This window comes from Leguminivora glycinivorella, chromosome 11, assembly GCF_023078275.1.
Source record: "Leguminivora glycinivorella isolate SPB_JAAS2020 chromosome 11, LegGlyc_1.1, whole genome shotgun sequence".
Classification (NCBI taxonomy): Eukaryota; Metazoa; Arthropoda; class Insecta; order Lepidoptera; family Tortricidae; genus Leguminivora; species Leguminivora glycinivorella.
Genome location: NC_062981.1, coordinates 15,176,095 through 15,320,273, shown reverse-complemented (window position 1 = coordinate 15,320,273; position 144,179 = coordinate 15,176,095). Strand labels below are relative to the sequence as shown.

Genomic DNA, 144,179 nt, shown 5'->3' with positions numbered 1-144,179 from the left:
TGGCAAATGCTAATTTGGAGATTATGGATATAGTTGCTCATTGGCGAGGCAGTACACATGACTCTAGAATATTTAATGAAAGTCGCTTGAAACAAAGATTTGAGAGATCAGAATTTAAGGGCAGACTTTTAGGAGATTCGGGATATGCTTGTACACCTTATTTATTTACTCCTGTCCTTCGCCCTACTACAGAAAAGGAAGAAATGTATAACAAGGCACACATAAGGACCCGTAATGTAGTGGAAAGATGCTTTGGAGTATGGAAGCAAAGGTTTCAGTGTTTGCTGAGAGGATTTTCCACAAAATTGCAAAACACAAAATTATATATTGTTACATTGGCTGTACTGCACAATATTGCAATGCACAGGCAAGATCTAGAAGAAGTTGAAGCAAGTGGTGACACTGATGACACTGTTCCAGTAACTCCAGCAATCAACACCTGCCTTAGAGGAAATTCTGTACGAGCAGCCTTTATTAATGAGAATTTTTAAAAATAAAAGTTTTAAGTTTACAATATCTTTTTATTTTGAAACTCGTTCTATAAAAAATATATAATTAGACAAATTAACGTAACTTATACATAATAAACTAAGGATTGAGAACTTCACGGGCCTTTTTCAATTCCAAAATTTCCCTCTCTAATATGGCAGATTGTAATTTTTCTCTATGAATTTCCATTTTAATTTTGTGCTCTTCCTCAGCCATTTCCATTTTTCTTAAGTGTTCATCATCCTTAAGCATTTTGCTATGCCTTAGCATGTTGTTGACGTAGTCCTCATGGTCCTGTAATGACAAATAAATAGCTTTATTGATTGTGTTGTAAACAAAATCAACTCTAAATTAGTAGCAGTTTACCTTTTTGGGCTTCTTACTGCTGTGCACAATATTATTTGTTGGAATTTTTCGTTTTACGTCCTGCAAAAAAATAAAGGTTCATGTAATAATTTTCGAGCAGCGATTTGAAATATTGAAATAGACAACTACAATCATTTTAGCACTACTTAACAAAAAACAAAAATATACATAATATTATTATTTAGCAAAGGTACCTTCTTTGCTAATTTAGTGCTCATATAACCACCTATATTGCCTGCTAAGCCGCGGTCCTGGGTTCGAATCCCGGTACGGGCATTTATTTGTGTGATGAGCACAGATATTTGTTCCTGAGTTATGGATGTTTTCTATGTATATAAGTATTTGTATATTATATATATCGTTGTCTGAGTACCCACAGTCCCACAACACAAGCCTTCTTGAGCTTACCGTGGGACTCGGTCAATTTGTGTAAGAATGTCCTATAATATTTATTTATTTAAATATCAAAATCAAAATATCCCTTCCTTTTCAGTTAGGCTACGGTTCCACTGAGGCAGAGCAGAGCAGAGCGGTGAGGAATCAACCAATCATATTACTTCCGCTCCCCTCCTTCGCTTCACCTCCGCTTGACTGTTTTCAAGTAATATGATGGGTCGATTCCTCACCGCTCCGCCTCAGTGGAGCCGCAGCCTTACTATTTATATATTTACCTTCGCTGGAATTGAATCAACCTTTTTTGCAATTGGAGTCGCTACAGTGGCATCTTCTTGAATTATCTGCAAAATAATGTGTTATATCACTATCAAAAGCTACAACACACACACACACACACACACACACACACACATACTACATTGTACATTTCACAATCATATATAACATAAAACATAATATATACTATGAACAAAAAACAACAAAATAGTGACCTGGGCTTTTATTCCAGCTGTGTCCAGTAGTGGGAGACTTTGCTCCTTTTCTACATGTTTTGAATCCTAGAATAAAAATAATATTAAAGCCACAATTGATAAATGTTGACTTATCATGGACTGATACTTTTCATTAACTAAACAGTAATTTAATATGATATGTCTCACTTACAATGAGGGTTGGTTCTAATTCTCCAACAGTAACTCCATCCGAGTCATATATATTATGATCTATTAACAGCTCCGCAGGATTTAATAGGTCTTTTATTTCAATTATTGCCTCATTAGGAGTTGCTGGTCTTGCCCCACCACCTGTTTTGTTAACTTCCTTTTTAAAGGTGCTGCATGTCTTCCGTGCATTTATCTTCATGGTTTTCCACTGTATTTTTAATTGGTTTAGATCTCGAGATCGGCTATTTAATTCATTAAACCTAAAACAGTGTATCAATTTTAATAAATAGGTACAGTCTACCAATTTGATTTCTAGGCCACTCACAGTGACAATAGTTTGAGCTCCCTTATGACTGTTATACTAACAGTTACTTTGACAAGGTACAAAGTGGCTCAGAAATCAAATTGGTTGGCTGTACAGTTGGATTAAAATTCTATCTAAATGTACTGTAAATATCATAAATTATTAAAGATGGTAGAAACACCAGACAGGGCTTTAAAATAGTAGTAAAAGTAGATAATTATGAATAAATACCACGTGTTATTAACGATTCCAAAACATCCCATTACAGAGCATGGTTCTCCACCTACTCAGAAGGAAACTGCAGGCAAATCAAAATAGACCATGTACTTACTTAATATGAACTTGCTCCCATGCGTTAATTTTTAGTTTATTTGTATTTGTATCTACGGATTTATTTTCAATAATTTGCGCATATTCCTTGAGCACGGAGCGAAATAACTGCTGAAATAATAAAAGACGCTATGTATAAATAACAGTTTCGGGAACAATAAAAAACACCACGCAAGTTAACCATCAACGTAAGTAATTTACCTTTTCTTCTTCATCCCAGTTAATAGAACGAAAACGTTTTTGGCTCATTGTAAATAAGAATGATAAAGTCAACAACAGAGAGTTACCTATAAAATTGTTAATATTTTCACCTAAAATCGCAAATCGCAACTAAACATTCAACACCAAACAAACGAAAATGACAGCCTGCCGTTGAAGTTTATACTAAATGTCATTGTTTAAATGACATCTTCCGTTCATTTCATTCCGTTGCTCACTCTTTTTACTTTTAAATTATGTGGGGTTGCCATAACATTCGTGTTAATCCCGTTGTAAGGAATGTATTGCTACTCCAAGGTTACTCCACGTTTATTAATAACCTTCTAATTACAAAGTTAATACTTAAGTACTCTCGTAGTAGCAAGTCCAATTGTAACGGTAGATTAACTTTGGAATAAGCGATTTTTATTAATAACACTGTTTAAGTGCAAGTTGCTCCGATGTAGAAAGGCCAAAAAACTAAGTGCGGCTACAGCCCTTTAGTCGGTGCCTAGACTCGGGACTTGAATGGAGTGATGAGGAAATTTTGCTAGTCGAGATGTTTTCCGTCAAATCATTGAACAATATATACTAATTATGTTTTGGTGTGTTACAGCATTTCATCTGAACTCGTGAGGTGCCCGAGGCGGGCCCCTTGCAGGAGGGCCGTGTTGGCAACCATGGCGCCACACGTCGAAAGCGCCATCTAGCGACCATGAAGGTACTACGGGGAGCCGCTACAGCGCCATCTGTCGCGGAGCTACGTCACAGGCCAGGTAGCTGGCCTCCCCGCCTACCTGGACTGGCAGCCGACTTCGGCGGGGACACCGAGCTGATAAAAGCGGCTGCACGACCTTCAGAGGCCTCTTGTTCCGGCGACGTCCGTGGGCCATTTTTTTCAAAGTTGTCCACCCCACTTTTTTTTTTAATTTGGAATTTTTTATGTGGTTTCCACTCAGAATCGTGAGCTCTTTCGATTCTAATAGGAGAAAAAAAGTGTCCCAAGGTTTTTTTCCCATTCCGTTACCATTTTTTCATACATTTTGTATGGCGGTAACGGAATGGAAGGTTCGAAAAAATGTATGGAAATCTTGGGACATTTTTTTTCCCCTATCAGGTTCGAAAGAGCTCGCGATTCTGAGTATTAATCGCGTAAAAAATATCCATGTTACAAAAAAAGTGGGGTGGACAACTTTAAAAAAAATGGCCCCCGTTAGGGTTGAAACAAGTTCATTTAATTTGTAATTAATTGTTGTTGATTAAATAAAAGTATTTCGTAGTCCAGTGTTTTATATTTACTTCATAATCAGAGTAGTTAGTTTACACAATAAGGATTTAAGTACCTGTAACGACATTAATTACTTTGCAACCATATACTTGTTTTTTATTTAGGTAGATGATGCGATCTATCTTATCTCGGAAGTTTGGTACCTACTTAAATATTGTAGAACCATCTATTCAGACATTTTATGTAAATACTATTTCGTCAGTATTTAAGAAAAAAACACGAACCTACTTGAATGGTACGTAATAGAAAGTGCGTTTTTGTTTTAAATAATATCTAAGTATAACATATAAATTACTACATACGTGATGTGAAAAGCCGTCCCCGTGAATATCTCATTTTGCTCCCTCGTTACACAATCTAGTATTGCGTTTATGAGACTAATATATGAATAATATTTTTTTGTGTATTCAATATTGACTGGTGTGGTATTGTTATACTAATACTTACAGTTACCTAATAGTACCTATTAGATAACAACAACTTACTTTATACGAAGTTGATTGATTAACTTTATAGTAATTTTGTTCAACCCTGCGTGACCTTGCGCAGTAGAGACCGCCCGCATCTACCTGCCGGAGATTAACTACTGAATATTCCTTATACTGTGAGTCTGTGATATCAAACTTGCTGCCAACTTAAACTTTAATTATTGGACCACCCTGATGTGCCACTGTGGTGTATCCTTTCTGTCATTTAGTATTCATAATCAAGGTTTCTGTATGTGACATGTGTGCGTAGCCGAATGCAGAAACGCTCACGAAACGCTCACGATAATATATCTTTCGTAGCTATCTATCTCTATTGGTCTTGACAGCCTCTCCAAACACAGACAGTGTTGAACCGCGTTGATTTAATAGCCAGCGTATAAATCTATTCATTCCCGGCGAAAGCTTCGGCAAACACAACAATATATCTTAAGATAAAGGACCATACTGACTTCTGTCATTTTGTATCCATAATCAGGTTTCTGTATGTGACCTGAGCCTCTCCAAACACAGACAGTGTTGAACCGCGTTGATTTAATAGCCAGCGTATAAATCTATTCATTGCCGGCGAAAGCTTCGGCAAACAAGGCTAATGAACGCGCGTAATTCTGTTACTGGCCGGCGGGCACGTCGGAAATTATTTTTAATAGCTGATTTTTTCCCTGGATTGGATTATGGCTTGACCACGAGTTTTGTTTTTCTTTTTTAATGTGTTTTTGTGTAATGTGTTGCTGGAATGAAAAAAAAAGTCGGATAGTAGATATAGTTACGTCAATGTGGATGGTTAGATTGGTTAATTCATATAACATTTATATTTAACAATTCAAACTAACGCCGTGGCTTGCGTGGGCGACGGTCGCGCGATGGTCGCGCGACGGCGATGCGACGCATACGAAATCAAACCTTATCGATATGGAAGTATGAGACGCGACGGCGACGGTCGCGCGACCGTCGCCCACGCAAGACACGGCGTAAGTAATTAATTAATTTGTTACTTTTTATTAATGAACACCTTACAATTTAAAAAATATTGTTAAGAAAAAATATTGTTTCGTCTTGAAAAACGTAATGTTTAATATGCAAAGATACATAATATATGAGTCAAAAACATCCGAAATATCCGAATGCGACTCAATGTTTTATATACTTACAGATATCATATCAACATCCCGGATTTTTATAATTTTATCAAATGGTAGTGCATACCTTTTCTTTGTAGGTAGGTACATATCTAAACAATGGGTTGATTTACCATTGTATACTTACAATATCTTTTACATATTGAGATACGTACAAGGTAAAATAAAAAGGACCGTTAAAAAGTTTGCATAGTGACTTTTGGGGTCATAATGAACAACTTTTATTATGGGACGAACGCTGAAATCGCGAAAAAACATTGTCACTACACCAACTGGTAAAGGCTTACTTTGCCATTCGAAAACAGATAGCAAAATTGCATTTTATCCACAAAAGTGCAAAGTAATTTCATACAAATTTTAACTTGATGTCTTACGCTGGCTGGTAGAATTTACCTATAAATTATGATTTTGAATCATAAATATTGGATAGATTGATGGATTTGATTTAGTTTGATGTTTTATAGTCAGTATTTTGCTCGTGTTGGTGTGGTGAAAAATTTCGTGTTTCACTCGGCGGCAATGTTTGTTTAACCTTCGTGCCTTGAAAGCCTTGGAACGCTCAAGATTCCACTTTTGAATATTGGAATCTTTCGCTTGCTCGGGTATCAATATTGGCACGTGCGGTTAAACAACAACTTTGCCTCCTTGTAAAACAAATAAATATTGTCTGTCCCATATAAATGAGCGGCCTCAGCAGCGATTTCAGCATTGGTCCCATAATGACCTCAAAAGTCACTACTTATGCTAAGTTTTAACGGTCCTTTTTAAGTCACAGTGTATACACTATGTAACATAATTGCCGAAGATAAATCCTACGGCTTATACATTACCTTCTATAGTACCTTTAATTTTCATGGTGTTTATTTAAAAAAAAGGAAGTGGTATTCGTAACCGCTATTCGATACCGGTTATGCTCTTAAATGGATCACCAGCATTAATGTTACATCCTGTATAAAAATGTCTTAATTTCCTTACCTATCTAAGAATAAAAAAATATGTACTTATATCCATACTAATATTATAAATGGGAAAGTGTGTGCGTCTGTTTGTTTGTCCGCCTTCCACGGCAAAACGGAGCGACAAATTGACGTGATTTTTTAAGTGAAGATAGTTGAAGGGATGGAGAGTGACATAGGCTACTTTTCGTCTCTTTCTAACGCGAGCGAAGCCGCGGGCAAAAGCTAGTCTGATATAAATATGCACCACAATTGCTAACAAATGAATAACTAGCAAACCGTAATATTGAATACGTGCCTATATTTTGCATTACCCTCGATGTAAATTAATAATACGCAAAATGCGCAACTATGTAGTATGTGAGACGAGGGACAATGCATTACCAACGCATGAATAAGCAAAATACATAATAATCTGCGTAAAGCTGCTATAGCCAATTCGTTGTAATTCACTGACAAACGCGTATAAAAGAGTCCGGTTAAGAACAGCGGCGTGAGAAGAGTCGCGATTGGCCATTCGTTTAAAACGGGAAGTTTTTTTTTAATCCGCGGATCCAGCTTCGTGTCCAGGGGGGGTCACGTGGTAAAGGCCCGGGGTCACGTGGTAAAGGCCCGGGGTCACGTGGTCTATTTGTATGGCTAACTTAGGCTCCCCCCCCCTGGATCTGCGCATGTACTGAAATGGTCTATGCTTGATTGTGTTTCACTGCGTTATAGTACAGTGACTTTTATTTATGTGTCCGGAAAAGATGCAAATAAAATTGGTTACTAGTTGAAGAGATAGTATTCATGGCAGCCGAGGACAATTTGATATCCTGATAGGGACTGTCAATGTTAGTCATACTAGAGCTAGAGCTTAGTTATACTAGAGCTAGAGGCACATTTCTTACAAAATATTATGTTAATATTTATTGGGTTTAGGATTAGGTATTGAACTTTCATTCAATATAAATCTACATGCTTGTCTATCGCTACTCGTTGTAGGTAATGGTGATTTTATAAAAGCGGTCTGAAAAAGAAAAATTCGTATGTTATATGCACAAACATTACTGCTGTGAATAAACTTGTGACATCTGTGGCAAACAAGAATACGGCTCTGTGGGTGGTAGTTTATCCAATAGTTCTTAGTGTTACATAATTAGTATTTTAAAATACTACTAACGATTACGATTTTTATGCCTTATAATGATATATATCGACATTATTATTGGTCACATTATTCGCAACTGTCGTTGGTCGGCATTTCTTGCTGTTATGATATATCAGCTTTGCGAAATCGTTTCTGGTTGCTATGATCAAGTATAAACTTTTATATGTCTTCTCGCAAGTTATGATCTCACTCTGTTCTGCGTTCCTCTCAAGACTGTTAAAGCCAACCATGTAGTATATTTCTCCACGTAATCATTATCAATTCTTATTATTTTATATTGCGTACTACTTAAACAAAATATGTCATTAGAAATTTGTTTAAAGAAACTCAACTAAAGTTAAAATGTTTTAAAAAATATATAAGAATAAAAAAAAACTATATTTTAGGACTAAGTCATCTCTATCGCTGCCTCTGTTCACACACGACTCCCGATCCGATCCGCGCGGAGGTAATTATGCATGGCCGCTTTTTAGCGTCCGATGCCTACCCGGCACTACCTACAACTACCTCCAACCATAACTACTATGACTCTTTATTTGTTTTAGGCAGTATTATACCTACCTACTTATAGTTTCTGAACTTTCTGGTGAATTGAGTAGGAGCAGTGAATTATTACAAAAGTAACAGGCAGATTGGACAGAAATGCCGTAACATTTTTATTGAAATGTTCATATTATGTTCATAACTATTTACTAACATTTTCTCGCCACATTTTGCGTACCAAGCTATTTATATATTTTATGATTTCGCTGAATACAGGTACGAATGGCTAGTTACGAATTATTAATGAGTCCAATACGGCTTCGCAGGTAAATCGTTCAATTATAATTATGATTACTACTATTAAATAAGCTATTGTAATGTAGAGAGAGAAAATGTGCCTAGTCTAAAACTATAAACACTGAGTAAAAACGAACCTAACCACAAAATTAAAATTTTGAAAAAAACCCCGACCGCGACATAGTATACCGATTTTCATGAAACATGGCTAAGAACACTCCCGACTAACTCAGCTTTCAAACAAAAAAAAACTAGATCAAATCGGTTCATCCGTTCGGGAGCTACGATGCCACAGACAGACACACACACACAGACAGATTGACAAACATACAGACAGACAGACAGCCAGACAAGCAGACAGACAGACACGTGAAACTTATAACACCCCGTCGTTTTTGCGTCGGGGTTAAAAATATGAAAATTGTAACATTATTTTCATATTTTTAATTACATATTTGGCTCTTGCTACACACGATAACATAATTGATTACATATCTATTCGTTATGATAGCTGGCAAAGAACATTTCCTCTTTTGTAACATATTATACTCTCAAATAAAGATAAAACAAATAAATAATATTACCTACGTAACGCCCGTAACTAATTCAATATTCACATCCACGCATAAATGGTTATTCAGTGATGTGTGTGACAAACGTGTTTGATATGCGTATGAAAGGGACTGTTTATTTTGTATGCAAACGTTATTAATTATTATGTATGTGTGACTGAATTTACACCAGTAGGTATTCTTTTAATTAGGTAAAGTTGACTAACATTTTTAAACTACGCGCTTTTAAGCAAAACCTTTTTGCATTCGCTTACGTGGTTAAAATAAATTTAGGTAGGTATTCCAATATTTAATTAAAATTTTGAAAAAAACCCCCGACCGCGACCTAGTGGACCGATTTCATGAAACATAGCTAAGAACACTCCCGACTAACTCAGCTTTCAGACAAAAAAAACTAAATCAAAATCGGTTCATCCGTTCATAATCAGACAGACAGACAAACAGACAGACAGACAGACATAGACACGTCAAACTTATAACACCCCTTCGTTTTTGCGTCGGGGGTTAAAAATTGCTACTATTCATAATCTAAAAACCAATTTTATAACAGGCCCCGTAGCCGAATGGCATTTCTCCGACGCCAAACGAAAGCGATACGCTGCTGGCTCTGTCGCGCCAATACGCAAGCGCGATAGAGATAGATATCTACTAGCGCTTCGTTTCGTGAGCGTTTCGTGAGCGATTGTGCCATTCGGCTAGCCACCCAGGTATTATTATGTCTGCTAGGGATATATTACGCTTCCGACAGGCCTTGAAGTTGCAACCTCTGTAACTTCCTCCTCCGATAAAACTTTTTGTATTATATTAGGTATATTTCAATGTAACTTTATTAAAATACGTAAATATCGACGCGCTGTAATTGATTAAAATACTAATTCATTAGTATTGTATGTGTAAAAAAAAGTTTAACCAACTCTTTCACAAAGCCAAAAAACAATTCCTAATCTAACACCCATTCTAAATTCCCAGCGAAGCCGTGTTGGTAATTGGATTAAAACAACGCCCTCTGTCAGCTAATCCCCGAACTGCGTGGCTTAGCGGCGCGAGCTCGCGGAGTTTCCCAGTTTTTCCGCGCCGGAGGGAGGGCGCGCGCGACCTGTTTAACGAATTAAAGTTTTCAGACGCTCCGGCAGTATGGAAAGCTTCGCGAGCGAGATGGGATGTGTGAGGATGTTTTCGGTTGCGTAACGTATTACGATTACGATCGAAGGTTTTTCGTTGGATTATTAAAAATAGTTGCCATTAGGTATAATTTACAGATAACTAAATAATAAAAGACAAGCGTAATGTAATCAATCTAAAGTTAAGGAGGTAGCTTATTTTTAGGAGTTTTTGTAACTCAGTAGCTGGGGAGTTTATTGCAAAACCTTAAATTTTTTGACCAAAGCATGAAACTTGGCACAGTTGTTCCTTATATCAAAATAAGCCGATTAAGATCGGGAGCCTTCGGGAGCCTCCCCCCTGGGGCCCGGGAGGGGGGGTCAAAGTACCGCTTCACCCGGCTTGGTTTGAAAAATTCTAACTTACCCCGTTTAGTTAATAGGTCATGTTTGGTATCGTTTTCTAGTAAATCAATAACGTAGAATTCGTTTTTAGTACTAAAATTATAATTTAATGGTAAATAAAATAAAAAAAATAAAAAAAATTGAAATTTTCATCCATGATTTACAAATTCAGGTCATCATAAATGACAAACTGTTTGCTTTTTCTATAAATAAAAAATATGACATGATAGCCTATTTAATATAGATTATAAAAAATATAACTTTTATCCACCTTTACTAACGTTAAGTTCCACAAAAAAATTACTTTAAGACGCGCGGCGTCGGAACGCCGCGAGCGTAATTTTAAAATGCCTTTATTTTAGAAACTCTATTAGACCCTGTTTAGCTATTAGGTCATGTTTGATACCGTTTTCGAGTAAATCAATAACGTAGAATTCATTTTTGGTACTAAAATTATAATTTAATGGTAAGTAAAATTTAAAAAAATTAAAAAATTTGAAATTTTCATCCATGATTTACAAATTCAAGTCATCATAAATGACAAACTGTTTGCTTTTTCTATAAATAAAAAATATGATACGAAAGCCTATTTAATATAGATTATAAAAAATATTACTTTTATCCACCTTCACAAACGTTAAGTTCCATAAAAAAATTACTTTAAGACGCGCGGCGTCGGGACGCCGCGAGCGTAATTTTAAAATACCTCTATTTTAAAAACTCTATTAGACCCGGTTTAGCTATTAGGTCATGTTTGATATAGTTTTCGAGTAAATTAATAACAAAGAATTTATTTTTGGTACTACAATTATAATTTAATGGTAAATAAATAAAAAAAAAAATATTCATCTATGATTTGCAAATTAAAGTCAACAAAAATGTCAACTGTTTGCTTTTTCTTTAAATAAAAAATATGATGTAAAAGCATATGCGTATGTCACCAAACACCCAGACAAGTTTGGTGGAAACTTCCTTCACGAACTGCTTGGTGTCTGATGACTATGGTCCAAATGTTTCAAATGCAATTGCCGCAAATATGTAGTTGTTTTTCAAAAATGCATATTTGCGCATTTAAACTGGGCGTTTTGCAGCAGCAGTCCCTGGTTTCTGGGCCGAACGTTAGACGTTGGACGGAGCCAAGGTATCCACACAGGTCACGCGCCAAGGGTCGTCCCAGAAACCAAGGCAAAAGCGAGCAACCATCAGGCCGCTTTCCGTCTGCTGCTGACAAGCCGACAGGTTCGAGGGTTGTCGGTATGTTCGCTGTGCCGAGAGCCTTGCGGAGTAAATAGTTAAGCGCAGCGTGTCACAAAATTCGGCCAGCACTAGACTGGCAGTGGAGTCCGTGGTGTCCTAATGCGTCGGCAGCAAGGGTGTGGTTGGCATGTCTTTAGCCCCAGTCTTAGACAAATGGCAGTATATGAAGAAGTAAGACAGCCTCGGAAGGAGGTATGTTCTCCAAGTGTCGATCTTTTCTAGTAAAGAGGTTCTTCCGGCACTCATTCACTGCTGCGTAAGGACCCTTGATCTGAAACAATATGTGCATTGCCATTTTATTTAAACAGATTCTGCAACTATCAAATTACAACATTTTGGTGGATCACCTTCACTATTATACACTTACCTATCATACAAAATAATTACAAACTTTAGTAGAATCTGATTAGCCTATCTATGATATTGCTCCATCTCGTAATAGTTTGAAGCCTTGGGTGGCCATGTTTCTCCCTTGTTGATCGTTTCAAGCTGCGTTTATCGTACCTATCCCATACTATGTCTAATCTAGAAACGTTTTCTTTTGGCTTTGAAGCTTAGCCAGGCCACCCAAGGTGTCAAACTATTGCAAGATGGAGCAATATCAGAGGCAAATCAGATTCTACTAAAGTTTGTAATAATTTTGTATGATATGTAACGTAAGTGAGTAATACTGAAGGTTACGTGATCCACCAAAAAGTTGTAATTTGATAGTTGTAGACTCTAAAATGATAATGCACATATTGTTTCAGACCAAGTCGTTGCGTAACGGTGAATGAGTGGTCGAAGTACCTACCTATTTAGGTACCAGAAAAGATCGACAATTGGAGAACATACCTCCTTCAGAGGCTGCCTTGCATCAGCATATACTGCGCACAGTGTACCAGGGGCCCATTTCTCGAAGCTACAAGTTACAATTTTCAACTGGTTGTCAATGTCTAATATGACAAGTTGCAAAGAGACTTCCGCTTGTAACTTGTAACTTTCAGTTTTGAGAAATGGGACTCAGGGCGTTCTTGTTTGGAGTCAGGCGTTGGTGCCACACCAAAATTTGCCAAGTCCGTCTTTTTGGGGATGGAAGGAAGAAGGAGACGAATGGGTAGTGTGGTACCCATTCGTCTCCTTCTTCCTTCCATCCCAGTCAGGCAACACTGAAGTGGCCAGTATATGCTTAGAAGTTACAAGATGTAAATGTAAATCAGGTTGCAAACACCGATGCAACTGTATAAAGAGGGTAGAGCCTTCTTTATGCAGTTCCATATGTACCCAGCTATGTCTCTGTGCAGGGAATGTATAGTATGAGTATGAGTATGAGTAATCTGTCAATTAGGACACCACAGACTAAACTATAAGTCCTAACTTTTCAGTGTTGGATACTCTATGGCAGTTCCGACTCAATTATAATAAGCTCATTATAATTGACTTAAGTTAACTATAATAATTTCAAAAATAGAACTTCATACAATTTCTATACTAATTTGCGATATCTGGCAAATTTTCCTGCATCTGAAACACATTTTTTTTATTTGTCGCGTTATCGGCCAATCAGAGACGGTTATTACAAACAATTGGTTGCTAGGTAATTCGATGTTGATACAACGGTGAACGACTCTATTGACATTAATTTTAACTTGCATGAATGGTGATATTTCCGTCCATTGATGATGAAGATGATGACTCGTAGAAAAAGTATTGTATACAATAGTGATATAATTAAGCTTTTCACTCTCGTACCGTACTACACATCGTACTCGACTGAAAAGTTTTGTATTATATCACGATTGTATAAAATACTATTATATAAATTTCTTACAGGATTCACTACAATGAATAAATAACAGGTACAGTCGGTTTTTAGATCGTGTGGTCCGACCCGAGTGTTGCCGTTGTCGACACCGGTGTCAATAATAATGAATCTTTTTCTATTTATGCATTAACACACCTCTGACACTGGCAATCAAATATATGAAAGAGGCGCGTTCCCCGCACACAGTCTAAGCTCGCGTAGGTGAACGCGTACTATCCTTTGTGAATAGGCTTTAATATCATATTTTTATATTTATAGAAAAAGCAAACCGTTTGACATTTATGGTGACTTGAATTTGCAACTCACAGAAAATTAATTTTTTTTTTAATTTCATTTAACATTAAATGGTCATTTTAGTACCAAAATTAAATTCTACGTTATTTATTTACTCGAAAACGATACTAAACATGACCTAATAGCTAAACGGGTTCTAATAGAGTTTTTTAAAATAAAGGCATTTTAATATTACGCTCGCGGCGTCCCGACGCCGCGCGGCTTAAAGGTTTTTTTTCTAAAACTTAACGTTAGTAAAGGTGGGTAAAAGTTATATTATTCATAATCTATATTAAATAGGCTTTCATATCATATTTTTTATTTGTAGAAAAAGCAAACAGTTTGACATTTATGATGACTTGAATTTGTAAATCATAGATGAAAATTTCAAACTTTTCATTTTTTTTAATTTTATTTACCATTAAATTATAATTTTAGTACCAAAAATGAATTCTACGTTATTGAAATACTCGAAAACGATACCAAACATGACCTATGAACTAAACGGGGTATGTTAGAATTTTTCAAAGCAAGCCGGGTGAAGCGGTACTTTGACCCCCCCTCCCGAGCCCCAGGGGGGAGGCTCCCGAAGGCTCCCGATCTTAATCGGCTTATTTTGATATAAGGAACAACTGTGCCAAGTTTCATGCTTTGGTCAAGAAAAAAAAGGTTTGGCCTCTTTTTGTCGATAAACGTCCCCACTACAGACATGTTTTATTCAGTTATTGTAGGAATTCACGGTATACATAGTCACATGGGTAATGGGTTATGTTTGGTTGTTCCGAGATTTATGTATTTTAAGAAAACATCTGGCTTTAGACTCCCGACATTCGATTAGGTAATTTTAGATCATTGCTAAGGTTTTGGAGTTTAGGTTTTACGGTATGTGTCTATAATTTAAAACTGTTTTTTTTTTTTTTTTTTTTTTTATCTTTATTGGGAAACAAACAGCTTACAATTTTACATAATATAGGTAACATGACTAACACATGAGCCAAAACAGTTTCCACTAATGGAATAAAGCAGAATTGCTCAAAGGGTACTTAATTTTAATCATTACTATTACTAAGTATATTAACAATTAGTGTGGGGAAAAGAATGAAGAAACAAAAACATGAGCATCGAAGTAAAGCAAAGCAACAACATAGATTTGATGTACTCGTATTATATCTACAGATCAAACACTTAAAAATTGATAATTTAAAGAAATTAGATACTAGTATTGGATTTTACCATAGAAACAAATTTACCAAGTTTTGTACTAAATAAATCAAAAGTTGAGTATTTGTTGTTATAAGTTGAACATGCTCTAACAAGATAGGAGTTCTTTACATACCTAGTACGACAGAATGGTATTGCGAATAGAGCATTGGTTCTAGTTCGGGTGCTGGTGCACCTGTACGAAATGTTATTGATAAGATATTGCGACTCAGTCAAATTATTTAATAATTTAAATAAAAATATCACATCTTTGTGTTCTCTACGCAGCTTGAGACTTACTATACTATCACTAACAAATGATTCGAACTTGTAGTGCATCCATTTAATGAATTTATTTTGAATTCTCTCAATATGATCAATATGTACCGAATATTGAGGATTCCAAATAACGGAAGCGAACTCCAAATGTGATCTAACGAAAGCGTTATACAATAAAATAAGTGTATCTGGATCCCTGAAGTCTTTGCTCTGACGAAAAATAAAACCCAGCATTTTGTATGCTTTCGACGTGATTTTATCAATGTGAGACGTGAGCTGGATCTCATTATCAATCTGAACACCTAGATCTCTAACTTCACTTACTTTATTCAGATTTGTGTTTTTGAGCTGGTAATCATAAGTGAGAGGGGAACGTTTACGAGAGAATGAGATCGTGCAGCACTTCTCGATATTAAGGTCAAGACAATTTGTAGTGCAGTAATGATCAGTTTTGTGCACGACTAGGCAGTTTTATACTGGGCTTTACATTTTAACCATATCGTGTTAGTTACACATGTTACACATGTACGTAACAATGTGAATTAGAATTATTTACATGAACATATTTACATAAGACTTAATTATAAAAAAACTAAGACTAAACTTAAAAGCTGGCAAATGTCTAAAATAGGCCCTTGAGGCATTGTACCAAGATACTGGCGACATTTCCTCGCTGTATCGCAATGCTGATACCTTGTGCGAGGAAGTCGCCAGCTCTTCGGTCAAACAAACAAGCTATGTTTTTCTATGGTTCAAAAAAGTAGTAAGGATAAATAAAATTAGAATTATACTTCTTGTTTAGTCGTATTTTTTTCACCTAAAGATAATAAATTAGAAGTCTCATTGATACATTCTGATATAATCGAACTCGTACTTATATGGTCTGAAAATAATTATTTTTGCCAATTTGACATTTTTCATTAGGATTAAATATTCTTAAGACATCAGCTTGTCAAAGACAACTTCATACCATATCGAGCTATACAAGGTGCTCGCGAGGAACCCGCATAACTTGAACCACGCGTTTCTGAGGCCAATATTTCACGCGAAACTATGTAAAATGTGACCAAGAATATGCCGTTAAAGTTATATGGGTTCTCTACCTCACGCGTATGTAACTCTATCACATGTTTATTCACATGTACAAGGCGGAAGTATAAAGTCGGGCCACAAAAACCGCGCGGAAGGGCCGGTGGTCCGTCGTGTGCCCGATGTTTTTACTGCTTATGGGATTGTAGACCTACCTGCGAGGCTGATTTCCTGTTCCTGTTAAGTTATAGCCATCATGTCATTAAAATTAATATAGTTGGAGTCAAAAATTAACACCATTAGATTATTTGTTAACCACTCGTATGATATCATGCCTAAACCAGCATTTATTTAGGTATACTTTGGTAGTAGGAATAAGAAATATTATTATCATCATACCTATTTTTAAAAGCCATTGCAGAGCACATTTACCTTTCATAAAACATCTGAAAAACGCAGCAAGTAACAAAATACATACATACATACATACAATCACGCCTGTATCCCATAAAGGGGTAGGCAGAACACATAAAACTACTAAAGCTTCAGTGCCACTCTTGGCAAATAAGGGGTTGAAAAAAATGAAACTGTGACATTGCAGTGACAGGTTGCCAGCCTCTCGCCTACGCCACAATTTAACCCATATCCCATACTCGCCTTCTACGACACCCACGGGAAGAAAGGGGGTGGTGAAATTCTTAACCCGTCACCACACAGGCGAGAACACAGACAGAATTATTAGAGTTTTTTACCAAGTAATTGTTGCAATATATACTTGTATATAATAATTTAGGGTCTATTAAAATCTATTTGGTAAAAGTGTGCGGAAGTATCACAGAATGTTTAGTCCCATACATTCCACGACTCTTCTCTTATCGAACAGACACGGGTCAGATGACCACTCATTAGAATTTTGATGGATAATTAAATAATCACAATTTAATGTCACAATTTTAGTTTTCTTTCCTCTTTTTGCCAAGAGTGGCGCTGAAACTTGAGTCTTCATGTGCTCTGCCCACCTCTTTATGGGCTACAGGCGTGATTGTATGTATGTATGTATGTATGTAATTAAATAATCGTACATTACGTCTGTATGTTAGATTGCATAAATCTAGAGGTTAAAAGTTCGTCAGGCCATAAAAACTGCGTGGAATAGCCGCCGGTGGTCCCGGGTTCATGTCCGGTCGTGCGCCGAATGTTTTTACTGCTTATAGGATTCAGTCAGACCCACCTTTGAGTAATTAATTGCTGTTTCTCTTTCCAAGCTTTCCATCACTAATATCCGGAAACAATGTTTTAGAATAGTAGCCATTAGTCTCACCTTCAAGTTTGTAAAGAATAAAATAATCCCGAAATGTTATATTTTCAGGGGACTCTTGAAATATCATGAATGAATTAATGTGATTTTTTTTTATACTACGTCGATGGCAAACAAGCATACGGCCCGCCTGATGTAAAGCGGTCACCGTAATCTATGGACGCCTGCAACTCAAACAGTGTCACAAGCGCGTTGCCACCCTATTAGAAACTTGTACACTCCCTTTTAATTTGCTGTGTTAAGTACCTACACAGCAAAAAGGAATGTACAAGTTCTAAGGAGGGTTCGGGTTGCCGACGACTCAAAGGACAATAGACGGAACAAGTTAGTTCCGTAAGTCCTCCCGTCATCAGCACACCGCACCCTCGTTGAGCTCTGGCAGCCTTACTCACCGGCAGGAACACAACACTATGACTAGGGTCTAGTGCTATTTGGCTGCGGTCTTCTGTAAGGCGGAGGTACTACCCCAGTTGGGCTCTGCTCTAGATTCGAGCGAGATTATATCCGCTGTGCTTTTTTTTTTATCAGAGGTGGAGTGCTGTGCCCTACCACACAAAGCGGAATATCATTCGCTATGCCCTACCTCCTTATTTCATTATGCATAGTGTTAGGCACAGTAGGGTTAAGACCTGCCAGTGTCATGAGTTATCTAAAGCAAGCATATCATTTGAAGGTACCATTTTGCGTATCGATCTCCACCTCTCATTTATCATATTTATGAGACTGCTGTCGAAAGTAAACTAACCATGTCATTTTTAACTTACCAAGTTACTACATTAACGTAAGTCTGGAAAATCCTTTAATTTGCCGGTCCACGTCTTCCTCTCAATCATGATGTCATATTTGACCCTTTGTCAATAGTTAACTAAGCAAGCATGTCATTTGTTGTCCCATTTAACCCACCCGGGCAAATACATATTTTTTATTTTATTTTATTTTCTTTATTAAGGAAAACAAACAGCATTATATAATACATTGTAAATCGTACATTTAGGTGGATCATAAGCCAATGAAGTTTTCACTAATGGGTAACACTTATGTGTAAAAGTATGCACAAAGTTATAAATTTAAGCTAGTGTAACATAAGTTACTTTAGTACAAAACGTTACAAAATTATTATTTTTTGGTACAAATGCATGCAAAAACTTAATTATAAAGTATGTACTTCTAATCGTTTTTATATTCCCGGACATAATATTTTCGAGGACACCTCTCTCCTACTTATTTATTAGGCATACATACGTCACGAACCGCTGTCAAGAGTTAAGCAAGCATGGTTTTTGTTGTCCCATTTATTAAACTGGACAATTATTTATGCAGATTTGCAAAAATGTGACTTTGCGGGTCCACGCTCTATATTCAATCATGACGTTACATTTGACCCCCTGTCAAGAGTTAACTAAGCAAGCATGTCATTTGTCGCTCCATTTAACCCACCTGGGCAAATCCCGGAATGTCATATTTTCGCGGGTCCATCTCTCCCGCTCAATTATTCACCGGGGCACGCTTCCGCTCAAAAGTAATGGCCGGTGAGTGTAAGGGTTAGCGCACACATGATAGCTTGCCACATGGACGGACTGGGTTTCTAAAGCTCTTCAGAACTAGACAGAGGCAAATTTTATCGTGTATTATAAGCGAAATGGAGGCACTAAAACTAAACACACACACAAGTAAATATAACTAAACGACGTCATTTAGAAATCATTATACAGTTTTGAGTTGATGGTCTGCTTGATATCCAAGATATCACAGTCCCGCTCTCGATTGGAAAGGAATGGTCTCGTAATTGGACTAGCCCCATGTACTGGATAGTGAACAATGAACATGTTTAAGTTTCGAGATCAGAAAGGGATAGATCTCCTGATTTCTGTTTTTAGCAATACATTAACGTACAAAACTGTTGTGATTGTTTTCATTCGAATTCAAATAATCACGCTCCTAGGTAACGAAAACGTCAATCGAACGAAATGCTCTTTTATTATCGTGCAATAACTGCGTCCAAAATACGTGATAAGCTGATAAGTGAGCGATAACCTTTACCCATGCTACCCGATTACAGGGTACACGGGCTACACGGGTACAATGATGTTTACCCGGCGGTTGAAGTGTTAGCAACAATCGTTCCATTTTACGGCCGTTTCGTTATGGCATTGTGTTGTGGGGTAAAAAGTTTGTTAGTTACACGTAATGGGTTGATGTTGATGCTCACGGTTAGTGTAAAATGAGGTGATTTAACCCTGTTACTGGAGAGTTAATTGGTATCTGATGCCGCGTCAGTCTATCAATATCGTTTCAAGTTTCATTGATGCGTTCGTAATAAAATTTAAATAAAATAAATATCAGGGGACACCTTACACAGATTAACCTAGCCCCTCTAAGCAAAGCTTGTACTATGGGTGCTAGGTGACGATATACAATGATCTAGTACTGTTTAGTCCAAATATATCAAAAAAATTCACGTATCTTATAAACGTAACGTACAGTCACGGGCATAAATAAGTGATGATTTCTGTACCTTGTCGCTTAAAATCGTTTGACAATTTCGTATGACATTTCAAATAAGATATTAATGTGACAAGGTGTAGAAATCATCATATATTATATTTATGCCGGTGACTGTACCTACTCAAAATTAATGGCTACAAATCCTATTTTTCAGTTTCAAACTTTATGCTTATTAAAAGGTAGATTAAAAGGCCAGAAATTAAAAAAAAAACTTTAGCAGATTTTTCCTAGGTACCTAGTTATAACTGGTATTTTAAAATCAGTGTATGACCCATTTGTTTTAATTGTGCATTCATTATGTGGCTTGTTAGTCTAGTTTCTTCTTTTACTGTACCTTTTATTGGCCATTCAAATACTTGTAAAACGCTAGTTAATGATATCAGTCCTTTATAACAGGGATAACTGCCGGCCCACCGTGAGCGTACGAGTATTTATGTATTTTTATACTTTTTGATGTTACCACTTCCTAGAACGAGGGTTAGATCTGTAAAGCGCATAGAAATTGTGAAACTTTTACATTTAGCGTATTTTCCTTTCACAATTTATCCAAATAAATTAAGTATTATAAATGGGAAAGTGTGTGTCTGTTTGCCCGTTTTCCCGGAAAAACGGAGCAACGAATTGCAGTGATTTTTTAAGTGGAGATAGTTGAAGGGATGGAGAGTATAGGCTACTTTTTGTCTCGTTCTATCTCCCCACTTCCCTAAAATGGGGGCAGAAGTTTGTATGGAGCAATTCGCACAAATTTAACGCGGACGAAGTCGCGGGAAAATGCTAGTACAATAGAAATTGAGAAAATTTACACATTTTGCACATTTTATTGAAACCACGGTAAACTGTCGGTATTGTCAATGGCAGGTTTTGCTCGCTGTTCTTGCCCGTCTAGTCATTTATTGGCCGATGTCAGAAGCTCTTTAAGCTGTTTATGACATGTTTTGAGTATCGGTAAAAAAAAAACTCGTGAAAAGTAGTGAACCCAATACGTCCTATTGAGTATTGTCTTTCTGAGCAGAGTCTACGCTGGAGTGTTTCGATAATTTCGATATGATTGAGGTGTTCAAAAATTCGGTGTATTTCACTTAAATAAGCGAAATTTTGATTCAGATTCAGAATCTGAATCTGAATCTGAATCTAAATAAGCGAAATTTTGACCTTTGAACTGAGTGGGCAAGTTTTCAATTATCAATATAGTTAATTTGTATTGTAATATTGTAAAAGGTATAAAATCCTAAAACCGTTACAAAACAATACATTTCCAAACGTAATTCGCTAAACATCGCACGTCATTCGTCTTCCTGTCGATCCAGCAAGTGATTTACTTAACGCAGTATTCAAGAGGCTAAACGAAGCACGGGTTACCATATCGTAGACTGTGGGCCCAATTGAGCAACAAGATATACACACTCATACCAAAACGATATATTACACATTGACTACCAAGAGAGTATGAGTTCTGAAGCGGTAAACTTGAGGTGTACTTTGCTAGGACGAGTGAAAAGGGGTTAGGATGTGGTGGGTGAGTTAGTTAAGTTTTGTGAATTTGCATAAGATGCTGTCAAGCTGTTCTCAGAAGGGTTGGATCCTCGAGGGCTTTCGTTGATCCGGGAGGCTTATCCTGATAATTATTTCAATTGTTTATGCCTGTCGACGGTGCATTTAGATAGGGAATTATAGTTTGTAGCACGTCTCGATTACTGGGGCTGTCAGAATGATGTACGGTTGGGTATGGATATTGCGCGATTGAGATGAGGCAACTTGTAGATTGAGATACTGGTCGTTGATTTGTTTATCTGGGTAATTTACGAGTAGCTGATAATGTGATTATTTAAATTGGTATAAAGATTTACACACACAATTTTACTGACAATGTAAATCCAAGCAGCATAACTCACGTAAAATACCTACCTCATTTAAATTTATCCATACTAATATTATAAATGGGAAAGTGTGTGTGTCTGTTTGTTTCTCCGTCTTTCACGGCAAAACGGAGGGACGAATTGACGTGATTTTTTAGATGGAGATAGTTGAAGGGATGGAGAGTGACATATAAATATAAAATAAATAAATATTGGGGACACCTTACACAGATCAACTTAGCCCCAAACTAAGCAAAGCTTGTACTATGGGTGCTAAGCGACGATATACATACTTAAATAGATAAATACATACTTATATACATAGAAAACATCCATGACTCAGGAACAAATATCAGTGCTCATCACACAAATAAATGCCCTTACCGGGATTCGAACCCAGGACCGCGGCTTAGCAGGCAGGGTCACTACCGACTGAGCCAGACCGGTCGTCTAACATAGTATACTTTTTGTCTCTTTCTAACTCGAGCGAAGCCGCGTGCAAAAGCTAGTTTAATATAGTTTTAGACAGGTACAATCTGACTAGAAATTAAAAAGTGGCAACATTCTTAGTTTCATCCCTTTCAAATCAGTATGTGTGAAAAAACGGGACGACACTAAGATGTTGCCACTTTTTAATTTCTGCTCTTTTTGGCCAGACTGTACCTACTCAACTACTCACCTATATAACCTACAAAACAATGAGAAAAAAAATATCGTAGAGATAAGTTTAAGTTAGAATAAATTCAAATGCAATGTATTAAGGTATTAAGGTGGGTAACGTCAAATACTTGGTGAAGATATATAGTAATATGGATCGGACTTAGTGTCAGAAATGACTTCTTGTTTAAAGATACGTCACTTTATACAGGTGAATTAACAAAAGTTCGCACGAATGAGTGAATCAAAATATGCTCATAGACAGTTACAACTGAATATTGATAGTATCGGTACAAGTGTCACTCATACAATTAAAGTCTAGTTATTCCATTCGTGCTTTCGTGCAACACTTTGTACACTGAAATTGCTGGAACTTGGCCTGCGCACTACCGTGCGCTTAGATATAATTATCGTATCATTAGCAAATATTTGACTTCTATTAATGTTAAATCGGGCCGCTCATTATTTTTATGTTTTAATTCTCTCTTGTCTTAGTTATGAGATACTTAAATCGAGAAATGTTTTCATAAAAGCCAACAAAATTTGCAATTGTTTAATACCAGCTTAGAAGTTCCTTCACAACAGACCGGGTAATGAAGAAAACTCTCGCTCGCTCGAAATTAATCTCCGAGACCACGCACTCATATATTCCACTAATGAATTGAGCCCTGAGGCAGGGCTGCCACCGAATGTGAAACAAATTGTGAAAAATGCATGTCGAATAAAAGATGTGCAAGAAAACTTTGAAAAATCTGCGGAATAGAAATAAAATAACTAAAATATCGTGAACTCGGCGAAAAAAAAAAGGTAACGGTCTATAAATCCCGGTCAGTATAAGTCTAATAAAACTAGCTTCTGAGCTAAAGGACGAAAACTGGCAAGAAACTGCACAAGATTGTGTGGTAGTGCTGTTACAAGGGCAACACTATTGCCAGCAATTCACATACCTACCATTGCCGCGTTTGTTCAATACGCACCAACTAACTACGGAACAAAACGCGGCAATAGTAAGTGAATTGCTGCCAATCGCGTTGCCCTTGTAACATCACCTTTAGATGAGAAGACAACACTTCAAGTCGATGCACCAAAGAAGTAAAAGTAAGTGTGTATAAGAGTACATAGCTAATTAATTACACACTCAATCATTTGTTTTCAAAGAATTGAAAAAAGAGAAATTTTGAAAAAAAAAATGATTGTGTGTAATTTGCTATGTTTTTATATCTAAGTGATGGTTCTCTCATCACTACATAGTATAAAACAAAGTCACTTTTTCTGTCCCTATGTCCCTATGTCCCTTTGTATGCTTAAATCTTTGAAACTACGCAACGGATTTTGATGCGGTTTTTTTTAATAGATAGAGTGATTCAAGAGGAAGGTTTATATGTATAATAACATCCATTAAATAGTGGAGAAGTACTGTTATTTTTGAGGTTTCTAATGTGATGTCGTAAATAATTACATGCGGGTAGATTATATTTATTTGTCTACCCCGAACATTTATATAAATTAATATCGGGTAGTTTTGTGTTGTTTACATGGGGTGACATTTTGCTGGGACGTCAGTCTTCCGCGACCACGGCCAGTGCAACCTGGCCGAAACGTTGGGAAAAAAGGTAAAAATAATGTTAATTAATCGCATTCGACCTGTCTGTATGTGACTTTAAATATGTGTACAAAGCGCGAGAACTTAGTGTTATCTTGATAAGGGATAGGGATAGCAATAGGGATAGTGATAATCGTAAATTCGTAAATAAACTTAAAAATAAACTTATGCTTGAAGCGTATTACACTGTTGACGAATTTTTCAACGACGTGCACTCTTGAACTGGTTCACTATACCAACCATTTTGAATTATAAAATTGAAATGTATCTTCGACAGCATGTTTGCATTAACTATGTAAGTTATAAGTGCCGACTGTAGACACTTAATAACAAAAAATAACAAAGAAGAATGTATTTATATGTAATTTTGTTGACATGTAAAACTATGTTTGATAAAGGAATAAATGAATGAATGAATGAATGAATGATAGGGATAGCGATAGGGATAGCGATGTCACTACATAGTATAAAACAAAGTCGCTTTCTCTGTCCCTATGTCCCTTTGTATGCTTAAATCTTTGAAACTACGCAACGGATTTTGATGCGGTTTTTTTTAATAGATAGAGTGATTCAAGAGGAAGGTTTATATGTATAATAACATCCATTAAATAGTGGAGAAGTACTGTTATTTTTGAGGTTTCTAATGTGATGTCGTAAATAATTACATGCGGGTAAATTATATTTATTTGTCTACCCCGAACATTTATATAAATTAATATCGGGTAGTTTTGTGTTGTTTACATCTCCGGTGACATTTTGCTGGGACGTCAGTCTTCCGCGACCACAGCCAGTGCAACCTGGCCGAAACGTTGGGAAAAAAGGTAAAAATAATGTTAATTAATCGCTTTCGACCTGTATGTGACTTTAAATATGTGTACAAAGCGCGAGAACTTAGTGTTATCTTGATAAGGGATAGGGATAGCGATAGGGATAGCGATAGGGATAGCGATAGGGATAGCGATAGGGATAGCGATAGCCATAGCGTTAGCGATAGCGATAGCGATAGGGATAAAGATAGGGATACGGATAGGGATACGGATACGGATACGGAAACGGATACGGATACGGATAATATGGGTATCGTTAGAGGGATACGGATAATCGGTCGGCGGTCTCTTACAATCAAAGTGCTCTAAGACGATCGTTGTTTGCTTGCTTGAAGATTACGTTTGCGATAAGTATAAGCAAAATGTAAAAAATTGTAAGGGATAATAGAAAAAAGTACTTTTTACCCACCGATCATATAGTGTCGAAATACGGGCTATGTGGGATGTTTATAAAGGTTTCCCCAGCGTATATAGAATTACCTACGCTGTGGTCGATGTGTAATATTTCTACAATCATTGCAAGCAAAAGTATTATGTGCAATCGAAATAATCGCAGATAAATATACCAGAGAAACCTAAGGATCCAAATGAAAATCTTAATGAATACTTTTATTACGCGGGCGAAGCCGCGGGTAAAAGCTAGTTTAAAGATAAAATATGTAGGTACCTATTATACGAGCAGTGCTAAAGATAAAATATAATGAATGCACACATATAAATAATAACATACATAGTTACTTGTCACTGTTAAATAGTATTTTATACAATCGTGATATAATACAAAGTTTTTCAGTCGAGTACCATGTTTAATAGTACGGTACGATAGTGAAAAGCTTAATTATATCACTATTGTATACAATACTTTTTCTATGAGTCATCATTTTCATCATCAATGGACGAAAAATATCATCATTCAAGTTAAAATTAATGTTAATAGCGTCGTTTACCGTTGTATCAACATCGAATTACCTAGCAACCAATTGTTTGTAATAACAGTCGGTCGATAACGTGATAGATTAAAAAAAATTGTGTTTCAGATGCAGAAAAATTTGCCAGGTATCGCAAATTAGTATAGACCTTGTATGAAGTTCTATTTTTGTTTTTTTTTTTTCAGTTAACTAAAGTGAATTGTAATGAAATATTATAGTTGACTAAGCGTCAAAGACTATCCAACACTGAAAAGTTGGCACATATAGTTTAGTCTGTGGTGTCCTAATTGACAGATTAAATTCGACGAGTAGAAAAACATATTTTATAAAAAAAAAATGGTTTCATAAAAAAGTGACAACCCTACTGCTGCTTCATTAGACGTTGTATGTCGATTCTTCAAACGTTAAATACGAGTTTCTTCCCTAATAATATCTCATTATTGTTATGAATTATTAAAATTAAGACTCTTTTACATACACGCTTCAAAGAACGTAATAATCTTTCGCTTTGATTAAAATTAAATACATTGGAGTTTGGAAATATTATATTACAAGAATTTACGTTGATTACATCCAAAGATACGTAAATAAGGCACACAATTTAGAAATATGTATAATTTACAGCACATATGGCACTATATTACCGGACTAGTTAGGTAACGAGCTCATTGCACAATTATGTCAAAAATTTAAATGGCCGTTGTGTACTGTGAGGAAGGAATTCGTAAATCGTGTCCATATAAAATACTACCGATCGTGTTTTAATTTATCGCCCCTCATTGCGAATTCCCTCATTTTCGCACTTGTAGCGTAATGTACGAAAATACGCACTTGACAAAAACACAAAAAATTACATATTACAAGAAATCGAGAGAAGACAAATTATGAATATTGAAATTAAGAACTTTATACTTCTGTAGATTATTCTTATTATTTAACTGTAGGTGTTTCATATATTTATACTGATATAACCAGTAAACAGGTATCTACTTTATGTAATTAACTGTTATCCGGTCCAATTAAAATAATCTCCTTAAATACACTATTTTGCTCAAAATTATTTCTTCAACCACTTTTAAACATAAACATAGGGCTTATCTAGCTATAACTATTGAAGGTAAATAGTTTATATTGAACTACGAGTACCAGGGCATCATAAAACGCGAGAACATTTACAATTATTTCTCGGAATCCTCAAGAAACGCCCAGTATCCAAGATGCCTTCAACGATTAACTTTAATTACTTTTACTACTAACAATCTTATTTAACACCATCTAGAGTATAAAATTGAGTAAACGGTTACTTGTTGCAAAAAAACGCAACTGGCTTGTATCTTGTACAGGTAAGTAGTTGACATTGAGATGCAAGTACCAGGCAGTCAGCAACGAGAGGAGGTCGCTTCAAGACGGGTTTAATTAACTCAATAAATACACACTCCATTTCATTAAGGCATACGTCAAATGTTATGAGCGTAGGGGCATAGATGGGGCACGGATAGCGGGGTGATCTACTTTTGAAGACAAAGGGGTTATTTTGTTTATAAGGGTTAATAGGGAGCCATAGTTACCTATTTTTGTATGTATTTACATTTAGAATTAAAAATAAGTACTTCTAGTTGGACTTCAAATGAACCGAACTAAAACCCATGTAATGACTAATAGCAAAGACTCCGTATAGACGGATAAAGTCTAAGAAAAAAACGTACCCCCCTAAATCTAAGGAGGGACTTCACCTCCTTATGTGTGTTCTATCGCCTGTACAATGGGTTGTGTTCTGAAGAACTGTTTGACATGATGCCAACGGCCACTTTTCATCATCGCACCGCTCGCCATCGACAGGGCGCTCATCCACACACCTTACAACCTAAATGGTCGCGCACCGTACAGTTTCAGAGGAATTTCCTCCCACGAACGCTCCGGCTGTGGAATGAGCTCCCTGTCGAGGTATTCCCGATGAACTACAGTATGGGGTCCTTCAAAAAAGGAGTGTACAAGTTTCTAATGGGTCGGCAACGCGCACGTGACAACCCTTGAGTTGCGGGCGTCCATAGGTTGCGGTGACCGCTTTCCATCAGGCGGGCCGTATACCTGTTTGCCACCGACGTGGTATATATAAAAAAAAAAACCTCAAAGCCCTAGAGAAAAAGGTACGGTGGCCTAGATGGCGTTACACCTTTGGGGAACGCTCGGCTAGATGGCGCTAATATTAATACATATTTGACATTTTAACACACATCAAGCTAACAATATGGGCCAAATTGTCAAAACTGAGGTTCAAAAGTTGTAAGCCTGTGTCGAGAGATGGCAGTCTATGCACTGTGATTACACATTTTACTTTGACAGTAACTCTCTATAATACTCGATCCTCTTTGCTAATAGCAAGAGACATACCTATTTCAGCCCAATTGCGGTACCTAATCCAAATTTTTATCAGCAGTCTGTCAGGAGTGGCTACTTTTTTAGAAGTTGTACAAAAATTACTCTGCATGTTTTTTGCGATTATGAAATGAAATGAAATGAAATGAAATGAAATGAAATGAAATATTTATTTTTCAAGTAGGCATATTACAATGCGCATATGAACGTCAAATAAAGCTACGCCGGCTCTAACCCTACGCCTCAGCCTCGAGAAGATTTCAGTCCCCCCTCAGTTGGGAGGGGGGTATCCACTATGGGACCGGCAAGAAACTCGGCGGGCAACTTCTTTTCAAAACATTACATCTTATAATTAACATGCATTAAATAACAACATACAATTTAACATGCAAAAGTATTCATCAAAGAATATGAACAGACTAGGTACTCTATGGAAATCAATTTCAATAAATTATATTATTGCTTAATAATACGTCGTTCTTCTTCAGAGAAAACATATCAAATTGTCATAGAAGAAAAAGATAATATGAATCTCAATATCATTAAATATGTAATTTACCTACACAACATAAAATATAAAATATTTGATGTGCTTTCTTATCTGAACTGTGTCCTCTATACATAATACAATTATTTTAATTGCTATTCGTTTTTTGTAGTTTCTGGTTCGGGCCATGCATGTTTGTCTGTCAAATAGTCCTCGACTCTGTAATAAGCCTTTAACATCAATGATTTTTTTAAGTAGTTCTTAAGAGCTGGGAGGGGTAATCTCAAAGCAGTGTCAGGTAACTTATTATAAAAATGAATGCATTGCCCAACAAATGACTTCTGTACTTTACGGACACGAAACTTCTTTATGGCAAGCTTATTTTTGTTTCTAGTGTTATAATTATGGATATCAGAATTCTTAGTGAAACAGTCTAAATTCTTAACAACATAAATTATACTATCATAAATGTATTGGGAAGCTACAGTTAAGATATTAATTTCTTTGAAGAGTTCTCTTACTGATTCACGTGTTCCTAAGTTGTAAATAGAACGAATGGCTCTCTTTTGTAATACAAAGATAGTCTGTATGTCAGCTGCTTTGCCCCAAACCAGAATACCGTATGACATTACACTGTGAAAATAACTATGATACACTAGGCGAGCTGTCTCAACATTAGTCAGTTGCCTGATTCTCCTAACGGCGTATGCGGCTGAACTTAATTTGCTTGCTAGTTTCTTTATATGAGGACTCCATTGTAGATTTTTGTCCAATGTTAAACCAAGAAACAGTGTTGTATCTACCATCTCTAAGCATTCATCATTCAAAAGTATTTTTGTATCGATTGGTTTAACATTCGGCAGAGAAAATCGAATACATTTGGTTTTCTTAGAATTAAGAAGTAAATTGTTGACAGTAAACCACTGCAGTACATCAGCTAACGTGCTATTAATTACATTGTAATCCGTAGATTTTCGGTCAACATTAAAAAGCAGTGATGTATCATCAGCAAAAAGTACTATTTCACAAAAGTTTTTCACTATACATGGCAAATCATTTATATAAACCAAAAACAGGAATGGACCTAAAATTGAGCCTTGTGGCACTCCTAATTGGACTACAGTCCCGCTAGAGCGAGTTTTGTTAACAACTACTGTTTGTGTTCTATTGCTAAGGTAAGAAGACATAAAGTTTAGGGCATTTATAGACAAACCATAATGTTCTAATTTCAAAATGAGCGTTCCATGATCCACACAATCAAAGGCTTTTGAAAGATCACAAAATATGCCAATTGCATCACAAGAATTTTCCCAAAAATTATATATATGTTTAATGAGTACCGAAGCAGCATCGGTCGTGGAACGGCCCCTTGTGAAACCGAACTGTTTGCTTGTAAGTAATCTATGTCTGTTGAAGTGTCCCAGTAGATCATTTAACATTAGCTTCTCAAAGACTTTACTTAGTACAGGAAGTATTGATATGGGACGGAAATTGGTTATATCACTCGAATCACCCGATTTAAAAAGCGGTATGACTTTGCTACATTTCATAAGATCTGGAAAGGTGCCTTGTGAAATTGAAATATTATATATTACGGCCAAGTAAGGTGCTATTATATCTATGACATGACTAATTACTTTAACTGATGTTCCCCATAAGTCTTGCGTTTTCTTTAAATTGAGTGACTTGAATGTTTTAACAATATTTACAGAGTCTACTTGACTAAATTCAAATGAATTATTACATTTCTTAACATTAGCACAAAGTAATGAATGGGCTTGAGCCGCAGAAGAATGTAAACATTTTGTGGTGTTAACGGCTATATTTGAGAAATAATCTTCGAATGCCGAGGCAACATCGCTGTTCGACACTATTTGTTGATTATCTGATACAATGTTGACTTGACAATCGCGTGATTTACATTTACCAGCTTCTTTATTTATAATACTCCAAGTTGTTTTCACTTTGTTGTCCGACACTTTCAATTTAGAACTAATAAAGTTTTTCTTGGCAGTTAAACACACTTTCTTGAAGATTCTTGAGTAGTTTCTTACATAGTCCAGGAATTCTGAATTCTTGTTCAGCTCTCTCTCACCATAAAGTTCATAAAGTCTTTTTCTACTTTTGTGAATACCTACAGTAGCCCATTCACTAAACTTTGTTTTAACTTTTGACCCACTAATAGATTTCACTTTGAAATTGTTATTAAATTGATTAAGAATTACATTGAAAACATCTTGATACAAATGATTACAGTCATAATGCGAAAATGGTATTATAGACAAACTATGTAGAATTTCATTTTTGAATGATTCCAAGCGAGATCCAGTAATGGGTCTATATGTTATTGTTTGTGGAGTATCATGAATAACGTTTAAGAAAGCTGCCCTTTGGCCGCTGTGATCGGAATGAAAACAGTTAAATAATTTCTTATCTATACATTCACAGTTACAAAAAATATTATCTAGGCATGTTGCACTAGTCACACCTACCCGGGTAGGTTCAAGAAATAAATTAAATAAATTAAATGATTTAAACAAACAGAACATTTTAACAGTATTAATAGATGACTCGAGCAAGTTAACATTAAAATCTCCACATACAATAACATGTTTTTGGCCCTTGCATACTAAATTCAGAACATTTTCCATTGTAGATTCAAATATGCTGAAGTCAGCTGATGGTGGTCTATAAACACATACAATAATATATCTGTCTAATTCAACACATGAAATTTCTATAGTTCTTTCTATGGAATATTTTACAACATCTTTGCGCTCTTTACACTTCATACAATTTTTAACAATAATAAGGGAGCCACCATGAGCAGCAGATTTTCTGGCAAAAAAACTAGCTAATTTAAAATTAACATAATCAAATATCAACTGTTCTTGTTTCAACCAATGTTCAGTAATACACATAACTTCAACATTATTACTATCTAAAAATAATCCTACTTCTAATTCTTTGCTGGAAAAACCCTGAATATTCTGGTGAACAACGTTCATATTCAGGTGTTTTTCCGCTGTCTTACAATCTAGTTTAAATGAGGCATGGGGTCCTTGGCTTTGTCAGCTGACTGAGACTTATATATAACACTATTACATCTATTTGGCTCAATATTGAAGGCCAATAACTCCACTAAATATACAAATAATTTCTTTGGCAAAAATACCTTCCGTGGAGCTAGCATGAAGCGCTCAATGAATTTATTTAAGTCAAAGAAATGGTACTTTTTATTAACAGCTATGGCATGGTACATTAAAGAATTATAGTAAGCTATCTTACAATTATAGTCATATGATACATTTTCTGCATAAGGTAGTGCACATAATATAATTTTCCCCACACCAGATTTTTCAATAACATTTAGTGTGCTGCCCTCCTAACGTAAAGTGCAACAACTCGAGTTTTGGGTCAAATTGAGTTACATACATATTCGTGAAGAGCATAACGAGTTCTATAATCTCTTCTTTGACAGTTTTATCGTATATGTTACTTAAACATGTTTTTATTAATCATAACTGCAATATCTGAGGTACTAACTTGTTATTTACTAATAAAGAACGCTATAACTTTAGTTATATTTGAATTGGTAATACTATTAAGCAACATTACTAACAATAAGTGTAATAAGTATTGATATTCCATTTTTAATAAGTAGTTCATAAAATACCTTGCTATCTTTTACTTACAATAACTGAAATAAGTATAGTTATTACGATTATAGTTGGTAGGGTTTATAATTTATTTTAGCCCATTACTAGTTATAAACGCAATAACTATAGTTAGCGCTCTTATACTTAGTAGAATTCATGTTAAGGTTACGACCAACCCCTAATCATAAACGCAATAAGTAAAGTTATTACACTTATGTTAAGGATTGTCGTAATAGTTTTGAAAACGTTACTTAATAATAATGCGATAAAACTTAGTTATCGCATTTATGCTTAGGACGACAGGGCACAAACGGTATACCAATTCAAACATACTGCAATATGAATCCAAGTTATCGCGTTTACGCGTAGTAAAAGACCGCGCTGCGGGGTGAGGGGTAAGAGATTAGAAGTACCTAAGTTGACATTTTGTGCCGCGATTACCAATCAGTCGCGGGGCGCGGTCCCATAGAGCTGGTCGACTCGACTCTGTCCACGTGTTTCGCGACGAAATTTGCGCGGTAAGTTACGTGTTTATTTGGATTAACTTAGACTAAAATAAAATAAGGTGCATTATAAATTAATGTAACTTCAATATTTAGGTATGTTATTCCGTTACCAAATATTTAAGATACATTTACATGACGGCCATGTTCATAATCCACCTCTTTTGAGTTAATAGTATTGGTGTTTGTTTAACTTATTAAGCGTATACATTAAATAGTAAGTACTATAAAATCAAATATTACATATTTTTATAATACATTGCTATGTACAGGTATAATAGCAAACGAAACCGAAACGCGTCCTTTTTAGGGTTCCGTACCCAAAGGCTAAAGCTATTACTGAGACTCCGCTGTCTGTCGCAAGGCTATATCTCAAGATTCATGATAGCTAAACAGTTTAAAATTTCACAGACGACGCATTTCTATTGCCGCTATAACAAAAAATAAATAAAAATATAATATTTATAATATAAAAAGAAGCCCTTATTTTGTTTGTTTTCATTGCTTCAAAATTTCTTTGGTATAGAGTAAATGTTGTCCCGCTAGTAATAAAAGTTTCAAATTAACCTTGTGTTTTGTTTGTAGGTTTACTTCACAATGTCAAGAAAAGATAAAATTATGGCTTTGGCTATTTCAAATACAAAAAAATCAGAGTCTCTTATTCGTGTGAAGCCAGCTAATACTACCAAAAATAAAAGCTCTTTAAGTAGTTCGGATGATAAACAAGCCGCTCGAAAAAGTCCAATCCTAACAGATCTTGATGAACTTTGGTCTCGCCCTCTGGATTTTAACAAATACCCAGCCATATTTGAAAATCAAAATGAATACTGCAATTCATTTGAAATAGTTCAAGATCTTGATCTATTATCTTTTACAAACAATACGTATGAAAACACTTTGCCATCTACTCGTCAATCTTTGATATGTTATGAAAACCTTCCAGACTCTGACGATGATAGATGTGACTCGACTGGTTTATATGACTCCGATGACAGCGTCAAAGATAAGGACTATAACCCTAAATCTCCAGATTACAACTCAGATTCGTCGAACAACATTAATGAAAAAGTACCAATTACTGTCACAGTTGATGCTGGCAAACATACTGACTCTGTAGAGACTGACTCGGTTTCATCATACGATTGCAATGAAACAAGACATGTTAGTATAATAGTTAATGCTGAGATACATGACGAGAGAGAGAGAAAAAACACGCGGAATGGTCACGAAATGAATAACAACAATAGATATTTTAAAACTAACCATAATGTGATAGAAACGGATGATATAATAGAATTAGAAAATGTTGATACTCAAAGTATACAGAATCAAATGGAGGATACTGATTTTGTGGAGTCTGCTATTGAAAAGGGCGATATCGAAACATCATCTAATGTACCAGAGTGTGAAAAAGGATTGACGAAATTGGGTTTGCCAAGGAAGAGGCGTAAGTTTGAAGAGTCACTTCATGAACGAAAAAGGCAAAAAAAAGAAGCTGCAGATGAAAAACTGACATTAAAACCACCATGTACTGAGAAATGTCGTAAAAAATGTACAACAAAGTTTACAGAAGGTATGAGAAAACAAATACACGATAGATATATAAATTTATGTTGGGAATCGAGAGGACTATTTATAAAAGGCCACGTAGAGTCACGAAATGTAAGAACACGGACAAAACAGAACGATAAAAAAAAAGATCGAGCCGTGTCTCATTTCTACTATCTTTACACCGATAATCGTGAAAAAATTGAAGTATGTAGAGCATTTTTTCTGACGACGCTCGGCTACAATGCTCAAAATACCAGGCACATTTATACCGCACTCAGCAAAGAAATTGATGACCAGAAAGATAAAAGAGGAGGCTATGAACGCATAGACGTAATCAATAAGGACATTATTAAAGACCATGTTGCGAGTTTTAATCCAATGATATCCCATTACCGTCGTGAACATGCTCCCAAAAGGCTTTATCTGCCTAGTGATCTAAACATCACGTTGATGCATCAGTGTTTCATGAACATTAATCCTCAGATAACTGTATCATTGGAGACGTATCGTAAAGTTGTCAAGGATATGAACATCTCATTTGCTCATCTTGGCAATGAAGAGTGTGAAGATTGTGCTTTATTTAAATCACATCAAGGGTGTTCTGAAGTTGATTGTGAAATCTGCGCCGAAATAAGTGACTATGAAGTACACAAACTACGATACACGGAATCCCGACAAGAATACCAAAAAGATAAAGACCAAGCTTCTTCCGATGCACAGTGCATTTACTTTTCTGTGGATTTGCAGAAAGTGATACAGCTTCCCAGAATGGACCAGTTTAAGGCCGCCATCTTCTGTCCTCGTATAATAGCGTTTAACGAAAGCTTCGTTCCACTTGGCAGTAGTAGTACTAGTGGGCCACATGTACCATATGCTGTACTTTGGAATGAAACAGTCAGTGGACGACGCCAAGAAGACATAATATCCGCATATAGGTCGTTTCTCACACATCATCGTGATGTCGAACACTTTGTCTTGTGGGCTGATAACTGTTCCGCTCAGAACAAGAATTGGGCGCTAATGTGTTTCCTTGTAAACATAGTAAACAGCGATCTGGTGGCTGCAAATTCCATAATAATGAAGTTTTTCGAACCGGGGCATACATTCATGTCTGCAGATAATTTCCACCATCAAGTAGAAAAGGCTTTAAAACAAAAGGGGAAAGTGTATGACATGGATGACTTCGTAGATGCCGTCAAGATGTCCAATTCGAAAAAAATACTGTTAAAGTTATGCAGGTAACAGATTTTTTCAATTATGATGATTATTCTTCCCAGCACAAACTTAAAAACATGACACCAAGAGTATATCTACACAATATTATGGCAGTAAAGGCCGAAAGAGGGTCGTTTAACATCCAATATAAAGAAAGCCACTCAGAAAATGTTTGGAAAGAACTCGATTTTCTACAGGTAAAAATTAAAAAAACTAAATGCCTGCCAAACCCTTCGGTAAAAGTTGCACCACGAGGAATAGCAAAAGACCGACTACAAAACATTATAAAAAAATTGGTGCCTCTGATGCCTGAGACAAGGCGTCGTTTTTGGACGAACTTGCCAGAAACTATATAATAGTAGTAACTAAAATAGACTGATTTTATTAAAGACTGATCTCTTTAATGTACCTTAAGATCTCATTTAGTGCCTTATTAATTATATAGTTGTTGATTTGGGAAGTAAAATAACATATGGTTCCTATATTTATGTAAAATAACATATGGTTCCTATATTTATAAGTATGCTAATACGTTTAGAAGAAAAGTTTTGTTTTATATTTAAGTTAAATGTGATTTAAAAGAAAGACTAAGTATTGCAATTATATTTAACAAAAAAGTCACTGTTGTCACTGCAATGCCACAGTTTCGGTTTCTTTTAACCCCTTAATTTGCCAAGAGTGGCCTTGAAGCTTTAGTAGTTTCATGTGCTCTGCCTACCCCTTTATGAGATACAGGCGTGATTGTATGTATGTATTTAACTAAAAAGTGATTTAGAAGATACTTTTGCTGTTATGTCTGTGAGACAAGTATTATTAATTAAGGTTAATTTAATAGGTAAACGTTAAACGTGATTTTGAAGTTTTGTATTTGCTAATTTTGCTAGAATTTTTAATGGATACTGTTATTGTGATTGAGATATGAAAACCAAATAAATATTTGTATGTACATGAATGTTTTTTTTTATAATCCTTTGTTTTATCTCAACATGTTATACTTATCAAAACTGCAATAAGTAACATAGTTATTGTGCTTAATTGAAGCGTAATGATACAAGGAACATACTATAATTCCTAAACAAAATCGTAATATCTTGATTTACTAACTATAAATGCAATAAGTAGACTACTTGTTGCAGTTATGGTTTGTAATAATATCATGCATGTATTGGACTATCCTAAGCATAAGTGAATTCATTCATTTTTTATTACATAAATAAATAAATAAATAATAATAAAGTATTAGCAAATAAGCTAAGTAATATTATCTACTTCATGGTCAAGGTTTCATGTCAATAGGATGCGTAGTAATGGAGATATCGTCAAAACAACTTTAAAAAATTTAACCGCGTTTTTCTCGAAAGTAGCTTGAACCTAGTTGTTGCACTTTGCGTTAGGAGGGCAGTGTAAAATTACTAATGTAGTACTGCTATCATAACATCCCTTTGAAATAAGGTCACACAAATGAGACAAAGTAATGTTTTGATAACAGTAATTTGTCACTTGTTGCTCTAACTGGTAGCTTAAGAGCGCTATGACAAAAAAAGGCGATATATTGTAAAATACACAATATTCATCGATAAAATTGTACACTTTACCCCTACCAAAAGACAGTAAAAGTACTTGTTTCAGTTAGAACATCTTATTAACTGTCGGTTAATTAAAAAACATATGGAAGAAAAAGCTTATTCAATTAGTAATGATTTTTTTTCTGATGCTCGTTTAGGAAAAACCGCGTGAAGCACTGATTTCGGAGCTCTTATTGTGTACAATTTGATAAGCTCACTCTCATAAATGTGGTAAATTTAAGTTGCTAATATCTTGTACCTTAGGCCCATTAAACAATATTTATCATTTAATCCTTTTGAAATTGAGAAATTGAAAGTAAAACGAACTCAATTTTGTCTTGAGAATACATCGAAACAAGTGATCATTTCTCCGAAAATCTACATGTTATCGAAGTTATTTTAGTATATAAATAATCTGCACAATCTGCTTAAATTGCTGCTATCCATTAGTCGTTATAATATTTTATAATGATTTTTTGCCAATTTTTTGAAAACTAGCCCTCCCGTCGCTATATTACCGGTGACGAACGCCCGCGATTTCAGTGCCGCGTCGGAGCTCGTGAAGGTAAGACGTATGTCGCTTTGCTCTCCGAGTTTTCATCGCAAACGACGAGAATATTTTATCGTTGTGTGGGTCGGACGCCTTGTTTATACACGGGCTAACCCCGCATTGTGTGTGTGTATACAGCGACCAACGAATTTGATCCTAGATCCGTAAGTTTTGCTTTTGTAATATTTTGTTATGTTTGAATGTTAAAGTATTAGAACATTTAGAACGTTGTGATGACAAATATGTTAAAATTACAATACGGTCTAAGACACAACAAGATGGTACTCGGGATCTGATGATGGAGACAGATGGTGGTCACCAGTACTAATGAACCGTATGACTAAACAACTTCGTGTTTAGACTCATTGGGTTCGTCTCAACAAGACCTTTGACAAGAGATGGTACTCAGGGTCTGATGATGGAGCCAGATGGTGGTCACCAGTACCAATGAACCATATGACTAAACCGCTTCGTGTTTAGGCTCATTGGGTTCGTCTCAACAAGACCTTTGACAAGAGGTGGTACTCAGGGTCTGATGATGGAGCCAGATGGTGGTCACCAGTACCAATGAACCATATGACTAAACCGCTTCGTGTTTGGGCTCATTGGGTTCGTCTCCACAAGACCTTTGACAAGAGGTGGTACTCAGGGTCTGATGATGGAGCCAGATGGTGGTCACCAGTACCAATGAACCATATGACTAAACCGCTTCGTGTTTAGGCTCATTGGGTTCGTCTCAACAAGACCTTTGACAAGAGGTGGTACTCAGGGTCTGATGATGGAGCCAGATGGTGGTCACCAGTACCAATGAACCATATGACTAAACAACTTCGTGTTTAGGCTCATTGGGTTCGTCTCAACAAGACCTTTGACAAGAGGTGGTACTCAGGGTCTGATGATGGAGCCAGATGGTGGTCACCAGTACCAATGAACCATATGACTAAACCGCTTCGTGTTTAGGCTCATTGGGTTCGTCTCAACAAGACCTTTGACAAGAGGTGGTACTCAGGGTCTGATGATGGAGCCAGATGGTGGTCACCAGTACCAATGAACCATATGACTAAACCGCTTCGTGTTTAGGCTCATTGGGTTCGTCTCAACAAGACCTTTGACAAGAGGTGGTACTCAGGGTCTGATGATGGAGCCAGATGGTGGTCACCAGTACCAATGAACCATATGACTAAACAACTTCGTGTTTAGGCTCATTGGGTTCGTCTCAACAAGACCTTTGACAAGAGGTGGTACTCAGGGTCTGATGATGGAGCCAGATGGTGGTCACCAGTACCAATGAACCATATGACTAAACCGCTTCGTGTTTAGGCTCATTGGGTTCGTCTCAACAAGACCTTTGACAAGAGGTGGTACTCAGGGTCTGATGATTGAGCCAGATGGTGGTCACCAGTACCAATGAACCATATGACTAAACAACTTCGTGTTTAGGCTCATTGGGTTCGTCTCAACAAGACCTTTGACAAGAGGTGGTACTCAGGGTCTGATGATGGAGCCAGATGGTGGTCACCAGTACCAATGAACCATATGACTAAACCGCTTCGTGTTTAGGCTCATTGGGTTCGTCTCAACAAGACCTTTGACAAGAGGTGGTACTCAGGGTCTGATGATGGAGCCAGATGGTGGTCACCAGTACCAATGAACCATATGACTAAACCCCTTCGTGTTTAGGCTCATTGGGTTCGTCTCAACAAGACCTTGAAGAAGTGGTTTGTTACATGGTTCACTGGTACCAGTGACCACCATCTGGCTCCATCATCAGTCCCTGAGTACCACCTCTTGTCAAAGGTCTTGTTGAGACGAACCCAATGAGCCTAAACACGAAGTTGTTTAGTCATATGGTTCATTGGTACTGGTGACCACCATCTGGCTCCATCATCAGACCCTGAGTACCACCTCTTGTCAAAGGTCTTGTTGAGACGAACCCAATGAGCCTAAACACGAAGCGGTTTAGTCATATGGTTCATTGGTACTGGTGACCACCATCTGGCTCCATCATCAGACCCTGAGTACCACCTCTTGTCAAAGGTCTTGTTAAAACGAACCCAATGAGCCTAAACACGAAGTAGTTTAGTTACATGGTTCATTGGTGACCACCATCTGGCTCCATCATCAGACCCTGAGTACCACCTCTAGTCAAAGGTCTTGTTGAGACGAACCCAATGAGCCTAAACACGAAGTTGTTTAGTCATATGGTTCATTGGTACTGGTGACCACCATTTGGCTCCATCATCAGACCCTGAGTACCACCTCTTGTCAAAGGTCTTGTTAAGACGAACCCAATGAGCCTAAACACGAAGCGGTTTAGTCATATGGTTCATTGGTACTGGTGACCACCATCTGGCTCCATCATCAGACCCTGAGTACCACCTCTTGTCAAAGGTCTTGTTGAGACGAACCCAATGACCCTAAACACGAAGCGGTTTAGTCATATGGTTCATTGGTACTGGTGACCACCATCTGGCTCCATCATCAGACCCTGAGTACCACCTTTATGTAATTAGAATTGTATTTGACTTATTTTATCATCATGTATTATTAATATATACTTTGCTCTAATACTTATAATAATACTTATCATATAACAAAATCAATTACTTGGGATGGGATCTACTTAAATATGATCATAGTTTATAATTATTACTAATTTTTAAATAAATTTTAACATAATTAATTTTATTTTGCGCTATATTCTAGTATTTTCGTGCAAAATAATGTTTATTAGAAATCAAAAGTTTATATTGAGATAGTAGATTGTAGTTGTTATCAAAATTCCATAGGAAGGATCAAGATTGTTTTCTCCATTATTGTAGTGCGAGCGAGTGGAAAGACGTGCTAGAAAGGGTCGGCATATTGGGCTCGCGCGGCGGGTAAAATACCTAATTTCGGCCGACGCCGAAATGTTATAACGCTCTTAATAATGGGCCCATTCCTAACCCAATCTGATCTGAAAAAACAACAGTCTTACTGACTGCTCTAGGGGGCTGTTTAACTACTGCCGCATGCCTAGTTGTGTCGTGGGCCACATTCTGTAGCCTATTTCACCAAAGTGACATTGACACTTGACACTGACATTTCTGTGCCTATTTGTGGGTCGATAAATAACATTCTTACTCAGCGTCAATTTAGTTACTTGCTGAACGAACGGCTAAGTGTCACTGTCGGGCGACAATTCGTCACTACTTTGAAAAAATCTCGTATCTCATGCTTCTCCTCAAAGTTAAAACGCAGTAAGTCTATATGCATTCCATACATACTTACTACAATTTTCTTTTCATTGACAGACGAAGATACAAGTTTTTTTAAAAGTAGTCCCATATAACCATAATCGGTCGCCGTTCCTACGCAAATCCTCCTATTTTGTGTACACACAGGTCTTCGGGTCTCAATGCTTAGTCGCAGTACGGTCGACGTTTAGTCGCGGCGACCCAAATGGGGACCATGGCACACAAATGGCGGCACAAATGGTCACAGAAGTGACAGAAGTGTGCACACATTGTTACCGTTTGGCGACTACTTTCCCAAAATCATTCGTTCATTTCATTCTTTTCAAATGGCGACTGTCAGAGACGTCAAAGTAAAAAAGAAATAAAATCATTTGACATTAAAATGTAATGGCGTAAGAATTTGTTAAAGATAAATATTGTTTGAATTTGTAATATAATGTGGGCTAATTACCATGGCCAATTAAATTGCTCGAGTGATTTCATAAAATAAGTCTAAATTTATCAACGCGCCATCAATTTACCTCAGTTTAACCAGTAATAATATTATTGACTACTCGGTGTTTGCGTGTTATGTATATTGATTGGTGAAGTTTTAGTGCTCCGGTGCATATACTATACTGAAATAATAAAAATAATGCCTAGAAAACCAATAAAGTTGTTAAAATATGGATTAAGACGGTAATATTCCATGTAAAAAACAGTCGCCAAACGGTCACCAAACGGTCGACAAACGGTCGCAAAATGGTCGCAGCGTACACGCGTGACCGAAAGCAGTGAATATTTATTATCCCTCTAAGAACAAATTAAATAACTTTCATAGAAAATATTAGAGGGCGCCACGAGCCTTCGGAAATGTCATATACTTAGAAATGTCGACCCTTGCTTTCGTGGACCGATAGCCGAGTGGTTCTGGCATTCGCCCGGTAAGCGGAGTACGCTGGTTCGATTCCAGCTCGGAGCACTGGAGGCTTTGGTCACTTTTTCTTTGTATATGACATTTATTTAATGTTTAATATTTATTATATTTTCAAAATGGCTTCTTGTATTAATTTTTTTTCCAGGTATCCTCAAACTTTATAAACAATTAAATATGCCGTCGTACTCAGTTGCCCTCACTAAAGAAGATTAAAAAAAATTGTAACGTGCGTACCGAGCTGCTGGGTTGTAAAGGATCGGGGATCATATTATTATGGTCTTCTATAGAGCAACTAGTATTTTGCGGCATTTCACAATTGACACTTGTTGAAGTAATCGTCATTAATATTACTATCAACATTAATTTCAGCGATCTGTACTTCTTTTGTCAAGATTTTTGTATAGATAAGTGTCTACAAATTTGTAATGTTAAAGAGACATAAATAAAACGTAGTAGAGTAAATAATGTGTTTTTTTTGTAACCCAAACAAAATACTTGTAGATACGAGTGCGGAAAAGAGGAAAATCGATATGAGTAGCGATAAATTAATACACGAACGAAGGGAGTGTTTTAAATCGACACGAGTTGTGAATGTCCTTTTCGCACGTGTATCGTACGACGATTTTCAGTACCTAAATCTAAGCTAAGAGTTTCGACCAGACAAGAAATGAATCATTGCTTGATTTGCTCGCACTACTGCGTTAAAAAAAGCAGCATCTGTACTGAAAAAAACTATCATTGCGCAACAGAAATTCTATTAATATCACAGTAAATACTCTATTTAATTTGATTCCTACTTTTATTGTGTAAAGCAACACTACACTTCATTTTTATCAATAAGAATTAAAAATTATATATTTAATACATTAAGTAACTATAAAGTGCTTATCTATTTGTATTATCATTCTGCACTTTTCTTAACTTTCCCACATTTCTATAAAATGTCGAAGAGTGCTTAAATGGTCGTCGTCGTTTATTATTATTTAATTCGCTCATATTTAAATGATTCAAAGCAACCAGTCCACAACTTCACAAGACAGTTTGAGAAACCTTCGTATTTCAGATTGTCATTTGCGGATACAGTGGTTTAGGAGCAGTTCGGTAATCAGACCTACACATGTGTGTACAAATTCTGTCAATGTCACTGTCAGAAACCGTTCTGACAGTGACAATGACAGCCACAAATTCGTCCACATGTTGTTACCGTTATGTGTGCAAACGTCGACTAATAAAGTGTCGTTAAAAGTCATTCTGACAGTGACATTGACAGCCACAAATTCGTACACATTTTGTTACCGTAACGAGTGCACACGACGACTACATTTTGTTATTGTATCAACACGGTCGCATTGTTTGCACGACGTTACCACGCGTTATGTCACATTTGACAATTAGTTACTGATTTGAAGATTTTGCGACTGAAATGGTTGTATGGGGTGACGAATTGTCACTGTGGTGAAAAAAACATTTGGGAAGTGAAACTATTGCGATACGATTATTGGGAATTAGACGACCGGTCTGGCCTAGCGTGTAGTGACCCTGCCTGCTACGCCGCGGTCCCGGGTTCGAATCCCGGTAAGGTCATTTATTTGTGTGATGAGCACAGGTACCTATTTGTTCCTGAGTCACGGATATTGTCTGAGTACCTGCAACACAAGCCATCTTGAGCTTACCGTGGGACTCAGTCAAGATTGACTGAGTCACGATTGACGGCGTAGATACGTAAGACTGTCCTATAGTATTTATTTATTATTTACTAGCTTTGGCCCGCGGTTTTGCTCGCGTTAGAAAGAGACAAAAAGTAGCCTATGTCACGCTCCATCCCTTCAACTATTTCCACTTAAAAAATGACGTCAATTCGTCCCTCCGTTTTTCCGTGTAAGACGGACAAACAAACAGACACACACTTTCCCATTTATAATATTAGTATGGATTTATTTAAATAAAATTTGATGAAACGTTTTTTGGCGAAACGGAAGGACACCGGTGAAACAAGCCACTGGCGATACCGTCAATAATGTCAATCTTCAATGAAAATATGCCGTTTATAACACTCCCTCAATGGTGTACGTACATACATACATACATGGTAATAGACAGACTGCGTATAACCCAACATTCACCAACCATGTGTGGCCAAAACTAGATCATTAATTCACAAGTTTTTACATACTCCCAGTTTTTGCACAGTTGTTTTATAACAGTGGCGTGACCCAAAGTCAACAAGGTCTTCCGTGGGCCGGCCACCGTTTCCGACAGCCGGATTTATGCGACACATGTCGCAGGTTCAATCCTGGGTGTCATTTTAATTGGTTGACGAGTTTGGGTGAGTCGAAATTTTAGTCCAACAAAATGTTATCAGTTTTAAATCGATAATTTTTAAACGGTATCATGCTATTTAAAACATGCAATCCGAATGAACCCTAGGCCACTGTAGAACTATGTCATAGTGACGTTATAAACCAGCAGGGCCCGTAACTTTCATGCCGATGACATAAATTTGACGTCACGCTGCATGTAGGATGATTCAAGAGTTTTATTTAATAACTAATCATTATTCATTATTCATGTAGCGTGACGTCAAATTCATGTCATCGGCATGAAAGTTACGGGCCCTGTAAATCAGATTGTAAGAAATCTCTTACTGCTTGTCATTTTGACATGGTTGTAGAGTTGCCTAGGGTTCCAATTGGTTGACTGTACATACTTGACATTAACATAATAATATGATGTCTGATCTTAAATACTGATAGTACGACTTCTTAACCAGATCTACAGTCCGATCTGGCAATAAGCATGAAACTTGACATGTAAATATATATATAGCTTATAGGGTTATAAGAAAATATAGAAGTAGAAACACGCCGAGGTCTCAATGTTTCCCCTCCTTCCCCCCACTTTTGTATCCCTGATTTCTCTTCTTTTGACGACCGGTCTGGCTCAGTCGGTAGTGACCCTGTCTGCTGAGGCGCGGTCCTTGGTTCGAATTGGAATCCCGGTAAGGGCATTTATTTGTGTGATATTTGTTCCTGAGTCATGGATATTTTCTATGTATATAAGTATTTATTTATTTATTTATTTAATCTTTATTGTACACAAAGAAAGAAAAACTTATAGTACAAAAGGCGGACTTAATGCCAGACAGCATTCTCTACCAGTCAACCTTTAGGCAAAGCAGAGATATTATGTGTTTATCTATTTAAGTATGTATATCGTCGCTTAGCGCCCATAGTACAAGCGTTGCTTAGTTTGGGGCTAAGTTGATCGTGTAAGGTGTCCCCAATATTTATTTATTATTTTTATTTATTTTATTTATTTATTCCTCTATGGTTTTAAGAACACCCGGTAAGTAGGTACTTAAAAGATCGTCTTATACTGGTTTCCCTGAAACTCGCTCTCGCTTGCGCAACAAATCAGCATGTCCAGTGTTGGGCAAAAAATCGGTGCCACGCCGTCTGGCGAAACTCGACGTTTTTTGGCAGAGTCGAGTTACTCGGCTCAGTAAGATGGTAATGATCTGAAGAAATTTTTAATGCGTGGCGTGGTGACATTTATGTTTGTTGTGTTAATGATATTTTCGAGGCTTATCTGATTTATTTTATCTATTTATTAGGAAATAGCTAACTTACCAGAGGAGAAAAACATATGTTTAATATATTTATGAACAGATAATAAACAGAAATAAGACAGTTTAGGTCATCCTGTTTTGTATTTTTTTTACTGAACCAAATTTTTCCTACCGAGCTTTTCAGATATTTACCATTCTAGAGTATTCATCTTTTAATCACTAAAATAAATCATAAACCATAAAACTATTTATAATGTCGTTAACTTCAAATTAGACAGGTAATCGCAGTAAGCAAATTTATATTCAAATTGACAAGGTTGAATTAGGTACGAGTTCATATTGTTTTGACTTATGATAATCATTAAGTCTGTTAGGAAAGAGTATTAATACCCCCAAATACTGAGAGTCGTGAAATGCGTGCAATATATTTCACGACTTTTTTCCGAACAGACTCTACTAACGTGTAATAAGTGATTTATTATATTCTTACGCTTTACAGTCATTGCCAAAGATCAAAGAAGGAACAATTTCTTGTAAGTCATAATTACGTTGCTTCCTTTTAACAATAAAACCACACAATGGCACCATTAACGGAACCCCAAAAATAACAAGTCAAATATAACATTACAATTATACAAATTCTCAAGTAATTTATGAACGGAATGAAAACAGAAGATCAAATAAACATAGTTCAAAATTCAAAAGTTCCCTCAAAAGGGCCAAAGGTCCCGAAATAATTCCAGGGTGCATAGCCAACGTCACAATATCGCATACGCTTCGTAGGCGTATCGTACTAGCTCTCTCTATCGCTCTTCTCTCACAGTATAATAATTTTATAGAGCCTACTATCGTACAGTATGGCCACTCCCGCTGCCCATTGAAAGTGTCGCCCACCCGCTCTCGGTTATCTCACAGTTACCGCCTGTTAAAAACGCGAAATCACGCGATATATCACTCACGCAAGCATGGTACGCGTTCACCTACACGAGCTTAAACTGTGTGCGTAGGAACGCGGCTCTTTCAGATTGTCCGAGGTGTGGTAAAAGTATCGAAGTCGGCTCTTCAGCCGGCGTTGCCGAATGGCAATCGTCGACGCCAGACGCCGACAGAAATGCAGTCCAGCTCTGACGCGTCAATACGCAAGAGCGACAGAGATATAGCTACGAAACAGTGTGCGTAGCCGAATGCACAAACGCTCTCGAAACGCTCATGTTAATTATTTCTTTCGTTTAGCCAGACTACATTTCTGCGGCGTTTCGGTGGCGTTCCGCGTCTCATAAATGCCATTCGGCTACGAGGCGAGATATTATCGTGAGCGTTTGTGCATTAGGCTACGTATCCTGTAGTGGAGCGACAGAGTCAGACTGCGTTTCGGTTGCTACGCAGCGTCAAAGATTGTCAGTTTGGCTAGGCCAGTATCAATCAAAGGGCGGCGATAACAATTAGGTATCTTACCGACAAGAATTCGGGACCGAAACATCTAATTGGAATTTGTAATTAGAATAACTTGCTGCTAATTAGTTTATAGGGGAGGCCGCTGCACGCTGACCGTGGTGGATATTCATGCATTTTATTTAAATAGACTTGGTTTGCTAATGGAAATAATAAGTTTGCTCTAATTTTTAGCTCTATTTTTCTCACCTAAGCGCAAAGTCAAGTTGAGGTCATTAGAAAATTATATGAACGGTAAGAACGTACGTATAAACTTGACTGTTGGCAGTTTTTATAGTGAAATAAAATTACGGAAACGGATTATATCGTGTATAATGAATTTACAATTCCGTGGGACGAAAAAGGATATAACTCAAATTGACTCGGTGAAAAGGGGCACAAGTCCCACCTGTTTACCCTTTCTCACTAGACTCACAGAATTCATCCCGACGTTTCGAATACTTTTAGAGCGGTCGTGGTCAACGGGTGACTGAGGAAAAATTACAATGTGCAAAAACTAAAAAAAATATTAATGAGCCATAAATAATACAGATTTTTAAGGCTGGTTCACACACAGTTATACAATATTCAAAAAAATTAAATAAATAAATAAATAAATATTATAGGACATTCTTACACAGATTGACTGAGGCCCACGGTAAGCTCAAGAAGGCTTGTGTTGTGGGTACTCAGGCAACGATATATATAATATATAAATACTTATATACGTAGAAAACATCCATGACTCAGGAACAAATATCTGTGCTCATCATCCAAATAAATCCCTTACCGGGATTCGAACCCGGAACTATGTTAAAAAACAATTAATGAATTAATCTGTTCATTAATGATGAAACAATTAATGATGACACAACATTGACAAAACCAAACTGCAAGTCTCCAACACCACAACACAAATGCCTCACATTTTTCGCCGTGCTTGTTCCTTTGTTTTTCGTGGTTTGTTTGTTTCGTTTATCCGTTTCCATACTTTTATTTCATCGTAACTATCACGGTAACCAAAGACAATATCAAATCATAGTGCTTTACAATACTGGCGTACTTTTAAGAGCCTTATAGTAATACCTACTAGAAAATCATAAAATAGTCGTACTTAACTATCAGCATTCTGTTAGTGAGGTTTCAGTTTCTACAAATTCTTTCTTCAACCTAAAACAGAAATAATTAACAAATTACAAAAATGTAGTCTAAAATAAAAACTCTTAAACTAAAACTAATAGGTACTTACGTAAAACATAAACAACGTGAGTGGTGTCTGGTGTAGCTTCATAGACGTTCGAGCTTCAAATTCTGCGGATAATATACTCATAAGACTGGGTTCGTTCTTATTAGAATGAATGCCACATATAACATCTATCTTATCCAAAATACCGCTCTCATTAGAAGACTCCGTAAAAAACAAAAGGCACAAAAATCGCAATAAAAAACCTTTCGTAAAACACACCACATGGCCAAATTAAACAAAATTAGCGCCAAAATACGAATATCATGGAATGGTCGTACTTAACCATCATCAGCATCTTGTTATTGAGGATCATTAACATGAACGTAAAACATAAACAGCGTGTGATTGATGTAGCCCCATAGACGCTCGAGCTCGACCCAGCTTTGGATCCTGCAAAGAATACTCACTCAATAAGATAAGCTCCGTTCTTATTAGTATGAAAGGTACATATAAGTATCTATCTTATCCGAAACCCCGCTCTCATTAGAAGACTCCCGACTCACTATAAAACAAAACGCACAAAAAACGCAGTAAAAACCTCTCGTAAAACACACCACCTGTCCAAATTACGCAAAATTAGCGCCAAAACACATATAGAACATGAGTGGGGAACGATTTCGGAACCCTTTCACATAAATTGCAAGTGCGATTTCCATTTAAAACATACGGGGTTCCATTAGGGTTCCTTAGATGGAGGGTCCGCTTGACCGGTGGGTTCTGTGAAAGAAAGGGCTCATTTTCATTAGGCAAGCGTATTGTATCTAAATTTATATCGTGCGGCGGCTGAGGTCCTCAAAGTTTATTGGAATATGTCTTTTTGATGTATTGAATTGGTCGCTTTGGATTAGGGTATCCATTAAGTTATTTACATATATTTTTAATTTTATTTTTCGTCAATATTTAGAATTGAAAAAACATAATTTGAAGAGGTATTGTATTAATGACATTTTTAATATATCAAGACATGAACCAGTATTTTATTTTGCAAGAAAGACACAGTATAACCGGGGATGATCAAAGGGGTCCCGTGATTTACGCAAAACAACTATGAATAGGGAAAGGACACTTACATATAGTTGTAAGGTCGCGACCTTACATCTTCATTCAAAGGCAAACGGATTCGGACTGAATAATATGGCGCACGCGAGTGTGTGAATGATTGGTTAAGTGAATGTGATGAATGTTAAGGCGTTCACAGACGTGTGTATGAGGGTGTGTCTACACGTCTGGTTAAGGAGTTAAGGCTGTGCTACAACAGCTTATTATACACAGTTTGAGGTGCACTGCCGTTTGGGTCACCTTCGTTTGAAGCGTCCAGTTTTTGCCTGCACCTACATTCCGCAAGCAGCGCGCCAGGCATCTTGCAAAGGATGCTCGGCATACCGGCGCCTGTCTCGCAGCGATATTTAATTATTCCTTTATAATGTAGTCGTGTGATATATAAATATTTTAGTATATTGGCACTTATAAGCTGTACATGTTGGATTCAGTTTAGTATTTTGAGACATGTGCAACTTACAAAGATCTATATTTTCAACTAGATATTTTGATTCACTAAGAAAAGTTTTACGAGACGTCGAATATGTTTTGATAGTAAATTCTGGATAATTGACTAACAATAAAGACATTTCTTCATAAAATTTCCTCGTTCTACGACAAAAAACTTTTTGGCATTTATATGCTTACCTACATTTTATACGGTTTGATTCTAATTATAAACTCAAAACACGGATCAAGTCTTTCTTATACCTAAATATTGGATCTAGCATAACTAAGTAGATTTCTAAGTACCTACTAGTATAAATATAGGTTACAAATACCTACACCTTTGTAGTAGCTTTTTTCTAAAATAATAAATAAATAATAATTATAAATTTTCGAATAGGTGAGACGAATAAAAAAACTAATTAGTCCGCCAGATAGATTATCAAAGAATTTTAGACACGTATTTTTTCTTTTTTCTCGTAAACGAAATATGACGACGGTACAGCGTGTTGAAGTTTCGCGTGAACGCCTAGGTACGATTTTTACTTAGAAGTGACGTCACAAGCCCCCACTCCGGAACTTTGATGGTCTATATTTTTGTATTTATTCATTAATAAGAAAAAGCGAAAAATATGTGTTTAGTATTTTTGGACGATCTAACTGACGGACTAAACACAATGCCATTTTTTTATGTAGTCGTCATCCCTATTAGGTACGTGTATGTGAAATTTGTTTTATTAAAGGCATTCCTCGCCCACAAAGGCTTAAACAAAAGCCAGCAAACGCAGGCACTTAAGGACCCACGCCCGCCATTATCGCCCGACTTTTGTTTTAAAACGTCCAAATTAAAGTTTTTTGCCGAAACAATTCTAAACTCGGAACAACTTCTATTTTAGCCCTCACATGTTTGTGGAGTTTAAAAAGTTTGGGGGAGACCGGTGTTGTTATATCATTGTTTTTTCATCTTGTTTTCTATACCTATCATTCTTTAATCTGTAGTCTGTAGGCGACTAGGCGTACCGTACTTAATAATCTTGTTAGATTTTCATCGATTGTGTTTGAAATATTATGATTATTTGTAATATTTATAGTTGAAATTCAAACATTTATAAAAATAAGTAATAAAATAATAAACAAAAATATTTTAAGACACTTGATTTTCAGCGATTATTTATTACTAGTTTTGCCCGCGGCTTCGCTGGCGTTAGAAAGAGACCAAAAGAACCTATATCACTCTCCATCCCTTCGACTATCTCCATTTAAAAATTCACGTCAATTCGTCGCTCCGTTTTGCCGTGAAAGGCGGACAAACAAACAGACACACACACATTCCCATTTATAATATTAGTATGGATTATGTGTTTGGCAAATTCAGTTATAGTTCTCTATGGGTACCGCAAAATATGCGAACTAAAGTTGGTAAAGTTCCTACCAAATAATGTTCCTTCAACAGGTTTTGTAAATCGACACAATGTGTGTGGACGACTCTGCTGCGATAACAGTAAAATTTCTTTTTTATTTTGCATTTATGAGCAAAGTTAGATATTTTTCTATATTCTACAGAATTTTCCACAAATCTGGCAACACTGGAGCGATTCGTTTCACTTGGTGTCCGCAAACGGATGAATATTTAAATTGGAACGAGACGAAAAACCATTACAGAAGAGTTAACAACTCCGGATTTATTGGCAGTTGCAGAGTACTTACGCGAGTGCGGTGCGGTGTGTACAGATGGCCCTCCGAAGTTTCGACCTGGCATATAATGACCCACTTCTCGCACTAGTGCGTAAAAAAATACCATCTGTACTGAAAAGGTTAGTTACGGTACCAGGTACTAAGAAAATCGCTTTATCTATGACTCCCGCAAAATCTGTGTGCAATTGCAAACTTATAGAGCAAGTAAAATGAAAAGGGTACTTGACAACGAGTTAAATCACTTTCTTTTTCGAACCGTGAATATTATTTGTTAATATGAAGAGAACGAGACGAAAAACCATTACAGAAGAACAACTCGGCAGTTGGCTATATTGACAGTTGCAGAGTGGCTGCTATGAAAAATGAAAGCATTGGCTGCATAGGTATTGCAGATTTAAAAAAATGTCGGTTATTATACCAATCGACTAGTATGAGGTATAAAAGATTAATAATGAAGATCTTATTTAATTCAATAGATGAAAACTTAGTTTAGTTTAACAGATTTATTTATAATGTATCTGTACCTTATTTCCAGTTTTACTATCATCACCCACAATACCCATTAAACTCAAAATTAGAACCTCCGCAAGCCAAGCATTTCCTTGGCGGCGTTTCGACCGAAACTGGGCAATTCTACGGCTAATTCCGGCATTAGATAGCTTAGAAGGAAGGGATTTAAATGTGCAATAACAAAAGGGCAAGAGGGGAAGTAAGGGGGGGGAGGTAAGCAGGCATTTACCGCCAGATTGCAATAAACATAGCGGAGTGGACGCGTAGTCCAGTGCTACGCCGGACACAGCTTGGCTCGTAGCACAGAGGAGGGATGGAGTCGCTACAGAGTCTACGGATTAGAATGGGTAATAGATTTTTAGTGTAGTTTCAGTCATATACTACTACAAATATTTATTTTACATGGATCGTCTATTTGTCTATACACATATAGCATGTTGATCTAAATAATCCAGTGTTTCTTTTTTTTTAATTTTAAGATTCAGACATGGCTAAATAAATAGCTGTAATAATTAAAAAAAATATGAAAAACATCAAATGAGATTTTAAGCAATAGTATACTTTAACACAAGCTGGAATTTAAATATTTATTCGATTAACGTAAAGGTGTAAAAGATGTTGCTTTAGCATAATGATTCTGCATCATACTCCTTTAGTTTTGAGCGCCAATTCATTTAAAATTCTAATCAAAACAAAAATCATATACCATAAGAAATAACCAAGCCCTCTAGTAGCTGTGGCAGGATTTAAAAGGGCGGCTTTTCAGTTTACCTTCTAGTCTAGGTAGCCTAATAGGTATCAGGCCTGTTGTATATGACTACGGTTTCAACATAAAAATTATCGTCATTATTTAAAAAAAAAATATTATAAAAAATCGAATATATCCCTTTAGTAAAATATTTCCTTCGCGACTCCACACCCGCCGCTGTCGCAGCCCCAGTCGTCCGTCGCCCTCGTTAGAGGAGCTCAAATTAATGCCGGCCATTCTCCTGCTGACGCCGCCCAGTTGTTCTTAAATCTAATTACCATGCCCGCTGCGTCGTGCCCGCTCTCGCTACCGCTTGTCGCTTTTGCTACCTAACGACGAGCGACGTAGTTCAATTGTTTTTAGCCCCCGACACAAAAACGACGGGGTGTTATAAGTTTGACATGTCTGTCTGTCTGTCTGTTTGTCTGTCTGTCTGTCCGTGTGTGTATCTGTCTGTGGCATCGTAGCTCTCGAACGGATGAACCGATTTCGATTTTTTTTTGTTTGAAAGCTGAGTTAGTCGGGAGTGTTCTTAGCCATGTTTCTTAGCCATGTTTCATAAAAATCGGTCCACTATGTCGCGGTCGGGGGTTTTTTTTCAAAAATGTTATTATGAGGTTAGGTTATTATGAACTTTCATATAATAACCTAACTTGCTTGCTGTGTCGTGCTTTCTCTCCCTTTTGCGTTGCTTGTCGCCGTCGCTGAGTGTTATAAAGTGATATCAGCCATTCTCCTGCTGACGCCGCCTAATTGTTCTTAAATCTAATTACCATGCCCGCTGTGTCGTGACCACTTTCGCTCTGTTTTTCGCTGATGTAATAAATATGAAAAACCATTTTTATCTTATATCGAATTACCTGACCCTTGCCAGCTATCGCTACCGCTTGTCACTTTTTCTACATATTTGATAAAACACATATCGCGACGTAGCTCATTTGTTTCTGACCCTGACCAGCTTTTTAAAAAATATTATTAATTACTTTGCCCGCCGCTATTCCGTACCCACCATATTCGTGAAGCTGAAGATGTTTAACTGACTTTTAAAGAACGTTTCACACAATGATCTTGATCGTAATCGTTACCATAGCTATCATCTGTTCAACGTGGCATATTATCCGCTCCGCTATCGCCTGTCACTCATAGACTGATTAATCGTCCTTCCTTTTATATCGACAGGATTGAAGATATCAAGTGGCTGACATGATCATTTCAACGATATGGTTTATTGAGAAGTGATTTTTTTTTCTGATGTTACTGAATCATTCTTTAGGAAGACATTTTTTTTTAATGTATGACATGTAAACAATATAGATTTTTTTTTACCATACAACTATATTTTCTACATGTTTTATATCAGGATATAAGTATTTCAATTCAATTGAATTATTTATGGATAAAACCACAATTTTATATGAGTATTATCATCAGTAACAGTCATTATGTAACACAGCCATATTAATGAGTCTCCTTTGTCAGACAAATTCCTCAAAAAATTCTCCCTATTTATAATCAAAACAAAGACACCGTACCTAAAGCATGCATACCCTCTACGGTCATTATCTCCGAAAATTCTTCAACCCGCTCCTCAAAGGTCCAAAACAATTCTAACCATCTAAAAGCATAATAAATTGTTCTAATACCGAATCTGGTTATCCTCTGGTCATCTGGAAGGGTTGTTGACCTCCGCCCCGCAATGCTCCCTTGTGTGAGGACTTAAATAAAAGGTTTGATTTTGTGTTGTAAGGGAGCCCGGTTCAATATTTGCTGAGACCGACCGATCTGCATAGCTTTGAGCGCCGGGAAAAGTGTTTTTCGGGTCCGAGGTGAATTTGTGGAGTGCGGCGTTTGTGGCTCAGTTTACGTAACGAAGTTGGGAAGTAGATAGACGTTATTCTAATTAGATCAAATCATCTAGATAGTTTTTATTCTTCTTTCCTTGAAGTTGATGGTACCTACTTGTAAGTCAAGGCAGTTTACTTGTAGGTATAATAAATTGTTCCTAACTACAATGCATAATATTAAGTCGTATTATACTTTAATACTCTTATTGTAACTCGATTTTTGTAATTTGGAGAACTATAAGTCTGCAATTAATTAAATTTTAGCAACAAGCTAAGTTTACGTATTTATTTTGGATGACTGTTTGTTCTTGAATAAATAAATAAAAATTCGTCGTTAAGTAATAATTAAATTATATTTTTCCGATATTATATTCTTTTGGACTAGCTTTGCATAGTCCCTAAACAACGCTGACACATTGGTTAGAAAACTTACAATCACGACTACTTTACTCATACTATGTTAATGTTACTCGATATTGGTGGCACGAGTCATTACTCATTAGGATTTCCTGAAAAATAAACGGACCTTTTTCGTATCACTTATCCGGAAACTGGACTTTTCCATCATGACTTTATTATGTTCCCTTATAAAATATTATACTGTTTAAAAAAAGAGCCAGCTCAAGAGCTATAATCCAAGTTAGATCACATTTACCTAAATGCAACAGTGATTTCATCAGTGATTCTCTTCTAAATTTCTGCCAATTCCATCTCATAATTACTGAATTCTAGGTCCCTATTTAGAATAGAATAGAAGAACTCTATTCAAAAACGCTTAATTTAAACTTAACTAATAACACTAACATAATAAATATTGTTATTGTATTAAAGAGTAACTGAAAAGGTCTCCACGTAGCTTCATGCCAAGGAACCCTGGAGGACCCTGACGCTGGTCTTTTTTTTTTATACCACGTCGGTGGCAAACAGGTATACGGCCCGCATGATGGAAAGCGGTGGAGACCCTTCCGAGAGAGCGCAGCTACAAACTATACAAAACAAATCGTATTATAGTTTTTGTATCTACATTTATATAAATATACCTATAAGAAGACTTTAATGCTATGAACTATTCACGTGTAATAGTCATACTCATACTCGTATTTTGAGAAACCCTAAACCAGCTACCCTGTACGTGTACCACGAGATAAAACGTACCTATTACGGAGGCTGGGAACTGACAGCTGGTGCCAGCGGCACTAATGGCCCTTCGGGTACCATTTAGCATCCATTATGAACCGTAACTTGGTGGTGATAAGACGTATAATTGGGTGGCAGGTGATGGTCTTGGGCTGGACGTTGAAACTTAGTGTATAGTTAGTATTGAAGTGGAGGGAAGATAGTTAAATATTGGGGTGGCATGAGTTGTAATGATGAATGAAGTTTTAGGAAATGTCTAGTGTTTAATACGTCTGTTTTTATACACCCTGTTTTTATTGTATTCCGTTAACTGTAAGGGAAGGTTCTTTAGATCAAATACAATTAATTTCTCTAAGAAACTAGCGTCTTAACTCTTACGGTTATCGAGTTATTAAAAAAGTAATGATAATTACTAAACACGTGTGTGCAGACAGCATATTACCAATTCCTAATGTTATTTGTTTTGACATGTGCCGTTAATCACTTGACACTAACTTGAATGTTATTCTTAAGGATCTCTCACACTAATAAACTCATTTATTATGTGAGGTAACCGAGAGGGGGTGTGCGGCACTTTATGTGGGGAGCGAGGAGTGGCCATACTGTACGATAGTATTCTTTATTATACTGTGGTTGCGATGACCGTTAATGACAACTCAACGAGCGTTCAACAGTATGTTTTTGCATTACATTGCAGTCCGAATTATTTGTATTTATAAGATTTTAATTCTAAGTATGTAAACGTTATCTAGACATTTTACATGTTGTATACTGTATAACCTGCGCCGTTAAGGGATTCGCCCGTATTAGATTTACACACTGTATGCATATTTATTTTTCACCAGGTTCAACATAAAGAGTAGATTATGTAAATAGAGAATTCGTATAAAAACTCCTGCCAGTAATTTTATATTAATCAAGAAATGTAAACATGAGCATTTAAATGTTTGTTAATTAAAATTAAAATACTGATTTTCACAGACTTTTTCGCAATCTACTTAAAGTCATCAGCATTTCATTAATAAATACACACATACATACATACAATCACGCTTGTATCCCATAAAGGGGTAGACAAAGCATATGAAAACTACTCGAGTTTCAGTACCACTCTTAGCAACTTGTGATATTACAGTGACAGGTTGCCAGCCTCGCGCCTACGCCACAATTTAACCCATATCCCACAGTCGCCTACTACAACACCCACGGGAAGAACACCACAGGAACAATTCTTAAACCGGATTCACCAGCTCACCACGTTATTTCGTTAATTACTTCTTCAAAAATAGATTTTTTCCACACTGCAAAATTACATGGCGAATTTATCAATGAATTCGTTCATACTTTCTATATGCACTTTTGCAGCTGTATGTATTTTAATGAAAACTACGATTTTCATAGAAATATTAGAAAAAAATCATAAGTCTCAACTCAAATAATGGAAAAATAAAACAGATTAAGTTTTTTAAAAAAGCTCAACAGAACTTTTCTCAACCACATTATATGTCCATAGTTTAAAACATGTTTACTTTCAAACATTTATAACCTACGTAAATATGACTCGTTAAGGCTAAACTACCAAAAACGTATAACCATTATAGTTAACCGTGCATAACATGCCTAGCCAACGCCACAAACGCTTTAGCCTAAGAACGGTGCGATATTTTTGAAAATAATTCTACAACAGTAGTTTTTATTCATATACAGCGTTTAATCGCAATTTAAAAAACCTATATTTGCGAATCCACCAATAGTTTGGAATGGAAGATATTAAAAAAAACTACGCCCAAAAAATAAGCGTTTTCTTTCGGCAAAATACCTCACAGTAATTTAATGGTGGACACATGTAAAAAATAATCAGTTTTAAGGTTTACAACCCGAAGCCACCAACATATATGACGGGAAATAAGACTTTTTTTAATGATATAGAATTTTTGAATTTTTTCTAACGTGCTCTAGAGCAAATATAACAACAGATATTTTTAAGCAGAAATGAATAGCACATAATATTTCAGATATTTAGCATATAAAAACCACCAATATATTTATATGGAAATAAAAAAATCTAAATATTTGACCGGGCAAATTAGGAACAGATAATAGTACGAGGTTGACTTTTACTGTCCCTATTTAACAATATTAACAGCATGATAATCCACCCAATAAGTTTGACCTTTATTTAATTCTTTAATTTAATAATATATTTACATTTTTTGCGTGGTTTGGTTTGGACCTTAGTGTCTTACATTTAGGAATTCATATGGCAAACCACCACGCCAGTGGAACTGGGCCGAGAGTAGGTGATGAGCCGTGTCGCATGCTTTTTATTCTGTTGTTCACATTAACGTAAATGAGGAGGCACACTGACATTTTACCCCGCCAGGCGGCGCCTATGCAAGAGTCTAGGCATGTCACTGTCATTCATATGTGAGAGAGAGAGAAAAAAACATAATTATCAGCTTTTCGCTCTCACGTCTCACGGACTAATAGGGTGGCGCCATCTGTCGTATCCTTTGAGTGTTCCTCCTCATTACATGCCTATTTCTACATAAGTAATATTTTAGGTAGATTAAAAACAGACGTTTCCCACCGATAATAAAGTCCAAAGTAATTTAAAAAATTACATATTTATTTTAGGCATGCGATTTGACAGTCGTCGAAAAGAGTATATACTTGTCAGTACATACATCTATCTCACGTTTTTCTCTTCTACCATTTGACAGATCTCCGTCATCTTGTGAAATGTATTCTTCCATTCTTCAGAATCGTTGAAGCAACGCTTGTTACAAACACGCGAAAGCTATGCAAAGTCTAATTTCGACCCATATGTCACGGCCAGGTATAGCCCCGGCGATTATCGTTAGACTTACAAGCCACAGGTCACGGGTTCAAATCTCAGTCGTCGCATACGTAGGTGCGGATATTACAGCTTTTTTAATTCATTTTTTTTATGTTTTATTTATATTATAAGTTGATAAGTACAAGCTACTGCAATGACATTAAATACAAGGACGCACAATTCATAACAAAAATGTTTTAAAAATCTGGGTCTAAATTGCATTTATACCATTCTTGTTGATGCTAATAACGTTAACTTCTTATCTGCTTAGGAAAAAAATCGTTCATGCCATAACCAACTTAGTGTATAAAGACCTAAGTATCAAAATTGCAAATAGAACTGTGACACACTAAAAACTCTTTATCAAAATACCTTTTGTCATAATATGCTCAAATGACTTAAATGTCAAAATGAATTGCGAACGAATATTGAACGAATGGAGCCGCTACCAATATATAATAAGTATAGAAATACCTAAAAAAGGCCGCAATTTTACTTCTTCATTACATAAACTTTAAAAATACCCTACTGTATCATCTTTATCTTGGTCACTTGTACTACGTTTATTACAATAAATGTATGTAATGTATGTATGTGTAAATTTCCTGACATGTTATATCTAGTTGTCACAAAGAAAAATTTACAGGGCTTCCAAGAATCTCGAGCTGGAAGGATACAAATTAAAATATTTTCTATGAAAATAATTAAATTCGACAGCAGACAACCCAAAGGTTAATCGGATTTATTTATTATAGGCATTTGTTTTAAATTAAATACCAGTGGCTCTGATCTGATAGTGGGATATTCTTTAAGAGGGCTTTCGTGTGAAAAACAGTGGAATCGCAACCGAGCGCTTGATCATACCGTGTGTGATATCAAATTAAAGGGCTTTGCGAGTAGTTTACAAATATATATCACATTATAGGACTTTTTCTACTTGGTCTAACAAAATATGAGAAAATGTCCATAAGTGGTAATAATTGTACCGGTGAAGGCTCGTTTTCAAAAAATTGCCAAAAATAAATAATAGCAATTTATAATCACTAAGGCATACCAGCAATTTAAGTGAACGTTACAGATTAACCCTTAAATGCATGATTTTTTTCTTTTAACTAGAAATGAATAATGTGATAGACAATGGTTTTCTGACTCTAGGAAAAATAATAAAAAAATATTTAACATCGATTTTAATACTAAATCAGTGTTAGAAGTAAAATAGGCTAAATCTTACTTATATAAATATATTATTACTAGTAAAATTTATAAGAAAACTTTTACTACTATTAAAAAGGTACACTATTTGAGAAACCCCTATGATAAAATGATTAAACATAAAATAGTTACTAACTCTGAAAAAATCTGCCTGAATCATGTACTAAAAATCACCATCATCCAGTTTTTTCACACTTTTCCGCCATTTTTTCTTAAATAAAAACATTATTTCCAACCATTTAAGAAAAAATGGTGGAAAAGTGTGAAAAAACTGGATGATGATCCTACAGATCTAAGAAAAATAAATAAAAAAGTCCAGCTTATATTTTGGCTAGTTTATTAAAAAATACATGCATTGTAGCCAAATGGCAACAATATGCATTTAAGGGTTAATTAAGTACAAAAATTATTTCGATGTGATTTAGATTTTCAAAGAAATTGTCACTTAAATTTAGGTAATTTCTGAAAAAAATATATTTCGTCTTAGCCTCGTTTACTCTTTTTTAAAACCTTATAATCAAAATGTAGTCTGAGAAGTTTGTAGTACAGGGTATACGAATTATAAATTTACCTGTTTTAGTAATCAAAATCGTTCAAATTTTACAAATAAGATCGACTAATTCAGCTCTATACGTGAGTTTTTCTAAACGTGCATTAGAGAAAAAATCATAATTAATTTAGTGACTTGGTTTTAAAAAATCCAGTCTTATAAAAATCAAGATTATAAGATGCTCTAACTGAAATTTGAATTAAATAAATCTATTGGATAACGGAAAGTGTAGTATTTCACCGACTAAAACTATCAATTTTACATTATTTTGACGTTTTTTTTGAAAGCAGCCTTAAAATTTATTTTCAAAAGGAGATTTCATGTTGGTAATGCCATTCAAATAATATTAGAAGTGTCTACGCGAGTGTCCGAATTTAATTATAGGATAGCACATATTGAAAGTACTGTAATATGGGTACAGAAGCCTGCCTAATATTGAAATATAAAATACATAGCAAAAAGTATAGAAAGAACCTACTACTTTTCGACTTTTTATTTACACTACATACCGACCATACAACTGACTCTAATTAATCTTGGTTTTCAAAAGTGTAAAATGTAGACCTAAGTGCGTTTTCGCATTATCCGAACCGATATCGGATGTCGGACCGATATCCCATACATTACAGGCCGAATCTTGGATTCATCTATTGATATCCTTCCGACATCCGTTATCGGATCGGATAATGTGAAAACGGTCTAATAGCGACTCAATTAGTTTTTGTTCCTTGACGGTCATTAATTTGAACTAATAAAATTATTTATTTAAATCTATACAATTACAACGAGTATTATACATTCATTTTGTAATGTAATCCAACGAAATAACTTATAGAAATATATTCTACCCTTTTTGCTTGTTTTCCGATTACTATTTAGCCAATTTTTCATTGAGTCATACCATGGACTTTCAATAGGGACTGAGCTCACACTTTTTTTGCCATAATAAATTGAACTTTATCACCGGTGCAGAAAAACGTTCTTATTAGGATAGTAAAAGTGTATCCACATGAGAGGGTCAAAGTTGGGGCTGGTGTCCCCATCGCACGTGTGACCAGTGTTAAAGAGATTACTATAGTAGTAGTGTTTTTACCTGTATGATAACTAAGTTAATAAACTTCTTAAATTATTTTTGTATTATATCGAGGCAAGGATATTAATACCTTGTAGCGAATTGGTAAGTCATTATTATGAAGCCATAAAACCAAAGATTTGCGCAATTAAAAAAAACCTTTAATTTCGGTATTAGTAGATTTGGTAGTAACTTTGAATATTGACTGGTATCCCCAAATAATGACAGTGATGACGTCATTCAAATAATTTTGACAGTGGCAATAAGTGCGAGAGGGACACCAGCCCCAACTTTACCCTCTCATGTGGACACACTTTTTGGCCTAACAACTCAATCTAGCTTAATAATATATAAATCTATGAGTCATACCGGACAACTGTCACTGTACATTTGTAATCCTTATTACAAGGGCATAACGTCTAGCGATGGTTAGCTAAGACAGAGTATTGCGGTTGCGGGGAGGAACGATGTTGAACCTTAGGTTACCTTCAATCAATACTAATACTGAAATACAGTTTTCGACCTTATTGCATTACATGTGTCTAATAACATTTTAAAATGGCTAGGGAATTAAATATCTTGACTGTACCTAAATTACTCACAGCATTAAATAAAATGTTATATACAACAAAAAAAAACAATATTTTAAATAAAGGGGGTAAAAAGGCGGTAAAAGAAAAATAAAATAAAAATAAAAACCAAAAAAAGTTCATTTCGACTGCCGGGGATCGAACCCACGATATCAGGACCGTCCGTCATTTTACGTTACGCTAGTACAACCTGAGCTATTTAAGCGATAGTAGTGGCGACGAAATATATTATTATACCATGATGTAATGAAAATGCGGTTGAACACATGAGTCACTTTTGAAATAATGCAGGAAATTACATCGTCAATGGTAGAGAGTTTGTAGGCAAGAAGAATATGAAAATACTTATTTCAGTACGTACGTATGTGGTTTTAGCGCTTCTTGGCGAGCATTTAAAGGTGGATTAATTTTTATTCTTCTTTATTATGATCCTAACGAAAAGTCTGTTCCAATTTTTTTGCTTATGTAATTTTTGCCGTGAATGTTATTCCGAGCTAGTAAAATATTGAACATCCGTCTTGTTTTTGGGGTGGTTTAAGTTTTCATAGTGTTTCAACACATAATGTATATACAAAACAACCATAACTTCACTTGTCCTTTTATTGCTTGTGTCATAACTGATTTAATTAGTCCGCTTTTTGCTACTACGAAGTATCATTCACAAAAATAGGTGGTTTCTTAATGTGTTATAAAGGTCATAAATTAAAGTAGTCGAATTTAAAACAAAAGTCCTGATTCCATTTTCGCCTGATTTTTAGTGAATTAAAATAATTTTTTTTTTATTCTATTATACGTTTTTTGTCACAAATTTTGGTGGCTTAACTAAAAAAACTATTTCAAATTACCAAACTTAATTTTTGGTGACATAAAAAGTACTGTTATATAATTAAGTTATTTTCCCAGTAGTAGCAAGACCGGATGGTTCCTAGGCTACTTACGCATAGCGTACCTAAGCACCCATCGTAGCCGGCCCTGCCGAAATGACAATTGTTGACACTAAACTCCCATCGAAACGCAGTCTGGCTCTGTCGCGCCAATACGGAAGATCGACAGAGATAGCTAGCTGGTGTTTTTCAAAGAAAAATCCCGAATATGGAATTTCACCAGATTTGAACGTATTTGGGCTCATTCTTCTCAGAATCACGAGCTCATTCGATCCCGACCTGACGATAAAAAAAATGTGTCCTCATTTTTTTCCTATACGTCACGATTTTAATATGACCTTACTACGAGTGTGACGTATTGGAAACTCGAATTTCGTATGGAAAATTTGGGACTCATTTTTTTATCGTCGGGATCGAATCAGCTCGTGATTCTGAGAAGAATGGGCCTAAGCACATCCAGATCTGGTATTCGATATTCGGTTCTTTTTTAAAACACCCAGCTACGATAATGATATTATCATTAAGCATATGTGCATTTGGCTACATACCTGCTCTCTATCGCTCGTCCGTATTGGCGCCGAAGTTGCGTTTGGATCGCTACATGTATCGTTAACGATAGTCACTTTGGCTAGGCCCGCAGTAATAGTTTTGCTTATACGTTAACCCTCTTCAACCCTAAGCCGGTAAGCTCTATTATAATCAGCTTCGTTAGCGCTGGTCAACCCTTCCTTAGTTGGGCCGTTAGTTTTTTACTGACTTTGTAAAGGAAGTACCTGTATGGATTTGAGTAAAGTAACATGAGGTAAGACTGAAAGCTATATTTTGAGGGTTAAGATGAAAACAGTTTATAATTTAACACTTTTTCCTTATAAGTTTAAATAGATATCATACACGAAAGAAAAAACGACAGGGCCCACTGGTGGCCGAGCCGGGAGTTTTTCCTTACCCCGCAGGAAAAACTCTTCTATCTTAGCCTATAGTTCTCTTACCAACTAGATCTACTTTTTTGTAGGACAGTAAAGTTCAAGTCGACGTTTAAGTTACTTCATATATTGGGTATATACGATATTTAATCCATACTAATATTATTATTATAAATGGGAAAGTGTGTGTGTCTGTTTGTTTGTCCGCCTTTCACGGCAAAACGGAGCCAGGAATTGACGTGATTTTTTAGCTGGAGATAGTTGAGGGCGTTGAGGGGATGGAGAGTGACATAGGCTACTTTTTGTCTCTTTCTAACGCGAGCGAAGCCGCGGGCAAAAGCTAGTAATTAATATGTACGTAAAATCTGTGCCAATGCCAAAAGGGAAAAGTAGAATATATCTCACATTTCTGCATTTCTGAGCATATTCTAGGATACACGTTTTATGTTCTAGGTATACATAATATTAAACTAAATTTGTCAACTACAAAATAATATCAATAATAAATCAAATTTCAATGGAAATATCTGTTTTAATGGCTCATAATAAGTGCCAACACATCATTTATTTGAAATAAATTTATTTTTGATACTTAACATATCGGTAGGATATCGCAGTGACATCTTAACAACATTGTTTTCGAATATTTACGGTAGCTAGTCTCATGATTCACGATCCACTCATTTTGATGCTGACTCTACACGATACAGGTATGTAATAATAGTTAGATCTCGTACCCTCGCTGTCGGCCGCTAAGCTGATTGGCACGAGATAACAGACTTCATTAACGACATCTTACACAGGGACCCCGCGTTTTAGCTCGGGTGTGTAATGATTGGTATAACTTTTTTTGGTATAGTAACATTTGATATAACAACATTTGGTATATTTTTAAAGGATATAATTACTCATTTGACATAATCAACATTTGGTATAACAACAAAATATCTACTTTTATTTTGTATAATCAATATTTCGTATAACACTTATTTATAATAATCGTTATATGGTATAACTATCTATTGATATACGACTAGTATAATATAACTAGCAAACAATATAAAACACTCCATGAATTAAGTTTATTCTTTTTTGAAGGGATCACAGTTCTAACCTAACCTAACCTACTTTTCTGATAGTAGTACATATGTTTAAGGGTCACAGTTCTAACCTAACCTACTGGTTCTATTTTTCTGGTAGCAGCGCCTTGTGTGTAGTGGTCACAGTTCTAACCTAACCTACTTTTCTGGTAAATGATGGATCTAATTTATTGTGCATTTTTTTTTATTCTATCTGTGCTTTAGAAAGAATTCGTGTTATACAATTTATTTATTATTGGAAATAAGCATTATACTCAAAGTATGTTATAATAAATGTTATTCGAAAAAATTCGTAGACAATTTGTTAGTATATTATTTGTTGTTATATTATTCAATAATTATGTCAAATGATCGTTATAATGACTAAAAATATATCAAAAAAAGTTATATCGATCAATACGCACCCTTTTAGCTCATATACTTATCTATTTTAGACACTTATACGTATTCAAAGGAATATATAGCAAGATTTTGAGCTAGTTTTCAATTTAAGTCATTAAAATTTGTCGTTCCCTAAAATTTTAACAACCACGTACGCGTACCTACAAACAACCTGCTATTTGAATTAAGTAGGTTTAAATCGAGTTTTTTTTTTGTTGTGCAAAGGGGCCAAGAATAAAAAAATAACTATTATTTTATTATTTTCCGTATATTATTTAGATAATTTAACTCCACGTTTTGACAATGCAACTGGATATTTTGTTAATTGCAGAAAATTCAGACAAATGATTACGAATAAAACATAATATTCAGATTCATTTGATGTGCAGAGGAAATTAAGTAATCTTCCCAAAGTAAAATTTTCGTTGACATAAAAAACTTTTACAAAATAAAATTAATTTTCGACAAACTGGACAACTCTATCCTTCCCTCCAAACAACAAAATAATAATTTCTCGATGTGAACTACGTTGCTTGAACCAGTCTGTGAATAATTTACATTTAAATATTTAATTTTCAAAAACTAGTAGCACTTGAGTTACCTACCTATAAATATGGAGTTCGTAACTTCGTACAGATTTTAGTTATAAGAAAATATAAATGATGCTAGTGTTAATGATTAATTAATTAGCTGCACTTGTTGGTCATTCACTTTTACACGGGCAACTTTTCAGCTAGGGTTCCTCAGCGGTGGTTGTTTGGTAGGAAGGGTTCCAGGTTTCGAGGGCCGCGGCGACGGCGACGAGCAGCGGGTGCTAAATGCCGCGGCGGCGGGCGCGCGCCGTCCCGCTCGCGCCCGCGCGCCGCCCGCACCTCTCGCTCGCGCCGGCGCGAACACGTGTTTATTTGTATGTTTTATCCTTCAGCGGCTTTAAACCCAACCCACCCCGACCGCAAAGTGCGCTCCGCGCCCGCCGCGCCCGCGCCGTCGCCGCCTCTCGCTCGCCGCCGCTGCCGCGAAACTTTGTCCGAAGTCGACGGGCGCGGACGTACGCGCGTATTAATAGCGACCGGACACCGCACCGACTCGCGGCACGAGCCGCCCCCACGAGTCGATCCACAACCACGCCGCACGTCGCACGCATCCACACTCGCACCCCTCAAAACACGACACTACGAAAACACGAAACGTAATTACAATAAAATTAAAAAAACTTCACGTCGAAAGCGAGAGCGACGCGCGTGACGGCGATCGCGTAAACACCGAGCGCAAAAAGTGCCGTCAGTGAAACTAGTGAAAAGTTTTTTCGCCGAGCGCGGGGGAGCCACCCCTCGGCGGCGGAAAAAATCGGCGCCTCGCGCCCCTCGCGCGCCCCGCCGAACTTTTCATTCACGGAGGAAAAAAGTGTGGCAAGGCCGTCCGTGACGTCACCGCGTCAAGTGGCCACGCGTGCGTTCCCTAGCAACTAGTTGTCTCCGTAGTTTATAGTGGTGATGGTGTGTCGCGGTCAACGTGCGTGTTGACAGTGAGTGGACAGTGCGATGTAGGAGAGGCCGGTTGACTCTATGTGTAGCACACAGAGGCGGGTGGCTAGGATGCACCTGACGGGTGCGAGCAGCGGCGCCGTGTCGCCGGACACCAGCTCGACGCTGCTGCACGAGACCTACACTAAGATGACGTCGGACATTCTGGCGGAGCGAACGTTGGGGGACTTTCTGTCGGAGCACCCCGGGGAGCTGGTGCGGACGGGCAGTCCTCACTTCGTCTGCACAGTGTTACCTCCTCACTGGAGATCGAACAAGACTCTGCCGGTGGCCTTCAAGGTGGTAGCCCTGGGGGACGTGGGCGACGGCACGCTGGTGACCGTGCGGGCGGGGAACGACGAGAACTGCTGCGCGGAGCTGAGGAACAGCTCGGCGGTGATGAAGAACCAGGTGGCCAAGTTCAACGACCTGAGGTTCGTCGGCCGCAGCGGTCGCGGTGAGTGCTGAAGGTGCAGTTTTTATACACAATGAATATTTATCCAACTATAATTACATGTTCTAGGCTCTACAATATACTTACCTAAATCAGGGAACCTCCCTTTAAAACACCAATGAATGAAACGACAACAACACGATAAACTTAAATTCCTGAAAATAATACGACAAACTTAAATTCCTGAAAACAATATAAAAAAGAAATTATATGCCACGTAGTAAACTGAATGTTGTGCAAAGTTTACTTTGTTAAACTCCTATAATCAAATCATCAAACTGTAATATGTACTAAAAAGCACAAATTATCACTAGTCAGTGGAAAATACAGTGCTACAAAGTGTAAGTGTGAGGGAATCCTTACGTTTTTCATCTAATTAATTAATTAACATATGATATATTGCAATGTTATGAAATGTAAGCTCAACTACATCTTTCCGGAAAACATGAAATCTGATAATCATGGTTAAAGAGAAGTTTTTGTTTGAAATAATATTTTAATACAAATGAAACATTATGTAATTCAATAACTTCATCTTGGGGCAATGTAGGTAATGAAACTTAAACAATTTTGGTGATTCCATTTAATGACATGATAAAAAGCTGAGCTAAAGTTAAAGTTGTACATACATAGGAAACGTGAATATAATTTGGAATTTATATCCAATTCAGTTATTTAAATTTTTAATCACAAGAAGAAATCTAAAAAACGGAATCAGACGGACGACTTTCCATGAATCCAAATATCGCTCTAATGCCACATACCCTAAAAAAATTCACAGATTATCTCTTTGTTTGCCAAGTTTTTTAAGTTATTTAAAACCATGTATATATTTTTTGATCAAATATGCTTGTAAATATTTACATATGTAAAATACATGTGATTATTCATTTGTGTTATCGCCGTCGCTTGATAGAAACGAAGTTTAAAACGGTCGATGTGCTTTGCATTTTAGACACATTATATTTATTAATTTCATATTTTGCAAAAGCAAAAGTAGTTATAAGGTAATAGACCTTTCTTTGGACCTAAATTGCTCCAAAGAATATTCAAAAGATAAGTATCGTCTTTAATTAATCAAACCCTAAAATACACAAGTACTTATACAAAAATACTCTTACTCCATTACGTTAATACTGTTACATACTTGACGACCGGTCTGGCGCAGTCGGTAGTGACCCTGCCTGGTACGCCGCGGTCCCGGGTTCGAATCCCGGTAAGGGCATTTATTTGTGTGACGAGCACAGATATTTGTTCCTGAGTCATGGATGTTTTCTATGTATATAAGTATTTGTATATTATATATATCGTTGTCTGAGTACCCACAACACAAGCCTTCTTGAGCTTACCGTGGGGCTCAGTCAATCTGTGTAAGAATGTCCTATAATATTTATTTACTTATTTATTTATACATACATACATACAATCACGCCTGTATCCCATAAAGGGGTAGGCAGAACACATGAAACTACTAAAGCTTCAGTGCCACTCTTGGCAAATAAGGGGTTGAAAGAAAACGAAACTGTGACATTGCATACTGTTATTATTGCAATTTTTGAATAACAGGGTCTGACTGCTGTTATATTTATTTTCTTAGTAATAAATCAGAATTAGGTATTGATGACTATAACCGAAACTAAACTGTAGCTAAATAGGCCTAACTATTAAATAATAGACTGGTACGGACATTAAATGCTGCTTCGATAGAAAATATTTGCATCATTATTTCTTAAAGGATGAAAATGAAAATATTCTCAATGCATCGGTATTTCTAAGAAATTCTCACATAATAATTATTATATTTTAATTTTTGGTTCTTTGGGCTCAAATGCAGAATCACTAGCAAATATAATTCTGTGATGATAAAAATGATTCTAAAATTTGTATGGAAACCAATAAAAAAATCATTGTAACTAAAAGTGACATACATGAAAGACACGTTTGGATATTTTTTTAATTCCGAGTATAATGATGAGCCCAAGAAGGTTCAGATTAGTCAAAATCATATTATCAATATTTTCTTTTTAGTAAACGCTCATTTCCCTTTTTGTTGACTCTATCGTTACAATAAGAAAAACCGAAGCAAGGTCAACCCTTACTTTCTCTCAAAACTCATAACAATAATATTAAGCTTAACTCCCAACTGGGGTAAAAGTCCATGACATTGGAAACTTGGCGAAACTTTTTCGCGCACTTAAGAAAGTTGAATGTCAAGTAGGGAGGGCGGGATAGGGCGGCCAATTCCGCCCTACGGCCCGCCCTGTCTTAAGGAAGTTTACTTTTTGCAAATGCGAATCAAAGAATTCAACGCGTTAGTGGGTCAACAAGTCAACATTATCTTGGTTTACTTCATTTTGCCCCCAAAAATATAACGTCCTAGCGATGGAAGTCATGGATCTCATGTTACTTGAAATATTTTCTGCAGCTGAAAGAAAATAAAAGCTTACCTACTGATTTGAAAAAAGAAATGACAAACATATTTGGCCATTTTTTAAAGTTGTCCACCCCACTTTTTTTTTGGATTTGGAAATTTTTATGTGGATTCCACTCAGAATCGCGAGCTCTTTCAATTCTTATAGGAGATAAAAAGTGTCCCAAGGTTTTTTTCAGTTCCGTTACCATTATTTCATACATTTTGTATGGCGGTAACGGAATGGAAGGTTTGAAAAACGTGTAAAAGTCTTGGGTGTCTTGGGACATTTGTTTTTTCTCCTATCTGGATCGAAAGACCTCGCGATTCTGAATATTTATTTATTTATTTATTTAATCTTTATTGAACAAAGAAACACAATGTACAATAGGCGAACTTAATGCCATAAGGCATTCTCTACCAGTCAACCTTTAGGCAAAGCAGAGAAGTTGTAGGCGGTGCAAAATTACAAAAACAAAAGAACTATATTAGGTACCTACTTTTAAGGACACAATGCATGCAACAAAAAATAATACAGAGGAATAAACATACACATATACATGATATTAATACTAATACATAAAATTACATACATATAAATTGGACATGTAGCCAGTACGGTGGGATGGTATAGACAGAGAGAGATTGCCAGAAGAGCGAAGTTGACGAACACGAGAGATACCATAGTACTGGAAGAAAGATTTAAGATAGACAGGAGACTGAGGATCATTAATAACAGAGAAAAGGGTACAAAGCATGCGAATATTGCGACGTATACGTATAGGAAACCAACCAAGTTTAGAGCGGAAAGACGAGATATGGTCGTATTTACGGAGGCAGAAGATAAAACGAATGCAGTTATTTAGTAAGCGGTCTAACTTGTTCAGGAGCTCCTCATTCAAATCCGGGTAACACACATCACCGTAATCGATAATAGGTAAAATTAATGTTTGCACTAATAATATCTTGGTTCTTACAGGTAAGAAGTGTTTCAGTTTGTTTAGCGCATGAAGAGAACCAGTAACCTTACGGCTTATCTCGGCTACTTGAGTCCTCCAACTCAGGCCACTATCCAGAAAGACGCCTAGGTCTTTTACACTTTGGCTGTAAGGGATAGGCGTGCCATTAAAGTATACAGGGGGTGTAACTTCGACTTTAGGTAGCTGCCGGGTGCCGCCTATGACAATGGCCTGACACTTGGAAGGGTTGACAAATAGACCGAACCTCTCCGACCAACGCTGAATATGCAAGAGGTCCTGATTCAATTTGCCAACAGTAGCCGCAAGGTCAGCAATACTGCAGTGGTCATAGAGTTGCAGGTCGTCAGCGTACAGATGGTGCGAACAGCGAAGGTCTAAAGTAATAAAATTGACAAAGATGGAGAACAATAAAGGTGAAAGAATACCTCCTTGAGGCACACCAGTGGCCAAATCACACCAATCGGATAATTTTTTATCGACCCGCACTGCTTGCTGACGCCCACAGAGATATGCCGAAAACCATTTTAGGGCACAAGGAGACACGTTGAGGTGCTCAAGCAAGGCAAGGAGAATCTCGTGGTCAACAGTGTTGAAAGCGTTAGAGAAGTCAATGAGGATGAGCACTGTGACCATTTGGTTCTCCATGCCGCGCCTGATGTCCTCGGTTACTTTGAGCAGTGCAGTACAAGTGCTATGTCCCGGACGAAAACCTGACTGGTAGGGGCTCAAAAGATTGTGTGAGAAAATAAATCTTGACATCTGTTTATGAGCCACAGCTTCAGCGATTTTCGATAGAAAAGGAAGTATCGAAATGGGTCGAAACTGGCTAACCAAAGATGGATTACTAGTTTTTGGCAACGGTAAAACGAAGGCTTTTCGCCAAAGTGCTGGAAATTCACCGTTTAAAAGCGAGGAGTTAATAATATCAGTCAGTATAGGAAGCACAGAGTCTAGAATTGACACTATCATGTGCCGACCGATATCATCACAACCTACAGCCTTGGATTTAATTGCCTTTATAATAGCTCTAACCTCCGATTGAGTAGTGGGTGAGAAAGAAAATGAAACGGTATCAATAGAGGGTAGAGCTAAAACTTCAAAAATGGTGTTAATTTTAGCATTGACATCAACGGAGCGAGCGGACGAAAAGTGCTTGTTAAGTTCAGAAAGGGAGAAAGATACACCGTCGAAGGGAGTATTATTCGGTTTTCCGAGGCCAAGAGATTTTAAAAACTTCCAGACGTCAGCCATGGAAGATGATGAGACATTGTGATGGATGAACCGCCGCTTTGCTGAACGTACCATCTGGTTACACCGGTTTCGCGCAATCTTAAAGAGTGCCCAGTTATCGTCTGTGCGGTCTCGCTTAAAGCGCTTAAAGGCGCGGTCTCTTCGACGCATAGCGACGAATTGTATTCGACGAATATGTATCGCGTAAAAAATATCCATGTTAGAAAAAAGTGGTGTGGAGAACTTTGACAAAGGTTTTTACTTTTAAATATTTTAATTTTATAAAATTTGACTCTTGGAGACACTATATATCTCCATGGATTATTTGATTAAGTATAATATTTTTACTTGTAACCTCCTTGTAACATTCAGTCTTTTACAACTGTTGAAGTATTATAGATTTCTTTTATCTTTGTATCTGTTTGCGCTTTCTTTATGTATTGATTATAGTTAGTAATAATATGACATTTAGAGATTTTATACATCTCTAATTCTATATCAGTGTATAGCTACTTTGCTTATGATTAATATTTTTAATTGTTAATATTTCTATTTATTTCATTTATTTAACTTTAATGAATACTCTGTAATGTTGACATGTAAAAGTGCCCCCGTGGCCTATTTGCTGAATAAATGATTTTGTATTTTTGTATTTTGTACACTACCGTCAAAAAGTTTAAGACCAAACACGATATATGCAAATAATCAACATTTCATGAAGTTCCTATGAAAATATTACTTTTCAGTACCTACAACCGACAAAATACAGCGTATAACAATTTTTAAAAAGGGATCATAATAAGAAATAAAATCCTCCTCGACGCTTTTTCACTTCCGAGCAGATTCTTGGCATTCTTGCTATAAGTTTGTGTAGCGTTTCTTGGCTAATGGATTTCCACTCGTATTGCAGTATCTCCCATAGAGCTGTTGCAGATGTCGGACATTGTCTTCGGACTCTACGGTCGAGTTCATCTCATAAAAGTTCGATCGGGTTAAGGTCTGGGGATTACGGTGGCCAAATCATATTTTTTAACACACCTTGGCGTTCTTTATTGACTGTGTATTAGCTTCTACAGATCTTTGCTGAGTGTTTGGGATCGTTGTCTTCTTGCAGAACAAATGGGTTGCCGATCAATATAATAAGATTACGTTGTTTTCTATTGATTACAAATTTAGTTTAATGATTTTTAGAAGGGTTTATAACAATGACACTGAACATTGTGTTTGGTCTTAAACTTTTTGACGGTAGTGTATTTTGAAAAACATGGCCCATTTAAGTGAGTGATGTAGTCAGGGCGTTGGCAGCTATGGCTATGACATACAAAAATTAAATAATTTGTTAACTTCATTTACGTCTATTACCTGTTTATAATGTTGCAAATCATAACACTTTTTATAACAAATTAATTCAGTATCAGCAACCTTTAAAAATAATTATCAGATCAAGTTTATGAATAGGTATTCTACTGCAAAATTACTTTTCATTTACTAGAATTAGCAATAACCTAGCATCCAAAATGATTTTCAGTAGAAACTTGTTCTCTAAAACCAACATGGCACCAACGTCAAAAGATACTATCGAATTACGCACGAAACGTTAACCAACTAAGCATAAAGTGTCAGGATTTTATACACAACAATTTCCACTAACATCTTATCTAGTATAAATTGATCTCCTGACACATATAGGGTACATAGCCAAATGCACAAACGCTTACGATAATATTTTTATAGCTCTATCGCTCCGTATTGCCGCGACAGAGCCACACTGCGTTTCTGTCGGCGTCTAGCAGCGATTGTCATTCGGCTAGGCAGGCATATATTGCCACGTGGTCAAATGATATGATGGTCGAGATGTGTGTAGTTTGTGAATGAAAAGGCTGTAGTATGGCAGGATTGGAGCTTCAGTGAGCTTGTGGGCAGCTAAACTAGCGTCAAGTACGAACCGTGTTCGTTTCTGTCTGAATTGTAGTTTGAGTAAATATGCATGTGTTTGCGTCGGATACTTCAAAATCCAATAGATACAGTCAAGTGCAAAAATACGTATCGATTTTATCCGCTCAAAAATATGTACCGAGACCTTATTCCGCCGACATAAAGTGCTATGGGACATATTTTTGATAAGTTGTACGCACCCATATTTTTACACTTGACTGTACCTACGTATATGTCTTTATTTCTAACTAGCTTTTGCCCGCGTTTTCGCTCGCGTTAAATTAAAAAATTACGGAATGCTCTGTACAAACATCCACCCCCCATTTTAGGGAAGTGGGGGGTTAGAAAGAGACAAAGAGTAACCTATGTCACTTCTCCATCCCTTCAATTATCACCACTTAAAAAAACACGTCAATTTGTTGCTCCGTTTTGCCGTGGAAGACGGAGAAACAAACAGACACACACACTTTCCCATTTATAATATTAGTATGGATATGGATAAGAAATAAAGCATGAGGTGGTAGACAGTCATAATGCAAGCAAGAATTTATGTTTGATTAACTGCATGAGCATATAATTTAGTAAATAATAAAATAAAATGTACAGTAAAATGGAAAACCGGCCAAGAGCGTGTCGGGACACGTTCAGTGTAGGGTTCCGTAGTTTTCCGTAATTTACTCAAAAACTACTAAACCTATCAAGTTCAAAACAAATTTCCTAGAAAGTCTTTATAAAGTTCTACCTTTGTGATTCTTTTCATATTTTTTTAAATATATGGTTCAAAAGTTAGAGGGGGGGGGGGACGCACTTTTTTCCTTTAGGAGCGATTATTTCCGAAAATATTAATATTATCAAAAAACGATCTTAGTAAACCCTTATTCATTTTTAAATACCTATCCAACAATATATCACACGTTGGGGTTGTAATGAAAACAAAAAATCAGCCCCCACTTTACATGTAGGGGGGGGTACCCTAATAAAACTTTTTTTTCCATTTTTATTTTTGCACTTTGTTGGCGTGATTGATATACATATTGGTACCAAATTTCAGCTTTCTAGTGCTTACGGTTACTGAGATTATCCGTGGACGGACGGACGGACGGACAGACAGACATGGCGAAACTATAAGGGTTCCTAGTTGACTACGGAACCCTAAAAAGTAGGAGGAGTCTTTTGCCCAGCAGTGGGACATTACTAGGCTCTCAATAAATTAATAATATCTAAATATTCTGTTATTATCAAATATCAATCTTTAAAAAACCAAGCCAACATAGAAATTAACTTGTAAAACAAATAACTATTTCCCTTCTTTATTAATTTTGGTATAATTAATTTCTATCGTACTGCACCTAAGTGTAGTCTGACCAAAAAGAGTAGAAATTAAAAAGTGGCAACATCATAGTGTCGTCCCGTTTTCTCACACATATTGATTTGAGAGGGATGACACTAATGTTACAACGTTTTAATTTATACTCTTTTTAGTCAGACTGTACACAGGATCGACGGAGAAACAAAAGACAGAAGAATCTTCAAAGCTTTCTTGTCAACAGTCTAAACTAAACATAGTTATGAATATACCTACATATTTTTCTGGCACGAACGAAAGTGACATTAGTGATTTCCTTCCGACATTTAGTTCATCGATAACTTACATTATAATAATATTATGTCATTAATTATTGCCGTGGCACTGAATTTTGAGTAGTTTCATGTACTCTGCCTACCCCGTTTAGGGAATATAGGCTTGAATTCATGTATATATAACACTAGCTTTTGCCCGCGGCTTCGCACGCGTTAGAAAGAGACAAAAAGTAGCATATGTCACTCTCCATCCCTTCAACTGTCTCCACTTAAAAACTCATGTCAATTCGTCGCTCCGTTTGGCCGTGAAAGACGGACAAACAAACAGATACACACACTTTCCCATGTATAATATTAAAGTATGGATTAATGTTTTATACAAATACAAATGTCACATGTTTGAAAATAAATGGACAATAATAATAAAACGAACCATATTTTAATAGTTTACATAATTTCTTACATGATTATTCATGATTTTAGGAGATTATTAAATATTAGGGGATTATTATTAGGGTTAATTAATTATGTAAGACTATTTATCGATAAAAGGATTGTCGATGTTTTTATTTTGTCAAGCACTAACAACTTGACGTTCCTGCCTGAAAAATATCTAGGTATCTGTTATGCCTATACCTATAGTTCCCGAATCCGAACCAAATACACTCCACCAAGCAACATGATTCGGTAAAGTAAACCCCGTTCTGTAGCATTCATTAGTTCGCTCTCATTTGTACCTACGTGATCGACAGATCCGAACGGTGTCTATACACATAACAATGTGTATGTACGGAGCATTAGATGGCAGGTGTAGGCTTTAGGCTAGTTTAGCGATTCATAATATAGTTGAAAACTTAGGTAGATATTCGGCGAATTTTGTGTTTCCTAGAATCGGTCGAATCGTCTTGAATCGAATAAGTGACTAAGGAAAACCACATAATAAATGACTGAAGATGAGAAATACTACCGAAGAAACCGACCAATCACGAATTCGTGATGAAAGCAGAATTTACCAAATACAAACATAACAATCAATTTGACAGGTGTCACGGGCAGCTATTACAGCCAGTAACGAGGTGCTAATTATTGCGCATTTTTTTTATTATTTCACCGGATCCGGTGACCAGATCTGCTGATTTTAAGCGGGACCAGTAGTTTTAAAAAGTTCCCGGATCCGGCTGGACTACCGGATTTGCCTAATTTGGATTACATCTATCGGTATCATATGGCTGTGATATTTCTCAGCTTAGAATTTTATAAGCATTATTAATTGTTATTATACGGCAGATAGTTCCATACAAACCTCAGTTTTTTTTAATAAATGGCTTCAGTCCATTGGGACTAATTTCGCCAGTGTCAAGGTGATATGAGCTAATTATTAATAATTTTTGTACGGTAAGTACGACAGTGTACGTGAGTTAGCACTTGTAAATTGATAGCTAGATTTTACAAGAGCACATGGACTACCGGCCGTTGACAACAAAAAAGAGGCTAAACGCGTTTCGAGATTAATTCTTCATCAGCTTCTCACTACAACATTAGTTTACTGCATAATAAGCTATCGATATTACTTTAAACAATATTAATGAGTAAAAGAAATATAAATTAATTATTCACGACACGAAACCGCTAAGATGGCGTTCGCACCGGAAGTGAATCCATACAAACCTCACAGTATCGCTTATCGACCAGTACAGGTGACAGTCAATTTGACAGGTGTCACGGGCGGCGATTACAGCCGGTAACGAGGTGCTAATGCGCCGCTAATTGCGCGAATTAATATGCTGATGTAAGCCGAGGTGTCGCGATAATAGACGATAGTATAGCTATTTAGACAAAGCTATATAGACAAAGCAAAGAGCGGAATTCTTCATAGCAAAAATCAAACTGTCAAAGGGATTCACCTAACTGTTTTATCGACTTATCGATAAATATTTGTCACTTAACGAAACAAAGTTAAAGTAATGAAATTAGGCTTTTGGATATACATACAAACAAATTAACGGTTAAACATTTAGAGCAATATATTGTGGAAGAATCATCTTTGAAACTAAGAGAAGAATCTTTCTGTATCCATTTTTTTATTGTTTTTCTTTTAGGATTATTAACCATTTCAGTAACACGGCACGGAAATCACTCATGAAAACTCAAGTGACATAAATTACATATGTAACGCTGACATGATTTACTTTAATATGGAGATGCAATAAGTTGCTTATCAAAAAGGTCAAATGTTACACAATAATCTTTTAAGTTGATTATGGATACCTAATGCGATATTATTCCGTAACATCGATAAGTCGATAAAACAGTTAGGTTAATCCCTTTGACAGTTTGATTTTTGCTATGAAAAATTCCGCTGTTTGTATATAACCCCGTATAGACAGATAAAGTCTAAGAAAAAAACGTACCTCAGTACCATACAGAAAAAGGTACGGTGGCCTAGATGGTATTACACCTTTGGGGTACGCTCAGCTAGATGGCGCTAATTAATATTTGACATTATAACACATATTAAGCTAAGAATATGGGCCAAATTGTCAAAACTGAGGTCCAACAGTTTTAACCTGTGTCAAGAGATGGCAGTCTATGCACTGTGATTACACATTTTACTTCGACAGTAACTCTCTGAAATACTCGATCCTCTTTGGTATAGATAAGTAGTTTCTAGTGCTTCCTGTGGACATAGCATAGGACTAGTAGGGTAACCTTTATAACAACGTTGCGTCCATATCGCACTTAATAACCTAACCACAAAATTAAAATTTGAAAAAACCCCCGACCGCGTCATAGTGGACCGATTTTCATGAAACATGGCTAAGAACACTCCCGACTAATTGGCCTGTCATTCCGTTTGGGAGCCGTCATTCCGAATGAAATGAAATGAAATATTGAAATGAAATGAAATATTTATTTTCCAAGTAGGCATATTACAATGCGCTTATGAACGTCAAATAAACCTACGCCGGCTCTAACTCTACGCCTCAGCTTCGAGAAGATTTCATATTCATATTCATATTCATTTATTCATATCACATCATCATATCATTTATTTATTTATTTTATTTATTTCAGTCCCCCCTCCAACTGAGGGGGGTGGGTATCCACTATGGGACCGGCAAGAAACTCGGCGGGCCACTTCTTTTCAAAACATTACATCTTATAATTAACATGCATTAAAAAACGAGATACAATTTAATCAGCAAAAGTATTCATAAAAAAAATATTAACAGACTAGGTACCTACTCTATGGAAATTCATTTCAATAAATTATACAAAGTACAAAGCTACTATGATTAATAAAAGATGTTAGAGATGTATAGAGTCTCTACGTGTTAAAACACATCTGAAAAAAAAAGAAAAATTATACATGATGAAGAAAAAAAAAACGCCACAGACAGACTCACACACACAGACAAACACGTCAACTTGTAATACCCCGACGATTTTGCGTCGGGGGTTAAAAACTCAGTGCGCTAACCTAATTCCTAACTCGTCTCGGAAACAATCTCGCAATCGATACATCGCCTCGACCGTGAACTGGCTACGCAACTACCCCGAAACCAAGGGGCAACCATAAATGAAACGGTAGTTTTCCGCGGCTGCCCGCTAACCGGCCGGGTTACCCGGTCGCCCGGGTCCGCATACCCACAGTGCTGCGGCCGCGTTATGGTTGACAAGAGCTGTTACGGCTGACGCGTGAGGTTGCGTGGCTGTGTAAGTCTATTGCGTGTTTTGGTTTAGTATTTGTGCTTATCGGTTTTGATTTTGCGTGACAATGTTAACGGTAGTTTAAGAGAATTGAAAGTGAAGTTTTACACATAATTTAGTTACAAAATAATCAACTTTTGCATTTGGTTATGTAGTTAGAAGCTTACATTTTGACAAGAACTGTTAGATTATTGACGCGTGAGGTTGCGTGTCCGTGTAAGTCGATTGCGTGTTTTGGTTTATTCTTTGCGCCTATTGGTTTTGATATTACGTGTAAACTGTAAAAAAAGTTTTACACGTCATTTAGTTGTGAGGATAGTGAAATTTTCCAGATTTTTGATGACGTAGCTAAAAAGTATCTTTAAAATGTAATATGCTTTCAACAACCACACCATTAAAAAGCTCAAACTAGCTGATATCAAAGCGCTCGAGACGCCGACCACAATATAAATTCAAATAAAGAATCTTCAAAGGAAAAAATGAAATGGCTCCAAGACCGCAGGCGGGGCCTTTCCGCGCAAGACGCAAGGACCGCCTTCCATTGGCTGCGAGTCGGGAAGGCGGTTCGCAAAGTCTTCGGCTAACTTTTCATTTGCACAACTCTAAAATATTGCCTCGGATTAAAAGCACGGAAGTTCGCGCTGCGGTTGCGCCGCCGTTTTTTTTAGTCTAAGTAATATGTAGTAAATCTTTTCCGTGCTTTTGCTTGGATAGTTGCAGGAGGCCAGCTTTATTGGTTTTAACCTTTATTAAGAAATATTTATTAAGAAGCTGTTTAGTCTAGCAAGATATATTTATGTAAATCGTATTTCATTTACTAATTTATTTTGTTAGCGAAGCGCTTCACTTAGGTACCCATGTTACAAGTCCAAGTCATCTATCAAATAGTTTTCTATGCAGTTTCACGTAAATATACTTCAATGTTCTACAATCTTCAATCAGCGCAATTAAACATTGAAGTAGGTATCAAATAAAAAAGATGGCCTGTAACAAAAGCAAAAAAATAAACTGTAGGCTACTCCTTATACTGGCCAACATTTGATTAGCGACTTTTAAAAATAACTTTGATTTTTATCACAATTGAAAGGTTTTCCTAAGAGGCAATGTATTGCGAATTCTGTTAACCCTTAAATGCATGAATTTTTATTTTAACGAGATATTAATATATTATGTGATAGACAATGGTTTTCTGACTCTGGAAAAATAATAAAAATAATATTTAATATCGATTTTTATACTAAATCAGTGTTAGAAGTTAAATAGGCCAAATCTTATTTATATAAATATATCGTAGTTGGTAAGCTTTATTTAAAAAAAATACTACTATTAAAAAGGTACTTACACTATTCGTGAAACCTCTATGATAAAATGTTTAAAAACATTAGTTTACTAATTACTAACTACGAAAAAATCAGCCTAAATCACATACTAAAAATCGCCATCGTCCTGTTTTTTCACACTTTTCCGCCATTTCATCTTAATCCTTAAATAATAAATAGTAAATCATTATATTATTTAATTTATTTAATTGTTTACTAAATAATCATAAATAATGAAGTTAAGCAATAAATGTGATTTTGGATAGCTACATATCGAGCCACGGGCCATCAAATATATGGTGCATATATACATCACCATGCATTTAAGGGTTAAGTCTAAAGTGTGACAGACAACGTCAATGACAACAATAATGGCGTACATTGAAGATAATATTTATTTTGTATGAAACATTAAATAATTAAAGACTTCATATTTTTTAAAGTCGCTGAACAATGTTGATCAGTTTAAGGAGTATAGCTTACAGTTTAATTTTTTGCTTTTGTTACAGGCCACACCGTATAAATACCAAACCTGAAAGCAATTTAATAAACCTATCATGTTAGAATTCACAACATCCAGCAAAAAGAGTGTGTTATGTCTGCCTACAAGAATTATAACAAGCAACATTGGCTAAGCAACTCAATAGCAAGCTGGCGAGCATGAGCGAGCAGGAAAATCCATCACTCTAAAATCAGGGAAACTGTTTCGTCAAGTAAGACGGCGAAGTCCGCTGAAAAAAACTTTTATAGACGTAGGGAAGAAATAAATTTTTTTTTATTTGTTTTTTTTAGTAGTAACACTACAATATATAAATTATAAACTGAAATATAATAGATACCATACACTAAAGAAAAAGCGATCAAGCCCACTGGTGGCGAAGCGGGGAATCGAACCCGGGTCTCCAGCCATCGCGGCTGACGTGCTGAAACTTTTATAGATTTCAATATGTATTTTGATATTCTACAAATACAAGAATGATCTTACTAAATGCCAAATGCCCATCTTTTTAAGAACTGTCAAAACAATTTGCTAATATGGAATTACTATGAAATACTGAGGAGTGCCAATTGTTTCATAAACCCCCACATTTTTCTTTTATAAAAGCGTTCTCACGTACACCGAACCGCCGATAGATGTCGTGTCAAAGGCGAGTTTGTCTTCACTGCAAGGAACGCTTCCCGCCGTCAGTCATTTCAGCGTACACCTGAGGCGAGGGAATTGGGAGCTCATAAAAATATGCCGGTTACAGAATAAGAACTAGAGGTTACAATGCTTTGAGAAAGTGTGTTTATCGGTAAAATTTGTACAATTTCAGGCTTCAGGTAATCAAGAATTAACGAATACCGTCTTTGAGTGCCATGTTTTTCAAACTTGTCCACACCACTTTTTTGGATTTGGAAATTTTTATGTGGTTTCCATTCAGAATCGAGCTCTTTCAATCCTAATAGGAGAAAAAAAGCATCTCCAGATTGTTTCCCCATTCCGTTACCATTTTTTCATACATTTTGTATGGCGGTAACGGAATGGAAGGTTTATGGAAACCTTGGGACAATTTTTTCTCCTATCAGGATCGAAAGACCTCGCGATTCTGAGTATGAATCGCGTAAAAATACCCGTGTTACAGCGGAGTGGACAACTTTGAAAAAAAAAATGGCCCTTGAACAGCAAATACTGTTTAAAGGAAGAACTGACGAATTAAAATCGACGATTGTTGTGAACGACACGGTTGGTAATTTTTCTCTAAGACTCCATTGACATTATCGTTCCCTACGGCGCAAAATGGTATCCTGGCTATGCACAATTGACTTTTGCACATCTTCACGCTAGCAAAACTGGGTGTATATACACTGACTGTATTATCTAATTAAGTACCATTCGAAAATGCAACATAGCGCTTATAATAGGCGTTTAGATTTTCATCAGGGTTCGCCAAAATGAAATATCATTTCTATTATCTCTTACCGATTTGATATTTACACAATAGAATGAAGAACCCAAAATGTGCGATAAGTAAAACTTTTGAATACAACATGACCTTAGATCAGGGACTCATTTGTCAAAACTGAAAGTTACAAGTTACAAGCGGAAGTCTCTTTCCAACTTGTCATATTAGACATTGACAACCACTTGTAAATTGTAATTTGTATCTTCGAGAAATGGGCCCTGGATATTGGATCGTATGTAAGTATTTTAGTCTAGTTAATAAAATCTTACTGGATTTACAAGCAAAATAGAATAGCATCAGTAGATTTAGGAAGGTGGGTAACAGCAATCTATGTATTTTATATACTTTATCCCTGTTATAATTCCAACACTACCGTCTCTAGTTAGTGACTCTAGCAAGCTCACAGAGAAACTTCGTTCTTACGAGTATCACGTGGTCTGCTGTTCCCATGTCATTTTTTTTAGTATGAATTGGTAGACGTTTGACCACGATCACACCAGGGGCCCATTTCTCGAAGCTACAAGTTACAATTTACAAGTGCTAGTCAATGTCTAATTATGACAAGTTGGAAATAGACTTCCACTTGTAACTTGTAACTTTCAGTTTTTAGAAATGGGCCCCTGATTGCCTATGAGATACATATTTACTCTTGCTTTAAGTGATGATGCGGTCTACTGTGCGTTTCTCCAGAAACTTCCTGCCCCGCACAGCTAAACTGTGGAATGAATATTTCCGACCGATACTTCATTTCACTCTCTGCTTTAACCTGAAACTCATGCGAAAACACAGAATCAGGCAGGGCATTCCACTCCTTGGCGGTTCGCAAAAGAAATGTTGAAGCAAAACGCTTAGTGCGCATTTGCCTTTACCAAAAATTAAAAGTACAGTCTATGTCTGTCTGCTCTCGATGATGTCGTGATTCGCGGCATTAAGTAGGGGTTATTTATTTAGGCGCGGACGGCGGCGGGCCGCGACTGGCACGGAATCACTGTACGTCAACATCGAAAACGTGTACATAATACCCACCTTCATACAATGGGGTATGGTGCACATTGTAAATAAATCTTTGGCTTCATTCCTGGGAATTACATTTGGTAATGTGGATTACGCAAAGAGTTTACAGGTGGGAAGGTTGACAGTGATGTGAGGTTGATGGATGGAGCGGTGTAGGTGTAGAAAAAGATAAACAAATGAAAAGCAGTGACATGAAAAAGTGAAGTTACGCAATGAAATAAGGGTTTTAGCAAGGATTATGTATATAGGATTTACAATATTCATACTAAGATTTTAGCAACCAATTGGAACCCTAGGCCATTTATATGTCAAAATGACAAGCATTTAGATTTCAACTCTTTTATAGCGTCACTATGACATAGTTCTACAGTGGCCTACGGTTCCAATTGGTACCTCCATTTTTTAGCGCCATCTATTAAATACTACCATAACTACACTGATAATGCCTACAAATTTATTTGTTTCAAAATGTGTATGGACGTGATATCATAATATTAAAATAAAGAAGCATGTCATTTGTTCTTATTAAAAACTAAAAACACGCAAAAATATTTGGGGAAATATGATTTTGGCCACTTCCAGGCTGCGAAACAGCGCCCTCAAGTTTTAAGCCTAAAAGGCCTATACATTTCATGGGCCCTACGCGTTTTTGTATGGGTTTTGTCTGTTGCGGTATTATATTGGTTTTAGTTTATTAAAATTGATCTCATCATATCATCATACAATCACGCCTATCCCATATAGGGGTAGGCAGAACACATGAAACTACTTAAGTTTCAGTGCCACTCTTGGCAAGTAAGGGGTTGAAAGAAAACGAAACTGTGACATTGCAGTGACAGGTTGCCAGCCTCTCGCCTACGCCACAATTTAACCCATATCCCATAGTCGCCTTCTACGACACCCACGGGAAAAAGGGGGTGGTGAAATTCTTAACCCGTCACCACACAGGCAAATTGATCTAAAGTTGTAAGATTCTAAAAAATTTGGAGAGAGCGCTTTATTGATATGGTTAGTAAATTTAATGTACCTGGCGAAAAATTGTTTCTCTAAATTATTCATTGCCCACACATGTAAAAAAAATTACACGTTGGACGGCAATGCTTAAAATCTCTCTAGGACATATTTAACAGTCAGGTTGCGCGGCCAGGCTTTGGGTCACTTTCACTTGTGGTGTCTCTAAGTCCAAGTCGCTGAATTCTTGTCGTGTACTTTACAAGGCTTTAGCGAGACAAGTCTGTGTGGGGGTTATGCTGTGTTAGCGTTACGACTCATCCAATATATCGAAAGATTTGTTTTTAGGGTTCCGTAGTCAACTAGGAACCCTTATAGTTTCGCCATGTCTGTCTGTCCGTCCGTCCGTCCGTCCGTCCGTCCGCGGATAATCTCAGTAACCGTTAGCACTAGAAAGCTGAAATTTGGTACCAATATGTATATCAATCACGCCAACAAAGTACAAAAATAAAAAATGGAAAAAAATGTTTTATTAGGGTACCCCCCCTACATGTGAAGTGGGGGCTGATATTTTTTTTCATTTCAACCCCAACGTGTGATGTATTGTTGGATAGGTATTTAAAAATGAATAAGGGTTTACAAAGATCGTTTTATGATAATATTAATATTTTCGGAAATAATCGCTCCTAAAGGAAAAAAAAGTGCGTCCCCCCCCCTCTAACTTACAGAGGGCGCTAGTAAGCTCACGTTAACATCAGCTGATCTATATTAACGAATTTAAAAATAGTTACTTAACAATAAAGTGCTAAACAACGTCTAAAATCGATTGAGTACTATTAGTGCCAGATGTGACATTATTTGTGATCCGTTGCTATCAAGTAAATAGTGAAAAAATGTAAATATTATGTGGAAAGAAACCGTTACTTAAGTGTTCGACATCTCAGTTGAAAAGTGCCAAAAGGACAAATATAGTAAAAGTGTGTGTCATGAAAAGGTCAAGAACAATACCGAACTCCGTTTAAATTAAATTAAAAGACCTTTTATTTAATATAAATTACCAAAGTTTGCAAGAAATAAACCCACAAATAACAACGCCATCTAGCGATCGCACGCCGCGCTATTTAACACGCACCAGATCTTCGCATGAGATAGACGATTGCATTTTCAAGTTAACAGTGCAAGGAGCAAGTGAGACAGCTGTCGTTCTGTGAACTTCGAAATATTCTACGCAAATCAGAAACGAACATCCCCTCCGGCACCTAACTTGCCGTCGGCAAATGTAAAACAAAAGAAAATAGGCCTACTCTATAAACAAATGCTTGTTTGCGGACTTAGCTTGTTTTAAAGTTTACTTTTATTATAACACATATATTTTGCGAGCAAATAAAATGAATTGCCAAGCATGCCCATCCCAAATAACCAGCGCCTTGGACCTACTACGGTGTGTTGCATGTAGCGATACCTATCACTTTAAGTGCTTATGCATGACTTCAGCCTATGTAAGGGAAAACGATCATAAATTAAAACTCTCATGGCTTTGCCCCCGTTGTACAAATGTTACCTCTCGACGTAAAGATGACGAAACCCCTATCCGTAAGAGACACGAACAAAGATTAATTAATGATCCAGATATGTCAGTCGACGACCAGTTCCAAGAAGATAGAAGTTTAATAGGTGACACTAACTACTCCCTAAACCTAGACTCTACCCATAAACAAACGCCACAAGTACAACAGAAAATTGAAATTGGCCTTGAACAATTTAGCAAACTTCTCAGCCAAAAATTACAGGAAAATAACGCAATAATTATGAAAACTATGAAACAAATGATATTATCAGAAATGAGTACAACTATAAAAGAGCTGAAGGACGATTTTCTGCAGCAAAATAATGTAATCACATCTCAGCAGGCCGTCCTGAAAAATGATATAACTAGTATAACAAACAAGATTGAGAAACTAGAACAAGAACACTACAAACTAACCTGCGAACTCATTGAAATAAAAAATCTCGCACAAAATACAAAAACAACCGACCAAAATAATCAGAAAAAAATAGTATTATACGGCCTCCACGAGTACAACGTCCCCGAGAGTGAGTCAGAATTGGTAAACCGTATATCGAATATGTTCTATGATTTTCTAAACATTGATATCACAAATTATGTTGATTCGGTTATCCGCTTAGGAAAAAAAGGAACACGAAGGCGGCCGATCCTTATAGAACTAACAAACAAAAGGCTAACTAAGCACATACTAGAGCATAGTTACTGTTTTCATAAAAGCGGATATGCAATTTCAGAAGTACTAGAACGCGAAGCTTTACAAGAAAGACGCCAGCAAAGAGAATTGTTATTACAGGCGCGACGAAATGGGAAACACGCAGTTATACGTAACAACATATTATATGTGAACGGACAAGAGTTTATACCACCATCTACATCAAACCGCCAGCCGTTAGTCTCAGACACTAGTGGCGAAAGCAACGACTCCTCATCCAGACATCAACAAAATCGATCCTCCATTCAAAGCGAATTGGAGTCGCATACGTCTCACAAAGACCACTCTTACAATCGAGAGGAACATAACAATTCCTTTCGTGACTACACCCATACAGAATAATGTGAGTATACTTGTGCAAAACATTCGAAGTATAAAAAATAAAACGGAACTGCTTGAATGCTTGCTGCATGAATATAAGTATCCGATTGTATGCCTAACGGAAACCTGGATAGCTGCACACCAGAAAGACATAATACAAATTCAGGGCTACGTCTTCGGAGCCGCCAGCTACAGGACCGGGAGAAGAGGAGGCGGCACGGCGATCCTCATCAAACAAGGAACTTCATACAACGAGAGGAAAGATATATCTGAACTGTCTGTAGATAACATTATGGAATGTTGTGCGATAGAATTGTCACCTGATATTTTGCTAATAACAGTATACAGAGTAAATAACAACATACATATATTTTTTGACGCTCTAAACCAACTATTGTGTAAAATTAAATCAAATAAAAACAAAAATGTCATTGTTGTCGGAGATTTTAATCTAGATGTTTTTCAAAATTCAAATGATTACCGTAAGCTGTTAAACATAATGTTAGAATATAACCTACATCAAAAAGTTACAGAACCAACTAGGGTCACTAGTACAAGCTCAACATGTATCGATTTAGTTTTTACGAATAACAAACAAAGTACCACTTATGTGAAAGATCTAGGCATATCGGACCATATGGCTGTGATTCATGAATTCCTAGCGGGTAAAACTCCTGAAAGTTCTAACATGTATATAAAAAGAAGGTTGTTTACTCCTCAAAATATGGAACTTTTTAGGGACGCATTAAAAAAACTGGATTGGAATAATATCGTCAAAGACTGTTGTAAAGTAAATGAAAACTATAATCGTTTTGATAGTAAAATGCAGGAACTATTAAATAAGTACATACCTTTAAAAAAAATCCAAATCAAACGCCATAGCAGGAAAACTTGGATCACAACTGGTCTCCAGCGTTCATGTAGGCACAAAAGACTGCTACAGATGTTAGTAAATCAGTCTAACGACCAAACACTAAAAAAACACTATCGCACATATAAAACTATATTAAAAAAAACCATAAAAACATCTAAAAAACTAAACTATGCCCGTGAAATTCTTGGTTCAAGTAATAAAACTAAAAGTATGTGGAGCATCGTAAACAACATAATCGGGTCAAAAACAACAAATCATTCTAATATAATATTAAAACACCACAATTCCACTACCGAATGCCCTCGATCAGTCTCAAATCTATTTAATAATTACTTTTCGACCGTGGGCGCATCATCTTCCACGGAAGGCGACCCATTAACTGGCCGACCGGTTATGCAACCTGCAATAAACTCGATGTTCCTGAGCCCCGTAACTGATAACGAAGTACTCTCAATAATAAGGAAACTACCAAACAAATACAGTGCCGGCATAGACGAAATACCCACCGCCTTGATAAAAAACTGTAGTACTGAACTGACACCTATAATTACCAAATTAATTAACCAATCCTATACGCAATCAACTTTCCCAGATAAATTAAAATTTGCAATAATAAAGCCAATTCTAAAAAATAAAGGCGATCCACAAATTTCAAGCCAATATCGCCCCATAGCCCTACTACCTGTTATATCAAAACTTTTCGAAAAAACAATGGCAAATCGCATTTACAAGTTTTTAGAGAAATTTGAATTATTGGATGTAAATCAAAATGGTTTTCGAAAAAAACACTGCACCACGCTCGCAGTATACAAATACGTAAATGAAATCCTAAATCACCTCAGAGACAAACATCACGCTATTGGTTTAATGTTGGATATGACGAAAGCATACGACAAAATTTCACATACTATCTTACTAAATAAACTGTATGGAATAGGCATTCGCGGCGATGCACATAAATGGTTAAAATCATATTTAAAAGACAGGGCGCAATGCGTACAGATCCAACATCATAACAAAAACACAGGCGAAGTCTCAAACGTCCAATCAGACACCCTAACAATAAATTGTTCGATACCTCAGGGGTCAGTTTTGGGATGTATCCTATTTTTAGTGTATATTAACGATTTGCCCAAAATAACATCACACACTTGCATAATGTTCGCGGATGACGTGTCCCTCTTGTTCAAAAGTCCGAAAAATCATAATTTCCATAGCGATATCAAGAAAACTTTAACAGACATTTCGAATTGGTTAAATGAACACAGTTTGGAGCTAAATATGAAAAAAACAAAATTAATACAGTTTCATCCATATCAAAAAGATCCCTTAGACTTGTCGGAAATGATAAACGAACTTGGCATCGAAGAGGTCAACTCCTTTAAACTATTAGGATTAAATATAGACACAAATTTAAATTGGAAAACGCACATTGAAGAAGTTAGAAATAAATTATCACGTTTTATATTTGCATTGAGTGTATTGAAAAGAAACACAAACGTAGAATGTGCACTTTCGGCATATTATGCTTATGCTTATGCATGGTTACGGTACGGAGTAATCTTATGGGGGAATAGCACAGACGCCGAAGACCTATTTATAGCTCAAAAAAAATGCGTTCGCGTGATAGCTAACACCCGTCAACCAGAAAGCTGTCGACCACTTTTTGTAGACCTCAAGCTTCTTACCTTACCGTGTATATACATATTGGAGGTCGGACTATTTGTGAGAAAACACATAACTGACTTTCAGTTTGTTAAAAGCGCGCGTAGAAATAATCTTCTAGTTCTTCCAGAACCTAAATTAGCTTTATATAAAAACGGACCTTATTACCAATCAATAAAAATATATAATAATATCCCCGAATCTATCAAACAAGCCCAAACATTCAATATATTTAGAAATCAACTTAAATCGTGGTTAATTAGTAAAACATTTTATTCTTACCAGGAATTTATGACACATGAAACTTAATTGATGAACATACAATATTTATAGGTACCTTTTATGACATCTTTCAATTCTTATCTTGTAATGTAATGTAATTTAATGATAATAAATAATAATAATAATGTAATTTGATGATAATTTGATTTCTATGTAATGTAATGTATTTTTTTGTTTTTATTTAAGTTAGTGTATATATATAATTATGTTGCTATGCCCTCTCAGGGTTCATGTTGAGACTATATTATACTTAGCCTAAGATCATTATGTGTACACATGAATTGCAATAAAGCATTGAAATTGAAACTTTTGAACCATAAGTTTAAAAAATATGAAAAAAATCACAAAAGTAGAACATTATAAAAACTTTCTAGGAAAATTGTTTTGAACTTGATAGGTTCAGCAGTTTTTGAGAAAAGTACGGAAAACTACGGAACCCTACACTGAGCGTGGCCCGACACGCTCTTGGCCGGTTTTTAACTTAAATATTTAAGTTTTCATTATTGGATACAAAGTTTACCCTTTGCACCTGAACACTACATTAAAGCACTTTTTGATCTTAGATTTCTGAACTCAAACAGAAACCATTTCACCGACTTGAATCAATTTCAGTAGAACAGTCGGAAGTAAACATGTGACACACAACGCATGTCGTCGTTTAAGTATGCCCGTTTAATGCATAATTCCCGCATATCATGAATCCATAATGATGATCAGCGAACAGACAGCGGTCCGCAAACAAGTGTGAACGGCTCCTCGCGTTAATAAACTCCGATAGCCGCAACAACCCTGCAGCTTCCATTTTTAACGAGCCCACCGCCGGGCCCGCAGAAAGTAGCCTACACATGAAATCACGTATGAATGAGGCTTTTTTCAGTTTTTTCGCGTGTAGCCCGCCACCGCCGGTTCAGGCCCCATTAAAGCTTACATGTCACTCTCCCGCCACCCCACGGGGGGACGGGAAAAATCACAAAATCGGTATTGGCTGCATCCCGCAGCGAGCGGCCGGCAAAGCGCTACAATACAGCTTTGACGGACGGTCATTTAATATTAACTGTGGTTTTTCCGCAGATGGAAATGTTTTTTTTATTGCCGGCGTAACGTTGTGATGAAGTGGTCGGGCCGTTGTTTGTGACGCGTTCTGATGTGCTGCGGATGAGTTACTCTTTTATCCACTCCGAATGAGATTGTTTCACTTGAGTCTTTTTTTGTTCGACATGTTTTTATAAAAGGCACTTGGGCGTTTTATCGATATGTTGTCATGTAAACTAATTTCATTAGCCATCTGTTCGTAAATTAAGGATGGATTTTGTTTCAATTTCTTTTTCAGCGAAACCAATTTCGTGATAAATTGAAAAGGGAAATATTTTTCGCTGACAATTATTTTTGTAGCCGTCGTAGATAGAGCTGCATGTATCCGGGTAAATTTCATCGGACACACAAATTGAAAACAAACCGGCAATAAATTTTTAACTTTTCGAACAAGTGATCAAAATCGAACTACAAAAAGTGGCGCCGGGAAAGAGTGGCGACCACAGATTGAATTTATGGACGCTCCGAATGAGTTAAAAGTTTGCATTTAAATTTTAACTTGTTTGTAACTATTCATAACTTGTTTTTAAAACCTATTTATTATGGACGAAATGGTTATTTTGTACACAAACTATTGAAATAGTTTTTGTTCCTTGCGACGGCCTAAACCAACTAACATTTTCAACTTATACGTATCTTAACATTATTAAAACGTTAATCCTGTGTGAGTAGCTATGAGAGCAGTTTGGATCACATTTATCTTATTTATTTATCACTGCTACAAAAATGCTTGACTTCAAGTGAGACGCCCGTGTTCACGGGTTATGAATTTCACTTTTGTTCCGTGAATGTCATAGAAACTGACTATGATTGGTTCAATTGTGGTGTAGGCGATAGACTACTTGTCACTGTATGCATAATGACACATTTCGTTTTTTTCCAACCCCTTCGTTGCTAAAAGTGGCACTGGAAGTTTTATGTTCTCTGATAGGCAGAGAATACAGGCGAAGGCGAATTGTTTTTGGGAATACGGGGGTCAGTTTATGTATTAGGCATGTAAGTATGTTAATGTATGTTAGACACTTTAACAAGGCTCAATATTGCTGTCAGCGTAACTAATTATCAAAGAGGATGGAGTATTATGGAGAGTTACTGTCAAAGTAAAATGTGTCATCACAGTGCATAGACTGCCATCTCTCGACACAAGCTTAAAACTTTTGAACCTCAGTTTTGACAATTTGGCCCATATTGTTATCTTGATATGTGTTAAAATGTCAAACATTAATATTAGCGCCATCTAGCCGAGCGTGCCCCGAAGGTGTAACGCTATCTAGGCCAGTGTACCTTTTTCTCTAGGGCTTTGAGGTAGGTACGTTTTTTTCTTAGACTTTTTATCCGTCTATACGGAGTATATGTCTACATATGTCTTTGCTAAGTATAGAATTTTTGCTACACAATATAGAATTTAGCTATACAATCACATTGCAATCACAGTGTACACTGTCTGCATTTATTCTAACCATGTCATTGTGATCCACTTTGTGCAGTTGACTAGTTTGAAACTGTTCACCGCGACTTTGTTCTAGTCGCGCCATTTTGTTTCTAAACTTCAGTCACGTATACGAGTATTTATAAACAGTATGTACAAATTTCTGCTTTTTCGTTTTAAAAGGCATACAATTTATCGAGTTAGGCCCTCGGGCCGATTTTTGAGTCTCATGCGTTTGAATTCAGAAAATTGTCACTGAAAATAATAAGCTAGTCACCGTTTTCAACCGGTATTTTAGTGATAAAATCCCGTTTGCGAGATTCAAAAATCACCCTCCCTACCCTTCTAAATAGTGCAGCACCTTTACTATTGAGGGTATTTCACTAATTTCTAGGAAACGTGAAACGCGTATCAATCGTCAAAAACATTGTCTAAGTTTTATCATAACCAAAGAGGATCGAGTGTTATAGAGAGTTACTGTCGAAGTAAAATGTGTAATCACAGTGCATAGACTGACATCTCTTAACACAGGTTTAAAACTTTTGAACCTCAGTTTTGACAATTTGGCCGATATTCTTAGTTTGATATGTTTTAAAATGTCAAATTTTAATATTAGCGCCATCTAGCTGAGCGTACCCCAAAGGCAATGCCATCTAGGCCACCGTACCTTTTTCTGTATGGTACTGAGGTACGTTTTTTTCTTAGACTTTATGTCTATACAGAGTTATATATGTCTTTGATCATAACTAAGTATTGCTATAAATTTCGCGGTGTTGACTCATAATATTCTGTGATGTAAAACGGGACTTAAATTAGCATATACTCGTAATTATGTTTGTTTTTTGAGGACAGCTTTGACCTCGTGATCTCATCACAGATAAGGAAATAGCAGTGGTAGTTCAATACCATGACAAATTGTTGAAGTAGAGTTACCTGTTTCACTACAATGAAGACTCTTTCATCCATATATTAATATGTACTATACTAATATTAGGTATAAATGGGAAAGTGAGTGTGTCTGTTTGTTTGTCCGTGTTTCACGGCAAAACGGAGCGACGAATTGACGTGATTTTTTAAGTGGAGATATTTGAAGGGATGGAGAGTGACATAGGCTACTTTTTGTCTCTTTCTATCCCTTCACTTCCTTAAAATGGGGGAAGGAAGTTTGTATGGAGCCTTCCGAATTTAACACGAGCGAAGCCGCTGGCAAAAGCTAGTAATTTATAAGTGTGTTTGTGTATCTATGCGATAATTAGCCGGCGATAACCACGATACAAAATTTAAATTAAAAAAAAAACCGACATAGTGGACCGATTTTTATCAAATGTGGCCAAGAATACTTCCGACTAATTCAGCTTTCAAACAAAAAAAAAACGAAATCTAAATATGTAGGTTCATCCCTCCCTTCGTAAGCTACGACGCCACAGACAGACATTATAGACCGACAGGCACGTCAAACTTATAACACCGCGTCGTTTTTGCGTCGGGGGTTAAAAACGGAGTATTTACGTACTTTTTACAGAATAGTCCGATTTTGATAATTCTTTTTTTACCTTGGCATAGTACAAATACCTATATTCATAGACTTTCTCGCATTGTTCCAGGCAAATCGTTTACGCTGACGATAACGATATCGACGACGCCGCCGCAAGTCACCACCTACAACAAGGCCATAAAGGTGACGGTGGACGGGCCTCGGGAACCTCGCTCCAAAACCAGTTAGTATAATCATATTACAATACAATACAATACAATACAAATACTCTTTATTGCACACCTCAATACAGGAAACAATAATATAGTAAGTATACACAACAACAAGAGGTAAAACAAGAGGCGGTCCCAGACAACCTAGGTAGTGGAGAATAATAAATTTAACTAGTAGGTGTACTAAATGTAGACTTAGAGGAAATCTAGCACAGAACTATACTACGCAAAACAATATACTACACATAAAAATAAAATACAATACATAAACATACAAATACATATATGTATATAACAAATTACACATGTATTAAGCCTGACATCCTCTTAGACGGAATCGAGACGCGTCGAATCGAGCCCTCATACATTTGAACGCGATTCGACGCGTCACTAATGGACGCAGTTTCATAAGAAATGCAGAAGGCGACTTCTACTCGGCGAGCCTAGTGGACTCCAGGCTTTAAGAACTGACGCGGAAACGAGTTGTCTGTATCTACGAAATCACACCTCGGTCGATCAATCCCGTGAAAATATTAACATATATGCTAGCCAAAATATTTAAAAATTAAATCTGTGACAAGAATCCGTCCAAGCTTAGATTAGCCCATTCACGAATCTATTTGGAACTATGTCTGAAGTATTGTCTGAAGCATCCATACTAATATTATAAATGGGAAAGTGTGTATGTCTGTTTGTTTGCCCGTCTTTCACGGCAAAATGGAGCGACGAATTGAAGTGATTTTTTAAGTGGAGATAGTTGAAGGGATGAAGAGTGACATAGCCTGATTTTTGTCTCTTTTTAACCAGCCACTTCCCCAAAATGGGGGTGGAAGTTTGTATGGAGCATTGCGCAATTTTCGAATTTAACGTGAGCGGAGCCGCGGGCAAAAGTTAGTATACTTATATGTATAGATTGTATAGTCTGTGCACTGACAGGAACAAATGTCGGGTCCAAATCACACCTCGGCCGATCAATCCCGTGGAAGAAATTAAAATAATTGCGCGCCACGGGATAGTGCGGGCCGAAAGGGTCGGTAGCGTCAGAGAAGGAAGGGTTAATGAGCTATGGTTTAATTTTAAGCAAACAGGGTGGCTAGCCGAATGACACAATCGCTCACGAAACGCTCACGAAACGAAGCGCTTGTAGATATCTATCTCTATCGCGCTTGCGTATTGGCGCGACAGAGCCAGCGGCGTATCGCTTTCGTTTGGCGTCGGAGAAATGCCATTCGGCTACGGGGCCAGGGATTCATATTATATGTTTCTTTGTATTTCTGGTGCCTGAAAATTTCATGTAAATTGTTCAAGGTTTTTTTTTATTAAGTATCACTTTAGATAAACCTTAACCCCTGGAACGCCGTCGTCAAAAAATTGCCATTGTTGAATTAATAGCCTTCAGTTTCTTAATTACAGTTTAAATAGGCTAGTTTCCTATACTTAAAATAAAATATTTTATGCAGTGCACCACATAATTAGAAGAAAAATATGGACAGTAGTTATGTTTAAACATAATTTCTAATAAGTAGTCAAAGAGAAAGATATAAAATAAATGAATGCACCGTAACGTCACTCCTCAGTATTTCATAGTAATTCCATATTACCAAATAAATCGTTTTGACAGTTCTTAAAAAGAAGCTGATTTGAAGTAGGCAACTAGGCTATTGTTTGGGACAGATCTGTAACAAGGTGTTTGAGGGGTTAATGCACAGATTTTTTTTTTTTATTTATACTTTCTTGCATATATTACATAAACAAGAAAAAAATTACAGAATGAAATTCGAAAAAGAACCAATTTATATTTTCAAATTCATATATTGGATGATGGATTTGTCTTTTTTTTAAAGACAAAGTTTAATTACTGTCAAGACTTCATTCTAATTTTTAAACATCTCCAGCTGCAGATGTTTAAAAATAACATAATAATTACGTTATTAATTAATTAAATTACAGTAAAATTACATAATAATTAATTATTATATATGATACTGAAGCTGCCGCTTTCATATTAACAAAATAAACAATATTCTATGACGAATATTCTTCAGCCAAAACATTCAGGAGCCTATAAAATGTTGTGTTGTACATATACTAATTTGTCTTATAGGATAAATTATGCGAACATCCAAACAGGCTTTATTTTATTTCTAAATTCCCATGAAATACATTTTAAAAGACATATCTGCTATCCGTACCCGCTAGACGAATGTGAGGGCACAAAGGAGGCTGATGTAATGAATCGGTTGTTTAATTAATTAGTCAAGAAAGGGTTTGGGGGGGGTTCCCCCTCATGCATGTGCCCTGCATATTGATTTATTATGCTGCCTATGCGGAGGCGATAAATAATTAAATTCTAGAAAGTTCAGACTTGTGTTTACATGGTCGGAGTTATAAATGGATCGAGATATTCGCGATTGATTGTGTGTTGGGGATGTTAATGCGTGCGAGTATGTAGGTTTACTCGTATCTATCTTTGTAGATCTCAGAGAAACGATGTGGGTGCTATAAATTGATGATTCTTGTTGTTGAAATATGGTTCGTGTTTTCTTATTTAAGTTAAAAGCATTAAATGCTAATTGATTACAGATAGGTCTTTCGGTGAGTAATAAAAAGTGGATCAACTTTTTTTTTTTTTACCCGTACAATTATTACCTCTTAATTGAACCTCGTGTTCTTTATTGGTCATGCTTGTGGACTGTGTTGATATACTTCCAGTTTTGAAACTGGACTCGACTTTTGCCACATTTGTGCAAATTGTGCATAATGAATCGATTTAACAGGTTTCTAGATCAAAAAGACCCTTTCAAAAACCTGTCTTTCTAATTTTTGATCTTCCTCCAAAAAATCTTTATCTATTGTCAGAGTCCCTTTTATTTTTACAGCCGGGTGGGCCAGTTTACAGCTCCGCTCAGTAGTTGCCTACAATTTAATAATCGTGTGTATTAACGATGTTTTTCTTAAAGCGGCCATTGCTGCTATTTTCGATGCGCGGGCGCAGACCACCCGCGGGCGGCGCTACTGGCTACGCTTTGTTTACTTTCGTCATTTGTTTGTTTTTTGTTTCGTTTGTGTATTGTTTTTGTTAAACGGTTCTGGAGTTTGATGAGTTCGTTATTCTAGGGGGTATATGGGAATGGGAAATTTGTCTATCTTAATGTGAAAGTTAATTGACACAGAAAATAATATACAACGTGTTTTTGACTCCTTTCTATTGCTTTGCCTGTAGTAGGTTTAAGTTGCATTTCTTCCCGATCTTAGATACTTTTATTTTTTTACAATTTTCTCTATCTATTCACATTATACATGAATATTTTTTTCAATAACATTGATTACATTTTCACTCAACTCCCTTGAATATTTAAAACTACTACGCTTCCAGTACATGAAGTACTAATAAACTATTCCACTATACCAAGAAAATAATTAGCATCCCTTTCCAATACATATTAGAGCACAAAGCAGCGGACCGAGGCTAACTAGTGGAAATGCTTGCTATTATAAATCTAACTAGACTGGACGGCGCCCCTCCGTGTAATCCTTTAATCAGGTTCGCAGTAGCCCTTGCCTGCACCCTATCCATACATATCACTTTCACAACCTCTTATCTAACCATCCTAAACCATTGAAAAACCAGCTGTATCTACAAAGAAAGATGATCACAGGTTTAAAATCGTTGAGCGAGAATGTACGCGCTTCAGAGATCACGGCGGATTTTTCCCTCCCATTTGTGTCCCCCCTTTTTGGTCCCTCGAACGGTGCAAATGACAGTTTCTAATTCCAACTTGCCATGAAAGTGTGTAATTGTTGGCCCGTTGATTTATACACTTGAAGCGCGGGAAACGGCATGTGTGCTGTGTGTGTGTGCAGACGAGTGTACGTGTGTGCGCGCATTTGTCAAATTTAATGCGATGTTCGAAGTGTAGGTAGGTATTGCATTGGACTGTTTTTTTGTACGGTGTGAACAAAGACTGTTGTGGAGTGACGGTTTAATTTTTTTTGGTTTCCTCTTACTGAACACCCTCGAAAATTCATAAATAGTTAATCGTTAAACAAGAATTTGGTAAAATTAAAATGTTTGTAACATATTCGACGGGGAAACGTTTTTGTCGTGTGAATATTTTGTACAAGAGTCTCAATTTTCATTCAAGTCTTGAATTCAAATTATATGTTTCAAAATGACCGCACTTCAAAAAGGCTTTACTACCGTGACGCATTCATTTAAACACATGAAACATAATATTTTGTCCTGTTTTCAATAGGTTCAATATCTACTCATATGTTATTATATTCACAAAAGAAAACTGTTTATACTCATGTACAAACGCATTTCGCAGCTTAAAACGTCAACCCTTCCGCTGCGATTTGATTACGTCGTGTAGACAATGCGGGCTTGTCGCGTGAATTATGCGCGAATTTCGCGACCGGCACCTGCAGGGGCGCGGACTATTAGCTCCCTATTGATAGGTACAATGTCAATGATGCATACGTGTAGGTACACATGTTTAAATACCTATACATATAAAATATTTGTAAACTATGACATGAGTTTGTTTCTGGGTGTTAGCAAATGTTTGGATATAGTATTTATTTTATGCAACAGGCGCTTAAAGGAGGTCAAAAAAGACGAGTGGCGTGGGTAACAATTTAAGGCGAAGCCGAAAATTGTTAAGAAAGACATCACGAGTTGACTCAGTTAAACGCCGTTGCATACAATACTTTTTCTACGACCATGCACTTAGTTTTTAATAGTTTTCTAGAATAACTTTCGTGAAATTAACACTGTTTCCTGTATTTTGACGCAAAGGTTTGCACTGTTAGCGCAGCTGCCCAAAACCATCCCGCGCACGCGCGCAGTATCGTTATGACAATGCGTTGCTATGGTTACAAAGCCAAACAATATGTTTTTAATTTTTTCGTTACTGCGCGCATACGCGGAAAGCCGGCGGTCGCTGACTTTGGGGAATAGACTTTTATGTAGGGTTTTAAAGATCTATGCATGACCAGGCCCCGTAGCCGAATGGCATTTCTCCGACGCCAAACGAAAGCGATACGCCGCTGGCTCTGTCGCGCCAATACGCAAGCGCGATAGAGATAGATATCTACTAGCGCTTCGTTTCGTGAGCGTTTCGTGAGCGATTGTGCCATTCGGCTAGCCACCCAGGGGTCTTATAAATGACGAATAACAAACGTAGAAAAGAATTTTTTTATGTGTAAGTAGTTTACTCATCGTTAAAGCAAATAGACAGTGTGATTATATAAAATCGTTTTGGTGTCATAATGAAACCAGCAGACCAGTGCGAAATCGCCATTTTATATTTATACAATACATACGTAGTTTTCACTCCTCTGAATTCTTCTATGTACCAACTAATTTTTGATTCATGGTTCGTTATTCAACTTATTATGAAGAAAAGTATAAACACACAATATCATACCCGCAAAACCCCGCTGGATGGTCAAAAAAGTTTTAAAATAAAATACCTCAACCCAGGCATTCCTGCGCGATTGAAGGGTTAACCGCGCCGGGTAGGTACGCACATGATTAGCGATGTCGATCGGCCCAATGCGTGTTTACACCGAACATTGACATACTACACATAGACACCGCGGCTCTTGAAATTACTTCATTAAACATTATTACATGTCCAACGAGTACAAATTACAATCGTTACAATAAAAATATAACTGGCTCATAAAAGAAAAAAATAAAATTTTACAACCCGGGCTGCCCTGTACACGGAACATTGACAATTGACATAGGTACTGCCTAATTGACACCGTGGCCGAATGCGTGTTTATACGAGAATTATACTAGCTAGAGATACTGTGGTCTTTATTATTCTTCATTATATGTTGTACGAGTAATTAGGTACCTATTACCTTTGGTCACTATTCCAAAATGACGGAAGCATCGACCGTGACCGTGACGTGAAAAATAGAATAAATGCGGGATGGATGAAATGGCGACAGGGTGCGTAGCCGAATGGCACAAATGCTCACGAAATGCTCACGAAACGAAACGCTAGTAGATATCTATCCCTATCGCTCTTGCGTATTGGCGCGACAGAGCCCGACTAACTTTCGTTTTCGTTTGGCGTCGGAGAAATGCCATTCGGCTACGGGGCCAGGCCCCGTAGCCGAATGGCATTTCTCCGACGCCAAACGAAAGCGATACGCCGCTGGCTCTGTCGCGCCAATACGCAAGCGCGATAGAGATAGATATCTACTAGCGCTTCGTTTCGTGAGCGTTTCGTGAGCGATTGTGCCATTCGGCTAGCCACCCTGGTCTCAGGGACAACATGCGATCGACGGATGCCCCTTAAACTTAAGGGGAAAATCTACAAGACGATTGTGAGGCCTGTTGTATTGTATGGATCTGAAAACTGAGCGAAAAAGGTGGAGGATGAAAGGAGAGTGCACGTAGCGGAAATGAGAATGTTGAGACGGATGTGTGGAGTGTGGAGTGACCAGAATGGATTGGATCAGGAATGAGTATATTAGGGGAAGTTTGAAAGTTGCGCCTATAACGAAAAAGATGAGGAGTGGCAGGTTGGCGTGGTACGGTCATGTAATGAGGAGGGATGAGTGTTATATAGGCAAAAAAATGTTGGAGATGAATGTTGATGAATGGAGAGGGAGGGGTAAACCCAAACAACGATGGATGGATTGTGAGAAAGAGGATATGAAAAAGAAAGATGTGAGTGTTGAGATGACGAAAGATAGAGGAAAATGGAAGAGGAAGACGTGTTGTACCGACCCCACATAACGTGGGATAAGGGTAGGAGGAAGAAGAAGAATCGTTACAAGAAATAATTGACTAGCTCATAAAAGAAAAATCGAAATTCTACAATCCGGGCCTCCCTACGCGACTATAGGGTTAACCGTAGGCACGACGTGATTAGCGATGTCGAGCGGCCGATGCGTGTTTACACGGAGCATTGACACGACACAAGGTATGTGACACGACACATATAGATCCATTCACCGTGACGCGCGAATAAGGGTTTTCTGAATAGTTTTTTTCACCACGCGGCGATATCGAGGCGCCAGGTCTTTCTGAGAGCAAACTTTTCTACGCCACATTTTATAAAATCTATCTAACAAAAAAAGGTCGATTTAATTATGATTGGTGAAAGTTTGCCCTCGGGTTGGAAGATGGCAGTTGCTTTCGTAATAGTATTTTTTCTACTTCCGAACTGTTATTCGTCATTTACAGTGTCGTGCATAGATCGTTAAAACCCTACATAAAAGATACCTGCCCCCGCCCGGCGCCCCGCGCACCCACGCATACGATATAGCTCTTAAAGCATTGTTATTAGGAAGCCTTTAATGGATATAGCGTGGGTGCGCGGGTCGCCGGGGGTTGCGGCGGCGCGGGGGAGTGCAAGCGACAGGGTGAGTGCAGGATCATTACAGAGGACAAGTCAAAATACAGGAAGCAATGCGAATTTCACGAGTTATTCTAGAAAACTATTAAAAAGTAAGTGCATGGTCGTAGAAAAAGTATTGTATGCAACGGTGTTTAACTGAATCAAAAAATACTCGTGGCGTCTTAATATTGTTACCCACGCCACTCGTCTTTTTTGACCTCTTTTAAACGCCTGTTGCATAAAATACTATTATACAATCGTGATAATATAGAGCTTTTCAGTCGAGTACCGTGTTTAGGCCACGAAGGTTGCAGTGGCCTAATAGTACGGTACGAGAGTGAAAAACTTGATTATATCACTATTGTATACAATATTTTTTTCTGTGAGTCATCATCTTCATCATCAATAGACGAACAATATCATTATTCAAGTTAAAGTTATCGTTGATAGCGTCGTACCGTTGTATCAACATCGAATTTCCTGACAACCAAGCATTTGTGATAACTGTCTCTAATTGGCCGATAAAGTGATATTAAAGATAAAAAAAAATGTATTTCAGATGCAGACAAATTTTCCAGGTATCGCAAATTAGCATAGAATTTGTATGAAGTTCTATTTTTGAAATTATTATAGTTGACTTACAGTGAACTGTAATGAAATAAATAGTTATAGTTATCAAGTGTCAAAGACTATCCAACACTGAAAAGTTAGCACTTATAGTTTATTCAGTGGCGTCCTAATTGACAGATTAAAGTCGACGAGTAGAAATAAAATATTGTCTACGCCAAATTCTTTACAAAAGCATTAGTAATTCAGGCTCTCACTAGCTGACAGTTCTAGCAAAAAGTGGCACCGCGGTGGCAGGCTGAAATATACCAATAGATCAATTACTTACTTACTAATATTGTCTTCGGTTACCGCGATAGTTACTCATGAAATAAAACTATGGAAACGGATTAAATCGCGTATAATGAATTTAAAATACATCCCGACGTTTCGAACTCTTTACAGCGTTCGTGGTCAACGGGTGACTGAGGAAAAATTACAATGTGCAAAAGCTACCCACATAGAAGAAATATTAACGAACCATGACCACAAATAATATAGATTTCTAAGGCAGGTTCACACACTATTAATAAAGCTAGTTATGCAATATTCAAAAAATTTACCGTTACTATGTTAAAAAATAATTAACCAATTAATCTACACAAAATTGACAAAGAACAAACTGCAAATGTACAAATGCCTCATAGCCTTCGTCGTGCTTGTTCCATTATCAGATGTACTACTGGATCCCAAGCCGGTGGTAAAGTAAAGCCATCTTCTCTATTAAAATTTGGATATTTCTTGATCTCAATGGCCTCTCGCAACATTCTGGGTATATATCGCTTCTCCTTAGCCAGAACCAGAGGCTACTTACTTATTAATTAATGCTATAATTTACCTACAGCTTTTTACGTCACTACAAACGGACTGATGGTGATCGGATATGGATATATGGAACCCTACACTGAGCGTGGCCTGACACGCTCTTGGCCGGTTTTGTTTGAAGTTTAATAATACACGTCACCGAAAATGACATTCATTGTACTTATAGAGAAATTCAATCAAAAATTACATAGATTAACTCGACGATTTCAAAAATGACACTTCAGCAACTCATGGTAGGTAGAGGTTAAGACTTTTGAGACTATAAGTGTCACTTATCTCCGTGCTCCAGACATCGATATCGATAGTATCGATAGTAAGTAGGCATGAGTCGATACTTAAATCGATCGTGGTGCGTGCCGCCTGGCGCTGACTAATAGTCCCAGTTTGCTCCGAGAAATGTTAATTAATCTTGGAAATCGTTGTGGAACTCGATATTCAGTGGATTTTTTATGCGTGTTTAACTGATTGTGTATTTGAGCTATTTTTTCTGGAATCGATTAATACATTTAAAGGAAAAGATACAATACGAAAGTTGTGTCGTTTACCTATCGGAGTGAGATTAGTTTTGCAACATAGGAAATTTACGATTGCTAACTTATATCAGTACTTATTTATAGTCCTCAAGAAAAACATAACGAAATGAAGGCTAAATTACTATTATTATTATTATTATTTAGAGCCTAATGTGTCCCACTGCTGGGCAAAGGCCTCCCCCCTCTTTTTCCACTCATCCCTGTTTGGAGCAACATCTGGCCAATCTTTCAAAAAGGAGTCCAAGTTATCCCGCCATCGCCGACGTGATAAATACTAATTGATGAAATTACTAATTTCATTAATTTATTTTGAAGTATCTTGACGCATCAAAATAAACGTTTTTTTTTTTCAAGAAAACGTATACTTAATGTACCTTTGTATATAATTTGACTATAGCACACGATAGTAAAATTGTATTAACACTTAAAAAAAATAGCTTTTTTTATTTGGAAACTGATCTTGAATAACCTGAAGATTCAATATTTAGTAGTTTCATGTGCTCTGCCTACCCCTTTATGGGATACAGGCGTGATTGTATGTTGTATGTTGTTGTTGTCAATATTTTTTGGTAAATAAAACTTATTTAATACTTTCTCATTCTACATTAAAGAAAGCACTAGACTGTTTTCGAATGAGACCCAAGTGAAACAAGTCACCCGTCTCCAAAATCCACCCCCTGATTTGTTCGGAGACAGTCGATAATTTATCGCCTCCCCCGTAATGCACATGTGTTCGAATTAGAATAAGGACCCGCGTTAGTTCACATCAGCCTTTATTGGATTCGACGGTTCCAATTTTGTTAATACAATTTGTTTTAATTGTCGAGGTGAAGTGCTGTTAATGTTTCGTTATTTTGTTTCAAATTATACTTAATTGCGTACATTGAAGGCTTAGATGAGTCTTTGATTAGAATATTTTTTGCACGACCCAGTGGCGACGTGTGAAAATTCTTGTTGGTAAAACCGGAGGGGTTTTTGTATGGACTTCTACAGATACTGCAGAATTTTAGGGAACCCGTTGGGAATCGAGTTGTATCGACTCTGGGCGTTTTCCAAATTAAATGCCGAATAAACTGAAATAAGAAACAATTTAATAAATCATTTTCATATGAAATAATTTAATTTGGTCTTAGAGTAAATCCCGAATGTGAAATTTCACCAGATCTCGACGTGTTTGGGCTCATTCTTCTCAGAATCACGAGCTGATTCGATCCCGATGACAAAAAACATAAAAAATACGTGTCTAAAATTCTTTGATAAACTAACTGACGGACTAATACGTTTTTTTAGTCGTCCCGCCTATTATGTCCTTTTGGCACTGGTCCCATCGCGAGCTAGTAAGCTATGAGCTATCGGCTATAAAAACGAACAAAAGATAATCACTCCCGTGTAAATAAAAGAGACACAGCGATGTTTATAGTTACTCGCCCAGCGACCACGAGCTAGTTCGCCCAGCGGAACTAGCTCGTGGTGGGACCAGTGCCTTTGAGATAGTCCTCAAATGTCATGCCGTAACGTAGACTAAGTAAATCTAAATATATAAAAGAAGAAGCTGACTGACTGACTGACTGACTGACATATCAACGCACAGTCGAAACCGCTGGTCCTAGAGATTTCAAATTTGGCACGTAGGTTCCTTATATAGTGTAGAGGAGCATTAAGAAAGGATTTTCCAGAATTCACCTCCTAAGGAGGTCAAATGGGGGTTCAAAGTTTGTATGGGGAAACAAGATTAGTTTGACTATTTTATTCGAAACTTCACAGGAAGATTCCTTAAGACATATGACTGAATACGTGTTTCAGGTTTTTTGAAAATTTAACCCCTAAAAGGGTGAAAGGGGGTGATAAAGTCAAAAAATCAATATGGGTATCGTTTTTATGGTTTATCGGGTCGCTGATCAGGATAAATACAACGTGTTTAAAATCTAACGAGGCGGAAGTGAAATACCTTCTCCCCTGTTGTGGTGCAATGGGGTTTAAATATCAAAAAAATATATAAAAGAAGATATTGACTGACTGACTGACATATCAACACACAGCCGAAACCGCTGGTCCTAGAGATTTCAAATTTGGCACGTAGGTTCCTTATATAGTGTAGAGGAGCACTAAGAAAGGATTTTCCAAAATTAACCTCCTAAGGGGGTCAAATGGGGGTTCAAAGTTTGTATGGGGAAACAAGATTAGTTTGACTATTTTATTCGAAACTTCACAGGAAGATTCCTTAAGACATATGACTGAATACGTGTTTCAGGTTTTTTGAAAATTTAACCCCTAAAAGGGTGAAAAGGGGGTGATAAAGTAAAAAAATCAATATGGGTATCGTTTTTATGGTTTATCGGGTCGCTGATCACGATAAATACAACGTTTTTAAAATCTAACGAGGCGGAAGTGAAATACCTTTTCACCTGTTGTGGTGCAATGGGGTTTAAATATATAAAAGAAGATATTGACTGACTGATTGACATATCAACACACAGCCGAAACCGCTGGTCCTAGAGATTTCAAATTTGGCACATAGGTTCCTTATATGGCGTAGAGGAGCACTAAGAAAGGATTTTTCAAAATTCTCCTCTTAAAAGGGTGAAATGGGGGTTCAAAGTTTGTATGGGGAAACAAGATTAGTTTGACTATTTTATTCAAAACTTCACAGGAGGATTCCTAAAGACATATGACTAAATACATGTTTCAGATTTTTTGAAAATTTGACCCCTAAAAGCCCTGCACCCCGCATAGGGGGTAAAGTCAAAAACAGAATATGGGTATCGTTTTTATGGTTTATCGGGTCGCTGATCACGATAAATACAACGATTTTAAAATCTAATGAGGTGGAAAAGAAATTTTCTCCCCTGTTGTTGTGCAATGGGGTTAAAATATCCAAAATAGTTGTCGGAGACAGACCGGATATTGGCACGGATAGTCAATTGTAGCGCAGCGCTCGAAGAGTTGCAGCTGGACAGCTGACGTCACAACCAACCAGTTGTCCACCCAACGAGTTGTCCCCACTTCGTGCGCTAGGACGGAGCCGGGATACCTGAGAGCATTCTCTGGCGGACCACGCTAGAAACAAGAAGTCTTAGAGCTACCTCGGGACTGTCCACGCTATAATTGTTCTAAATCAAGTTGTTTACCTATCAGTTATTGTAAAATTGAAAGTATGTAAAATAAATCGTTGATTAAGTACTATCGTCGTCGTCTTAATTCTCGATGACCCAGCAACGCCCTGATGTCTGAAAATGGTGCCAATCCTGACCTATCCCCGTCATAGTTATAAGTATAGCTTTAGTTTTTATCTTTACTTCTGGTTCAAGAGATTTCAAATTGACACGGAAGTTCCTTAGAGGAGCACTAAGAAAGGATTTTTCAAAGTTCACCTCCTAGCATGATAATTTGACAGGGGCAAGGACAGAGACAGGGCCAGGGATAGGGACAGGGACAGGAACGGGATAGGGTTAGGGTTAGGGATAGGGATAGGGATCGGGATAGGGATAGGAATAGGGATAGGGATAGGGATAGGGATCGGGATCGGGATAGGGATAGGGATAGGGATAGGGATAGAGATAGGGATAAGATAGGGATTGGGGTCGGAATAATCGGTCGGCAATCGATATCTAGGCAGTGTAAAATGCAGGTGGCTCAGTGGGAAGGGATTAGTATGTAGGCATCGGCGAGTATCCTGCATCCGTAATAACTATTACAATGTGCTGTAAGAAGATCGTTGTTTTGCTTGCCTATTATATGTTTACGTTTGTAATAAGTATAATGGAAAAAAATGTAAGGGATAATGCAAGGAAGTACTTTTTACCCTACCGACCATAGCGTCGAGATACTGGCTATGTGGGTTGTATGAAGTTTCCCCAGTATAAATATTTATATAGGTAAAATACATACATATTCGTACCTACTACCTACGTTGTGGTCGCTGTGTAACAATTCTATAATCATTGCGAAAATTTCTTTAAAAACAATAGTAATATGTGTAAGGTACAGTCAGCCAAAACCGGACCGTACAGCAAATATATCAGTTACAATGGCCCCCCAGTCGAGAATTGCCCCGCTTTACCTTAATAGAAATAATCGCGGACAGATGTACCTACAAAGAAACCTACGGATCCAAATGAAAATCTTATTTTTTGTAAACGTTTCAATAAGAATACTTTTATTACGCGGGCGAAGCCGCGGGTAAAAGCTAGTACGAGTATATTTAACCCAAAATGCTTCTCGTAAAGAACAGCTAGTATCGTACTGATAGTGCTTTCGCTTCTAGGACAACAGCAGCAGTTCCACTTCGCGTTCGGGCAGCGGCCCTTCCCCTTCCCGCCCGACCCGCTTGGCGGGTTTCGCATGCCGCCCATCACCACCTGCCAAAGTAAGTATTGAACCCTTGAAACTAATGTGGCCAAAGTAAGTATTGAATCCTGGAAGCTAGTGCGGCTTGCTCCTTATTATCTTCCCACGCGACCCGATAGGCGGGTTCCACATGCCACCCATCGCTACCTGCCAAAGTAAGTATTGGATCCTTGAATCTAGTGTGGCCAAAGTAAGTATTGAATCCTGGAAGCTAGTGTGGCATGATCCTTATTATCTTCCCGCCTGACCCGCTAGGCGGGTTCCGCATCCCGCCCATCACCACCTGCCAACGTAAGTGTAATGGCATTGAACCTTTGAATGGTAGTGTGACATGCTCATTATCTTCCCGATCGAGTCGCCCGGCCCACTAGGTGGGTTCCGCATGCCGCCCATCACCACCTGTCAAAGTATAGTAATTAGTAGGAGTAATAATTTGATATAAAATAAAATAAAAAATTACTTAATTTTTTATCTTAATAATTCTATTGTATTCTAGTGTAAAACTGTATGTGCCTTATCTATAATAAAAAACCTAGTTTTAAGCTAAATGTCTTTCCCATCACGGAACAATGGTATTCCGGACCTTTGGGAGGCGTGCGCGGGGCCGAAGCCAACACGTAGAGGCCCTTTCGACACTTTAATGAAATGTAAGGGGTACACCGAGCGGATGTTGCCCTTGCCCTTATCATGGGACACACGCAGCGGCAACACCCGCCAGGGTGTAAGGACTATTTGAGAGTTAATGGAATCTAAAATGAACTGGTCTATTTTGATGAAAGTGATGGACTAAATACTGGGCTATGGATAAAAAACCGGACGCCTGCCTAATAAAACGGTATCCAATTTTATTTCTGGCAGACGGTGACTCGCCCCCACAAGATGGGCCCCCACAAAAAGCGACATCCAAGATGGCTCAAGGGCAACACCGGTGTGAGAACTCAAGGGTGTCGAGAGGTGTACACCGCTTTCTGCCCAGTGGCTGTTAAGACACTGTACCAACTCGCGTCTTATGCAAATTTTCACTTCCACCCCTGGGGCATGTAGCCCTAACGACTCCACTCTGGACGGCCAGCCAAGGCAAGCCAGAGGTAGAGAGTACTGTCCCACCCACCCGCCTTACGGGTAACAGAACTCCCCAGGAGCACTCGGGTACGTGGGGTCGCTGTTCCCCAACAGCTCGCCACAAGCTGCCCTGCGTTGACTGATTGCACTGGTAAAACCAATGTATTATTAACAAATTTATGGATAGACCTGAAATAAAGAATTTCAATTTCAATAAGTTAGTATATAATTGCACTCAGGATAATCCCACAATGGTGTATTTTGAGCTTCGGCGCGCAATTTTCTTATCGCTGCGTCGAGCAGTACCTAGCCAATAAGTTGTCTAGGCGCTGACGCTCGGACGCTAGTGTGGGTGGCCCTTAATATCTTCTCACCCGAACCTCCTAGGCGGGTTCCGCATGCTACCCATGACCACCTGCCTAAGTATAGGACCTTAAAGGCCACCCTACAGTAGCCTTTTTTAACCCGGGGTGAAAACGACGGGGTGTTATAAGTTTGACGTGTCTGTCTGTCTGTCTGTTTGCCTGTCTATCTGTCTGTCTGTTTGCCTGTCTGTCTCTGGCATCGCAGCTCCCGAACGGATGAACCGATTTAGATTTAGTTTTATTTATCTGAAAGCTGGGAGTCGGGAGTATTCTTTGCCATGTTTCATGAAAATCGGTCTACTATGTCGCGGTCGGGGGTTTTTTCAAAATTTTAATTTTGTGGTTAGGTTATTATTTTATTATTGTTGTCGCTATAAAAAGCAGTCGCGTCCAAGCAGCACCAGGCTATGAACGACGTTCAGAAGATGTTATTATGGGATGGCCATTATTGTTCTTATTCGTCAGCACTTGTTATCGTGCCTATAAGTACAATAATTCATTTTCTTCGGTCCCTCATGTCATGACCGAGCGTTGCGACCACGTGAGGTCGGTATTTTGTGCACCAATTAATAAGGACAGGTACTTGATAGGCGTTCTTTACAATGTCCTGTCAGTGTACCTATGGCTACTATCCCGTCCTCCATTCACGATGCAAACCATCTAATTGGACCCTAATTATCCTCCAGCCTGAGTGACCTGTCTGCGGCTTTTGCTTTATTGAGCTTGTTATGTAATTTACTTAGGCAGGTAAAAGGGTAATAAGTGATTATTGTCAAGTATTTTCAGGGCCTAAAGTGGATGGTTATTGGATTTTAATTGTAATGAATTAAAGTCATCTGAGGTGAACCCGTCTCTTGGTGTAAACACTAAACATGTAACTATTTTGAAGATATCTTCGTAATGAAATAAAGGCTTTGACATTGTCGTCCACGTTCGGTGACCGTTCTTTGAGCAGTGTGAGCATAGTGGATTGTAATAGTTCTAAAAGGGTATGTTTCTGACCTGGCTTTGATGAAAATCAAGCGCTGTTAATTTTTATCAAGTATCTTCGCGCATAACACCCCTTGAGTTGCAGGCGTCCATAGGTTACGGTGACCGCTTTCCACCACTTTTACAGAGAGTGAAAAAAAAAACATGAATTCTATTGTATAAATATATCACCTTTAAAAAGATAAACTAGGCAGAAACTAAAACCAACTTTGCAATTTTTGGGAATTTTATGCGCGAGGCGAAAACTGAAAATGCAATCTAACCTCAAACCTTATCACTCAAAACCGAATGAGCACCAAACCATATAAGCGCGATTCAATCAGCACCGAAAAATCCAGAATCTGAACGCACGTACAAGCACCGCTAAAATCCCCGGCTACCCCCAAAACAACTTAACTGGCGGCTCAAAACGGGTAAAAAACATTCACAAATCGACGCGGCGGGCGCGTATCGTATAAAAACCGACTCCGCCGATCGCCGGCCAAAAACGGAACCGTGATACCGAAAAATAAAAGCCGGTAATGCTCCCGGAAAAATAAACTGGACGAGCGGGATATCTCTATGCGCGTGTTCCGGATGGCCGTATAAGTTTTTTGCTGGCTGGAGATTGGATTTTCAATTGTTTATGGATATTATTGACAGTTTGCATGCGTATGTTTGCTGCACGGCGCATAGAAATTGAGATTTGGTAGAAGGATCTAGTGGTTGTAGTATTTAGTAACTAGTAGTTTTAGATAAATATGCTTTTTTAGAGTACGAGAACTTAGTCATGAAATAAAACTATGGAAACGGATTAAATCGCGTATAATGAATTTAAAATACATCCCGACGTTTCGAACTCTTTACAGCGTTCGTGGTCAACGGGTGACTGAGGAAAAATTAAAATGTGCAAAAGCTACCCACTTACAAGAAAAAGCTAAGGAGAAGCGATATATACCCAGAATGTTGCGAGAGGCCATTGAGATCAAGAAATATCCAAACTTTAATAGAGAGGATGGCTTTACTTTACCACCGGCTTGGGATCCAGTAGTACATCTGATAATGGAACAAGCACGACGAAGGCTGTGAGGCATTTGTGTTGTATGGTGTTGGACATTTGCAGTTTGTTTCTTTGTCAATTTTGTGTAGATTAATTGGTTAATTATTTTTTAACAGAGTAATGGTAAAATTTTTTGAATATTGTATAACTGGCTTTATTAATAGTGTGTGAACCTGCCTTAGAAATCTATATTATTTGTGGTCATGGTTCGTTAATATTTCTTGTAAGTGGGTAGCTTTTGCACATTTTAATTTTTCCTCAGTCACCCGTTGACCACGAACGCTGTAAAGAGTTCGAAACGTCGGGATGTATTTTAAATTCATTATACGCGATTTAATCCGTTTCCATAGTTTTATTTCATGAGTAACTATCGCGGTAACCGAAGACAATATTACGAGAACTTAGTATTCAATTTATAACAGCTACATGTTTTGTCACAAGGACATGCAAATATTTATGTGTTGTGTGCATCGCATGCATACTTATATTATCAGCTATACTTTATTAAATTATTGTTATACATCATTAAGATACTTTTTAATACTATGTAATACTTATGCCTTAGCCGCTACAAAGTCATAATTCTTTTATATTTTCAAGTCGTAAGATGCTTAATGGTAATTTATTGTATATTCTAGGCGCCATACCAATATTACCAATTATACTTTTAGACACACAGGCGGTTCTGATATGATACCTGACTATATCCATGATGAAGAAGTTATCGAGATATTTGGCTTCCTTTCGTAAATAGTTCTTAATTCGAAACACCAGTTGGATATATTTTCTATTTTTTTGATAACACTACATTCTTTGTTTTCCCCACAGACATGAGCCAATTCGGTCTCAGCTCGAGCAACTCCCACTGGGGCTACGGAGGCGCGAGCGCATACCCTGCCTACCTCTCCTCTTGTGCGGCCCCCACAGCACCACAGTTCAACCCACCAGCGCTAGGGTTCGGTGGGAGTGTACCGGACCAGACACCCTCACAGGACTTTGGTACTAATAACACAGGTAACTTACTACATTTTCTACAGCTATAATTTGGAATAATACAGGTGCAATACTTTATTTTATCTACATAGATGTTTTTTAGGCCACAAGCGCCACAAGTCAACTCACCGGGCGTTTGGGGAAATCTACCGAATCTGTTTGCATCTCAGGATTTAGCACTAATAACACCTACCTTTTCATCAGTCATGGACGTCTATTCGTGGCCACCAATCTAATGCTAGGTTTACACGGGCTTAGTATTTGTCACTGGTATTAGCGATTAGGGGCTCGTCAGCAAAGTGACAAGTGGCAAGTAGCCGCCTACATGTGGGTATTAGAGAATAGTATTAGTTACAAGCTATTGCCATGGTAACGAAGTAAACTAATCACTGGAGTAGTTGAACTTCGCTTGTCAGTAATGTTGACACCACTTGTAAAGTGGCAAGTATTAGTATTTTTTTCCGGGGCGTCGCTTAGAAAATAGAACCCACTTCTATTCACTTGCACTCGCAGTTGCACTAATACTAAGCACTTGTACAATGTATTTACACGCATGTGACAAGTGTTAGTGACACGCACAAAGCACTAGCTACTAAGCTCGTGTAGACCCAGCATAAGACTCTCCAGACGATTGCCTCTTTAACTGTGAAATCCTGCGGGCTAATGTACCTAGGTTGTTTTTGTTCTTTTATGTCTTCAGTTCCTTTCTGATTCTATCAAGTACAATATACACTGCGAAACTAAGCTCTTTCCATTCCACGTTTAAGTGACTCTGACCCGCCTGATAAACCACAATGCAACATATACCTATGTAGAGGTACTATCACCTACAAAAGTTCATGGCGAATTTATCAATCAATTCATTCATAATTTCTCCATGAAATTCTCAACTGGGATCCTTATTCGCCTTATTCCCTGTTCTTTACAGTAACACTGATTTACATCTTACACCCAAACTATAAGCTGCTTCAAAATTTCCCCCATCTTATTTCTATAGTTAGCCAATAATGATCGATTTACGAGGCAAGGTTAGGCGTAATTAATCCATAATAAACCAAAAGGGTGAAATAAAACGCACCAACATGTTTTACGAGCGACATCCTTGATACACCCCCCGCCCGCGCGTCCTGGCCGCCAGCGCAGCGGACGTAAGGCTCAGGACACACTTACCGAATGCACTACCTAAAATACTAATTAAAACGATAGCTCAGTTTGACCTACGATATCTGGAAATCATGAGCCTGAGTACGTAGTCGAATGGCACAAACGCTCACGAAACGAAACGCTCGTAGATATCTTTCTCTATCGCTCTTGCGTATTGCGTAGAGCCATACTACCTTTCGCGGCGTTTCGTTTTCGTTTCGCGTCCAGAAATGCCGTTCGGCTACGGCACCTGGGAGCATGAGTTTGACGTTTCAAGCATTATCTGTGACAGGCGTTGCAGATTCATACCATCCCAGTGTAGCTGTGGATGAATTTATAATGCAGCCGAAGCCAATATAAATTAAGCATTTTTACTTTATAATTTCCGATTGTTAGTCAGGTTTCATCGTCCGATGCCGCAATCGCAAAATAAACTAGTCAACAATGTGCATCTGATTGTAACTCACTCATCATCGCATTTTGCAATTTATTATCATGAGATTCATAAGCATGAGCGGATGTGCATCAACTCTAAATCGGTTCTCATTATACTTAATTTAAAAATTCATCGGACGACCGGGCGCCGAGTTTACACCGATTAAGACGCCACAGAAAGAAAGGAACTCCCCTTTCAATTTGGGAATTAAAGTTAAAATATCTGGGCAACCGAGCTTCGCTCGGTTCTGTTTTGTATCCTTGACATGTGTCGCCATCTAGTTCAAAAATGAATAGTACCTATATCGAGCGAAAGAATTCTCAGCCTTAACAACACAACTACTCCACACGAGATGGCGCGCATTTCGCCACAAAAACTCAAATAGTGTATTTTCTATTCGTTTTAGCCTTGACCTGTGTCGCCATCTAGTGTTTGCAATAAATAGTACTTACATCGACCGAAAGAATTCTGTCTTAACAGTACAACTACTGCACACGAGATGGCGCGCGAAGAAAAACGCATGAAAACTCGAAAATTCGCGTTTTCCGGGACCTAAGGATAAGTTAGACCGATTTTTCACCCCCAAAAACCCCCACATAACAAATTTCTGCGAAATCGTTAGAGCGGTTTCCGAGATCGTCAGTGTAAATAAATATATATATATAAATAAATAAATAAATAAATAAATAAATATACAAGAATTGCTCGTTTAAAAGTATAAGATATACTAGTGTTATTAACTAGATTTACCGGGAAAAAAAATTCCATTCAGAGCAACTCAATAAAAAGATATTGCGAAATCTTTAAAATCGAGATTCCGCTCTCGACTGTTTCCTTCTGCAAAACTTAATCAATCGTAACGAAATTTGAGAATCTGAATAACTTTGAAATATATTTTGGACTGACTGTTGCCAATTTTGAATACCACACCTTTTTTCCGCCCTAATCAATAAGGCCGTTTTTGAAATTTTTAATGGGCGCTAGCGTCTTTAAAAATAAGAATATCAAAAAAAAATCAAAACGGTCCGACACAGATAGAAATAATAATAATATAAGTTGACAAAATCATTGCTCTATCTTCAAAAACCAGGGAGGAAATCGTCGAGAGCGTTTGTATGAAGAATTGACCCCTCCTGTATCGTCTTAAAATAAGACAGTTCTTCCCTTTTAAAAAAAATGTCGCTCTTCGCGATTATCATAGGCATTAGCGGATTCATACGCGAGAGCGGGCCGACAGTGTGCACCAACTCTAAATCGGTTCTCATTATAATTTACAAGCGCTCGAGCGCCCGATCGTCCGATGAATTTATCGCCGATGCGTGCCGCCGCGCGACGTGAAAAATATCACCATATTAAACGATGCTAACAAAACATTCCGCTGTATTTTCGGAGTAGGAAGCCAAGAACAACAACAGATGTAGGACGCTTTGTTAGAGTTAGAGAGGTGGTAAAAAGTGTCTGTTTTAAATTGATGACTTGATTTTTAGACTAGTTTTTTTTTTTGTAATTTTACTTGATTTTGATTTCATGTGTGCATCTACACAACGAGTATTTATGCTGTTGTTAAATACCAGGAACCTAATAGATATTGTACAAAAACCTGAATTGCTGTAGGTAACCACTTTCCAAAAAGCTGTTTTATAAGCGAAATAATATGTATTCGAGAAGAGTTACCACATGTTGGTGGCTAGACATTGCCTCTATTATAATCAAGGCCTATTTGTTTAGGTACTCTTATTTCCGTTTTAACTGTGTTTAAACGTACAGAATACTAACCGTAGTCTTCTTTTAACAGTGCTTCCCGACACGACGGCAGTGGACCTGGACCAGCAGTTGTCCGGGCTCGTGGGGTCATCGACCTCGCACCACCCCAGCCTGCTGCCGCGCTACAACAACAACACCGACTACAGCCTCTCCACCGGCCCGCGCTCCCTCAGCGACAACAGCTCACAACCCGAGAGCCCCGTCCAAGACGACCTACTTACCTCAAACACTACCACCAACATCCCCAACCACACCAACAGCTCAAACTTCCCATCCTTAATGGGCAGCCAGAACACCTCCTACGGCAGCAGTAACTGCAACAACTCCTTATACCCTGTCCTACCAGCAAGTCTATTATACAGCCAACTTTACACAGCAGCGAATCAGACGCATAACTTCCATCCTCTACACTCCAACTCAATACACTCAACGCAGAACCACCACAATGAGCTACAGACAATGATGGATCAGATATCTTCAACGACGAACAATCACAGGCAGCACGGGAACCACGGGCAGGAGTTATTGCTCGGTGGAGGGAATTCTTGCGCTGCCGCCGCCGCGAGAGGGGAGGACGGCAGAGTGAATAACCTTGGACAAAGGGGAAACCCACAACCAGACAGCAACACTGTTTGGCGACCTTACTAAAGTCAATTTGACGCTTCTTTCTTTGAAGCGACGTTCCCGTGAAGGACACTGTTCAGTGCTGTGTAAATACGATTTCTTGGTTAATAAGAAATATTTAAGCAAATATCCCAGTTTCGTGCAGTGATTCAAATATTTTTTATTAAACATAGCAAACGGACAGTTTATTTTCGTAAGTCCAAGTACAGAAGAAAGAAGTTGTCAATAAAATTAAACAATACGGTTGCAACGAAATAGAATTCGGATGTTAATTATTAGGATAGAATGTAATTAAGTGTAAATTGTAAACGTACGGGTAAATTTGTTTAGTAAAATTGTATGTTCTTTGAAATTCGCTCCCGTCCTAAAATTATACGACTTTGATTTCGTTGATTCAGAAGTGGTCGTGAGTTTTTGAATTTTATTCAAAAATGTAATTTGTAAATAAGAATCTGTGAATAGATTGTTGTAAATGCGTAAGTTAAGTGCAATAGATGTGCAATTATAACGTTGAGTAGATGTATACTGATAGACTAAGAGGCACTGTCTGTTGGGATGTGACGTAAGTCCATAGTTGTAAAAGAACGCTGCTACTTTTAAAGTTACGCGCTTCGGCACTCTTTGTCCGCCTTCACACCAGATTGTATTGAAAGTATAGCTAAGAACATACAGTGAAGTTTGAACGTGCACTGGAATTAAACGGATGATGTACCAAACATCTGTTATGTTCAAATATTAGCAAGATACTAGCAAATAAATACATATACTTATGCGTGAATCAGCCAATAAGTCATACCCTTCCTTTTAAATAGGTATCAGCCCATACTTACGTGGCGTTCCATTACGTAAGGGTACTTGTGCTTCATGTTTATCGCTCAAGCACATATGTGCAATATGTTCCTTTCCATTTGAAATTTGGACATGAAACGAAAGAACCTTATGATAGAAAGCTACAATATTGATAAGTAGTGGATACACTGAGAGAAATTTGCATTGTGAATTTAACAAGTTCGACTTGTTGCGGTTTATCCATTTGAATCAGCCAAACGTATGTTTAAAACAATATGTCAGGTTGTTTTTATAAAATCGACTTGTTGATTCAAATATATTGCCGATTCAAATGACAAGTAGCTTGTTGTTTGAACCAAAGAGCACGTAGACGCTATTTTAACCAAAAAACTTGTTGAACGAACATGAAAACTGGTTGTATTTTCTCTCAGTGTACAGTGTCCTAACGACAGTAACTAAATGCATGACTTTTCTGTGGTACCAAAACGCATCTTCATTGTTCAGAAAAGTTTTCAATTTAAAGACGAACGTATACATACATGTGTGTAGGTAGGTATGTTAGTACATATATGTATACTTGTATAGACAGATGGCCGAGGCGTATAACTTTATTTTGTAGTATTGTAGATACCATTTTAATTTTAGTAGATTCACTTACCTATGGGTTTCCTTCAATGTTATATTGATATAGTTTCAAGTTATAGCTTTTCGCGAAACTATTTTGATTAAGTATACAGTCAAGTGTAAAAAAATGTGTAAAATTGATTGAGAAAGAGCACATAAAAACTTGTTACATTTTAGGACACATTTAATACTTTCGGGCTTGATTGTGCCCTTTTTAATTTATTGGGCTTTTATTACTATAGCCTCGTCCTGCCCAATGTGATTTATAAAGGACATATTCTATTTTTTTTTAAATTATGAACTAAAAGCCTCGATGGGCAAAAAATATCTTTTCCCCTCACTAGCTCGGAAACACGTGTTTTGTCCTTTAATACCAGCGGGTAAAAACGCATTTTATCCACTAGTGGGTAAAGTAATTTGACCTTGAATAAAGTCAAATTAACTGCTTTAAAATTGATAAAAGTAGGTGAATCTAGTAATAAAGATGATTTGCCACCTGTGGAACTACTGGAAGCAGTGATAAACGCATTTTTTGCGTTGTAGTTTCCTCGCTATAGTGAGGCGAAAAGTTTTGTGTTACACTCGGGTGCAAATGTATTTTACTTTTCGTGTGTTAAAAAACTCGCAAGTTCAGGATTCTATTCTCGAACCACTCGCTTCGCTCGTGGTTCAACTATAGAATCCTTTCACTTGCTCGTTTTTCAATTCCACACTCGGCGTTAAAATACAACTTTGCCCCCTTGTATAACAAATAACTATTATTTTTTCTTATGTTTTACCAAAACCGGGGTACAAAGGAAAATCTACCCTATTAATTCAAGAATTTGATTTAAATTTCAATGCCTCAAGCTGTGTATGGTGGCCAGGACGAGGATAGCACTAAAATATTGCGTCATGCCTTGTTGTTTTAACAAACAACCGTGAAACTAAGTGACCAAAACGCGTACCTAAACGCCATAAATGTTCGAATCTTGTTGGTCTAGTAGTACCTACTAGTATGGTTGCGATTTCATAGTTTGGCTTCTCTATAGCAATAAATGATTTAAAAATTAAAACTTATTATGCTTTAAGTTATTAACCTCATCACCAGTTTGACGTTAACGAATACGCTAATATGAAACTCGGGGTATAGGTACCAATTTAAATATTATAATTATTGATTATTTACAAAATTAATTATTGTACCAGCCTAGCCGGAACCAAATCTATGTTATTTTAATTTAGCTAATCAATGATTAGATTTATTTAGTGCAATATAAAATATTACTTAGTTTAGATACATTTTATATGTTTTATTAATATTTACTTACTTTGCAAAGCGCATAATGACTTATCATTCAAAACTATGTCATGTAAGAGTAAATGATATAATTTTGATTGTGTTGTTGTTAATATTCTGTTTACTGCAAGTAGCGGAATTAATTTGAAATTAATAAATTTAAAAGTACCTCATTGAGTATTTTTTTTTACCTTCCTACAAAGTTCTGGTTCCGTAGCCGAATGGCATTACTGTGAAGACAATCACCGCAGAAATGCAGTCTGGCTCTGTCACGCCAATACGTAAGAGCGATAGAGATATATAGATTACAATTCTGCGGCGTCTGGCGTTGCAGAAATGCTATAATTCGGCTACGGGGCCTGGGATAGAAATTATGATTTTTAAGGTCAAGGATAATTTAGTAATCCTGCATGTGAAATTCATTGCCACCAATGTCGTCAGATATCTCGCTCGCATGTATGACGTACACTTGAGACGTACTACGAGTAGTAAAACGAAATCAAATTGTTTTATCAGAATCGGCTTTATGAATCACGTGCAGGACGCTTCAAAATGAATTAGCTTGTATCGAACACTGTTAACCCTAAGAGTGATTCCGCACTAAGTCCGATCCGAAACCAATCCGAACCCGTGAAATCCATCTAGTGCGTAAATTACCATGATTATAAATAGTTCTATGGCCACTATTTACGGATATTATTTTAGAAACGGACGTAGTGCGAGACCGCTCCAACAGAAATCGTGACCGCTCTATACCTATTCAACTTTCAAAATCGAGTGTGTCATAGGTAATAAAATAAAATTAAATAAGTACTTAGACTTACAATACATTACTTCGATTTAAAGTTCAAATTGGCCTGTATGTCAAAATTTCAAGATTCATGTCAGCCATAAGTCATAACATATTACTTAGCACCTTTGCATACGAACTTCTAGGGGGTGGTACCTTTTTTTTGCAGCTGACTACACATTTTGTCTGTTACATTAAATTATAGTGCAAATGAGCGTCGCTATTCAAAATAACCTTCTTCATGAGCCTTCCACAAAGTGAGGTTCGGGACCCCACTTAGCGAAACGCTGTTCGAAAACTGTTCTTTCCTGTACCAAGCGGTAAAACGCTGAGGACAGCTACGAGCTACGCTACGAAAACCTTGATAGTGAATTCGTTAAATAGGTACGCTAAGATAGCTAATAATGGCCAGTTACCATTGCTTCATTTAAGTACTTCCACTTTCCAACACATAAGCTATATTGAGATTACAAGCTTACCTCGTCAGTTAACCCAATAACACCTTCAATAGCTGATAATGAAAGGTACAGCTAAAAATTACCAGAATCCATTGACCCCGATGCACCCAGCAATATCCAGCAGCCGTCACCTAGCAACGTATTACGTATCACATAATTACCTATATGGCTGAATTGATATTCTGATGGGTATCGCTGCTCCGAAATAAATATCCCTCCCTCATTAATTTGCGCCAATGCGAAACGATGGACATACGGTCGCACGCCCACTGAGTGTAGGGACTCCAGGAATACTGTTTGTATGTGGGACATTTCTAGATTTTGGCGGATGGAAACAAGGTCATGTGAGGTACAGATTATCTTGTCAAAAAAGTGCAGGCCGGTTTTCGAGACATGCGTCGCTTAATGACATTATCCGTCGGTCCCTTGCAATCATCACTGTGCCTGCTCTCCTTGAGCCGACTGGCATAGAGATGATGGCAAGAGGCCTGATGGAGTGTCCTTGGTCCCTTGGAATATGGGACGAAAGTTAGTGTGGGATGCTACCTGCGTAGACACATTGGCACCGTCTCACCTCCAGCGGACCAAGATAATTCTTGGCAAAGAATACCTTTTTGTACCTTTTGGCGTAGAAACTCTAGGTCCATGGGGTCCCAGCGCGAACAAGTTGTTCACAGAAATCGCGAAGCGTCTGGTTGAGGTAACTGGTGACCGAAGAGCTGGCGACTTCCTCGCACAACGTATCAGCATTGCGATACAGCGAGGAAATGTCGCCTGTATTCTTGGTACAATGCCTCAAGGGCCTATTTTAGAAATTTGCTAGCTTTTAAGTTTAGTCGTTATAATTATGTAAATATGTTCATGTAAATAAAATTTATATTTAAATAAATATAATATACAGCCTAATTTGGTACAGATGTAGTGCGAAAAGATTTGCCTTCGTATTGTTATGGAAACGTACGAACGTGTAAATGTCAAATACTACTAGGCGTCTTTGACCAACTCTAAGATTAAGCAGTAGGTGCTTGCACCTCCTATACCCTAGTCTTACAAAGATGACATATAGAAGAGAAATTTCGACGGCTTCCGCTGTGGCGAGGTGGCCTAGGGGTTCAATGGCGTTAGCCCGGATTGCTAAAGACGCCGGTTCGACCCACTTCACCCTGGTGACCTTCACCACTGGTGGTGCTCGTCATTTTTTCTTTAATATATGGCATCTTATTTCGATTTTTAATTTATATATATTAGTGTGACTACTTAAAAAAAATCACACATCAAAATATTTGTTAAAAATAATTTGATTTTGTTCCCATACTTGCGTAATTTATATAAACTTTTTTTTGCAAAAAAGATCGTACTAAACAAACAACTCAATAGAAATAGTTATTCCATATTTTAGCTATGTAATTACAACACCGCACCTAGTAATAATGATTATTTCTTAACAAGGTTTTCCACAAAGCATTAACATTGGTCAAATTCCTTAATCATTCCGTGAATAATAGTCACCCTACCAGGTACCGGCGATAATGTATGCGAATCGACTCATGCCATCTGCACCGAAAGGAAAAATCGATGCCAGACCGATTTGCCGGCAATAATGAGATTTAAAATTGCGAAGTAATTAATGAGGATTAGTGCTCGTGACGGATTGCCGGCCGGGTGACTCACTTCCCGGTCAGGTTGCTGGATTTCTGTTAGTTTACGAAACAATAGCTGTTTCGTGAATACAAATAGAAATTGTATTGTTCTTTAATCGCATTTTTTTTTGTTTAATGTAGGTGTATAATGTACAATAATGGGACAATATTCTGAAATAAAAAACTTGATAAATTTGTATTCTTTAACAAGGACTATACTTACCAATTATAATAATTTAAAGAAAGGGCATTAAAATGTACCCGTTTAAAAGTGTTGATTTGTTTCTGATATACATATCTGAGTTTGAAATAGCAAGTCGATTTTTTGTTAAATTATTGATTCGGAGGTTAAGGTCAGTGGGGACAAGACCGGCATACTTTACTTGAAATAAAATTTGAGTCGACAAAACTAGACAATTAAAGTAGTCTGGAGTTATCCGCATGGTCCCATGGGCTAGCAAATATTATATTTTATCAAGCTTTTATAATACTTTGGTAAATTAAAGTAAACTTATGTGATGAAAATAACTTTTTTTAAGGCTCGGCGGATTGACATTGAGCAAGGCAAGACCGTCTAGTGCTCGTTGTCGCGTAATTTAATATGAGCTTAAGTATCAAAATCATGTTCATTGTTATATTCTGTAATAAAAGTGAGTGTGTTGTGATGCGATAAACATTAAAACAAATAACGTTTATATTTTCAACATATCATCATTTTTCTATTTATAAGGCAAGACCGTCATATGTCCCGTAGATGAGGTTGATAGCCTTCTTTTTTCAAGTCCAGACAAAAGCAAAGCCGAAACTTATAATTAAAATTAACCTACAACACCCGTTTACACTCGATTTATTTCCCATAAAGCCTAGAAAAGGTGCCTTACTCTTATATTACTCTTATATTTATTTGTCTTTCCGACTAGGCACAACTTCTAAGTGACATATTTCAGAAGAAAAAACAATAAATTGGACGCGTTTTAAGAGCATTAATAGTACTAGACAGAAATAACGATTATTAAATTACTACATTACATACATAATGCACAAATATTCCGGCTGCTTCTATTTTATTTTAAATTTTTGAGTAACCATGTTGAACTCGATGGTCGAGTTCGAAACACGAATCAAGTTTATTATTAACTTGTGTTCGTCCTAGGGATATCTATTGAAGACCAATGGATTAAGGATGAAAAACTGATATACCTTCGGAGGTGTAAGAAGTGGTAGATATTATAATACAAAAGTTATATTCAGTAGACGGTCTTTCCGGGTAGACGGTCTTCCCAACACTGACCTTAAATACCCGTTAACAAAAATAGAAAAGTGATATAATTATATCTGAGTTAGATACAGAAGACTCGAGTAGGTCTATGTTTGGTTATTTTCATAAAGCTGTACACAGCCAAGCTATATCCGAGCGACAGCAAGCATGTCTAATTAATTTTAATAGATAATCAGTTTAGCCAAGATCTGAAGAGTACGCTTATTAACTTTAATTTTGTGATGCATATTAATACACCAACACGACAGAATACTTGCCTGGACCAGATTGCGAGCAATATCAATAGGAAAAATGTGGTAGCTGAGACTCATAGTCTTTGTCTATCGGACCATGACAAAGCACAGACGCTAACTATTCACATGCGAAGGCCTGATAAATGTATTCGATGGTTTGAGTTCGTAAGGGACTATAGTTCTGAAAATATTTCTAAATTCTCTGAATGTATCTCTGCATTATCATTTTCTGACATTCTGAGTACTAATGATTTTAATGAAGCCTTTTTGAAGTTTTATGACCTTTTGCGTCTTTTTTATGACTTATGTTTTCCTTGGATTAAAATAAAAACTAGCAGTCGCCAAAATAAAACAAAATGGATAACAAAAGGAATAAAAAAATCATGTTACACGAAACGAAAACTGTATATGAAATGTAGATCATCTTGTAATAAAAATGAAAATAAACGAAAATTTAAACACTACGATAAAATTCTTAGGAAGTGTATTAGTACATCACAGAAAATAGTAAACAAACAGTTAATTTTAAACCATAGGAATAAATGTAAGGCGACATGGCAAGTAATATCATCGATGACATCTAATAATTATCAAATCAATAATCTTGACTCTATACAAATTGATAATATGACATATACTGATCCCCAAGACATTTGTAATCTATTTAATAATTATTTTATCGAGTTAACAAATTCTAATATAAAACAAATATCTCCTCCTCAGCTAACATACAATCTGGGAAATCAAGTAAACTCAATGTTTTTGGAACCAGTTGATGAACCAGAAGTTTACAAATTAATTATGTCACTTAATAATAGTAGAGCTTGTGGCTATGATGACATTATTACAAATATTTTAAAACTAAATGCAATAAGCCTTACCTATCCTTTAACACATGTTATAAATTTGTCTTTTAATCAAGGTATCTTCCCAGAACAATTAAAGTTATCGATTATTAAACCTTTATTTAAAAAGGGCAATCGTAAAGATCCCAACAACTATAGACCGATAACTTTAGTTCCAGTATTATCAAAATTATTTGAAAAAGCCATGTGTAAAAGGTTAACAAGCTATTTCGAAAAGAAAAATATATTGAAACCAAATCAGTTTGGCTTTAGGAAAGGTCAATCAACAGAATTGGCTTGCTTTCACTTCATCAAGCATATATCAGAAGCCATAAACGATAAATTACCAATAACATCGGTTTTTCTTGACTTAAGTAAAGCCTTTGATACGGTTAATCACACTATTCTATTGAGAAAACTTGAAACATATGGAGTTAGAGGTTTTGTGCTTACTTGGCTAAAAAGCTACTTAGCAGACAGAAAACAGTGTACAGAAATTCAAAGATTCGTCAGTCAGGGGAAAAGTATTGAGAAACAAAGGTTCCGGTCTGAATTTCGTGAAAATAGATGGGGAGTTCCTCAGGGCAGTAATTTGGGCCCGTTGTTGTTTCTGATCTATGTTAATGATCTTCCCCAAGCTACAACACAAAAGTGCATATTATTTGCGGACGATACTACACTAATGATTAAGGGGAGAACGCTTTAACATATGAAGCTGAAATAAATAAAGCCTTGGCTGATATCAGTACATGGACCAGCAATAATAATTTAAATATCAACCTGACAAAAACTGTATATACACAATTTCATTCTTATCAAACTGATCCTGGCCAACTTGACATCAAATATAATGACATCGTAATAGAAAAATTGGATAATGTGAAATTTTTAGGATTAAATATTGACAAAAACTTAAACTGGAAACGACACGTCGAAGTAGTTTGTTCCAAACTTGACGGATTCGTATTTGCTCTAAGGAAAATTAGGAATACGGTATCTATAGAGGCTGCAACAACTGCCTACCATGGATATGTAGCGTCTGTACTTAATTATGGCCTATTACTGTGGGGTAATTCAGTCGACATTGAGAAAGCGTTCGTTCGGCAGAAAAAATGCATTCGTGCGATAGCCAATGCCTGGATCATGGACACCTGTAAGCCACTGTTTGAAAAATTTAATATTTTGCCTTTACCTTGTATGTATATAAGAAAAGCGTGTCTATTTGTAAAAAAACATCCAGAACTTTTTAGAAAGAGGTGTGATGTATTGCCAGGAAATCAGAGAGCGCAATATAAAGACTTATTATATCAGCCTCCCTCACATTCCACTATATACCACAGGAATGCATATAACATGTGTATAGTTTTATTTAACAGCCTTCCTGATGAACTCAAAAAAATTGATTGTAAACAATTTAATAATAAAATTACCAAATGGCTGTCCGAAAATTGCTTTTATAGTGTAAGGGAATTTTTGGAACATAAATTATTAAACAAGTAGTATATTTCACATTGTGTACGTTTCTTGACATTTAACTTTTATAATTCTTAATAATAATTTATGACTTCCATTTTGCATAAATTCATGACTTCCATTTTGCATATTTTTTAATTTTAACGACTAGTATTAATAACGTTTTGACAGTTGCAATTTTTTTTTTTTTTTTATAAGTGGACGCCTTTTTATTATGTAAAAAACCCACCAACCATATTATCTTGTTTTAATTTAAGTTTGGTATTATTGTTGTAAAGTTTTAATATTGTAATATTGTCAATTATTTGCATGTCGTGTTTTCGACTGAATACTGATACTTTAAAAACCTGTTATCATCTTGTACCATACGTATTCTGGCAAATAAAGAAATTCTATTCTATTCTATTCTATACGTACCGGCATTTTCCCGTGTCACGTCGATACCGCCTCGCTCTTTTTAGAAATAGTTGTATACTCGCACAATACTAAACAATATAATTCGAAGTTTGCTGAACAATCTAAATTGTGAGGGTTCAAAAAAAAAACGACGAATCACTTCGAGAAAAGGTAGGTAGTGCCCTGCCCTTGCGCTTCGCTTGGCTCGTCTTGGCGCGGGCACTACCGTGCCCCCAGATGGCTGTACGTGTACAACCTAGATAAATTAGTCATACCTAAGTAAAATGAAGCCGTAAGCATTAAGATACCCGAGAGACAGTAAACATGTCTAATTAAAATCTTACAACTCAAAGGCCTACAAAATGGAGTTCACAATTAATGCCGATGCCGCCTCGCACTTAATTTCGCAGGGGTGCGGTGCGGTTTTAAATTACGCTGCGTCGCCGTTCGACAGTCTAGTTCGATAGTTTGAATTTTAAATTTGGAACGGGAGAAGATGGTCGGTAGTTTTACTGTCTACGTTTTTAGGCGAGCGTATCAGCAAGAGTAATAGTTTCATTATGTTTTGTTTGAAAGTGTTATTTCTGATAATTTCTGACGAAGCCTGCGCTGCTGATCACGATCTATTTTGTTTTTATTGTATGGGTTTTGGGTTTAGTTTTAATTTAGGTTTTTTTTTAATTGTATTTATTTTGAAATAAGATATCTAGATCACATGAATTTATAATTATGCACCTTTTGACTGGCACGATATTCAAGAATTTAAGTATTATTTTCTTTAAACAAAAAGAGAAAATTTTGAAGTCAGTATATTATTAGAGTCCTTGAAATTTAAAATAATTTACCTACAGGTTTGCATTACAAATACTGAAAACTAGTATTTTTATGCAGAAAGGTAATCAAGTATTTACATACCTGCCAATTGCTACGCTACATTATAATGTAATTATAATTAAACCTAAAATATTATAGGGCAATCTGAGATAAACAAAAACATCTATGCGAACGATAAGTTCAACAAAGCCTGTGTTAGCTATCTATCAAGCATTCATACATAACGAATATAAGCAACTACTAAAAGTATGGACGCACTTCACGCTCCACACGTAGCCGTAATGATTATTATCACAAAACGAAGAACACCGCATAAATAAAACATTATTTTCCATATAACTATTCGCCGTTAAGCGATGCATAAATCTGGTAGCGCGGGCCAAAATCTACTTACCGACCTCCCATTATACTATCTCCCTTCCAACTTCTATTCACAACTGAAATGTAACTTGTGAGAGTAAGGTTTATGTTGGAATGAAGTTTCAGAGGAAGATACGAGTTTTTAAGGTTATTAGAGGAAATGTTGCCGTATTTAATGCTAAAAATCAATAATTAAGCGCTGTATGTAATTAATACGCTGTGTCCGCGGCTGCATAATGCAGGGGCTAAAATGCATGCATTACTGAAAACTGAAAACGCCGCGATAATCTGGGATAAACAATTGGATGTTATATGGAGTCTGAGTTTTCGAGAGCTAAGCCTTTGAAAGCTTAAGCCAGGTTTATATTTTCGGACATGTCTATTGTGATAGTGATATACTCTGTCAACCAAATCTGTCAGTAAATAAGAACAAAGAAAACTATATGCATCCTTTTCTTTAGGGTGCTAGAGAAAAGGATGCCTATAGTTTTCTTAGTTCTTATTTACTGACAGACTTGTTTGACAGAATATAGCTTATAATTTCATATTTGTTATTTTCATGAAGGGCAGACTGAATATGAGTTCGCTGTACGATATCAGCGTGTGAGTTTGTGCATTTTCATATTATTCGATAATCCGATCCGATATCGGATCGAATAATGGTAAAACGGACTTAGAAGTAAAAAGTGACGGTGCCGAGTGCGGAATAACATACATGACGCTATCGTCAGGTGAATCTTATATACACCGTGTTTTTTTTATTTTCCGTTAAATTCGACACGTCGTTAGGTTCATTATCAGGAACCACCCTTTAGTAAAATTTATAAAATATCACTTTTAGTAAAATTCGCAAAAAATTTCTTTCATCATTTTCATACATAATAAATGAATTTATTAGTGTGAGAGACCCTTAATAATAACATTCAAGTTAGTGTCAAGTTATTGACGGCACATTTCAAAACAAATAACACTAAGAATTGGTAAAGGCTGTCACACACGTGATCAGTAATGATCTTTATTTTTTTTATAACTCGATAACCGATAACCGCAAGAGAAATTAATTGTATTTGGTGTAAAGAATCTTCCCTTAAAGTTAACGGAATTCAATAAAAACAGGTTGTATATGTATAATTAACTTTAAAAAAAAACTTAAATCTTCTAGTAGATCTTTCACATTGCTAAAACGGAATGCGTATTTCCAGTTTCCACTTTCGTCCGGAGATTTCAATTTGTAAACAATACACATGCTACCACCATGTACTATGTAATATCGCCATACTTATGCCTACTTCTAAATATATAAAAGAAGAAACTGACTGACTGACCGAATGACATATCAACGCACAGCTGAAACTGCTGGTCCTAGAGATTCCAAATTTGGCACGTAAGTTCTTTATAATTATAAGGTATAGAAGAGCACTAAGAAATAATTTTTCAAAATTCACCTCCTAAGGGGGTGAAATGGAGGTCCAAAATTTGTATGGGAAAACAAGATTAGATTAGTACGCGGGCGAAGCCGCGGGAAAAAGCTAGTAAGAAATAAATTTGTAACACCCCTACTGTGGACCGCAGCGAAAATCCACATACAGCATTCTCATTTTTAAAGTGTGATTGTAGCCGACTAGCAGCGGAGAAATTAAACAAAGGTTCTTGCAGTAAACAATATAATATAAAAACTAATATATACAATAAAGTGGGTACTATCTGTCAGTACGCGAGTAGGTATTTACAAGTAAAAGATCGTCACTGGCCTCAACGTTCCTTAGGCTGGTCTTCGTCGAGCCGCATAACATAGTCTGTCCGCGGGTGCCACTGCGCGAGTTGTACAGAAACTAAGCTGAAGATGTTCCAGCGCTGAGTAGTATAACAGCTACGTTCAGCAAAGTTCTTCTTAAATTTTAAAGGAGAAGAAAGGGTTGCAACAATCGTGCGTGCTTAGATCTGCAGTCGGAACCTAGCCCAGGCCTTATTCTCTTTCGCACAGTGACGTACAATAACGGCCTAGCCACGACAATGGTCTAAGGCGGCGAGCGGGGCGGCTGGGCTGCGCGGGAAACGCGCGCGGGCGCTAGCCATGCCACGTACTTTTAGAAGCGGCGGCAGGGCCTAGGAGCGGCCAGAACGTTTTCATATTTAAAAACATGTTTTTTACTGTCGAATATGACTCTAAAGTGCATAGAATGCTTTAATTAGTCAATTACGTCTTGTACAAGAGAATATGTGTGATGACTAAGTACATGGAATTTATTTTATGGCTAGTTAAATGATACTTAATATAAATAAACACTTAGAAAAAAATTAACAGTAAATACGAATAAATACTATACAAAAATATGTTTGAAAACATTATTACATACTACATACGCGAAAGTACAATTCAGTTTTCATTAAATAAAGGTTTCGGGTTCAAGACGCTCATAATAAAAACAAAATGTTTTGTTTCGCGCGGAATCGCTAGCCCCATCTAGCCGCCTAGGCCGGTCGCGCCGCTGTAATGTCGTGGCGGTGCCCGCGCGGCGCGCTACAGTTGTTTGAGTCGCGCGCCGCCCCGCGCGCCGCTCCCGCGGGTAGGCCCGTAAAAACCCGCGCGCGATTTCGAACAGCGGCAAGGTCGTGGCATGCCTCGCGCGCGCTGCGTTTTTGTTTTTGTAACTTACCGCTTGCCGCTGCCGCAAGACGCCTTAGACCATTGTCGTGGCTAGGCCGTAAGACTTGAATTAGGTTTCAACATTAAACGAATAAACTTAGAACTATTTACACATACTATACAACTTTAAATACCTGCATAAGAGGCAGCCCGACACAAACACACTGTTTTTACAACAGAAGTATTTCAAAAGTTTTAAATATAATGAAATAAATTGCACTTGAAATGCATATTAGCCTTACCCGGCAGAGAAAATTTAGTGCCAAAAAACAAAAGACGCGTGATATGGCCGTACTTTTTCTTCTTAGCGGCCAGTGCGCGCGGCGACTGCAACATGCAGGTTTGCCATGTTACATGATTAGAAATTATTTACTCACCAAAATCTTTTCTTATCTTAGTCGGCGTCTTCATTGCTGAAGGTCATGTCTACTTGTCTAGTGTGACGGGTTTCCTACGCGATGACCCGTGTTCCTGTCCTCAGCGGTCTTGTGAGTGCGTCTGGTGCAAACTGGTGATGGTGGTAGTTCCACCATTCAGTTTAACAATCTGTCAAAAATACCTACTATAAAAAATTCAATGAAACTTTCGAACAACCGGAGTTCCTCGACAATGGGCACAATCGAGTCTCACCTTTTTTATACTACGTCGGTAGCAAACAAGCATACGGGCCGCCTGATGGAAAGCGGTCACCGTAACCTATGAACGCCTGCAACTCAAGGAATGTCACATGCGCGTTGCCAACCCATTAGAAGTTTGTACACTCCCTTTTGCTGCGTTAAGTACACAGCAAAAAATACCATAGCAATAATAACATTATTCTCCAAACATTAGTGTAAATTATAATGAGCTTTTTATTAAAAGGCCATTATTCCTACAAAATTAATAATATCCGCCCGGTCGAATGTTTGCAAAATCAATAATTACGTGCTCCGCCGAGCGAAAACATCACAAACTGCTCGCCGGCTGATAACGAAATAATGTGCTCACTATTATTGCACACTTATGTTTTAATATTACATAGAGTTATGAATTAAACGTGGGTAACTATAAGCAAAGAGGATCGAGTATTATAAAGAGTTACTGTCAAAGTAAAATGTGTAATCACAGTGCATAGACTGCCGTCTCTCGACACAGGCTTGAAACTTTTGATGAGGTTCAACAACAACAAGATTTGACAATTTGGCACATATTGTTAGCTTGATATGTGTTAAAATGTCAAATATTAATATTAGCGCCATCTAGCCGAGCATTCCCCAAGGGTGTAACGCCATCTAGGCCACCGTACCTTTTTCTCTAGGGCTTTGAGGTACGTTTTTCTTTCTTAGACTTTATCCGTCTATACGGAGTTACATATATCTTTGCTATTAGCTATGGTGATCCTATTTTAAGTTGCGATTCCTCGCGCATTCTGACTCTTAAATACTAATAAGGTTATCGGAATAGGATAAAAGCTACTTTTAAATATTAGGAAAAGAAGACAACTAGAAAGATTTGCGTTCTTATGCGCTACTGCAAACTCAAATGACAAATATGGGATTTCTAAGTAAGTTTCTAAGAAAGGTCGTAGAATTTGGACTTTCCAAGTATGTACCTACCAGTGGCGGCTGGTGAACATTTCTGCTAGGCAACACTAAACAAAAAGAAACCTACCTTAACGTTCCTTTTAGTTTAGGATAGGACTGGCCTCTGCCTGCTATGCGCTGTCCAGGTTATAGCGCCCAGTCTGACTACTGAGAATCTCAAAATGGCGTATTACAACTATTTCCATTCGATCCTTACACAGGGTGTTGATCTCTGGGGCACTGCTGCAGACCGGGATAGGGCGTTCAGGATGCAAAAACGTGCCCTCCGTATAATTGATGGTAAACCAACTGACCACCCAGCAAAATTGTTATTTAAAAAACATAACATACTAACTTTACCTAGTATATTTGTGCTGTCGGCTTGTATGTACGTCAGAACAAATATAAATATGTATAAAACTAGTGCACCTATACATACTCACGACCTGCCCCCCCGAAGATCTCCCCTACTACTTGTTCCGATGCGCCGGCTTGCTAAATCGCGACGGTCACTTGGTGTAATCGGACCAAGGCTTTATAATTCACTTCCGTCTAAATTAAAGGACTCGAAAAGTGACTCAATTTTTAAAAAAGACCTTAAACTATTACTCATTAGACATGCTTGCTACTCGATTGAAGAATTTATGTGTATAATAACAACCAAAGATCGTTGACCCAAAATTGCACTAAAAAAAAGAGCAAATAATTGTGTTATATTAATGATCTTTAAATTTTAATTGTGTAAATTATTGTAAATTTTGTATATTATTTTTGACTTGTAAAATGTACTTTTATTTTATCAATAAATTCTGTATTCTGTATTCTGTTAGGTACTTTACTAGTACCAAAGACATATATAACTCCGTATAGACAGATAAAATCTAAAAAAAACGTACCTCAGTACCATACAGAAAAAGGTACGGTGGTCTAAATGGCATTACACCTTTGGGGTACGCTCAGCTAGGTGGCGCTAATATTAATATTTGACATTTGAAAACATATCAAGCTAAGAGTAATATGGGCCAAATTGTCAAAACTGAGGTTCAAAAGTTTTAAGCCGTATCAAGAGATGGCAGTCTATGCACTGTGATTACACATTTTACTTCGACAGTAACTCTCTATAATACTCGATCCTCTTTGCTAGTACCTAATCAATTTTAGGCAAGCCGATGGGAATCGGCTTGTATGGACTATGCAGCCGCTGCTGGTACCTACATGCTTGGATCCCACTGCAGTATTGTTATTTACTAAGTTTCTAATTCAACAATTCGAAATTTTCTCATGCCTATGGAAACGTTGGGCAAAATAATAACAATAATTTAATGAGCATTATGAAATAGACACACGGTATGCTTTGTGATGGTGTGAGCCACTAATATTTTCATACGTCGTTGTTCGAGTGGGCGGAAGGGTTAGCTGGTAAAGGGTTAAATTGGGAAGGTAATCACAAGGAAATGTATTTATGTTTTAATTAGCATTTTCTTTACTTGGAAGGTCAGATTAAATTCGGGGGTTTTTATTCAGTCACCTCCAGTATTTTTCAAGGTGACCAACTTTTACTGGAGGATCACGATACCTAAAAAACGTCTCATTCGCTTACGCTTTATTAACGTATCGTAGTTAGGTATCTCTATCGCTCTTCCATATATTGACGAGATAAAGAGACTTAGCTCTGGATTAAAAAAAAAACTGTTTTATCTAAATATATAAAAGAAGAAACTGACTACCTGACTGACATATCAACGCACACCCGAAACCGCTGGTCCTAGAGACTCCAAATTTGGCACGTAGGTTTCGTATAATTTGTAGAAGAGCACTAAGAAAGGATTTTTCAAAATTCACACCTTAAGAGGTTTAAATGGGGGTCCAAAGTTCAACATTCTAATCTTTCAGATCATATTATATTTTTTATATATTCCACCTTAAGGCGGAATGGATTTACCCAAGTTTGAAGTTAAGGGACACATTTTTAGTAGGTACGCGGGCGAAGCCGCGGGAAAAACCTAGTATATACATATGACCAAGGACCAAGACATTTTCCGTGGAAATAAATTTTGTCGCGATTTCAGAATTGGTCCCATAGTAAAGGAGTACTACCCCGTAATTAATTCAGGTTTCTAAATATACCTAAGTACTATTTAGATATCTAAAAGTGAGTATTGTGACTCTGAAAAAGCTTTAACGATATTCAAAACCGTTTTCGATTCTAATTTCCAATGTCACTTACCTAATATTGCCTATTAATTATGTAAAAGTACGTATTTTAGCATCAATACTGTTCGTGTTAAATACATACCTACACCGCATAGTTGTTAATGAGGTTCAGAAAAGGGGACGGACTGAAAATCAGCGTTGCGCCGTCAATTTGTAACAAAATGGCTGCGCAGCATAACATGCTGAGCCCGTTCCTTTTGACATGCATGCTAATTGTCTATTTTATTTTTTAATATTTTTGTGTAAATGTTCAATTTTTATTTGTGTGTCAATAAATGTTTTCTTATTCTTATTCTTATTCTAATATTTGGCTGTGATCAGAATAAACTGTTTTCCAAAGAACGATCAACATAGCAGATATTTTTCCTTATTTCTCATTGCAAGAATTTCGTTCATGTTCAAAATAGGTAAAGACATAGCGAGTTAACGGGGCAGTGAAGGGTTAAATCAGGGTAGTAATAAGGCGGCGACCGCGGAGCGCGCCCGAGGGACCCGCGCCTTGAGACGGTTGCCAGGGCTGTGCCAAATAATAAATAAATAATAATTATAAATTTTCGAATTGAGTGCGAGCGAAGTCGCGGACGAAAGCTAGTGATTTATAAATCCAAGAGAAATGCATCTTTTTAAGCTTCAAGATTTTTGCGATGGTGCTAGCAACAACCATAATTTCGTCCCTTTGAAATCAAGAAAGCATTATGAGTATACCTAGATATTTTTCTGGCACGAACGTCACGTTGTTAGTGCTTGACAAAATAAAAACATCGACAATCCTTTTATCGATACAAAAGGTTACATAAGGTTATTAATTACCGCTAATTATAATCTCTAAAATCATGAATAATCATGTAAGAAATTATGTGAACTAATGGTTCGTTTTATTCAAATATGTGACATTTTTATAATAAATAAATGTTATATACACATAAATTCATATGATTATATTCCCTAAACGGGGTAGGCAGAACACATGAAGCTACTCAAGATTTAGTGCCAAGGCAATAATTAATGACTAAATGATAATGGCGGCACCCTAGGTTAGGTTTTTTATAATGTGTTTATATATTTTGTGTTGTTTTGTAAGTGGTTTTGTATTTTACTTTTATAATCATATGATAAATTAAAGTAGCCTAACTTAAGAAGAAAGATAAATAAAGAAAATAATTACTGACATATTATAATGTAAGTTACGATGAACTAAATATCGGAAGGAAGTCACTAGTGTCACTTCATTCGTGCCAGAAAAATATCTAAGTATAATTATGAGGTTGCCACTTTTATAAAAATAGAAATAGAAAACATTTATTCTTGACAAGTGACAACAGAAATTACTTACACATAAGCCAGAGATCGGATTTTTGTGCGTCATCTCATACTAAAAGTCATTAAAATGACGTAAGTCACTAAGAATGTCGCAAATCCGTCCGATCTCTGCACATAACACAAGAAGTACGGCCCCTACATATTTATATTATTTGCCACGAAATGGTCCCGACTCAGCATGGTGGTGTTTACTTAGCCTGTGAGGGCCAACGCTGAACGTTTACAATTGCTTGTCGGACATTACCTCATTGTCGCAAGAGCCGATTAAAACAAAATAAATATTTCACAACGCGAGTGTCAACCCTGTAGCCCTCAATTTTTAGCACAGGCTCAAGACAGCCGTTTCTTCTTTATCGCAGCCGTGGGAAATACGCGTAATTAAAATACCCCCATTCAAACAGTACCACCGCCGTTGATTACTATTCATTAGATTGTTTTTAATTATTGCTGGGGAGAGAGAGGAGAGTCACCTAAGAAAATGCATTCATTAATAGTCGCATAATTCCTTTATTTATTCTTGATCCTAGTTAAGTTTTTTTTGTATGTTTATATCAAAAACTATACAAAACACTTATAAATAAGGTGCATTATTTCGAAAGTCGCATAAAAATCACCATTATTTCCATCATAAGTATCTGGATTCCCCTTTCGAATTTACCCGAGCATTTCAGTCATTCTAAATTACCCTAATGCACCTTACATAATATAATATAAATATAAAACTAAGAGTTCCAGTAGGACAGGGTCGCCGCTGGACTATCCGCGCTGTGTCCAACAGTTACCCTTCGGGTTGGAAGGTCAGATGGCAATCGCGTTCGTAAAAACTAGTGCCTACGCCAAATCTTGGGATTAGTTGTTAAAGCGGACCCCATGCTCCCATGAGCCGCGGCAAACGCCAGGATAACGCAAGGAGGATGATTATTAAAATTTTATTCATAATAAAAAATAGATAAATCTTTTGTTCTTCGCTCGGTACCCTGGAACGTGGCAACGCTTGGCAATCTTTAAGTATGCGAAAGGGGAGGACTTCCTTAGGTTTTCCGTAACACACGCGAATCTTCCCGGATAATGAGTATTTCGTCTAGGGATTTGCCAACTTCGCAGTACATTACTTAAATGATACAGTTCAAGTATACTGTGCAGTTTATTATGAAAATCAGTCACATAAATGTGAAATATTCTACGATGATTTTTTACACTTCTTAATTTTTAAAACAAATCAGTTTTTTGGTGGAGCAATGGAGCTTCGGTCCATCTATTAAATTATTAATCTGGGTTTTTGAACTAAGTCTTATGAAATTATTTTTCTTGAACTCAGTCAACAATGCACGTTAACTTTATGTAGGTATAGTGAACAAAATCATACTACATAGTTACTAATATTTGCATCTTCTGATCTGACTGCAAAAAAGGAGGACAGTTCTCAGTTCGTCGGGATATTTGTTTTATTTAAAATAATTATAGTAATTAATTTATAACCTAACCACAAAATTAAAATTTTGAAAAAATCCCCGACCGTGACATAGTAGATCGATTTTCATGAAACATGGCATGGCATTTCATTAAGAACACTCCCGACTAACTCAGCTTTCAGACAAAAAAAAACTAAATCTAAATCGGTTCATCTGTTCGGGAGCTACGATGCCACAGACAGACACACACACAGACAGACAGACAAACAGACAGACAAACAGACAGACAGACACGTCAAACTTATAACACCCCGTCGTTTTTGCGTCGGGGGTTAAAAATCAACTCACAATACTGTCTCCACTAACCGTGCCATACATTTTGTACCTGAACAAATACCTCCATTCTTGAACATCCTAATTATGTTGATTACAAAGAACTGTCATCGGAGACGAGCGGCGCGTTATTGCAATAATTGCCGCTCACAAAGGCCCGTAATTAAAAGGGTAAAGTACAGTGATTAGTCATTAGGCAGAAGACGTCGATACAATACGTGTCGGGTAATTTGTTGCTTTGCTAATGAGAGACGATGTATGTTGAGTATTTTTAGGTACAGTCACATAGAGTTGTAATAGTTATTTGTTATACAAGGTGGCAAAGTTATATTTTAACGCTGAGTGTGGAATTAAAAACGAGCAAGTGAAAGGATTCTATAGTTGAACTTGCGAGTTTTTTAACACACGAGAAGTATAATACATTTGCACCCGAGTGTAACACAAAACTTTTCCCCTCACTATAGCGAGGAAACTACAACGCAAAAAATGCGTTTATCACTGCTTCCAATAGTTCCACAGGTGGTAAATCATCTTTATTACTAGATTCACTTCCTTTTATCAATTTTAAAGCAGTTAATTTGACTTTATTCAAGGTCAAATTACTTTACCCACTAGTGGATAAAATGCGTTTTTACCCGCTGGTATTAAAGGACAAAACACGTGTTTCCGAGCTAGTGAGGGGAAAACAAATTAAAGTCCTATCTACTGAATTTATGTCCATATTAACATATATTAACGACCGGTCTGGCGCAGTCGGTAGTGACCCTGCCTGCTACGCCGCGGTCCCGGGTTCGAATCCTGGTAAGGGCATTTATTTGTATGATGAGCACAGATATATTTTGTTCCTGAGTCATGGATGTTTTCTATGTATATAAGTATTTATATATTATATATATCGTTGTCTGAGTACCCACAACAGAAGCCTTTTTGAACTTACCGTGGGCCTCAGTCAATCTGTGTAAGAATGTCCTATAATATTTATTTATTATTTATTTATACATATTGCACGACTTCCTAGGAGACCAAACTTAACCTGTAAGCGCATGTTGTGTTTTGTTTTGTTGTATTATTTATTTAATATTTAAAAATGCTACACCCTAGGTAAAAGTTTGTACCTACCTACAATCTGTGGTTGAATTGGATAAATGAAAAAAAAATGAATTTAACAAAAAGCTATATACATGGTGGTTCCTGATGATGAACCTAACTTTGTGTCGAATTTAAAGGAAAACAAAAAAACACGGTGTATAGGTATGTATGGCTAGAAGCAATATTAATTAAATAAATTACAATTATATTCAACCATAAACATTACTACTACGAAATTAATCACGTCTTCAAAGATTTATCCCTTAAACTGGTAGATTTGCGTAGATCCAAACAAAGAGGTTCAGACAAAGGCTTTAATGAGGGTTCGGCACTAAAACATGCGAGTCGCGATTTAATGCGACCAGAGCGGATAAATAGTCCAGAAAATTACTTGCTCGCCCGTCTGGTACGTTCTACTTGGCGCCCGGGTCTTTCAACAACGGCCGCGGAGAACTTGCTGAAGTGGGGCGCCCTACTCGGCTCAGACACCCAATGCCCATGTGGGACGGACGGCTCCACAAACGATGGAGCACATGCTGTCCTGTCCAGCGTGCCCGTACCTGCTCTGAACAGGACCTCCGTGATGCGACAGACAGGGTGATAAATGTCGCTGCCTTTTGGGCCCGCACAGTTTGAGACCATAAGAAGAAGAACAACGATCAAAATAAGTATTAAGTACTATCATAACAAACGCGGCAAACGCCTTTAAGACCCTTAGTGCGTATTCACATTATCCTATCCGATATCGGAGGTGGGACCGATATCCCATACAGTATAGGCGCCATCTTGGATTTTTTCCATTGAAATCCTTCCGACATCCGATATCGGATCGGATAATGTGAAAACGGACTTACGAGGCTTAAACAGAGATACTCTTCGTCAAAGATTTAGAGGCCTGTGAGATACCAACTCGTAGTTGAAAACTGTCATAATAAGTCATAAAGTTTGTTGATACAGGCTTTATTTGTGGGTTCCGCGCTAAAACATGCCTGCGAGTCACGATATAAATATGTACAATAAAAGTACCTATCACTATCACAATATTTCAAAAAGGTTTTAATTATAGTTCGGCACCAAAATATACCTATCTACGGTTTTTAGGTAACAAGCAGCAGCGGCTGGTCCATACTAAGCCGATTCCCACCGGCTTGCCTAAAATTGATTATTAGTAAAGTACCTAATGTTAAGGTAGGTTTCTTTTTGCTTTGGTATTGCCTAGCAGAAATTTTCACCAGCCGCCACTGGTAACAAGACATGATAGTTGTTTAGACCACACTATTTAAGTTACAAAGTTAGGCTGATACTAGTAGGTTACTAAGTGGAATAAACTCCGACCACAGCGTCCAATGTTATACTGCCTTTTATACTAGTTACAATTTCTACCTATACTAGTCATTACTAACTACTCATCTACCTAGAGTATATTATGTAATAACTAGATATAATAGTTATTTCAACCACACTATACATATAAGTTATTTAGATGAATTCTGTGTTATGTGGAGGCCGTGGAGCAAACCTCGGCTACTGCGCTCGATGTTATACTGTGCCATACTCAATACTTATACATAAGCTATCATACATACTCATACATACATATGCTATCATGTGCATACTCGTAGGTATCCCATATAAACGTCGTTATTTATACTCATATCTATAGTGGCTGTAACTATCACTAAATTAAATACTACTCATCGACCTAGACTATTAAATAACTAAATATTATAATAGTTACATCACTTACATCAACCACACTACATACGTAAAATACTTTTTTAGTAACTAAAAAAAAAAACTAAGTTAGATGAATATTAGAGCTAAGTGGAACAAACCTCGGCCATAGCGCTCGATGTTATACTAAGTGCCTTTTATACTCGGCTCCCATATCCACGTCGTTATACTTCTACCTATACCACAGATGTTAACTATCACTAACTACAGTGACTACCCAAGAGTACATCAGCTGCAAAAGTGGATGGCGAATTTATCAATGAATTCATTCATAATTTCTCCATGCACTTTTGCAGCTGATAGTACGTAGTAAGTACTACCTAGCTTAAACTATTAACTATGATAGTTCAATAGACCATCGCAACGTATTTTTAACCCCCGACACAAAACGACGGGGTGTTATAAGTTTGACATGTCTGTCTGTCTGTTTGTCTGTCTGTGTGTGTGTCTGTCTGTCTATGGCATCGTAGCTCCCAAACGGATGAACCGACTTAGATTTAGTTTATTTTTAACCCCCGACGCAAAAACGATGGGGTGTTATAAGTTTGACGTGTCTGTCTGTCTCTCTGTCTGTCTGTCTATCCGTCTGTCTGTCTGTCTGTCTGTCTGTCTGTCTGTCTGTCTGTCTGTCTGTGTGTGTGTCTGTCTGTGGCATCGTAGCTCCGATTTAGATTTAGTTTTTTTTTGTCTGAAAGCTGAGTTAGTCGGGAGTGTTCTTAGCCATGTTTCATGAAAAGCGGTCTACTATGTCGCGGTCGGGGGTTTTTTCAAAATTGTAATTATGTGTCTGAAGGCTGTGTTAGTCGGGAGTGTTCTTAGCCATGTTTCATGAAAATCGGTCTACTATGTCGCGGTCGGGGGTTTTTTTTTCAAAATTTTAATTTTGTGTCTGAAGGCTGTGTTAGTCGGGAGTGTTCTTAGCCATGTTTCATGAAAAGCGGTCTACTATGTCGCGGTCGGGGGTTTTTTCAAAATTTTAATTTTGTGTTTAGGTTATCATGGCAATGAGCTGTTCACGAGTTGATCTGCGTGTGATGTTAAAATTCAGGTACCACTTTATATAATTGGCCGACTATAGCCTAGCGGTAAGAGCGTGCGACTTTCGATCCGGAGGTCGCGGATTCGAACACTTCAAACCTCGGCTCGCACCAATGAGTTTTTCGGAACTTATGTACGAAATGTCATTTGATTGCCAGTCGCTTTTCGGTGAAGGAAAACATCGTGAGGAAACCGGCCTAATTCCAATAAGGCCTAGTTAACCTTCGGGTTGGAAGGTCAGATGGCAGTCGCTTTCGTAAAACTAGTGTCTACACCAAATCTTGGGATTAGTTGTCAAAGCGACTCCAGGCTCCCATCGGGATAACGCAAGGAGGATGATGACTTATTATAAAATTGTGGGTAGGTACCTAGTTAGGTAATAATGAAAACTGTTCGTATCGGGTTTCAAGTCATGGGTATTCATTTTATGATAGGTATTATACATACATACATACATACAATCACGCCTGTGTCCCATGAAGGGGTAGGCAGAGCACATGACTACTCAGGTTTCAGTGCCACTCTTGGCAAATAAGGGGTTGAAAGAAAACGAAACTGTGACATTGCAGTGACAGGTTGCCAGCCTCTCGCCTACGCCACAATTTAACCCATATCCCACTGTTGCCTTCTACGACACCCACGGGAAAGAAGGGGTGGTGAAATTCTTAACCCGTCACCACACGGGAATAGGTATTATGTAGATACAAAATTAATTTAAATTCCTTCAGCGGTTAATAAAGCGTGGAAAAGTACCTAACAGGAAGACACACACAAAGCTACATAATTATTATTACATACGTAAGTATTTCATTTCATTTCATTTATTTATTCAGTAACAACATAATTGTATTTGAATATCTACTTAATATATAATCCTTAATTAACAATACACTATATTTACAAAAAAATAAAATTACATTTTATACTACCTAACATTAAACAAATGACCTAACATTAACATGATCAGAATTTGGTTACAACAATTTCATTATATTATTATATGTATAAAATTATTGAGATCTAAATTACTATCAGCTGCAAAAGTGGATGGCGAATTTATCAATGAATTTATTCATTAGTGCCTGTGTGGTGACGGGTTAAGAATTTCACCACCCCCTTTCTTCCCGTGGGTGTCGTAGAAGGCGACTGTGGGATATGGGTTAAATTGTGGCGTAGGCGAGAGGCTGGCAACCTAGCTGTCACTGCAATGTCACAGTTTCGTTTTCTATCAACTCCTTATTTGCCAAAGAGTGGCACTGAAGCTTTAGTAGTTTCATGTGTTCTGCCTACCCCTTTATGGGATACAGGCGTGATTGTATGTTATGTTGTTGTTTATTCATTAGTTCTCCATGCATTTGTGCAGCTCATAGTACCTATTAGAAATTAGGATACGTTCATTGAGCAAGGACAGGATAGGTATTTAAATATTTATGTAAAATCTGAAAACTCAAAACAAACAAATTAAAAAAAAAAATAGTTATTAACCACTTTACAACTTACAAACTATGCTAAAATAACCGATAAACAAACGCACACTCTCCCAAAATTTCACAAAAATCATCACCCGTAATAATTCCATTACTCCAACACGTCCTAGGTTACTTAGTTCAAAAAGCTACCCAATATCTGTAGACGGCCTGACCGCGGCGACCACAGAGGACCCGTGGCGCCATCTCCCGGTTTCACGCAGAACCGCCAACACACTAGCGCCACCGCACACCACTCTTTAAAACCCCCTGTACGTACACTCACCCACACTGACACAGCGGAAAATAAGCCAAAAATGTTACTGGCAGCTTTTTAGTGTAACTTCAGCTTTTACGAGAAGAATTTTCAACTTAATATAGTTACTGTTAAGGTTATGTTTAGAATGACATGATTATGGAGATACTGTGTTTTGAATTGAGTTTAGGGGAAGGAAAAGTTTTAAAGGAAAGCGAAACGTCGTAAGTCAATGCTTCATGTTCAAAAATGGAACGTTTGTGAATAAAACGCTTTTGAAGCCACTTCTTAGAACTAATAAGACTTAAGAATGTCTCAAGCTCGTTTTAGCAAAGGACTGTTTAGAATTGAACTAAAATTCCCCTTGGTGGAAATGTCTTCTTGTGTGCCATTTAGGGTGGCTAGCGAGCTTTCTTACAAGACGTTTGCGTTCTTAAGAACACGAAGAAAGCGAAAAGGTTCGCACTTGAGTTTTGTTAAAAATAGTAACTTAAGAGTTCCGCGCGGCGCCCAGAGAGGGCGCACTTTCAGTTTTTTTTATTTAAAATATATTTGATATGATATTATCGCGTGATAAAATGAGGGTGAAGAATACATTTTAGTTACAAAGACTTTTAGACCAATGGCAGAGAAGGGGTCTTGTTAAGTGTCGATTTGTTAGGGAAACCGCGAATCAACACCTCCCTTTGGCAACAACGCAATCGCGGCGCCTAAAACAACCCGCGACAATCCTCCCAATAAGCCCACACAACCCATTATTATCTTAACGAATCGCGTTCCGCGGTTAACGCAAAATTATCGGCCGACCAATCGCAGCCCGCCTAACCATATATTTTCCTCTATCTATTTTTCCAAGGGTGAAAATCTTAGAAACCGCAGGACTAACCACAAAGGTCAGGTGATCGACCAATCAGCGGTCGTAAATAAAACCACAGACCACGCCCTTCTAACCGCAAACCAACCACAACGCGAGACGTTCACATCTCGTTATCGATTCAAGTCAACCCGCGTTCTTTTTTCGAAATGCTCGATGCTGGTTATGTACTGTCGTTTTTTTTTCTTTTATTATCAAATCTTTTTTCTAACCAGCCTGTTTCAAAACTAAATGTTTAAAATTAAAAAAAGTTTAACTATAAACTAATCTAAAACAACGCCCGAACTTTTAATAAGCAGATAACATCTGATCCGTAACTGGCCACCGTCCTTCATCACAAAGATGGAATATTGATTCAGCTTTGAGAAAAGCTGCACGCACACATAGAAGCCACCACGTGTAGACGCACGGACACAACCGTGACCGCATTATATTCATAATGAATACAGCTATCCCACTCGGTCGTCTTTGACTTTGTATAAATATATTTTGTCTCTTTCGCGCGGGACTTGAGGGGTGGTTTGCGGCGGGTGGGAACGGGACGGGAGAGGGTTAGGAGCTTCTTCGGAGTGATTTCTATTTCATTAAGTGGAGCTGTGACCGCAGTGGATCGATGGCTGAAAAATGCTTATGGCCCCTGTACACACATGGCCAACGGTTCCACCAGCCCTTTGTGAAACCCCTTGGCCAAGATAAGAGCCGCTGTTTACACATTGGCGAACCAATCACTTGGCATTGGCTCTTCATGAAAGATGGACGTGGAATGGAAAAGTCTAGGATATTCTAGATCATAGACATTGACAGAAAAATTTGATTAAAAATAATAACCCCGTAGTAAAATTTAATTATTTGATATATTAACAATTTTTTTAATATTATGATAAGAACATTTATCTTTTTAGGAAATACATTAAACATTTGCAAGGTTATTTTATTTCCTAAAATCTACACTATTAGGTTTCACAGATAGTCTTAAAAATTCATAATCTTAAAAAAAACTTGTATGC

At 37.1% G+C, this 144,179-nt stretch overlaps 4 protein-coding genes across 6 annotated transcripts in view; 3 read left to right on the top strand and 1 right to left on the bottom strand.

Moving 5' to 3' along the window:
* LOC125231179 (putative nuclease HARBI1) overlaps positions 1-619 on the top strand; it is a 1,396-nt gene extending 777 nt beyond the window's left edge. Inside the window, exon 3 of the mRNA XM_048136542.1 lies at positions 1-619. This exon is cut by the window's left edge and continues 4 nt beyond it. Within this exon, the coding sequence (XP_047992499.1) occupies positions 1-491 (491 nt within the window). The 3' untranslated portion in view covers positions 492-619.
* On the bottom strand, positions 484-3,165 carry LOC125231180. Of its 2 annotated transcripts, none has more exons than XM_048136543.1 (7): positions 2,749-3,165; positions 2,549-2,658; positions 1,915-2,173; positions 1,743-1,808; positions 1,527-1,592; positions 856-915; positions 484-783 (listed from the first exon to the last, which is right to left on the bottom strand). In XM_048136543.1, the coding sequence occupies exons 1-7, from the start codon at positions 2,794-2,796 to the stop codon at positions 589-591; spliced, it is 804 nt and encodes a 267-aa protein (XP_047992500.1). In that variant the 5' UTR covers positions 2,797-3,165; the 3' UTR covers positions 484-588. The 2 variants fall into 2 exon arrangements, with proteins under 2 accessions (XP_047992500.1, XP_047992501.1); XM_048136544.1 differs by having other exon boundaries at positions 2,549-2,655.
* Positions 3,166-33,088: 29,923 nt separating this feature from the next.
* On the top strand, positions 33,089-36,869 carry LOC125231131. The gene is made up of 2 exons (XM_048136489.1): positions 33,089-33,197; positions 33,768-36,869. Exon 2 carries the CDS (start codon positions 33,780-33,782, stop codon positions 35,973-35,975), a length of 2,196 nt encoding a protein of 731 aa, XP_047992446.1. The 5' UTR covers positions 33,089-33,197; positions 33,768-33,779; the 3' UTR covers positions 35,976-36,869.
* A 29,720-nt stretch (positions 36,870-66,589) lies between these two features.
* Positions 66,590-117,301, top strand: LOC125231409 (runt-related transcription factor 3). Of its 2 annotated transcripts, XM_048136855.1 has the most exons (5): positions 66,590-67,410; positions 94,031-94,144; positions 107,714-107,830; positions 112,096-112,281; positions 115,635-117,301. In XM_048136855.1, exons 1-5 carry the CDS (start codon positions 66,996-66,998, stop codon positions 116,249-116,251), a joined length of 1,449 nt encoding a protein of 482 aa, XP_047992812.1. In that variant the 5' UTR covers positions 66,590-66,995; the 3' UTR covers positions 116,252-117,301. The 2 variants fall into 2 exon arrangements, with proteins under 2 accessions (XP_047992812.1, XP_047992813.1); XM_048136856.1 differs by lacking the exon at positions 107,714-107,830.
* Positions 117,302-144,179: the final 26,878 nt, after the last annotated feature.

Coding starts and splice junctions, on each gene's coding strand:
- LOC125231409 (XM_048136855.1), top strand. CDS start 66,996: ATGTGTAGCACACAGAGGCGGGTGGCTAGGATGCACCTGACGGGTGCG. Junction 107,831..112,095: donor GCCCATCACCACCTGCCAAA/GTAAGTATTGAA, acceptor TTTTCCCCACAG/ACATGAGCCAATTCGGTCTC. Junction 112,282..115,634: donor CTTTGGTACTAATAACACAG/GTAACTTACTAC, acceptor TTCTTTTAACAG/TGCTTCCCGACACGACGGCA.
- LOC125231131 (XM_048136489.1), top strand. CDS start 33,780: ATGTCAAGAAAAGATAAAATTATGGCTTTGGCTATTTCAAATACAAAA.
- LOC125231180 (XM_048136543.1), bottom strand. CDS start 2,796: ATGAGCCAAAAACGTTTTCGTTCTATTAACTGGGATGAAGAAGAAAAG. Junction 1,809..1,914: donor AATTAGAACCAACCCTCATT/GTAAGTGAGACA, acceptor TTTTTATTCTAG/GATTCAAAACATGTAGAAAA. Junction 1,593..1,742: donor CAGCTGGAATAAAAGCCCAG/GTCACTATTTTG, acceptor ATTATTTTGCAG/ATAATTCAAGAAGATGCCAC.